The sequence below is a fragment of the Solea solea genome, chromosome 18, assembly GCF_958295425.1.
Source record: "Solea solea chromosome 18, fSolSol10.1, whole genome shotgun sequence".
Lineage (NCBI taxonomy): Eukaryota > Metazoa > Chordata > Actinopteri > Pleuronectiformes > Soleidae > Solea > Solea solea.
This window is the reverse complement of record NC_081151.1, coordinates 666,928-811,106: the sequence shown is the minus strand read 5'-3', so window position 1 is coordinate 811,106 and position 144,179 is coordinate 666,928. Positions and strand designations below refer to the sequence as shown.

Here is a 144,179-nt window from a genome sequence, read left to right as displayed (position 1 = left end):
ACACAATCTTGAAAGAAATGAATTGGGCAATTTGTTGATCATTCTCTAAAAGGAAAAAAAACAACTATTTCTGTGAGCAGCTAAGTGGTTATAATGTTTCCGGCCATTCCTCAGTTTTAATGGATCATTAGAGGAGAGGATGCACTCTGCTTTGCCAAAAGTATGTGCTAAGTGCACTCAGCATTTCCGCGTGACCAGGATTTGGATCGCTGAGCTGGGACACGTTTGGCCTGCACAGCCACTCATTTCTCCTCAATCAATACCTCTGTGGTTTGTCTTATTTACAGTTTCATCAGCAACCCCAAAAAAGTTCAGTTGATATGAAAATGATCGATTAAAAACGGGAAAATCAATGTTCTTATCCATTATGCCCCTTTTCATGGGGCACATGTGATATTGTGCTCGTGAGAATGCACAAGAAAAAATAGGAAAAAATCTCTTTGTCCTGCACAAAAGGTCATCAGTCATTTATAAAGTCCTTTTTATTTGTATTTATATTCACGTGTATCATGAATAAATGCATCGTTATTCGTCGATCGTTGTATATTTGACCTGATCAGAAAACCCTCTGCTGCTCCCTGCACGCTTTCATGTTCACCTCGCTGCATTGAAAGCACCCTCTGCAGGCGAACACGCTCATGAGACACAAACACAGAAAAAACAAAAAACAAACAACATCCGTGTGTGTGTGTGTGTGTGTACCACATTTATTAGTCAAGTTACGTGATGTTGCAGCTGAATATCACCTCACTCTCCTCTGGAGCCTTCAGTTTGTCCATTGTGGGCTTCTGTAGAAACAAAGACAGCTGAGCCTGTTCTGATAATAATACAAAGGCTCATTCTGGTGTAATGAACAACAACAATTCATACAATCAGGTGATTACACACTTATAAATGAAGAAGTTGTGTTATTTGAAATTGAAATGAAAATAATTTCACCTAATCTTTGCACACTGCACCTTTTTATGACGACAATTTCATAGAACATCTTTCAAAGCAACACAAACTTCAGTCTCCTGCTGTTTAACAGTAAGAACCATATTCTTCAAATATCGTAGACTTTGTTTAGTCGCAGGCAAACTTGACGTTTCTCTTCATCCATGCTCATGGATCCAAGAGCATGGATCCAAGAGCTCTCTACAGTAACACCATGTTACTGTATGTTCCAGTAATGGAGCTAAAGCAGAAAGAAACCTGTGTGCTGTGCAGAGTGGTTTGACCCAGGATTAAGAATATTCCCACTGGTGTAAAACCAGTTTAAACCCAAGATTAAAAGATTTTCTGACTAAACGTGTCGAGCACCTCATTCAACCATGAAAAGCACGAACTGTCCCTTTAAGGTAAAACAAAGTCATGGCTTTTAAAGAGAATTCCTCAGCACATCTATTATTAGACCGACTGAGCCGAGTTCCTGTAACAGGCTGAATTCGGTTCAATGCACCACTTACAGTTGTGTTGTTATTAACTTGTTAACAGCAGAAAATGTCATTAATGACATTAATTTGAGCTCCTCATCGTCACATCACACCAGTGTTCAAAGCTGCTTAACATATGTTTAATATCCACGTTTGAAAGAGTCACTGCAGCAGCTGTGACTTTTTATTCTGCTTCACTGATGGAAAATAGATGAGCACTAATGGATGTGTGCCACCAGGCGTTCTCCGTCCCCTGTAAGACACGGGCTTGTCCACTGATTCCTCCTTTGTCCTCGGCCTCTCTTTATTGATTTCCTGGCATATGCTTGGATTTCTTAAACGGTACAATTTGTGAGTTTCATAATGGAGGACGGCTTAGCTCCTGCTTACAGTCAGAGTCTGCAGAAGGAGAAAAAACACATTGCTGCATTGCCAAAGGAGTGGAGCTAAATGATTTTCTGTGCTACCTCCTCAGCTTAACACTCTTTAAACTAGCTTTCCCTGTGGAGATTTGCTTTTTACACTGTCACACACTGAGGTGACTACAGGAGGGAAACATAATAACAGTTCCATCCACATCGTTCCTGCTTCCAGCAGAGACAGTAACTGTGCAGGAGGAAAATGGCTTCTTCCCACTTAGTCACAACGGTTTCACTAAGATATCAGACTGTGCAGAGTTTGATGGAGTATTTATGCATGCATGTGGAACTGTGAGTATGACTTAGCCTGGGATTGCATTGAGTGAACATTTAACTGGTCCAAACTAGATTTCTGTCCCTAAAGGCTCCACGTTTGCCAGTCGCTGGCTGTGTTTACAGGCAGCCAATTATGGAGCAGGTAGAGACGACAGGTAATATCCTGTGAGAGCAGTCAGTGAAGTCTCCTCTCAGTCACTCAGTCGCACACTAATTTGATGCTGTAAGTGTGTGGATCTGCATTCAGGCGAAAACAAATCAAAGGCGAAGGGTTTTTGTCTCAGTCACAATGAGCCTCGGGGCTTCTGTCACAACTTTAGTTAGAAATGCACGACGCGCTGCAGTCGGTGCTGCACGACACTGCGGCTTCACAGCGGCTTCACAGCGTCACCTGAACACTGAGGACTTACTTCACTTACCGGCACAAAACTCATCAACAGCAATCGTCAACATCAATTATTCATGAGACTCATGTAAGAGGCAAAAGACGTGGATGTGTCAAAGTTACACAACTGTTTTATTAACTGTGTTCCATTATTTCATCATTTCATTCCATGTTGGTGATAATGATGTCACTTCAAGAGCTCAATATTTTCTCAGGTGATAAAACTGTCTTTCTACATTTCTTACAGAACATCTTTAAATAGAGCGTTAAGATGAAGGACACAGTGTATGAATCATCAGGCAGAACATCAACATTAACATTAACATTAACATTAACAACAGACAGAAGTGCTGTGCACTCACTGGAACTACACTAATTGACTTTTATATAATCAGCTGAATGAAGTTGAAGCTGCGGTTGTTTGGGCCTCACTGGGACCTGTAGTTAATCCACTTAAGTGTGTCGAGATGCTGTGGAAACACAACGTCGTTACATATCGAGCGTTCTCTCGAAGTTATTGTCGATTTGAATTTGAATTGAATTGTTGTTGATGTGTGACGCTCACCTGAAGTGACCTCCCATCCACCGCTGACAAAATCCCACAGCTCGTCACCGATGTTCATCACGTCGTCCAGAAAACCACTTTCCCCTCTCACTCCATCGTCACCCCTGGCTCTTGCTCTGACTTGAATTCCAGGGAGTGACAGAGGACGTCGCTAATCCGTCAGAATGATTTGGTGACAGGCGAAAGTGCTAATCCTCCCGTGTTATTCAGTGTCAGTGAGGACTGCCAAATCCCTCACTGACGACGTCTGATGTAAAAACTCAGCTAACTTAAAAAAAGGTCTGTGGGAAAGTTCACTGTGATCATAACACAGTCAATATTTACCGTTGCTCTTATAAATATCTTTAGATTCTCAGCCAAAGTCTGTTTTTCTGTGCAGCAGAGAGGACAAATACTTCTGCTCTGCACATGAACAGAATCAGGGTTTAAAAGCTGTCGGGAGACGATTGTCAAACTTAGTGCACACGTGCACGGCTGCACTCAAATCTCTACACATAATATTTAACACTAGTGCAAATGATTACATTGATATCAGTCAGGAGACAAGAGAATGAAAATAATGGCTCATCACAGATTGTACAAAGAATGAAAGTCTTTTATTGAGCTCGGCTTCACATGGTCGTCTCTCAGGAAGCTTCCCAACGTTAAACACCAGTGAGTGTAACTAACTAATAACTAAGACAGCCACAGAGTTATCTCAGTGTAGACTGATTGTCTCGTAAACTACACTTACCTTGAACGAGCAGATGTCACTGCGTTCCTCCGCAGTGATATCATACTTTGAAACTTTTTCTTCCTGTGATCTGGAAAACTTTCATGACGGCAGTCGTTGAATGTAAAACTAAGTCTGGAACCTGTTGCCTCTTCAAAGAGGATTAGCCCATAAATATTTCACTGTGGGGCTAGAGTCAAAATCCCCACCAGGGTTTTTGTATCAGTCGAGCCGTGTTTATTGGACTCTGTGCAGTTTTCAAAATAGCGGAAGTTCCATTGTTCTCATTTGCTGTGAAGTCGGTCTGTTGAATCTTAAAATCACGGATGGACCTTAATCAATACTCGATCGATACGAGCACCACATAATTGCAACAGGCTTCTTCTTGGACAGTACAAATGCCTCTCCTGACTATTGTGGCAAATAATATAATAATAATTCACCCTTTTTATTTTACAGATGAGGAATAAGTGATTATTAATTATTAAGTGGTAATGCATTAGTTTGAGTTGCACACACACAATCAGTGACTTTGACTGTTGCATTAAACCCTTCACACAGCAACACACACACACACACACACACACACACACACAAACCAGGTGCAGGAGCAGCACTCATCAGTGTCTGGGGAGCGATGGGGGTCAGGACACCCCAGCCCTGGGATTAAAGCAGGATTTTTATCCTAATTTAACGGTTTCCAGTTGTTGTGATGGTTAAAGCGCGTGTTGCAGGCAGATTGGGGGCTGTAACCCCTCCCTCAACTGTCTGTTAGTGGTAAACCAGCCTTTCTTCAGGATCAGGAGGTCTCGTCAGAAACACACATAGCTCTGGATAGATCTGGATCCTGCAACCTAGGGCATGCGAGAGCGAGAGAGGGAGGAGAGGAAGGGAAGGCACGCGAGAGCGAGAGAGGGAGGAGAGGAAGGGAAGGCACAAACAAGAGGAGAGAAAGAACACAAAGTCAGATTCATACTCTACTCACTGCTGAGTGTGAGGGAACCACAGGAGTTCTCCAGCAGTCCAGGTCTAAGCAGCATGTTCTAGCATTACTCAGCTCTGCTCTACATGTCATTTTATCATTTTCCAGTGACTATAGTACCACCTCCTCAGTGTGGGCGGGGTCGTCACAGCACGGCTGAAAGTAACTGTACATTTATAAACACAAACCAGTGATGAGCAGTAACTGAATCATTAGAATCACTTAGTTCAGCACTTCCTGTGTGAGCGGAGCACGGACTCTGTCTGACAGTCACTGAACGTGGTCGTGATTTCAGATACACCACACTCCTCATTCTCTGTTGACGTCACATTTTAGAAGCTCGGTCTTTGTGACTTCATATATCACATGTCACTGAAGATGATCCAAACCACAGATAGTACTCACACAATAATGCTAAAACACGGCTGTAAGCATGAAGGCTGTTCTGATAATGGATGCAGAAACAGTCTTGTTAGGATTTGCTAACACAAATCGTGCCGTGGTGAAGCGGGTGCTGGGGGGGGGTCAGTGAATTGGTGGTGGAGGTATACACATACACATACCATGAAAAATGGATGAGTTCCACCTTCCAAGACTAAAATTAGACAGAAACCTAATACGCCGAGTGTCCTTCAACTAACACTGTGGTTTATAAGCAACATGAATAGAGAGAGGGAAAGTCTGATCTTTTCATACGCTGTGATTACTGTGTGGCTGTGAAACAGAGGATAAATGTGCAGTGTAGTATAGTCTCTCTCTGCCTTTAGCTGAAGGTTTGTGGCTGAAGACTGAAGATAATCTGGAACAATGAGCATTTATTAATAACTCGGTTTATGGGTTTAAAAATGAAAGGGAATTATTGCAGATACTGAACTCAAACCGCCACAGAGATTGTTTGTGTTGTGTGAAATATTCATCTTTATGATAAATACTTTACGATTCTTCTGATTAAACTATAAATATTTGCAGAAAGCATCAACATGTTGACACATGCTGCACAAACACTGTCCCAGAGAAGCGTGTGTGGATTTATCACAGGCTGCATCACTTATAGATTTTATACATCTTTGTGTTAGTTCTTGACGTGCGGTCATATAAGGTATGGAATCTTTTACCAGCACTACACTGTGTGAGCGCCCCCTGCTGGCTCACTCTGTTTCACTGACAGCTCGATGCTGTAGTGATGAACAGGAGCTGGGCAGTGACGACATAAACATTATGACTTTACCTGCTCATTTACAGAAGAATTATAGAATTATTCAGAAAATAGTTATACTTCCGTGTTTGCAGTTCTACACTTTAGCGACACTATTTCAGTTTCAATAAAGTGGATTCAGTTAGTGAAGAATAGTCATATAACACATAATGTAATGTATTATTAAAGTAATATGATTACTAGTCAAACTAATGACTAACTTTCCAACACAAACTTCATTCATCAACTCTTTTCTGTTTCCAAACCTTGGGTTTTTAGTTCTGTCTGGTTTTCCGTTCCTTGTTTCCTGTTTTATTTTGAAGTTCTTCTCTTCTCCCTTTGTGTGTACCTTGTCGAGCTTTGCTTCCTGTTGATCGTCTGCCCCGCCCTAACGTGTTTCACCTGTGTGTGATTATTCTGCCTCCTCACTGTTTGTTACCTGTGTTTCGAGGTCTTTCTTTTTTGCCTGTTAGTCGTTTTATGAAAGACTCGGTTTTGAAGCCTGAATTAGTTTGAAGTGAGCTTGAATTGACAAAGCATTAAAGTGCATTAACTAACTCTAACTTTGTCTTGTGCTGGGCAGGTGCTGGTGTGTTGAAGTGTGTGAATCAAGACAATAAAGTTGTCGGCTATAAAAGCTAAATGTTAGTGCAGCGTGGAGCTGAACGAGACCTGCAGAACTCTTGTTTTTTTAAGAACAACCCTTGTTTACATTATGTATAAGATTCTGACCGACTGGTATCATAAAAGTGCCAAACAAAGCAGCTCTAAGTGAATGTATATAGCTTTGTGTTTGCTGTGTAAGGCATTCTGCTGGATATTTGGTTTGGGGGAAATACGATATGTGTTGGAGCTGAAGATGTTTGCTGCTTTAATTCTCATTACTTTTGTTTTATCGTGATCTTAACGAGGCAAACACAAGGAGAATGGGATTTCTCTCTGTCGACGAGAATTAAAGAGCTGGACCACATTAGTATGAAATGTTCAAATCAATCAACAGAATCAGTGAGATACTCATTTCAAAAATGAAGTGATTTCAGGCAGCCAAAATTGAAGTGATTTCTTCTCTTTTTTCTGTGTGAATGTTTAAGAAAGCAGTTCAATGTGGTTTTAAACAGAAAATGACGTCCACACTTGTGTTTAATGTAGTTTAATGTTGCTTTTGAAGAAAACAATGTATTATTATTATATTATTGCCTCATTGTGCTGCAGCACAGGTGAACAACACTTTATGTGTCATGGACGATTACAACTGTGCGCCTAAATGAACGTTTACTTTTACTTACTAAAAAATGACAACTTGGAAAAATGTTAAAGATAAGATAATAAGATTTGTGCCACAATGTATCCTTATAAGGGAAATTCAGAACCAGAAACTAGTGAGTGAGATTCAGCTCTAAAGGACACGTGACATGAATATTTGTGACGATATTTGACAGAATTCCAAAATAAAAGTGTCTGTGTTCATATGGAACGATATATTCTCCATGATGAAATTGTATTTATGATTAAATTAATCCTTTCATTTAAAAAAACATACATAATATCATTATAACTCAATACTAAGTGATGGACCTCTAAATTTACAGTGTCCAATTAACCTCTGCATGTTTGGACTGTGGGAGGAAACCGTAGAACCCGGAGAGACCCCCCCCCCCCCCCCCCCCCCCACACACACACAGAGGGTGCAAACCTGTGACCTATTCGCTGTGAGGCAATAGTGTGAGCCACTACTCCACCGTGTGGTCCCGCATGGCAACATATCAGCTTTATATCACATCTAGGACCAAATACTGGGACAGATTTGTCACATCAACAAAAGTGAGGTAAACTGACCACAGGTGAAACATGTCAGGGCACGGCAGGGACAGGAAGTCATTCCAGTGTAAAAGTAAAACAGGAAATGAACACAAATACAGAGGTCTGGGCTCGGTACCAAGGTACCCAATCCCCATTGGTCAATGTTAATCGGACACTCACGTTTACTGTTTACTTCCTTGTGCTGGTCCCACGCCCAGATAAATGGGAGGGTTGTGTCAGGGAGGACATCTCTGACAACTCTGCACACAGAGAGCGAGCGACAGAAAGATGGAACATAAAAAACAAGAATCTTAGCTGAGAAATGATCAGGAAAAATACCTTTAGTGTCTGATTCACTGCTCGTTCTATTATGAATCAGGAAAAAGTGAAAGGGCCACGACCGTGAGACAAAAGACATACTGTACCCAGACAGACCAACATGTAAAAGTGTTGTCACATGTCACATGTCACATGTACGTAACAAGCAGCATGCCTGAAAGGGCCTTAAATATGAAGCCCATTATTTTAATGTGACAAGCATGAGGAAGAAAAAAACTGGCACAAGTTACTGTGACATAATTCAGCTGGTGGGAGGAATATAATCTGCACATTATTCATGTCCACAGCGTGGAAGCTCTGTCACTAACAGTGTCAGTGTCTCAGCTCTTTGTTTCACGACTGAAGGCGCTGGTGTAGGATCACCGCGGCGCCGCACCTCCTCGTCTTCCTCTCACCACCAGCACAAACATCCACATCCAGACACTGCCAGGTAAAGCCTGCAGCACGGCAGACACACTGTCGATAGCTCGACGGGGCACTGTTGTTTCAGAGGGAAACATGGCCACTGGTGCAGGAAGGAGCTGTTTCATGACCAGAGTTTGAATGCACTGGCATTAATTAGACCACGGTTCAACTTCGGAATCCAAACGGCCGCATGAAAAGTGACATTTTGCTCACAGCGTGGTGGTCAGTGGGCGTGCTACACGTCCAAAAATAGAATTTACTGTTTGTATTCAGCTTGTTAACATTTGTAATGACAGCACACAGTTTTATGTCTTGGGGCTTTTGTCTTAAAAGTATTTAGTGACAGGGAGGTGATTTTAACACCATCTTATTTGGTAATAATGTGGTAAAAGGGAGATGATCTTAATATAACAAAGTTAAATAATAGAAATGCTTATACTATGATTCATGATTGTGAATCAGATTTGGTAATTACCATATATACACACACACATACTGTGTATATATATATATATATATATATATATATATATATATATGTATATATATATATGTATATATATATAAGTAGATGAGTTGAATGAGTTGATGAGTCCCACACACATTTTCCTTTTTTATTACCAAGCTATTACTCTGTTTTATAATATAGAAATAAGATATTATCATAATCCACTATACTCCTTTATTACAAAACTATTACCATACAATGATTTACTGCACTGTAATGTAAACCTTTAAATATTAAAAAATGTCATTCAGATTCAAACAATTTGGGAAAAATAATTGCATTTGAATTCATGATGATGATGATGAAGTCGAGCTTCATTTAGATAGTCACTGTGTTTTAAATTTAAAATGTGATGGAGTATTACTACATTCATAATATGAACCCCTACATAATCTAATCCAATAAGAACCTAAAGATTTGAGGTTATATTTAACAGTTAAGTGTAAACCTTTGGTTGGATTTGCTGAATTGCAAATTGCTACTTACAAATTACACAGTGTTGTGCTGTGATTCATTTAATGTCAAGACGGACGGAGGCAACAGTAACATTGTGGTTGGAGACTGTCCTCCAATGAAACGTACATATAGGTCGTATGCAGGAATAACGACCTATGTCTACGTTTTCAAAACCAGCGCCCCTAGTGGTTGTATACATGACAGCAACCTGGTAGTACCTTCGCCAAGATCGCCGTATACACACAAACGCACCCCGCACCACTCAGGTCTGATAGTATTGCTTGACAGAGCACATAAATAATGTTACATTGCTTCACTACTGTGTCGCTCCTCTGCTTCTCATATGGTTTGTAAATAACAATCTAGTCACGAGGGATTTTTTTTCCCCCAGAAAACTCATGTTTTCTTAATGAAGCGTGTCACGTCAGCCTTCCTCTGTGCAGTAGCATCAGACTCCATGTTAAACACTGTCAGCAGCACTCACACGTGTTTGTGCCTGCAAAGACGCTTCAGTGATGTATGTCCTTTCAGGTCAATTGTAATGCGGAGAATGTCAAACGCTTCCACTGCGGCAGTAATCGTCTACATTTGAACTCATTCATGTGAAATGACTCCATTAATCATGCCATTATATTAACAAACAGTCGGCTTCTATGTTTAATAGATAAAAGGGAAAAACACCGGAAACTTCTGATGATTCTTAGGATAATAAATGTGTGCTCTCACAGAAAACACCTCTTCTTAAAAGCCATGCAAACAAGAGTAAAATGTGCATTAAGCACCTTTTGCAGAGGTTGAAGTGGGAGTGAACCAAGTTAAGATTTATGCTGAGGAAAAATAATGACTTCTCTCAGAGGAGCTGGGTGGGAAATAATTGCAGCTATGTAAATGAATTCAAAGCTTCATGTTTGCAAGACTGTGGGAAGAGGGAGAGGATTTATGGACGAGATTATGATGCAGCCGAAGCACAGAAACAAATCATCCCGCTAATGTTACGTATATATCCCTCAGCGCCGTTATTGGCATTGTTATAATGATATTAAAATTGCAGTGGGATTCTCACATAAGCTCTGACGGACACCTGAGGTCAAAACGGTATCAAGTACAGTCCTGTCAATATAATTCATTAGTAATGTTGTTGCGATCAATAGTTTAATTTAGAGCAGTTTTAAAAAGTGCAGCGATGTCTGAATTACGTTTACTCAGATCCTGTCAAAGGCTGCAGATTTGGACCGAAGTAGCAGACAGATTAGAAGCAGCGTGTGCTCACAGTTTTTCTGCTTAATATTAGGTAGATCTCATCAGTTTCCACAGCTTTACTCAGGTTAAAATCTCATTAGAAATCACAGTCAAACCCAGCAAACAAGGGTTTTATCTAATCTCCTAAATGCAGCTTTTTTCATTTCTTCATGTTTCTCGTCTCTTCTCGCTCTCGCTCGCTCTCACAGTGACTCATGCGTCGCCCCGCAGCTTCTTTTCGGCTGTCGGATTTTCTACAGTTTCACTGTGACTCTAATCCAATTCACGACCAAATCCCAAAATGCCCAACCCTGTAAATCCCCCCCCCACACACACACACACACACACACTATTAGCATTAACCATGAATTCTGTGGGATCTTGGTCGCCTCCCTCTCGGCCGTGACATGGACTCTCTAAAAATATAGCTTGAAGGGAGCGGAGCCATGAGCACACAGGTTAGAGCCACAGCTGTGCACCAATTCAAATGCATGACCAGTAATATACTGATATGATAATATATAATAAGTATAATATTGCATTATATACTGCATGTGGGCATAATTTAACTGTTACATAAGGGATTGACTGTTGAGTGATTTTCTGCCATCATCCAAATATCTCTCCTTGGATATTTGTTCCCCAGTAATTAGCAGCATTTTAGACCACAGGCCAACACTGTCCTTGATTATCACATTATATATCAGCTGTCCACTCAGTCACAGAGGCAGAAAAAGAGCTTAAAGACCCAGAGAAAGGGAGCAGTTGAAGGACAGTGCGATGTGTATGTGCCAGATATGGATTGGGACATCAAACAGACTGGCTGGTCTGCCGGAGAATCAAAGCTCACCCACATTATTCCTCAAGGTTATGTACTTGTATTAGTGTAGAAATAGTATTTTTAAACCAAGGACATGATTTGCAATCACAATCTTTACTTTGTTCACACATGAATCTTCTAAAACAGTGGTTCTCAAACCCACTGCTCTGCATGTTTTAGTCATTTCTCTGCTCCAACACACCTGAATCAAACTGAAGCCTAATAACCACCAATTTATTTGGATCAGGTGTGTTGGAGCGAGGAAACATGCAGGGCAGTGAGTCCCCAGCACCAGGACTGAGAAACCAGTCTGTTCCCTCACTCTATCACAATATAACAGCCATGCCCATTTTATCATGGACTTCCTCCTGTCATAACTTTAAATACAGTAGGAGGCTGTAGGTGCATCATGCTCGTCTGTGCACTGAAGAACAGAGAATCAGCTGCAACAGAACAGACAGATCAGCCTCGGGACGCCAATCTGATTCTGTTGGTCCACAATAATGACAATTTTCTGAGAACTCCCTTAAAAGGACTGTCTGAGGCAAAGAGCTGTCAAGAGCTTTTTCAAGGCAATCCACAAAAATGATTGTTTAGAAATTCTGTCTGGGATGATTGCAGGTCGTCATCATAGAAACAAAATTAAACTACGACTAATTTGACCCCATAGTGTGAGATTTATCAATTTCCATTTGTCCAAATTTACTTTAATTTTTTGGATTAGCAGGTTGATATTAATTAACCATGTTAAAGGGTAGAAATAAATACTTAACTTACTCACAGTATATTTTAAAGGGTTAACTCTGGACGTAGACTTGTAACTAAACTGACTTCCATGTAAACTGAAATGTATTTAACAGATACGACTGATATTTCTGAATTTATGATTCAGATTAAATATCATATCTTTAACAATGCGACAATCTGGACAAACTCCACAGTAACATAGACCTAGAAATATGTGACTTTTTTTCCCAGGGCAATATTCACATGTTTAGCAGAATTATATAAATCCTGGTTTTGGGTCACCACCACAATCTAATCATTTGTACCTTGGGCCACATTTCCCCAGAAAAATCTGTCCTTTACCTTTTTGAGTTTTCCTGCCTGCCTCCACTTTAGCCTGGGGCCCCTAAAGTGTCTTGAAACGCCCCTGGCAGGTAGACAGACAACTGGACTGCAATAATTAAGCAGGGAGAGGCAGAGAGGGACAGAGGATACAGAGAGAGAGAGAAGCAGCAGGCGTGTGGACTGATAATAAGGTAGACAGACAGAGATAGTTACCAGAGCATGAGATGGATGAGCAAAAAGACAGGTCGACAAATAGCAAGGCAGTCAGAGTGACAGCATGGAAACGCCTGAAACTATAGGCTCCAGCAATGAAACTGGATTTTCTTGGAGTGTTTCTGTGCATTCCTTTACAGGAAAGACGAAAAGGAATGTGTTTGTAAAAAAGAAAAACAAAGAAACAAGAAGCTTCAAACAAAAAAGAAGCTTCCTTACTCTATTTCTTGCCTTTTTTTCATTAATATGATTGGCAGACTACACAGAGCGGAAGAGAGTAAGGGTTTGTAGTTGCCGTGGCAACGGCCTGGTCTTTGTTAAAGGCTACATTCCCGGCATCTGATGTGTCTGCTCGGCGATCGATAGAAAAAACCACAGCCTGCAGGGACTGATGAACGGACCGGGGCTTTGGCCAGGCCAGGGAGGACTTGGGGGGGGGGGGGGGGGGGGGGGTCGATGTGTGAACATGAGGACGGAGATAAGACGAAGATAGAGAGAGGAGAGATGCAGAGATGCTGAGATGCAGAGATGCGAGCAATGCTGATGCTGCTGAGCCGGAGCAGAGGAAGGAATAAGTGTGCGTGTGTGTGTGTGTGTGTGTGTGGCTCCTTCATCTCAGCCATGTTCTGAGAGTATGACTCCCTTGTCTATCAAAGTAACATATGCGTGCTCACATGTGCAGGATCACACTGTTGTGTGAGTGACAGATCAGTCCACACGCCTTTTAAAGGCTCCTTTCATATCCGGAGCATTTTCACTTTGCCTTTATTGGGATTTATGATGGAGTGCAGTGAAATTTCCACCACTCATGGATGCGTTTTAATGTTTTGCACACCTAATTGGCAAAGATAGCCACGAGCAGAATACAGATAGTTCTGGTAATGAGGCAATTATGGTCAGCCGCTCTGTCTGCGCAGCCATCTGTCAATTCAGCAACCTGTGGCTGCGGGTTTTCTGTCAAGGTCTGTGCCGACCTGAGCTTTCACACAACATCATGTTCAACAGTTGAACTGGTTTTCCTCATTACTCTGTCATTACCTCTTCTTCCTGTAACACTTACACACACATGCGGTATAGCTGGGAGTTACTATGGGATGTTTCCACGAGGAAAACCATTCCCAAAAATCCTCCCTCAAACCTTGAAATCACGACTCTGATCAACACACGAGACTTGGATCAATAATTCTTCTTGTTTTCATGTGCAGGTTTATTTAAACCCTGGTTCTGGAGACTCACTGCCTCGCTCCAACACTCCTGATTCAAGTAAACGCCTCATTAACAGGCTTCTGCAGTGTTTGCTGATGAGCTGACCATTTGAAGCACATCTGAGACATGCAGGGCAGGACTGAGAAACCCTGTTCACAAACATTCACTGCAGATTATTAATCAGTCCACTTGCTCCATGTAATATTTGAGTGTGTAGTTATCCATCAACAGTCACAATATTGCTATATACTGTATATTACTGCTGTACGAGGTCAGATAAAAGAAAGATAACTTCATTTAAATGCCTTGATTTAAAATCTATTGCAAAAAAATACCTATTTTTTTCTTAAAACATATTTATTTATTTATATATGACCTGTCACGACCCACCTGCAGTCCCCTCGCGGTGTTGCACTTTGGGAATCACTGCTCTCGTATATGAAATGTAAAAGAAAACCAGAGAAAACAAAACAGTCCTGGAAAATTCCAACAATCAGTGTAAATGTTATTTATTCCTTCATATGCTAAACATACAATTAAAACACGACCCTGGCATCAAATTCAGCGTAAAGATGAGCGTACACAGAGAATCCATATACTGCATATACATGTACAATTATGTGATCAAATACAAATGTTATTCATGTTTTAGCCTTAAGTTGAATCAGAATACACACGTGCACATACGAGGATGTTGACTTTGTGCATTTACACTGAGAAAAGACACAAAGTGAGTCAAACAGTTGTGCAGATAAGTGCACTTATCCAAGCACGTCGAGCATTAAGCTTGTGTTATTAACCATCACACATGACTGTTTCTCACCAGTGTCAGTGTTGTTTGAGTCACTGAGACAGAGCAGTGGCTGTGGCGTGTGTGGTGTGTGTGTGGTGTGTGTGTGGTGTGTGTGGCGTCGCTCCACAGTGAAAGTGACTTTAAGTCGAGTGGATTTAACTGATCGCTGTGGAAAAAGGTCAGAAAAATAAGGAACTAACGCAAGAGCAAAAGCAGTGAATGTCAGCTGAGAGCGCGATGAGGAAAATGATGATTATGTAAATGTGTGCGTGTGTTATTTTTCACAGTCTATGTGCTCTTTTCTTATTGACGACTGCATACTGAACATATTGATGCGCAGTGATGCACAGACGTAGATAAACACGACCTCTGTGTGATAATTAACGACATTGTGTGGACCAAACATGAACCGATGATCATTATTTATAAAAGAGTCATGTATGTGTTGTATGTTAGAGCTGCTTTCATTAATAAAATTAAAATAAAATTGTTAATATTGATCCTCTGTGAAAGTCAACTGACAAAAGGAGATGGTGAATAAAAAAAGAATAATCAAAAGATGAATCAGTTGAAAAGAGTATTGTTAGCTGCATTTGTTTCCACTCATCCTATTTGGGTTATCTGTGCCTGGCAGGTGCAGCTGTGCTCGCTGTTGACTGGCACACAGAAATGTTCCATTTACCACCTCATGTCATTATGTGTGACGCACGCACACACACACACACACACACACACACACACACACACGCACACACACACACACACACTCTAACGAGGGTCATTTCTCGCCGGAGAGCTGAAACATCTTCACGTCCTTATAAAACATCCTCAGTTAGCCTGCAACCTTTAGTGCTAACACTCTGATGAACGCTCACATTTTTCTTGCTTTGCTGTGAATTTATTTCATTTACAACCTCATCGGCAGCAAAAAGGAGCCGATCATTAAGAGAGAGAAAGAGACTCGGCAGTGTCGGCAGACAGGACGAGTAAAAGGTTGAGAATGTAAAAAGGTTTGTGTTCAGACGCTGAGAGTTGAGATGAATCTCACACTTGTGTCTTTCTTGTCTTGCAGGGCTCGTTCGTGATGGTGCTCTGTGTGGATAAGAAGCCGGGCCATGACAGAGGGCAGCGTGGGTAAAGGAGAGATGCAACACCCAGCCCAGCATCACTACCACCTCTTCCTGGGCGGGGCCTTGCTGCTTCTCCTGGCCAGCTCAGCTCTGAGCTGCCCCGCCCGATGTGAGTGCTCTGCCCAAAGCAAGTCGGTCAGCTGTCACCGCAAGCGCCTGTCCACCATCCCTGAAGGCATCCCCATCGAGACCCGCGTCTTGGACCTCAGTAAGAACAAACTTCGCATTGTCACGCCGGACAACTTCTCCTCGTTCCAGCAGCTGGAGGACCTGGATCTCAGCGACAACCTCATCAGTGTGGTGGAGCCCGGCTCCTTCCGCTCGCAGCTTTCTCTCCGCTCACTCAGTTTCCGTAGTAATCTGGTGCAGCTGGTTCCTGCTGGTGTGCTGTCAGGACTGACCAACCTCTCCCATCTCGACCTCAGTCACAACCGTCTGGTGGTTCTCTTGGATCATGCCTTCCAAGACCTGCGCAGGCTCACGTCGCTGGAGGTCGGTGATAATGAGTTAGTCTTCATCTCTCAGCGAGCCTTTATGGGATTACTCGGACTCCAGATTCTGATCCTGGAACGCTCCAATCTGACAGTGGTCCCGACTGATGCTCTGGCACATCTGCACAATCTGGTGGAGCTACGCATGCGCTACCTGAGCATCACTTTTCTAAAGCCTTTCTCTTTTAAGAGGTTGTCTCATCTCCGGCGTCTGGAGATTGATTACTGGCCCTGGCTGGACGCGCTGCCTCCTCTCTCTCTGCATGGACTCAACCTCACGATGTTGTCTATAACCAACACTAACCTGTCGGCCTTCCCCGGCGCTGCACTGCGCAACCTGCCCTACCTCACACATCTCAACTTGTCCTACTGCCGCATCCAGCACATCCATCAGGGAGAACTGGGTCTGCTCCCACATCTGCTGGAGCTCCGCCTCCAAGGGTCTCATCTTATTTCTATTGAGCCTCTTGCATTTGTGGGCCTGAAATCTCTGCAACTGCTGGATGTGTCGCAGAACCGCCTGGACTCTCTGGAGAGGGGCGTGTTCTCCTCACCAGACGGCCTCCGGAGGCTTTGTCTGGGAGGAAATCCGTTAGTGTGTGACTGCAGGATGCTTTGGCTGCTCAACAGCCACAAGCCCCCCTCCCTGCAGATCCTGGATGTTCAGCCTGTGTGCAGTGCCCCCGAGCACCTTGTGGGGAAAACTCTGCGTGACCTCAAGGAGCCCCTGGTGTCCAGGTACATGACCTGCTCGAAACCACGGATCGGACCGAACACGACACAACTGCTGATGGCCGACGAGGGTGAGCCCGCTCGCCTGAGCTGCACGGCCGAGGGAGCGCCGCGGCCCGCTGTCGTCTGGATTACACCTCACAGACGTTACATCACAGCCAAGAGCAGCGGAAGAGTGGAAGTCCGAGCAGATGGTACCCTGGAGATCAAGGCTGCGGAGCTGCATGACAGCGGGGTGTACTTGTGCATTGCCAGTAACCCCGCTGGCAACGCTAGTCTGTCAGCCTCTTTAGCTGTGAAGAGCACGAGCACTGGGGACAGATCTCACTATAGCAACAGGAGCTCAAACTATCAGACAGACTCTAACAGCACATCGGGGAACGGCACAGTGCTGTACAACATGACAGTCCCCATAGACATTAAGACTATCATCATATCTACAGCCATGGGCTGCCTGTCCTTCCTCGGTGTGGTGGTGTTCTGCTTCCTGCTTCTGTTCATCTGGAGCCGAGGGAAAGGACGCCATAAGAACAACTTTGATATCGAATACGTTCCTCGCAAATCCAACGGCGCGGCGGCCGAGGTGACAGAAACGAGCGGCCCGAGACGCGTCAACATGAAAATGATTTGAAAATAACACGGGACACCTGCGTCATCAACGCGGTGCACACATATCAGTTTAAAAAAAAACACGTGGGTTCTTTTTTCTATTGCACAGTGGATTTGTGACAAACGAAAGTGTTGTATTATTATAGTGGGTGTCAATTTGACGGTGATTTTAGTGTGAATATAAAAGTGATGAAATGAAACTGTGGACGTGTTTATATGAAATAATGTTCTTATACAAGTACAATGAATATAAAACTATAACCAACATATCAATATGGGAGTGATTCTAGTGCTGGGCATGTGTTTCAGTGGTGACGTGATGAGTGTTGTCGACTCACCGTGACATCCAGGTGAACGGGGGGAAGCGTAGAGCGATCATCGCCGCGACGCGTCGGGACGAGAATTGTCTGTTACCCATCTTAGCTGCAGTGTGAAAGGGGGCGTGTGCTGTGTTCATGTGTGTGCGCGCATGCGTGAGTGCATCAGTGTGCGCATGTTGCATTTGTGTGTTTCTTTGTGCATGTGCACGCATTGCCTTTCTTGTTGGACGGAACAATTAAAAACAAACGATGGGGGTCCAGAGCGTTCTTTTCCAGGCCTTTGTTCTTGTTCAGTCATCGTAACGACAGTTCTGTCAATGTTGAGTAAAAAAAAAACAAACAAAAAAACAATGGGTTACCTACTTTATGTTTGTATGCAAAAATCACATTTATTGTACTGAGGAAAATGCTGCATACATTTTGAAATAGGTCCATGAATCATGAATTTTTCTAAACTCAAGGAAACGTGAACAGCATGGAGCTCACTTTACAACCCTGCAAGACACTTTTCCAGAGGAATAATAGTTGTCAGCGGTGTTATTGCTCTGGAAAGGCTTCCAGCTATAGAAATGGCATGTTAACCCCATTCTATAACGTAGTAAATCATGGGCAGATTTTCCTGCCACACAAATCCCTTGATATGATATAAAACAGTCAGTGACCAGATGCAGTGGCAAAGATTTACTGGCCAGTTCCGTTTTTTAGACAAGACAAAGTTGAGCTCCATGGATTTATACGTTGAATTTCTCCCCTCGTGCATTTTCCTTTGATCGCATCACTTCAAGCTACTGTGGGGCACCAGGGCTTTCACGAATTTATTAGATGGTAATTTGAAAGTTGTAGTGGAAACTTGTGTTTGTTTGTTTGTTTGTTTGTTTGTTTGTTTGTTTATTTTTCTCGACAATGTTTTCAATGTTCAAGGGGGAAACGCTACATTTATGGTGATTATTTGTAATGCGGGGATGTGGGTGTCAGACTTTTGTGATCTTGTTGTGATAAAGGTTGTATAATTGTTTTCATATGACAAATTTATGGGTATATTTTCAAATAAATCTTAATCATACCCCAAAGATTTGAGTTTTACTACTTTAAATTTTGTTCAGTTTTTTGTTCTCTGTAACTTATGTTTAAAATGATGTATGTATTATACTATTATGACTAATCATTACTTCTAATATGATATTTCAAAATGTCCCTAAAGTATTGACTTCTATATCTCTGTCCCTAAGTATTGTATGAATACAGTACAGTCCTGACTTTACCAACCTTGTCCTGACTTTTGCCTTTTATATTATGTCACATAGTAAAGATTTTGTTGTATCCACTCAGTGGGTTTATGGCATTTTTCCTCATGTGGTCAGTATAATATGGGCAGCACTGAAGTGTGTTTCCGTGTCCTTGGATTGTTGCAGGCTGTTTGTATGTGTCCTGTATGAAAGGGTTTCAGGGCTAATAAAAGAGGAGCTGATTTATCTTTCCCATACAAGTTACACACATTTATCATAGGCTGTACATAAATAATGGACTTAGTCTCCAGGTCTGGAAAGTGATGCCTGAAACCTGATTCTCCAGGTGGTGTATGTAAGTCTTTGATTAATGTCATCAGTAAACATTTTTCTCAGGACTTCATGGTCTTATTGCTACTTTCAGGACCTATCAGATCCCACATCATGATTTCTAATTCACATTGTAGAGCAGGATGCGCTTGAGGCTGTGGCTCAGTAGGATCAGTCGGTACGATCCAGGCCTTGCTTCTTCCTGAGCTCCACCCTCTCGTTCAAATGTGGTCTATTCCGTGTTGCTTCTCCAATTTAAGAAAGGATCCTTAAAAGGTTGAATTTCAAGGACGTGATGTCATCAGTCAAAGGACTATGAATTTACAAGGACGCATGGTGTGTCTCCTCACCGCAGTCCTTTGTGCGTCCAGTATGATTCTCTGTAAAAGGATCCTTGACTTAGAAACTGAGAAACTAACCCGGGTCATCATGGCGGATTCATAAAGTCCAAACACTATTACTGGCAGTGCTCCAGTGCTAATAAGCTATGTGAGCAAATCATCCTGACCCATAAACCTAAGATCATTAGCATCATAAACATTGAACCTGCATAATTTCAGTGTATTTGCAGTACTTTATGATAAGTTGTGGTTAAAGATGAGAGTTTTTGAAACTTTATAAATGCTGTGAAAATGCTGTAAAGTAAGAATGCTTTATTTTTTTATCAATTTACCAAACAGTAACAGAAGAAAAATCTAAATGAAATCGATATTTGGTGTGATCACTCTTTGCCTTCAAACAGGCATCGATCTTTATCAGTAAACTTGCACAAAGTCTGGGTTTCTGTTGGACAAACCAAATACCAAACAGGTGCTAATGATGATGTAGGTTGCAGCAGGGTCATTAACAGAAACAGAAACAGCTGTGTAGGAGGCTTCAAATTGAGTGAGGAACAGCCAGACTCTGCTACCAAGACACAAGGCAGTTGTGCTACAGCAGAAAGGTCTCGCCCAGACTGGGGTTTCAAGTTCTTTTGAAGAAGCACAAAGAAAAGCTGAGGACCGTAGACGCAGTGGTCGGCCAAGGAAAGAGGAAAGAGAGTGTGGCAGATAAAAGACACATCATGTTTATTTCCCTTCAAAAATCTGACATCGGCTCAGAAGTGACTGAAAGCTGCAGGACCAGGTCCAGAAGTCTGCTCAGACGTGGTCTTCACGGAAGAACTGCAGCAAATAAAACAAGCACAAACACATAAGAAACAGGCTCTGGACGGATGAGTCAAAAGATTGCATCAGAAGGCAGTTTGTTTATCTAAGAGCTGGAGAGCAGCACAATAATGACTTCCTGCAGAAGCACAGACAGTGAAGCACGGCCGAGGTAACTTCAAAGTCCAGGGCTGCATTTCTACAAATGGAGTTGGGGATTGGGTCAGGATTAATGGTGTCCTTAATGCTGAGGAATACAAGCAGATACTTACCCATAATGCAGTACCATCGGGGAGGTGTCTGACCTTAGGTTTCAGGGATGTTTGGAACAAAATACCTGCCTGAGTGCAAGTGTATTTGCTCCTGTTGTGGAAGCAAAGGTGGATTTAGCTCCCTCTTCATTTCCCACACCTTCCTAAAAGTACAGTATTTAGAGTTCACAGTTTTGCCATTCATGAATTCACACAGTGCATCTATAATTGCATCTACATGCATAGATGCTGCCTGCAGAAGCAGATCAAAGTCTGGACCTTCTGGTTGAATGATGACTCCGCCCCATGACTGTTTTTTACATAATATTCCACTATTAATACAAACATAACATCTAGTTAAACTTACACTATATGGACTAAATGTCTGACCATTACACCACAGGGACTGTGCCAAAGCAAAATTCAGCTGTGTCCAAATACTTTTGTCCATGTAGTGTATTTAAAAATGCATTTTATAGGATTTTCTCTCAAAGTGTTTAATGTGTTGGTCATCCTCTGTTCAGTCTGGAAAACATCTAATATCTCACAGCAAACATCTGATCACAGAGACGACGTATAGAGCAACAATAACATGAGAAGACAGCAAACGTAATCAGTTCCAACTTAAACAATCAGTTTAATAAAAGAAAAAGAACAGGTGCAGCCTCGGAGCTGCGAGTGTTCCTCACATAATGTTCCTTCACACTTAACGTCTCCACTTCCTTTCCCACATAGTGCAAGTCTTCTCGTTTGGACTTAATTGCTCGATCTCTTCTCTCAGCAGCAGAGTCCTGGAGTTGCTCATAAAGTTTGGTTTGTGATTTCTTATATTTACTGTGTGCTGTGCACATCCTCATAGTCTAGCTTTTCACTCCACATGATGGATCAGTATATATATATATATATATATATATATATGCTGCTATAGGCTACATGCATCACAGAAAACAGCTCTCAGCAGCTGCTTTCCTCAGCTGACAAACAGATAAAAGGAAATGCTAATTGGACTTCCTGCTCAAACAGAGAGTTTCCTCTCTGTCAGACAGCACTTGATGTTAGTTGTAAAAACGATACTGTCGTATGTGTGAAAGCTCACTTGGAATATTCCGGCTGCTAATGTCATGTTAAGAAGAACGGATCAAAGTCCCTAAAAAAAAGCCTTTTATTATATTTGTTACAGTTTCCCCTTGTGTTGAGGTTGTGCTGTAATCAGTGGTGAGGAAATGTAATGAATCTATTTCTGTCTAGTTTGGACACACAGTGGGACTTGTGCATCATGATAGTGGTTATCAGAGGGACGTCTGTTTTAAAACTGAAAACTATTCCCCTGCTCAGTGATACGGCAAAGAAGCACACATAATAAACTTTGTTTTGCATCTCTGATTTCATTCTGAAAGCATTTACAGCCGTATATACACGGCTCTGGCACTAAAAGTGAATTAAACTGCTGAGCTGTGTGTTTGATGGCACTCGAGGAGCAGTTTTCACGCTCAGGCACAAGTAAATGAATAATTTCATCCATCATATAAGGGAGCTTCAAAGAATCCAAAGAATCTGTCTCAACCTTGCAGCTGCATCAAAGAGAGCGAGTCAGAGTGGAGGAGGCGCTGCTGCAGCATCACTGTTGAACCTCACTCAGGTTCTCTTTCATTTTATGTTAAGCTAAAGCTAAAGCTTCACCATGCCTGAGGTCCAGCTTTACAGATATTCACACAATGAGATGTTTGACTTGCTGGACAGTCATTCGTCCCGGCCTGTCTTCTGTTTTTATTTCTTTATTTTGCAGTCAGGGTTAGAGAAAGTTCATCAAGATGAACTTGTATTTTCTACCTCTAAAACATTCATCAGGCTGGAACTAAGTAATTATGCTGTGAGTCCAATATAGATAAAGGGATAAATGATGCTGCCTTTATCTCCCTGATAGATTTACCATCCATCACTACAACTGAGGCTGCTGGGATCTGTGTTTAGAGGGGTTTTAGAGTCCTGGGGAAGGAATTAACATAATGCATTTAGAAAAAAACATTGGTGAGATGTGAGTTGAATGTCTGTTACAATCAGACCTTTGCCAATGGATTTCACACAATGCTAATTAATCCAATCAGCTCCTCTTCACTCTCTGATTCTCTCAGTAAAGCACTTTTTTGTTCCTGAGTCTGTGGCGACCAACAGGACAGACATAGCAGGCTAATTCTTGGGGCTCCAAAGAAAAGGGGGCCCCACGGGTACATTTACAATGATAACCAAGCCACCTCATATGCAGCTCACCACTGTTACAGCCACCATGGGGCCCCATTATAAGTAGTTTCACTGCATAACACTTCTGCGGCCCCAAAGTTCCACTTCACCCAAGTAGGAGAAGTGGAAGAAGCACACAGCGCAAGTAAAGCGAGACAGCTTCAAAAAACATTATTCCAGGCACCTTAATTTAGACCAAGAGTTTCATTAACTTTAAGTAAAGTCTACGTTTTCCTATGTTTCTTCCCTAACCTGATCTGAGACACAGAGAGTTATAACTGAGCCCAACAGGAATTCTGTTCTATTTCAAAAAACCTGACCTGAACATGACAGGACTTCATTCTTGGCACTTCCCTCAAAAAAAAACTGAGAATTTCTTTAGTTCATAATAAAGTGAAAGAGGAAAACTCTCTGTTAAGTGAGTAATAATAATGTAACTTATACCCCACAGAGTTGTTGTGAGTCCAGGGACAGTACACTAAGGAGACTCATTTAAATATCATATCAAATCATATTTTAAACCAGCACCAAGACAACTTACTGAAATCCTGCTATTCCGTGCACTCTTTGGTGTCTGTTGTGTGTCACCAGACACTATCACTGCTACATTTCACTTTCTGGATCCTGCAGACATTGTTTCTGGTTTGATGTAGGATTCACCAGAACCCCAAATCGATAAAAAGTATTGGAATTTGGTGCAGTGGCTCTTTCTGGTGCCCTGGGACTGGCTGATGATGTACAGACGATAATGAAAGGTCAGTCACTAATGGAGCTGGTCTGCAGCTGAGGCAGGTTCATGCCACGCTGGACCGCAGAAGGCCCGCAGAGAGGAGCTGTAAAAGTGTAGTGTTATTGCCTGCGTTTGATGGTGCTGGTGTTGCACTGTTGTAATAGAAGCTGCTGCTCGAGAGCCACAGAGTTGATCTAATTCTCCTCAGACCATCCATCAACACAGGTGCCATCATAAACTTCTCCTCACATAAAAACGACAAAACCAAACATGCAAAGACATTAAATATACAGCGTGTGCACAGAACTGAGAAACAAAAGAAAACATGAGAAAAGCAAGAGAAAACACAAGACATAAAAACATACGTTCCTGATGGAGAGAAAAAAAGAAACCCATTCAGACCAGAAGTAATCATCTACCTAATGGTGCAAAACATGGACAAGTGAAGCAGATGGTTCTGCGGGTTTATAATTGTGTTTACAGCCTATAAAAGTGCAGCTTGGCATCTTTTACTGTGTTGGAAGTTTCTCGGTCTGAAGCGTGCAGTGATTGATCTCTGCAGCTGTGAATTTCAGAAGCAAGCATCATTTTTGAGAACAAGATGAAAACATTCCCTTTGCTTTGATGCGACTTTTCAAAGGCAAAAATAACACATTCATGTTAAAGTTAAAAATACATTTAGAGACAATGCACAATGAAATTTGCTATTTCAGCTGTTAGTCCAAGTGTGGAGTTGTAGCTGACGTTACACTGGTGAATAAGCACAGGTGCAAATCAATGAAAGATGTCGGTGAATCCACTTTTTTAACCACAGAAGCATTTGGTCCTCACGGAAACAGCATTTTGCAAGACCTTAAAAGAGAGTGGAAAAATCTGAAGATGCAGGTCCTGTGAATACATGAGGATTAACAGTGAAACTGAATCATAAAGTAAAAACGTGAATGAACAACACAGTGATTGTTGTGCACACGGTGGGCTGCACTGCACATCCACAGCTCGTTCCATTCACAGCTGTTTCTCTCTGTGTCTACGGTCACAACGACTCTCTGTACTCCACTCGCTGTAAATACAGTCAGATGAAGCTCACGCCTTTCTTCCATTTCCTACTCAGGTTTATAACAGGAAGTCATGTGATTTGTTGCTAGTTTCATGGCAGATGGTGATGGTTGAGTTTGGAGTTGTCGATGTGCAGCCAAGAGAGTTTCAGCCAGAAAAACAACCTTACAACCGAGAGCTGTAATTACCTTTTAGCATTACCGTTTTTTTTAAGCTGAAATCCAATTGTTTCAAACCGGTACTGAGCGAAACCACACTCGCCACCATTTAACCCTGCACTGGTCAAAGTGGAGCGGCTCATCGAGCCTCTGTGGAACATTAAAACACAGCTCGTGGCAAGTGTCAGCGCTGGGGTACAGTGAGAAAGATGAGCACAATAACAGCAGAGAAGCATCACACCGGTCGTCGACCCGTGGGCTGTGGATGGACTGTTGTTCACAAGCTCAGGGGGAAAAAAAGCAGCAGAAGAAAGTGTGAATGTGACGTCGCTTTAGAGAGCTGTGTTAGCCTGGACTCTGCTTTTATGAAGGCCTGCACAACGTGGCATTACTGCTGGCTGCCCCGAGCCATGTGCTGTGATTTGTGCTGAAGCCACAGAGAATTACAGTAACATTATGGGATGTCCTCTGGGCTTCACTGGCACGCTGCATGAACACCGGCCCTGCAGCACTTTTGTGTGATTGGTCAGGAAGACACTGACATGTCCCTAACACGTCAGTGTCTCTCATCAGTGCCCGTTAATTCACCTTTTCCTCTTGTGTTTCCTCGATCGATGATTATGAATGATTAATTTGTGAGTTATGACTCAGTGCCCTGTTTCCTCCTGTGGACACTAAATCACAGAGGAAGGAAGGCAAAGCTAGGTGCTGATTAATTCAAACATTAATTCTCCTTACAACAAGCCTCCCAGTCAGCTTTAAATAGGCCCATTGTTCAACTGAAATTTGCTCTCACAAGACACTGTCATGTTGTCACGGCTCTGTTCTCATCAGCGAGTAAATCTGGTGCGTTCTGGAGGACTGGCCAAAGGCAGCTCCATTTACACCGGGATCACAAATCTATTTAAACATGATGATGCGTGCTGCCTGCCTGCTGCTGACATCTGCTTCTGATTAAGTAAAAAACATTTGAAAATGCAACACATCCCCACGCATGTGACGGACGATCCCTCCTTTCCTTAAGCCGCGTGTCAGCCAGCTGTCAAAGGATGAAGCAGAAGTCAGCACCTTTACCAAATGAAGAGGTCACGGCCCGGCTCAGAGGGTCAGGAGAGCTAATTACACAGAATGAATGAAGGGGGACCTGAGGGGCTGAACGCAATTACCAACACAGTGAAGCCATAAGTGGAGGAGATAAACCCGTGAGATATTGGCTGATGAAAGTTGAAACATTTTTATAACTTCAAGCCCTGAAAATCAAATATATGCAGCGCACTCTTACTATATGTGGAGTAAAGCTTAGAGACGGAGCAGCAGTCACACGGAGCTTCTGGCTCATGACCACACAGCACAGCACAGATAATCATTAATGCATCAGGTGATGAGTGGCTCTGCCGTCTGCCAGGGAATTTGTGGACAATATGACAACTCAACAATGACGCTGAATTCATTTTGTCCAACTGCCAAATGAAATGATGCGTTCAAGTGAATCAGGGTAACAAGAATCACTCGCTCCTAAATACATACATGCATCTCCGCCGCAGCAGGTGCTTGAGAGCGACTTGCACCGAGCACCCAGATGAAAGAACGCCACTTCCAGCACGTCTGCAGAGACGCCGCCTGAATAATTGCAGCTTGTTCAGCTCTTTCCTCCAAAAAAAGGCAGCGATGAGTGGAATAAGTAGCAGTGCTCCATGTTTCATGTTGTCTGTTTGATTGTTTGATCTGGAATAAAAGATGCACGGGGAAACCCACGCGGCTGCCTCGGCTTGGCCCGCTTCCAAAGACTGTCACTGTTTGGAAACAACTGGGAGTCCCTTAATGTCTTGGCAGTGTATAAGAAGGAAGTCTGGAGGGATTTAACTCTGCACAAATGAGACTGGGGTTGACACAGAGCAGACTGAAGGCACCATGGTAATAAGAGCAACAGGGCACAAATGAGTCCCGGAGGAAAAACGTCAACATGCACAGTAAAAGTGTTCATACAACTACATCAGGTTCTCCTGTCTCCGTGTGTGTGAGATCATTCACACACACACAATAAAGCAAACAAATATCTTGTCACAGGACACAGGAGAATCCAGACTCTGGACAATTCTATCAATAAGGTTTTCTGTTCTTGTTGCTTCTGATACCTTAGATAGACTAAAGCTGTTGCTGTTGCTGTCGTTGATGTTAATGTTGTTATTCTGCCCCGGTTTTGTCTCCGTGAACAGAAACACTTTAACACGATTGGTATTCTGCGAACTTCATCTGAAAACAGGCTCTGTCAGACGTTACTACCAAACCTGAGTGATGGAGCGTTGGTATTTATACACCAGCATCGCAGGGAACAGACGGGGGCAGAAAGTCTCATCTCATCAAACTGCTGCAGGACCAGCACAATTCACTTCTGAAACTTTTCATGGACGCTTGTGTGTGTGTGTGTGTGTGTTTGTGTTGCTGTTGGCTCCATTTCAGCCTGTGTGCAACGCAGTGTTGCTGAGATCTAACCTCCACTTTACTGGGTGATCGGAGCGACTGCCAATCTACAAGCTGTTAAAGTGGAACTATGCAGAATTTTGGAGTCCATTTAACAACATCAATGGTTAAATGAGAGTGGAGATGTCTCTACTTCCCCTACCATCTGATCTCTGGTCAGATTTCAGTCTTGATCTGGCCCTTCAGATATTACAACTGAGCAGTGATTGGGGGCGTGAGCAGAACCCCGCAATAACCACTGAGAGCGAGTTGACCGGGAAAAGGATGTTGCATACTTTTGTCGACTGCATCCACAGATGGTTAGGTCGAGATGAGTTTCTGTGAGATCCCTGGAATCTCCTCCCTGAAATCGTTTGATGAAAAACCAAGTGTGTGGTCCTGCTTCTTGATTGGTCGTCTCAGGATTAAAACACTGAAAATCGGTTACAAATGTTGTTGTGTCTGTGGTCTCACATTTTCAAGTCAGATTTGGAAATCCTCTAGTGTGGGGCAGGCTTAAGCAGAAAATCCGTCGTGCAAGATCAGGGCTGCCAACCTCAGCAGGAGAATCTGTGAATGTGTGAGTGTCCTGCTGTTGAGGAGTTTGTCAGATCTGATCTAGCAAATGACTGAAAGGAGAATCTTTTGTATAGTTTATGTCTAAAAAATGACTTGAGTGTTTTGTAGCTTTGTGCTGATCCAGCAACTGAAACTTTCACACCTCAGTTTTATGCATTGGCACTGAACATTGATTGGAATGAAAACTGCGACGCGTCACATCATCCAGAAATGGCTTTTATTCACACAAATACCAGGCTGATGAAAACAAACCCATCAAAAACACCACTTGTTGTTTGGATGGCAATAGGATTAGCATTAGAAAGAAAAACTATAGATAAATAAATACAAAAGCGGTGCACAGATTTGCAGTGGATTCTACGCCTGACTGCACAAGCCTGAGCTCTGAGTAAAGCAGCCCCAGCAATTGCCACTGGCACTTAGGCACTGGGAATTGGAAAACAAGTTCAAAGAGATTGAGGAGGCTTTGGTGTTGGACCAAGAAAAACCTGCGAGACAAAGACACAACCTCACAAAACAGCAGATCTCTGCGAGAAGAGAACAGATGCAGACGGAAGAGGACACACAGGGAGAGAGAGGGAGAGAGAGAGAGACAGTAGATAGATAGATAGATAGATAGATAGATAGATAGATAGATAGATAGATAGATAGATAGATAGATGCTGTACAATCATAAATCAAATACTCCAGCAAGGAAAAAAAGAACACATTCCGCGCACAGTTGCCATAAACCAGTTAAAATCAAGCCTGAATAAAAGCCTGTGTAGTTTTCAGTTACTTCTTAAAGAATCAACAGAGTCCAAACAGAACAGGAGGAGGCTTACTACACAGAAACATGGTTCCACCCACATGGACCTGATACATAATCCAACAAAGACAAAAACAGAGGGAAAGTGATAGAGAGTGTTTACGTCGTGTTTCTAACTCATTTGTACAAACTGGACGTTTAAGCCTCGTCTGCTAGAGAATCTCACACCTTCTAAAAAGTTAACCACTGCCTTATCTGACACGTACAAGGTCAAACAACTCACCACCATATCACCCTATAATGTGAGTAATGCATAATTGGACAAGCTGCAACTGCTCTGGCAGGTATTCGGCAAGCGAGGAGTTGGTGTGCATGCATGTCTCCCCTCAGTGTTAGCAGCAGTGGACAGAGAAATCAAACAATGTGATTCTCACAGTGGAACCGGTTCCATCCAGATGTGAGACGACATCATCCTCCACCTGCTGGGAGATGAAGAGAACAATGACAGTCAATGACACAAGACGGGGCTTTCATTGACATCTGAAAGGGTTTGAGTCCTGAGCTCTGACAGCAGCATGTTTTTTTGTATTTGATGTGTAATTACAGCCTCACTGTTTCCACTGCACGAGTGAGTTCAGGATTAATGGCAGCTTTGAAATTAGCCCGTCCATGTCCTTGTCATCATGCATCAGCCCACTCACTCAGAGAACATGAGCAAATGTTAGCTGCAGATGCTCAGCTTTGCATACCAATGCATGTTAGCGTGAGAGGTTTTGAGCAGTGCTATCAACAAATGATATCATCGTGGAAAAGAGGCGGAGTCAGGTGTTTGAAGCGCTCACAGCTCATGACATGGCAAATAAAGCATGATGGGCATCTGTGAGGCATGAAATCCCACACACAAACACAGACTGCACACTGACAGGTGCCTTTGAGCCAGAGATCACCCTCAGTAAATGCTCACATTAACAGACAACAGTAACAGACACTGGAGTTTAACATGCAAATGAAAAGTCTCCTCTGTCGGAGGTGTGCATGAGAATCCTGCTGAAATCAGAAGTGATGCATTAAAAATCAAAGCCGGTCTGAGCCACACTGTTGTCACAGCTCATCGCTCTGATCCAGGCTCGCTCAAGGTGAAAGATGTTTTAACTCTTCACATCGTCCATGCAGGAAAAAAAGGCTTTTATTTCTGTGCAGGGGAAAATCCCGGCTTCTTCAGCGCTAACTGACTGAAAACCTCAGATACTTTTGAGGCTCTGGCAGATTTCAGGAAATATAGACCAAAAAAGCAAAGTGACAGTTCAAGTTTCTTGTATGAGGTAAACTTAGACATCATTAGGTCTCACATACTGCTGACCCGAGCTCAGAGGCAGTGAAAATATGACTGTCAGTGGGTAATAATGCTTTTAGATTGAGTTATTTTTGCACACACACACACCAATTAGTGAGACTGAATTTGACCTCTGCATGTAACCCGTCCTTTTTACACAGCAGGAGTGAACCCTTGGTGCTCACACGGCACGGATCTGTGCCGCAGGTGCACCCATGGTAAACAATAATAATACACAACTCCTTATATGGACATCCTGGGTGTGTGTGTTTGTAGGTCACATATTCAGGCTTTAAAAATGAAGGAAGTACTGAACAATAGGTTTTAATGAACTGATTCTAATGATTCAGTTACACTGGAAACAACTGCGTTACAAGTCACTGGTCACTCAGACCTCTGGCTTAGAAAGTTCTAGGACATGCAAAGAAAATATTTTTCGAGGTTTCTACGGCTGAGTTGCAAGTTTTTTTTCATAGTTATGTGTTTGTTTATTTTAAACAGCCACAGGGTCAGTTCTGCTGATTATTGACGAAGCAGACACACAAATAAAAAGAGTGACTGGAGTTTATTGAGCACAAATTAAAGGCAGGCAGAGGTGGCAGGGGGCGGGACCAGCTCACTAAACACAGGACAGGAAGAATACAAAGAGTCAAATGTGTGACAATAAACAAAGGTGGGGCGAATAAACAAAAGGCAATGGTTACAAAAAGTCCAAAAATCTATCAGTTATGTCACATGTTAATGCTCAAGATCATGTGCACATTTGTTCGTGCTCCAACTGATCCAAATCTCTATCAAACACATGGCTGCTCAGACTGTATAGCATGTGACATTAAAACGCTTCTTTATCATCGTGACATCTGACAATCTTCCAGAGACTGTGAATTACTTTATACAGTAGCTTGTGAGTTTGTCTCTTCCAACGTAGTTTTTTTTTTTAAATTCATTCTAATGATTGGCCTGTGGCAGCGAGCCACAGTGCAGCTGGGCAGGAGAAAATCTGCTACTTTGAAGTTCCCTTGTATGAATGGCAACACAGACTGTTGTTGTTGTGCCAAACCTGGAGCTTAATTGCCCTGAAACAACACAAAGGCGTTGGGCTTATTACGGCCCAGTTGCCTGACAATACTTTGCCCTTTAAAAAAAACGCATTGAGGAGTAATTGGAAGTGGCAGAATCAGCCTTTACTGATCCTGGTCATGAATGTGAAAGCTCCTGGATCTGTGTCATCATATTTGTATCATACATCTGCATCATTTCTGCTCTTCTTCTCCATTTACAATAGGTTTTGTGTGTGTGTGTGTGTGTGTGTGTGTGTGCGTGCACGCGTATATGTGTGCATGCGTGCGTATGTGTGATATTTTCAGATGTGACCCATGAAACAGGAGGTTATTTGACAATGACAGTGGAGCATGGGTGGCAGAATGAGGGAGGCTAAGATTCATGGAGGCCCTGGAGGCTGCTCTGAGGGAGGCTTTGCCCCATTTCTTGTGGTCATGTTGGTTTACTGGAGTTAAAATGATCCAAATGGATGTTGTCTGTGGGCATCAGGTACCAAGCCAGGGCGGAAACAGGAGCACCGTCTGTCTGTCTGTCTAATGGCAGATGAAAAAAGACGGCGTGCTGTCTCTGCTCTCAATCACGTCTCACTGAGCAGAAACAGTGACACTAATGCAGTGAAGAACAGATGAAGTGACTCCTCAGAGCTCATGGATCAGCGCTCACTCTCTTTCTACTGAAATCTCAGATTAATTGTATTATCAGTTCATAAAACTCGTCTTTTGTTTTTCCATCAGTGATAGAACCTGGTACCTGGTGCTTTTTTAGTTCCTGCTCTGTCGAGGTTCCAGCTGAGCTGTAACGATGCTAAAATGTGACGTCAACAGACCAGAGAGTGTCGTCACTGGAAGAGTCATGAGCGCGACGTCCGACACAGAACACCGTGAATCAAACACCGTTTTTCCCACTTTTTCCTTTTCTGATGACAAAGGCGCTGATTCCCCGGCTTCCTGCAACAGCACAAGTGTGATTACCATAATAACAATTTTTCTGATGGCACAAACCCTTGCATAATTATGGTAATGCACTTGTGTAATAAATGTGTCATCTGTGATACGCTCAGTGTTAAAGGGTTAATTAGCAGGCTTTTATAAGTTATACATTGTTAGATAACTTGCTATTTATTCACACAAATAAGTGAATGTGGATATCAAGGATATTTAGTGATGTTCTTCATATTAGGGAACTTAATTGACCTATTTCAAAATCACCTTGACATTCCTGAAATGACGTTACATTATCAAACCTTTTGCTGCCTCTGCTTTCTTCCTCGTTCTCTTTTCAGCTCCAGAGGCATGAACACATTTGTGAGACATTGTTGCATGCTCCTCTCTCTCATCATTTACAAGCAGTGACGTGCAGCGCTGTGTGAACATGCCCATGATCTTCATGGTTGTCACTACCTGAGCTCAAAGGGAGTAGGAAGCAGTACAATGTATATTATCTTTAACAATGCCATGCCTTGGCTTGGGTAATGTTATCATCATGCACAAACAATAACAAATTAAATACAATGAATAAGATAATGAAATGCTCTAAATAGTAGAGATATGGGAAATTGAACAATACATTTCCTAAATTAGATTTATATATACAAGATTGTATATATGTTTAGATGAGAAGAAAAGTATGTAGAAAAAAGTCAGGGTTTGTGTGATGAAGATTTAGATCGGGCTAATTGGGTTAAATTGACTTGCCAGCCCCTGTCTTAGAGCTCGGCTGACCATAATGAGATGTAATTGATTTGAATTTACAATAAAATGTTTAATTCAAAATAAATAAAATGTTGAAATTCCACTCTTGTAATAAAGTCAGACATGTTGACAGACGAGTCAGATATGAAGAATATGTCTTGATATTTTTACTCGAGACAAACTAAGCTCCTAAAATTGTCACTTCATACAAATGCTTGTACAGTGTAACAAATAAAATGATTTGTGGGCTGAAATAAGCTTTTCATAGTCATCAGCCTGCGGGTCAGAGCATTCATCTGAGTGAACAGTGAAAGAGCTGTTTTCATGCAGTGACTCAGGAGAATGTGTCATAACGTGGAGCTGAGACTCATGAAGGTTAAATAAGTGACCAGTCATTTTTCACGCTCACAGAAGGACACGGTGGTGACAAGAAGAAAAAGGCAGCGCAGACACATTTGCCTCTCACTCATTAGAGAATGTGTGTGGCTAAAATGACAACTGAGAACAATAGTGTGACTGCACAAAAAAGGCTGTTTACCACATGGAAGGAAAGAAACACTGCCTTCCTGCTGTCAAACAGAGGAGAGAAAGTGTAACTATGCAACTATAAAGCTATATGTGAATATTTTAATGAAATAAACTGCTTTAATACTTTAAAACACGTCTATTAATTGTGGAAACAAGATTTGCTCTCCTGTTCTAAGTATACGCTCATATCAACAGACTCTACCTTGTTGTGGAAATTGTCTGTTGCTTGTTGTTGGTGAATAAAGACACGTTTTTATCTCCTTGCCAGCTTCATATACTGTAGTATGTGGTATTGTATCAGCTCATCTTCAAGGCACAGCACCAAAAAGGCTCATTGCTCAAATGATTTCATTAAAACCTAAATGACAACAAAAACCATGGTTTTACATTTACAGAGAACCTGCCTATAGTGTATCTTTATCTGTACTTTAGCACTACTGTATTTAGTATTCTTATCATGGTGTATTCAGAGTCTAACATAATCATAAAGACCCAGTTTATGACTTTAATAATGCTGTGTGGATCCTCTCAGAGCACTAGGACGCAATAGACGTCTAAAACGTGATTTTTGTGGGCAATGTACACGATTATTCAGGCAGGAGAACCTGCAAGCGGCAAAGTAATATCATTACTGTGTCTTACACTGGCAGTAAACTGGTTACTGGCTGAGCCTTTTCTTACTGTGGGTAGTTAGAGAGTCGGATTGCATCTTTGTGGCAGTCTGCGGCCACAAGATATCTATGGAATGCAAGTTTTTTTTCCTATCACCATATTACATTGTTATACCAACACACACAGTGGGTGTCTGGGAAGAAATATGCAGACATTAGCCCCAAAATGTATTCTCATCTTGTGCTTGAGCCCAAATAATGGAGGTAATTCTTCTCCAAATGTCACAAGGGAGAATCTGCAGGAGACACAAAAAGGCCCATGTGTTTGCTCAATGACTTTCTCGAGACTGAACCAGGAACCTTGTGGTGCCTTTGAAGATGAAAAGAATTAAAACACGGGGGGGGGGGGGGGGGGGATGATCTCAAGGCACTTTCATGTAAATCGAGGTCATGGGTCCATTCATGTCCTTTAAATTTGACATTAAAATGGTTTCAAGTAACGACCTCTTTCTGCGTTGCATGGTCTTCATCAGGTCGGAAAGAGAAAAACATAAATGAGATACTTTTTAGTTTTTATACCTAGTACCACCTGAGAAAATGTTGAGCTCTCAAAGTTAAACCATAATGACCAACGTTAAAACACAGAGGTGTAAACAGGTCGAGCAGATTTATTCCTAATAAGATTATTTGCTCTCTCTTCATCCTCACATACCTCACACACCGGTGTAGTGACATTAGATTAAGATGGAGTGAGAGATAACGTGACTCTAATTATTATTATTATTATTATTATTATTATTATTATTGAATTATCTGACATGGTAATATGGTCATGGTAATGAAAAACAAACAACAGCAAATATAACGTATGGGTTATTTAAATATAAGAACATTTAATCTAGTGATGGTTTGAGACATGAGTAAACTGCTTAAAAAAAGGAAATAGCTGCATGGTGTTTGTACCCTATGAGATTTGCAGTCCTCGATTCCAGAAGCCACAAGTGGCCTCAGACGAAATTGAAAATAGCTGCCAAAGTCTGACTGATGAGAATGGACACCAGCTGGGAGCCAATGTATAACAACTACTCAGGATGGAGACAGGACACCAGCAAACATAACTTATATAGGTACAAACCATTTTCACCAACACAAGGAGGATCTGTATTGAAGAATTCAGGCCTGCAGATGCAATTTAATCTCTTGACTGCTGACAAGCCATTTAGAGCCAACAGCATCAGCCACCTCATTAGTGTCTTGCTGGGCCCAATGGATATAACGCTGCAAATTAGGTGAACTTTCCCCATGAATCTGTATGAAGATATTTGTGGTGGTATGAATGCAACCAAATATCCAACAACTGCGACTGATGCAACCGTCCTCAGCCTGTAGGATCATCCTCAACCAAACAACACCAACGAACACGTGCTGTCACGCCTCATTCCTCAGCTACAGGAAACACTGAATGTCATTTACAGTGGGGAGGAGGAGGAGGAGAGGAAGCACAGCAGCGAGGTGTTGTTGGGATTGCATTGTCTGGATGGATGGATGGATGGATGGATGGATGGATGGATAGATGGATGGATAGATAGTGCAGTGAAAAGGCTCAGTGTGATCACTCTACCGCCCCCAGAACAATGACATTAAAAAGAGCTCATTTTGCCTGCAGATACAGTCATTTAAATGTCCCAGGCTTCATGTGAATGAATTTAAATGACTCCTGTTCTGCAGGTGGCCGCCTTGAATAAAAATGACATCATTGACTCTCCGCACAGTACCATGTCCCCGTCGCTGGGGGGCGTTGTGTCCTCCTGTCAGCTACTGACGTACGACTTCGTCGACTGACGTTTCAGGAAGTGGATTCAAGATAGCACAGAGAAGATGCAGCTGGCTAATCATCATTAATAGATCGATACATCGTGATGTTGGAGCAGCAACATGAAAACAATGCGACGCACGACTGTGTTGTAAACTTATCAAGTTCTTCCTTTAAGAACACCGAGCAAGTAAGTCTGATAGCTTCCTGTTTGGTTAACGCTACGTAGCGAGCTAACCCTGAGTTAGCATTATTACAAACTAATAACTGGTTACACACAACCGGGAATGTTTTAGCTTGTTAACGTCTGTAAAAATGTGTTCGAACACTTTCTTAGGGTTTATTATTAGTCATCGGTAGTAGCCCGGTTGCAAAGACAGCAACATATCCTTTATTATCTGGTCAACTGGGGTTTTAATATGAGTCAAACCAGTTTAAGGTTTTATTTCTGCTCTTATTTCTCAACTAATGTCACTATGGAAGCAGCTTTTTGATTTGACTCAAATATAACTAAGGATACAAAAAGATCCAGTGCACCGAGGGACCGTTAGACTTATTTGAAGCCTTCACCTTACAAAGTCCATGTGTTAATATTAACAATATGAATGATTTTGTTTGCAATAATTCGAGAATAAAAACACAAACATTCACAATGAAACAGTCATCCAAAAGAAAGTATCATCAAACCTGTTGCAGACTGTTCAGTACTGAACATACAGTATATAACACCAACAATGACCCAGCTGTGCATGCACTTTACGTTTTCAAGCATTCTGCTGAGATTTGAAGACTCTGCTGCACAGAAACTTCAAAGCATTATTTCCTAACTCAGTGCTGACATGAGGAAGTTGAAGGACCAGCCGGTCACAAGTTTTAGTTTGAAGGAAAGCAGAGAACATGAGTAGCTATACAATGTGATGTATAGTTTGAAGGTAACTTTGTGAACTGATGCGCCAATCATTATTTCATCTCTCTTAAAAAGATAAGAAGCGTCATTATTATTTTTTCCAGAATATAAAATTGTTATTGCTGATGATTATACAAATTCACAATATAGCTTGTGAGTGTATTTACTACCTGCCCACTCTTGCAATTATTCTGTCTATTGTGTGACGTACAGCTACTATAAATAGAACTGTCTTTTGTCTTTTGATACAGATTGAATTTCATTCAGACTTCTGGTAAGCGTTGACATTTTCAAACCACTCCAATGTCTTCTGGCTGTCCACCCCAGTCACCTGCTGTGGCAAAGTCTGAAGTACCAGTCGAGGGCGAATGTCCCTTGCTGGCTGCCACCTTTGCCTATTGGGACAACATCCTGGGTCCACGGGTGCGCTACATCTGGGCACCAAAGGGAGACCAGCTGATGTTCCTCAGTGATGGAGAGGTCACCTTTTTGGCCAATCATACCCTCAATGGGGAGATTCTGCGTAGTGCAGAGTGTGGCGCTGTGGATGTGAAGTTCTTTGTCCTGGCAGAAAAAGGAGTCATCATTGTGTCTCTCATTTTTGACGGTGAGCTAAAGGGGGACAAGAATACCTGTGCCTTGTCTATTATCCTGCCCCAGACAGAGCTGGCCTTCTACCTGCCTCTGCACACCATCTGTGTCGAGAGGCTAAAACACGTCATCCGCAAGGGCCGCATTTGGATGCAGAAGGTACCCCCCAATGTTTTGACATCTCACTCCTGGTCATATGTTTCTATTTTGTATTTGCACAGTACTACAAATAACCAAGTCATAATAATAATAATAATAATATATGGGTATTTTACAGACATGAGTGATTCATAGAGGGAATTACACCCACAGCCTGTTTATTATTAAATCAGGATTATGAGATTTAGATGAGTTCCAGACATTATTTGTTATTTGTAAGTCTAAAAGCAGATTTGCCAGAACCTGCAAGAGCTGTTTTTTTTTTCTTTCTGAGAATGAATTTTCATTTTTAGCGATACAGGAAATATAAACAAACGTCTGGCACATTTAAACTATTGTCAGATGAGTTCAAACAATGCTGATTAAGCCTCCACACAACTCTCTCTGTGACTAGCTCTTGGAATAGCAGAGTTATTTTCATGTCTGTGGAGAAATGCATTTTCTGTGCACAACTGAGCAGGCGAGGCAGAAGAAGCACACAGTGCAAGTAAAGTGAGAAACAGTAGCTTCATACAGCGGCACCTCAGCTTAAAAAGTATCTGTTATTTGAGTTCAACTTTTGACTTTACTCTAGATTGATTTAAGTTGTTTAAATATTTTTCACTTTAGCAATGTACAGAGAAAGAACACTGGGGTCATATGAGACATTTCCTTTCTTCTCTCTCATGTTTTGTTGCTGATGATTCCAGTTTTTGCCTTTAGCTTCATGTACTGGTCATGGAATAGCTTGAACTGACAGACCACCTATGTTGACTAATTATTATCATGAAAGTTTATTCCTGTTAATTAAAATGTGCAGGTAACATAAGATTGTCTTACTCCTGCCCCTTCAATAATGGAGTGCACAGAAATATTGATAAGAAATGAATCACTAATTACCCATTTTACTTCTTGAAACCTTATCTAACCTTGCCTCCTGATTTTCAAGTGGTATTAAGTCATCTATCTCCATGGTTTCATCCTTTTGGGGTTGCAGCAACATTGGCACAATAATTAAGTTGCTCACTTTGAACACACAGGAGTTCATTTGCTAATTACATCTGAGATCTCCTGCAGAGAAAGTTGGTGAGTAGATGATAATAATAAGGGCAGATAAAATAAGCTGACGCACAGTGCTTTACAATGCATCACTGTTGCAGACGCTGCTGTATATTTATCAGTCTCCAGTGTTTTGCATGTTTGTCACGATTGTTATTTTTACTGCGTCCCTTTTGTCAGACTGCTCCTCCTGACGTAAATATTGTAGCACGGTTCTTTCTTTTTTGCCCGACACACCTGCAGTTTGGCCTCTTCTCTGCTGTGTTAGTTGTGTTGTTACATTTTGAGAAACTAAATATATCGTCATATATTTATGTCAAAGCCCTTACAGCTGACTCGAGGGCTGGAGATCTGTCCTCTATACTCTTTCAGTTCAGAGCTAAATTCACTTCTTGTGCCACTGCTTGTATTAACACTAACATAACTAGATTTATGCCCCTAAATAAACAATAATAGTTGTGAAGAAAAATATTTCTTTATTAACTGCTTAATTTATGAATGGATTGTTCTGTGTTGATACTGGTATTCAGTTAAGGTTCTCAGTATTGGTGTAGGATTTGGTACCAAAATGTTTAGTATCCAAACAGCATCACTGTCCTTTACCAAATATCACATTTGTGGTCTAAGATTGCTAACTTACAGCTCCAGTGTGTAAGTTTGGGTGATTTTCTGTTGTTATTGATATTATTTTGCCTCTATTTGGTCTTCATGAACAGAAAGAATATTCCGTGAACAACAATAATTGTATACTACGTCCTCTATCTGAAAACAGACTCAGTCAAACAATACTATCGGACCTGACTGAGGGATCGTTTACGTGTATGTAGTGGCAGTGCAGGGGCAGGCTGATTGTAAAATTGTAAAAGACATTTTATAATTATAACACACAATAAAACTGACACCGACGAGGTCACATTACATGAAAATCTGCTCTCTGCTGCAGCTGTGGATTAAAGCTTTGTGGAGTTAACGGATTTTTGAATATATTTTGTTTTGACTTAAAACAAATGACCTTTTCTAGGCAATATGAGCCGGGTGACATGACATCTAAACAGAGAGTTGTATAGAGTTGATAGGCTGTGTGAACTAACGGTTTAAATGGAATGGACGTTTTTTGATAGTTAAAAGTTATTTAGTAAAGTTTTAGCTGCAACGGTTGTAATTTTAATTTTAATTTATTTCTCTGTACCTTTTTAGAAAGGCAAATGTAGTGAATGTGGTAGAATCAACGGATTGGAGAACATGCTGCATCAAATCAATACCTCTAAAGTGTCTGCTCCACAGTGTTTTCCATTCGTGTTACGCCATTTATATGCTGTGTTGTGTTTCCTCCTCCCTTCATCCTCAGGGCTACAACATCATCTCAGTGTTAAGCCTGGAGATAATCCCAATCATGGAGCTGTTGGCCTCTATGAAGTCACACAGTGTGCAAGAAGATATAGATGTGAGCAACACACACACACACACATGCTGATTGATTGTTTCACTGAGGTAGCAACAACATCTTTGAGCCTACTTTAAAACAAGAAAGGACATTTGTTGTTTACTGACACAGTAATTAAGTTTTCAGATTTGTTTTCATTCATTATTTAAACCAAAAAATATTAGCACTTAAATAATTTATAGTGAATTCAGAGTAAATGCTATAGCTACAGGAACTGAAAGGAAACAAGTTGCCTTTGGTTGCAAATGTTTGCAAATTTCCATGGTTTGTTCTATCACTTGAACTTTTCAAATGGCCTCATTTTGCAAAAGCTTTTGAATTATTCATGTTTCCTCGATTACCATCCAGAGTAGTTCTATACATTGTTCCCCTAATGTGACAAAAAAGGAGAGAATAACCTCCCCAAGAAATCTTCTTGCGGTTTCTGAATCAGATTTTCATGGCAGGGCCTGCAACAGTGCCCATCTGTAATGTTGTTTCTTTTGTAACCAATTTTCAAAATGACTAATTTCTTTGTTTGGCTCCTGCTGAGTAGATAAAAGACACCGTGCTGAATGATGATGACATCGGGGACAGCTGCCATGAGGATTTCCTCCACAAGTAAGCGCTCCAGTGCAGACAAATGGAGACAGATGATGAACAATGCCTGTTTAACACCCATCAACCTTCCAATGATGAGTAATGGCTCTCTACTTTAGTGAAGGTTCCTCCTGAGAAAAGGATTGTAGCTAAATTGCTGTTTAGTGTTGACAGTCTGGAAAGTCCATTTTGACAATAAAGCTCCCAGTTGCTCTGAGCTGACCTGGATTAGTTCACCATCATCTGTGGACATGACAAAGTGTCAGCTCAGGAATATTTCATTTATACCACCAATCAGGGATGGGCAAACAATGGCAGTCGCTTGTTGTAGTTTAGATTCAAAGCAAAGCTTGCATCAGGTCACATTATGTTTGGAGTGAGGTTGTGTGTGAAATCTTTCTCTAACCTTAAGATGGACTAACCTTAGTGTGAAAACCAGGCTGAAGTAAAGCAATCTGTGTTTCTTGCGAGACCCGAGACTTGGCAGCCTTGATCTTGCAAGGCTGGTTTTCTGCTGAAAGATGACGGGGGGAGTGGAGACAGCCCCCAATCTCCCCGCAGCAAGACATTTAACCATCACAATGACTCTGAAGCTGTTACATTAAAAATATCCTGCATAGTTGTACTTTAATGCAAGCTTTGCTTTGACTTGTCTGATATGTCGCAGAGGTAATTCTCCCCCTGACTCTACAGCACAACACCACAGATTTAAAAGTAAATACAAATGGAAACTTGCAATGATTTCATGCGTCCTGCAGCACTCAGGCCTAGACTCGTAGTAAGGTTACACCACGTGACCAGAAGATAAAGAAATCATGAGCCTCCTTATAATGTATCTTTTTGGTTGCAGAGCTTTTGAAAATTTGAGGTGAATGGAGGTCATTCTGCTGCTCCCTAAGGGGGAATTCTTTTGTTTCTTCTTGTCTTTACTTGAAGGTAATATTTTGCAATAGCAACGCAGACAGATAAACAACACAGAGACAGGACAGTTCACATGAATTCAAAGCTGCTGAAGCCGTCTGACTGTCCATTTGCCACAGTTTTGTCATTATGCATTTTCTACCAAACAGGAATATTGTCTGCTGGCATACATGTGTAAAAAGTACATTTCAGGTTTACTAGGCTAATGTAACTTCTCATTGACCAGAGCTGTTTCTCTTCTTCCTCCAGCCTCTTCAATGTTTACTGGAGTCAGTTCATCTATCTCTGCCATGATTCCTAAAAGCTGCCATTAATAATTAGAGTAATGCCAATGGCGCTAATTGGTTGTAATTTACAACCCTTTGTCTCTTTGGTTCAGGGCCATCAGCTCTCATCTGCAGACTTGTGGCTGTTCAATAGTCGTGGGAAGCAATCCAGAGAAAGTAAATAAGGTAAATTTACTGGATTAGTGGCTGCACACAGACAGGATTTGTAAACCATCTGCATAGTTTAAAAACACACTGTTCTGAACAGGTTTGTCAGTAGTTTGAATCTCAAACAGAGCAAAGTTGCTGCTTCAGCTGTCAACAAAAACAGGGATTATAGAATGGTGACACTGCAGATTGTAACAGAGGACTTCCAAATACCGAGGTAAATAGGAAAATACCTGCCTGAAGTAAAATAACCTGCTTGTCCTTCACCAAGGAGGCTATATTTTCACCTGCAGAAAACCCTTGGTTTTGAAAACCAAGCCATTACAGGCTTAATTATACATACATACTTATGAATAGTTTATTCAGTGTTTGCCAGTAAAAACTCCTAAATGTTACACACTGGACCTTTAACTGTCGTTTAGTTGACTTGAGGCCTGAATTGACAACCATTTAAATCAAGATTTTATTTGTTTCTAACAGCTAGGATGAAGGCTAATACCAGATTAAGGTCTATAATTAAATGTGGCTTTTTAGTAATTATGGTCCTGATTGTGCAGCAGTTCACCTTCGTTTTAATTCAACTAGCAGAAAATCTACAAACAACCAAACAAAACAAAAGGCTGTTCAATTTCTGTCCACTTTTAAAAACTAGAAACCTGATACAGCGTGATTCCAAACCTTTACAGTGTCAAATAGTTTCATTAAATAAAGTTTTTCCATTTATTTTGCAAAATATGCCCTAAACTTTGCCTGAAATCTATTGAATATACTTTTTTATTTGACTGAAAGCTAAGTTTTTAACTCTGTCTCTGACTGTTTTCTTTAGATTGTGCGAACCCTCTGCCTCTTCCTCACTCCTGCAGAGAGGAAGTGCTCCCGCCTCTGTAAGGCTGACTCTTCTTTCAAATACGACACAGGCCTATTTGTCCAGGGTCTGCTAAAGGTAGACACACCAGTTCCTTCTCATTAGTACATTGTGGTTTGAACTCGAGCCTGGTCACTGGTCTGTGTGCTGTCTGCCTGTTTGATCTTGCCCACGCTGTTGTCCTTGTTTTTTCCCCCTCAGACATTTTTTAAGCTTATTTCACAGAGGCAGAAACCGTACACAGATAATTGCACAACAATAATCCAATGCAATACATACTGCATTTAAAACAACTGCTAAGTTCTAATGTCCTTAAAGTTAGCAAACATAAAGCATCAGTAGATTACAATATGCATTTTATTGACTTAATGCACCAGTGTGACTGGGCAAATATTGATATTTTAATTAACAAATTAAGGTACATGACGTTATTTTTCTGCCTCTGTTTTGTCTTTGTGAACAAAAATGCTGTGTCCTTCATGCAATACCATCACATCTGACCTTAACCAAACATTGCAAAATAAACCTTAAATACAGTGGAAAAAATATGTATAAAACTGTGTAAATAAACATTAAAAACAACTGTGCAATGTTAATAATAATTATCTCACTTATAAAACCTTGAATAAGTTATGCAAATGTCTAAGAGTCATTATAAACACATTCCACAAGATTGTGGTGATTTCGGTTTTGGGGAAGAAAATCCATGATGAAACTTTGTAATGATGTTTCAGTCTTCAGCCAAACTTCTCCATTGTTTAGAATGGCATCATTTTTTTTTAGCAATAAAGAAGGAAATGGCCACATTTAGGTCACTGGACTTTTGTGATGAGGGCACATAAGAAGCCTGTTTTATTTAAGGACCAGCAGACGTTAAAATGTTAAAAAGTAAAGTTTACAATTTATAAGCGGTTGACATAACGAGCCAAATCACAGCCTTCATTTAGTTACAGTAGAAGGCAGAACATGTCCTGAGGACGGCTGCTCTCACATCCTTGTTCTGACATTTCTTCTTCACTTCGTAACAAACGCACAACCCGTCACTGGAGGTGCGGCGTGTAACGCATATCTCGTGATTTTTCTACACCGTGGTTTGTGTTTTGTGTCTCACTTTCCCCGTACAATGTTGCTGATGCCTTCGTCTCTCGAAATAGTTTCCTGTGTGCAGCGTGGGAATGTCCTTGGATAACACGAGAATTTCCCCGGCAGTTGAGGGGAGAGGCAGAGTGGGTAAACAGGAACAAGGGCAGCAAATAAGCTGATAGTTAAGAACATGAGTCTGGTACACACCGACTCTGTTATGTATCTTATACACTATTAGATTTCCATGTATACATGCAGTGTGAAACCAGAAGAAGAAAAACAAACCAAACAAAAGGATAGCAGACGTTCTCTACTTGTGAGATATGAAATAAGACATTAAAACCCACACATGACGCCTACACATAGCATGTTTTTTTTTTCAAAAGCTTTTCTGATATTCCTCCTTTGTGAGTTTTATTTCCATATACTGATTATAACACTGCATGTTATCCCACATCTGACACAAAATAACAATGGCACTCTCAACACTCCCCTTTAATTCAAAAGGTCTTGCAATGTTAACAACACTAATAAAACAATTCCTGATCCGCCCACTTCCTCTCATCAAATCAAAATTGAATTTGTTCCTCGCTGGTGCATGCCCCACCCCTCCACTTTGTTTTGTGAAAATTGGCTCAGTAATTGTTTTGTAATTAAACCAACAGATGCGGGTGAAAATATAGCCTCCTTGGTGAAGGTGATAGTCATACCACATAGTGAGATGATGAGCCTCCAGTTCACATATTGTTGATAGCTGTCTTTTCCTTCCCTTTGTTTCCTTCCCAGGATTCCACAGGCAGCTTTGTCCTGCCCTTCCGTCAGGTTCTCTACTCCCCATATCCAACCACTCACATTGACGTCGACATCAACACCGTGAAGCAGATGCCGCCGTGCCACGAGCACACATTCAACCAGAGGCGCTACATGCGCTCAGAGCTGAGTGCGCTCTGGAAGACCGACAGCGAGGAGGACATACCTCCAGACACGGTCATTTACACGGATGAAACCTTCACACCTGACCTGTGAGTCACGCACACAGTCCTTGTTTTTTACATCTTCTAACCTTTCATCTAATATCATTCCTTTTTTTCTCAGTAATATTTTTCAGGACGTCATGCACAAAGACACCTTGGTGAAGTCATTTATAGATGAGGTGAGACGACAGCTACTTTTCATTATTTATTCTTAGTGAAACAAAGCACATCATGTGTGTGTGTATATATATATATATATATATATATACACATATATATGTATATATGTATATGTATGTGTATATATATATATATATATATATATATATATATATATATGTATATGTATATATATATATATATGGTTATATATGATGATGATTCTTCCAAACTCTTTATTTACCATTTACCATTTTTAAACCCAAAGTGTGTATTCATTCAGCCTTTTTATGTAAAATCATCAAGTGAAAATAAATAATTTTTTTTACAGCAGAAAGTCATGTTTTGTTTAAGATGACCTCAATGGCACATACATGAAACATGTGATGCCATGATGTAGTCTCTTCAAGGTTAGCACAAAGGAGGTATATAGGGGGGCAGTATTCATTATTATTGTTCGGTTTTTCCCGCTGATTTGTGGCCTGGACTATTAATTGACATCCTGCTTCATACCCAGGTGTTTATGCTGAAGCCGGGGCTGTCCCTGCGGAGCACCTATCTGGCCCAGTTTCTGCTGCTGCTCCACAGGAAGGCCCTCACGCTGCTCAAGTACATCGAGGACGAAACGTAAGAACCGTCACTAATACTGTGTTTCCATCATGGTACTGAAGATGGTTTGGTTTGGTACAGTATGGCATGGAGTGGTAAAGCCCTAGATCAGGCTTGGCGTTTAGCGTGACATCAATGAACGATGACATCGGACATCAATGGAGGGCAGGATCACAAGGGGTTTTTCTGTCGCCCGATCAGCTGACTGACCGTACCGTCAGATTTTACTCTGGGGTTATTTTGTTACTACTCCTACTGGAAATGCTAAAAAATACATACCATACTGTACCAAGCCGAGCGTTTTAAGACGGGAACTCAGGAAAATGTCTGGAAATTGAGTTCCTTTAACATTTGCCTTTAACATATGAAGAGTGCAGCCTTGGTTAGATGTGTTCAAGAGCAGGACCATTTCCACAACTTTCTGGTGAAGGGGTGGATGTTGCATAAGGTTTACTGGCAGGTATCTAGAGTATTTTTCCCTCCTGAGAATTTCAAGAAAAAGTCTGGACTTTAGTGCACGTTTAAAGCAGAGGAATAAGAAGGTAGTGAAATAACAAAAATGATTAATGTTCAGTATGAGCTGTGATTGCACTTGATCAGACAGCAACATTATCACCACATGCCCGAGGACACACACAATCAAAAAAGCCCAAAGCCCTGTAGTCTGATCGTCGTCGTATCAGTGACTGATAACTGATAATATCCAAAGATTTGCTGTACAGTGGTGAGGCTATGGCAGCTCCAGAGGGACAAATCACCAAACTAAGGATGACGAGGAACTGATGAGATTATTTTCACCTGAGAAACATCTGCTCGTCCTCACTCCGAGTTCAATAGTGCAGAGAGGTGTGTCCTCTGTGCACGACACTGAACTGCCTGAGGAATAAGGATAAGTTACTCTGATTCACTTGACCGGAGGTGCACAGCAGACACTCGATGAACAGATGAAGATGAAGACCAGGATGTCAAACAGTGAGTGAAAGATAAACATATGGTCAGGATAGCATGCAGGGAGAGAGCACAGAATGTAGGCTCCTTTCCACTGAGCTGCAGAAAGGAACAGATGAGTCACACAGATCCCTCGCCCTGCTCTCGATCTGTAGCTGTGATGTGTTGCTCATGAAATCTAGAAGCTACAGATATTTTTGATGTTTGAAGATGGTCAAATCTGAGCACAGACACCGCACTTAAAAACTCATCAGTCATTGTGACTTACACTTGCCAAGAATATCATTATATCTGTTATTTTTGTCCATTATGTAAATCAGCTTCCATGAATGCATTTTAACAGAGCTGAACTTTGCTGAAATATCTTGCTAATATTCTCCAAGCCCCTTGATGTATAAACAATAGAATACTCGGTATTGTAGTTAAAATATCATGAATAAATAAAGCTAAAGTCTGGAAAAGCATGCAGTTGCAGGCTACACCTGCAAGCAATGCAACGATACATCCCTCTGCTCTCTCATCAAAGCTCCGCCTTCAAAACACACAGAACTCTCACTGCGAGAAGACGAGTGGAGGAGAGAGCTGAGAGGACATCGTTATTGATGGAACGTTGTGTGGGAATCATCTGCATAAAACACCACTAATATTCTCATTGTGCAGGTAGAGAAGTTAGTGAGGGACAGTTATGCCAGCATACATGTTTGATGTGTTTATTACAGCACTGTGAGGGCTGCAGTACAGGATCTACACCCAGACAAATGTATTGATTCATGGCCCGAGGCATAAGCAAGCTCAGTGGCTGCGTCGGGTCCCTGATCACCAACATTTTAACGTATTAAAGAAATCTAAATATCTTTAGATACTTTCATATATATCTAAATAGTGTTTGTAAATTTGAAGATTGTACATCTATTCCAAGTTTTGAAAACCAAGGCTACTGGTTTACGACTTTGCAGAAAATACATTGTCTGCTGTTGTATTTAGTTACTTTTCTTACTTTCTTACTCTCACTTTGCATATGAAAGTGATTTTACTGCTCTCTAAACAAAGAGTGACACTGTTTTGACGCTTCTCGAACGTATGTGGGAAACTTGGGAGGAAGTTACCGGGCCGAGGGATAATGGCAGAGAACGCTCCGTTAACAGATGCTCCAGCCACGTTCAATACATACACTTTATGCACTTTGTTCTCTTATGTTGTGAATTATAGAGAAATCCTGCTCTTTTCACACTTCAGTTAGACAGATATCATGATTGTCTTGATCACACAATCATTGTATCACAATATTGTTATCGTCTCATGTCGTAACGTATCGTGAGTTACCCTGTGATTATAGCTTTAAATTCCGATTCTTATTTTAAACCTCACAGACAACAACTGACATCGACTGACTTTGTGCCTCTGTGTAATCACACCATCACAGAATCAAAGCTGTAAATAAAGTGTGTGAATAATTTTAGTATTCCCCTGGTCCCGTTTGTGTCCTTCTGGAGGGACGATGCACATAATGTATATGCATGCGGACAGGAGCACGGAGAAGTGTGTCCTTGAGTTTGAACATGTTGGGCAGATCTCATCAAACAAACAGCGTAACACTCAGCCCTCTCTGTTTATGGCACCTGTCACTGTGGCCGCACATGAGAGCGCGCTGTGCGGTGTGCTGAGTGCTGACTGATGGTGTGGTGACACAGAATGATGAATCCTTAGCATCACTTCCTTCTCCTCTATAATGCATAAGTGTTAAATGAAGTCAATAATATATGGAGTAAGGAAATCGTGTAACGCAATGATTTAAAGCACGTTGCTTTCACAGCCGAGCGAGGCTCAGAGAGTCTGGAATGAAGCCAGCAGCAACATGTTTCCCCATCATCATCAAAACACCAAATGGTGCTTTTATGATCATCATTTTAATCACTGACAGGAAACTTGTCACTCCTCTGCCTCCCTCTGCCACATAAATGGACTTATTCCAGCCTTTTAATGGCCTCACACCACCTTTTGCATCAAAGTGCATTTAGAACATTGGCTCAACAGTTAAACAAGGTTATAAAAGAACAGCACTGGTAGCTTTACACTTGACTACATCCTCTCCATGGACCCACTTCAGTTTGTCAGAATAATAGTATAACTGGTCATTCTCCAGTCCCATCAGCGTTACAGTAACCTCCCCGTGGCTCAGCTCCAAAGGCCCAGACTTTTCATCACACCCTCCCTGTGGCGACTTGGGTCAAAGCTCCATCTGGGCGTGACACATCCTTCTGTGCTCTCATCAGTGAACTGACCTTCCCACTCCTTTAGGACAGCAGTCACTCCATATTTAAATCCTCCAGCTTTTACATAGTCTTCCTACTGTTGTTTGCAAAGGTCATTTAAAGACTTCCTGAAAGTTCTTTTTCTTTGTGCACTAGAACATTTGTAAACCCTTGGTCGAGCTCAGATGACTTTTGATTGTTGCTCATTTTAGTTTCAGACTATTATTCTACCTTTAACTCGATATAGAAGTATAGCATTTTAAAGACTCCGGGAAACCCAGACCAAAGTGTCTCTCTGAAGTTATGATTTTAAAATCATGTATTCATTACTCTGATAATTGGCTACATCTGTTTTTGTATCGTGAACCTTTAAAGCTGAACTAGTAACTCTGTTCACTCTCTTCACAGCTGTTGATTAGTGATAGAACAGCTTATCTTCAAACTAAGAGGTCAGGGTTCAATACCCACTTCTTCTAGTCAGCATGCAGATGTCTCCCTGGGCAAGTGCGTGAGCGTGTGACTGTGAGCGTGTGACTGTGAGCGTGTGACTGTGAGCGTGTGACTGTGAGCGTGTGACTGTGAGCGTGTGAATGGATGTGATGGATGTTTGACAGAAGAAAGTGTAAAAGTGTGAGGCAGGTGTGTGATAAATGCTGCCAGTGAAAGTAAAACGCTTCGATTAGTGTTTGTCAAACTTTTTACACCTGAGATCTAACACCCTAATCACCAACGTTACACCAGTACAGTGGTGTAAAGAGGTCGAGCTAAGGAGGCAGATTTATTCCTCCTCCTCCTCTTCCTCACATATACTTCACACTGGTGTAGTGACATTAGATTAAGATGGAGATCAGGTTTATTTCAATTATTTTCTTATTTATTTCATTTTCATATTTGAAAGCTTCAGCTTCACGACAAAGTGTGTAATTATCCATCAACATAAATATCTATCACACATATTTTACAGCAATTTAAAACCCAATTACAACATTGAAAATGAAAAACCTATTTATTGATTTATATTAATAGTCCCACACTGTTTGGGTGTGAAGTCTATTTCACAATAAAGATTTTTTATCTCAGCATATGAACCAACTCTACCACAGTTGACTGTAAATTAGCTTCATACAATTATTCCCAGTTCTTGTTACAAGAAACTGAACCGTGTCCCTGAGGAGGATTTAGTGAAGAGCAAAGCTACTTAACTCTTCTTTCTTTTTATTTGTTGTTGTGTTAACGTCTAAATCAAAGGCACGTTGATGCAGAAGGTGGTGTGAGGACAAACCGGACTCTGTTTCACTAAATCCAGCAGCTGCACCCTGCGGGTTCCTGTTCCAAACGTCATGTTTGTTGTTTGCTAAGCCTCTGGCTGAAGTCAGAACCCACCAGAGATTTCACTTCTTTTCTCTCCCATCTCTCATGTTTTTTCCCCTCTCACCCCTGTGTTAAAAAACCTTTTACTCAAATTAAAAACTTTACAATCCGTGCAGCCCCAGCTCAAGCCATGACTAATCAATCCCTCCAGGAATTCAAAGTTGGCTCTTTTCCATGACGCAGTTCTAGCACTGCTCGCCTGGACTCGACTGTTTTTTGTTTTCCATCAGTGATAGTTTCTGGTGCCTGGTGCTTTGTTTGTTACCACTGAGCTCATCATCACAGGAAGAGTCATGACTGTAGATCAGTTAAAAATCCTGAAAACATGCGTTAATCTCCAACATTTAGCAAAGGAAATGTCTGAAATCTCAATATTTAACGGAGGATTCTGGTGTCTGGTGTGTTTAGCTGCAGCACGGCTGAACGCCCAATCACAACCACGTTCAGCAGCATTTCACTTCAGCTCCAGTCAGGCAGAAAATCTTTTTAATTCTCTGATTCTAATGACATAGTACACCGTCATTAGTTTGTGCTTGTGTCGCATATAGACCCCGCCCACAACAGAGTTGTGTTATAACTGTATAATGGAAGAGCGCCAAATGTCATGAATGATGTTTGTAAATGATTTGTGGATTATTTTCCTGTTGATTCAAAATGTCTTCTCCACAAACTAAAATGATTCAATTGAAGTCATTTCTTTGTTATTCGTAGCAGAGAAACCCGTTATTATTCTGCACTAATAGAGTGTGTGAGTAAGTCTCTCTAAGTGAGTTGACTTAAAATGGTGGCTGAGCCCAAACAAGGATTTAACTTCAGTGTCACAACGTTTTCCTCTGTTGAAATTCAAGAGAAAAAGAGAAGTAAAATAAATGGAAATCATGTTCAGTTGTAGAGATATTATTGGCTTCATATTCAATCCTTTTACAATATGCTGTCATTTATTAATATAAATGATAGTGTTGGTGTTTTCTGACCTAATATTAGAATAGTTGCTGTGATCCTATTTTGCTGTGTTTAAAATGCTCCACGATGATGACGAGGATGATGATGATGATGACGATGAGGATGAGGACATTTTTCACAGTAAAAGCTGCAGAAACAAAACAAACAAAGCCGTTATTGTTGTGCTCGCAGCAAAAGCACATGAGCGCTGTTGTTTACGGGCTTGCTAACAGCCTGATGTCTAAGGGCAGGTTATTTCACAGGTGTCTTGACAGGGTTGTTTATGCTCACTTGCCATTCTGTGTCCACATACATAATTCATGGTGGCCCTAGCATTCGTGCGCACAGCTGCAGCCCCGGCTCAATGCTAATACAGAGCCTCTGACCCTGAGCACTGTAGCTTGTTAGCAGTTACAGCACAGTGAAACACTTTTGCTCACTTTCATTTGCAGGCAAAAGGGGAAGAAGCCGTTTCGATCTTTGCGCAACTTGAAGACGGACCTGGATCTGACGGTGGAAGGAGACCTGAACCTCGTGATGGCCTTTGCTGAGAAGCTGAGGGCAGGACTGCACTCGTTTGTGTTTGGGAAACCATTCTACACCAGCATGCAGGAGCGAGACATCCTCATGACCTTGTGACTCTTAATGTTTACCTGCACTTTATTTATTGGATGGTCAGTGAAAACACATGTTTCTGTGCCATTGTTTTCTCTCTCTGTGTGTGTGTGTGTTCTCTTGTTACATGAAGGCATGAATATTTAGTTCTGCTGTGCTGGAATGAAAATCTAATTTTGCCTTCCTTTTGTGTCTTGATCAATACAAGGCATGATTTTTATTAACAAAATGGTTGTTACTGCTGTTATGAGCCATTAGAATTAAAGTTTTGATATATTGCCTTGATCATGATGTAAGTTTATTGTTTTAGAAGTTAATTATTCTCCACTGCTGGATGAATTATTCATGTACACTGCCTCCTGCTAACAAAGGCTCTGTGTTAATTTATGGTGTTAAAAGAGGCCCAGGTACCCACCAGTACATTTACAATTTCATTTAATTTGTATTTATAAGAAATAGAAGTTATTAACTTCCATTACTGCCTAGTATTCCGTGGACCTTTGAAACTTCTGAACTTGTGGCTTGGCATTTTTCAAACATCTGATGAGTGACAATGTGTCCAGAATGTGAACAATTCAGATGCAATAAAATTATAAAAATGTTTTTGTCTAATACAGGACAATTTCATAAAAATAAATAAATAAAAAATACGCACAAAGGCACTGCAAATGAAATCTGACCTCAAAAGACCTGAGAGCAACGATCCTCTTGTTACAGTTATTAGAAGATTTTTACAACATTGATGCACAAATGTGTTTGTGTTCTTCCACTGTTCTTTTTTGTCACTTTGTTTTAAACGTGAACGTTTCAACATACAAACGTAAACACTGTGTTCAGTAATCCACAAATAAGTCTGTGTAGAAACTGTTTTAACTGCTGTATTAAACATTTTTGCTTAACGAATGTCGTCTGTCTATAACAGTTCTTAACGATTTAAAACACAAGGGAAAAAAATGAAAGTGAAGGTGTTAATGACAAATAGAGTGATTTATAGTGACGATACTAAAGACCCCCATATGGAGTTAAGTTAAAATAACATTGAAAAGCATTGAAAATGATTGATATACACATGGGTGATGGTACAGCATTTCTGATTTTCCTGAAGCTCACGTACCATTAGTGGTACACGCACCACAGTTTGAGAACTATGGCATTAAACAGTATTATTTCTTCTCTGTGTGTTATCATGTGTGTAAATCTGAGTATTTAGTCTTGCAGCTCTCCTAACTCTTCACTTATAGGCCCCAACTGAAATACCTAAATTGATGCCATAACACTTTGCAGACGTGTCCTCTGAGGAGCACACCCCACTGGTGTCTTTTTATTGTTTGTGTTAAACTGTTGGATGATTGGAACATATTTACGGACCCAGAGGATGAATTCTGTTAACTTTGGCAACATTTAGAGGCCTCGAGAATTTAAGTGAAATGCCTCAAAATAACAAAATTCATATCAACTGGAAGATGAATTTAAATGACTTTGGAGACCTGACTCTGACTTTTCTAGCAGCATAACCATGATGTTTGGGTTGCTTAGCTGTTTGATAGACACATATTTGTTGCTTTATGTAATATTTTTTGTGTTCATGTTTGAAAATGGGACCAAAAATGTCAATTATATACCAGTTTCAACACACCTGTATTTGAAAAAAAAAGAAATTTTATATGCAATTAAAACAATAAAAAATAATGTTGTTTTTTTTTCTTTTGACTGACCGTATAAATCCTAAAACAACAGCATGCGGTATTTGCAGCACAGTTTGCAGAAGAACACTTTTGTTACAAAAGCTGTACATACAGATGCAGTGACCGAGGACATTCAATTCTTAATTCAAGGCCGACTGACTACAATGACCACGCTGAGGACACATTTCACTGCTTCAGAAACTCAATCTGTAGTCATTGTTATCCAACAGTGGTCTTATTTTACTGACATGGACAGACAGTCTGTGGAAAATGTCAATGCTTCTATTTCACATTCAGAAAAAAAGGACAATGACAATGCAATGAATTCCCTTTGGATGATACAGAAAATGTTTGGATGAACAACATATGTGGCAGACAGTAGCAGACAGTAACTCTTTACTTTACAATATTTTCCTAGTTATATTTCTTTCCTTCCTTCTTTCTTTCTTTCTTTCTTTCTTTCTTTCTTTTGCAAATTAATATTTAGACAATGCAATTCATGAACTTGAAAAAAATGTATAAGCCGTAACAACATGAACAAATAAAAGTAGCACATTCAATATAAGAGAATTGGAGCACATAGTCAATGTTTTAAAATAGTTAACAGGGATATAATAGTTAGTAGTTCTATTTCCTCATTGAAAAACAAAACAACATCCAAAATGAGGGTTTGATTTAAACACACTTCATTAATGAAATACATCTATTTTTTATTTTTGAACTTTTTAATCACAGGTTGAAAACCCAACAGCGCTGACGCAGCTCCAAAAGCAACGTTGATTGGTCGGTTTAACTGCCTGTCTGTCTGTGGGCGCGGTCTCTATCATGCTTCGCTCTCATTGGTCAGTTTCTCGCTTTGCCCTTTTCTTATTGGCCGCTTTTATGTCCGCTCTCGACAGAACAGGAAGAGATGTCAACTGGCCGCCTGCCAGGTAAATAGTCACCAGAGGATGATGCTAGCTATGCCCGTGTCACACACACACACACACACACACGACAAAGACACAACAACAACAAGTCCTGAAGAACCGGAGCAAAGATGAAACCACGCGCTTCATCGAGGACACTGAGGTACCTTGCTTTCATTCAGAGACTTGTCTTCGCACTTTGAATTCAGAGAAGTTACAGGGCGCGGCCTGCTGTCATTAGCTCGCTAGCTAACAACAGTGCTAACCTTGTGATAGTAAGCACATAATAACTGTTATTATCCACAGGCGGAAACGTCATAAACATGTCAGCAGCCACTTGTGACGATACTACGATACTAACGCCAACACATTTGGCGACAGTTCACCGCGGTTACGAGTGCTGAGGATAATGCTCAGGAAATGACTCAAGACCTGGGATTAGCTTGGAGTGTGTACATGGACATGTACACTGAGGCTGTGTGTTCCGGATAATCTCTGTAGTGGAATGCATTTTTAATTCAGTCTTGAGTCATGAACAACTGCCCATGATGAGCTCATGTCAACACTGAGAGTCATGTCAGTTTAGCATGTAAACAAAGGTGGACACAGTCTGGTGTCTTGTAGTCTACACTCTCTGTTTTACTTCATCTCAAAGTGTGTTTTAGCTCATGCTCTGTGAATCATGTTATTTCCAGTCAAGATTGTTGTTGACAAGCATGGGAGGCAGACTTTCAGTCCAGGTACCTTTGCTATGACACCCATGATTGTGCAGTGATTGCTGTGTGTTTATTACCACTCAGTATGAAGTAGTGTACTCATAATCCAGGAACACAAATGTTTCAATTTACAATCATCTCACTCTTTGGCTGTAACTAATATAAAGTGTCACTTGTCCAAACTTGGTCTGATGTGTTCAGTGTCTCTCGGGACACTGGCATTAAAAAGTTTGGATCCAGTCGTGGTAAATTCATAGAAATGAGCAGGCGTTTGTTGTTGTGACTGTCATTTTACTGTCTGTACTTTAAGTTACTGTTTTAAACCAAAACTGAAAACTGGTGGTAACTATGATGACTCACGTTACAGGCATGTTTCTACTGAGATCAAATCATGAATCAGTGTTGAATGTGTGTAAACACGACTGGTTGGTATCTGGCAGGTAGTTGGTTTCAGGCCGTCAGGCTAGTCTAGATAAAGCATCCGTCAGAAAGACATGAAAATATATTTTCTCAAAGAGAGAGAGACATGGTTTTGCTTCCATCTCAGTGGTTTTATGAACAACTTCATTTCAAACTGTAGTCAGTAACTTTTAAATGTAAGCATTCAAATCAGTGTCAAATGAGTTCACACAATGCTGATTAAGCCTATCAGCTCCTCATGACTATCTGTGTTTCTCAATATTGTGGTGTTTTGATCTCATGTTGTTTGATGCCTTTCCTGTGCTGCACACAGCAAGTGATTTGTTTAATGTCTAGACAGGCGGAGGCAACTGTGGCTTGTTGCATTCACCTAAAAAAGGGCCTGTTTTCTGAATTAAGGAGAATTGTTTCCCTTAAAATAATTTTGCCTCTGTTTTTATTGGGTGGGTTTAAAAATTGACTTCATATCGATATTTATTTGGTAAATCTGATGTTGATCCATAAAATCCTTGATCCAGCGATATCCACCCCTAGTTTTTATTTTTTCAATGAATTCCCTCCTGGAAAAGTTGGTTTAAAGAAACCCCAGCCTTTGTTTGGGGTTTGAGATACTGGACATGACTCACTAAAGGTATTCACAGGTTTGACATACTGTAACCAGTAACTTGGGAGTTGACCTCCGTGCTGGACAGACGGTGTTACTTTGGACTTTATCCTCGTCTGTTGTCTCCCGACCCAGGGCGCGAGGGTTTTTAAATGTTGTTTTTTTGGTGAATGCAATTCTCAGCTTTTGTGAAATGTGGGTTTTTATGCTGATGATGATTATCAACCTTACTTTGTGTTATGAGATAATTCGCGCTGGGATATGGTGTTATGCAAATAAGCTTTTATTATATAAGTAATAAGTCATAAGTTATTATTTAGTGGATAATGCATAATGCCTAAAGTCCTGCTGCTATGTTAGAGGTAATTAATTGTATTTGATGTTTTTGTTTGTTGGCATGTCTGACATGTGGCTGTTGTAGTTGTAGACATCAGACTGAGAGCCTGTAGCCATGGATAGACATGTGGCCAAAAACAATGAAAGCACCTTCCCCAGCGTCTTGGATCTTGATGACTTTCTCACCAAGCACGACTCAAACTTCATCTGGCTCCTCGCTGGTAAGTGCTCTGCTCTGCGTCGGTGCTTGTGGGAAAATATCCAGAACATGTCAAGTACAAATGTGTCAGGTTGGATGTTTCTGGCTGAGCAGACTGTTGCAGTTATGGTCGCAAGTCACTCTTTCCAATGTATCTTCATTAGATATCTAATTAGTGCAGAGTAAGTTAGTTAATGACCTTGACTTTTCGATTTATTGGATTATTTCACACAAGTTCTCATCGAGGCTGTTGCGTTTACGAAAGCAAGCAGTCGAAACTGTTACAGGTGGAGTGAGTCTGTGAGACAGAGAAGCAGCAGAATTATTTCTCACCATTACTCAAAAGAGCTGCAGCTTCATTCATTCATTCATTCATTTATTTATTTATTTCACCTCCTGACCAAGTGTCCTCTGCAGTTGGGTCGCTGTCTTTTTCCTGAAATAACATTTTGTTTTTGTTGAGTATGCCACATAAAGATTAAAAGCTGTTGTTCCGCTCTCTTTCTCTAATTCTAATTCTCATGCATTATGTTTGGCCCTTTAATTAATCACAATTTTCATTGACAGCCCTAGTATTACTGTGATTAATAGTGAATGTGTTCTAGTCTGGTTGTTTCTTGCTGAGCTGTATTTAACATCTTCTTGAACTGACTGACATCATTTAATGTGTGTTTTTTTTCTCCCCTTTCAGCCACCATTCTGTCCTGTGGATGGATCATCTATTTAACTTATTACAACTCCCGCAACATCGGCCTCATCCTCACCCTCATCATCAACAGACTGTACAAGGATGGCTACATTCACATTGGTATGTTTTGCCAGAAGGACTTAACTCAGCCTCCTGAATATTTCATAACGAGCCAGGTTCCCTCAGTGTTTATCTCCACGGAGCCTGAACAGCAAACTGCACCAACACCATATCACATTTCTCCACATAAGTGACATGGGAATTCATTTATAAAGCACCTTGAAGCCACAAATTCAGTAGAGGAATTAAAGTAAAGTTTACGAGGCCAGCGCTAATTTTTGGAAGTAAACAGGAGCAGAAATCTTTGTAAACTCAAGATGAATTTCTGAGTACATTTTCCAGACAGAATTTGTTTTTCTTTTTGAAACCAGGTTGGGACAAATTCTTTTTACAAGGAGGCCTGAGTTTACATCCAGAGCCCCAACCCAAACAAGGTCGAGCTTCATTTCCTGTCTTCAGTCAGACAGCAGAAAAGTCAATAATACCACAAACAGGCCACCGTAATTACAGTTGAATCAGTCGAGACGTGTAGTTGTTCTTTTGACATGAACATAATTAAAGCAGAGGAAGACCATGTCGACAGCAGAAAGGAAATCATGTTTTTCTTTTCTTTCTCTGTGTCCATCTGTGACCTTATTGTTGTACAGTTGGACGTTAAAGATGTTTTTTCCTCAGTGATGTGAGCGAGCGAGAGAAAAGATGAATACACACACGGTGGTGCTTTTTATTTTCATCACGGCTGCACAGATACATTTTCTCATTTTCACTTGGTTTGTCAACTTAAATTCAAACCACTGTCGTCAAACTCAAACAAAATTTACCAGGGCTGAACGATTTATTGGAAATGTCTAATTGAGATTTTAATTTGCGACATCAAAACATTAACTACAATATATTCTATTACAACGATGATTGAGCCTTTAAAAATGTGAATATAGGTTGCATAGAGTCCAGCCGTAAATATCATCTGCTCCTTCCCCCCAGGCTCCTTCTCTTTCTCTGTGCTGTCAGGAAAAATCATGTTCAGAGATGTCTACTTCATCAACCAGGACATGTCTATCAGGTAACGTGGCTTGTTACACATGCTCCGTATTCTAACTTCACAGCTTAGTTTGTAACATTTTGTTTGTCTGTGTAACAGGATACAGGACGGCTTCCTCATCTTTCGTTGGTGGAAAAAGTATAACCCAAAACAGAAACAGCATGGTGAGCTGACTGCGATTACTCCTTTTAGACAGTAAAATAAAACTGTGATTAATTCACTGATCAACTGAACTGACAGGATTGTAATCAGCCTGCGTTTATGTGTGGATCATTTTTCTTATTTCTTTATTTGGAGCAGTAGCTTGCATAAAATGGTGTTAAATTGAGCTCACTTAAATGAGAGAGCAGTTATGATTATGAGTCAGTTTGTCACATACAAATACTTAAATAAAACAAAATAACTTCATTAATAATGAGATTATGGATGGAAACATGAACAGATGCCCTGGGGATGATGTGTTCCGTGGTGTCTCGCTTGTCGTTTTTTCACCAGACCCCAAGGCAGAGACCAGGCTTTACGTGACAGTCAACGGCTTTGAGTTTCACGTCTACAACCGCACCGACCTCTACGCCCGCCTGCAGGAGACCTTCGGACTTGACCCCACACTCATTACGCCTAAAAAAGATGAGGAGAGGGGACGTGAAGACGGAAGCAAGACCCTGGAAAGGTACAGCCAAGGCTTCACCTAGTTGTTTTTTTGTTTTCTTTTAAAATGTAAGGCTTGGATTCTTTGTAGTAGTACAAACTGGCAGTGTTGTACTAATGACCTGTTTCATGATTGAATATCTTCTGGTCCTGATTTAGTGTGGACATCAAAGCAGAGAGTCCAGAACCCACGTCGTCTTGGCGCTCTCTCATTCCTGTCATCAAAGTTAACATCAGCACCGTAAGTAACTCGCACTAATATAACATGACATAGAATTCAGTGAGTTGGGGTTTGGGAATCAGATTTAGAAATGTCTCAATGTTGATCCACATGGTCAGGCCTCACTCTGTGTGTTTGCTCATTGTTAGGGTCGCTTGGCATTCGGGAACCATTACCTCCCACAGACTCTGTGTGTGAACTTTGAGGATGCCTTCCTGACGTACGCCACCAAGCCTCCGTCCAGCCACCTGGACCAGTACATGCACATCGTCAAAGGCTCACTGGAAAACGTCCGCGTCATGCTTGTTCCAAGTCCACGCTACCTGGGCTTACAGAATGATGAGTGAGTCCAGCTCATATGTGTTTCTCTGTAAAATCCTCTTTTTATAAAGACTCTAAGAGTTTGCTGTTTCACTTTAAAATGATGTTTATTTAAAAGAAATGGCAAAATAGATGAAACTAGAGGGCACCTGAACCTCTTTTGCAATGTACATACATCTATATGATTTTTCTTATTTATATTATGATTGTATTTAAAATTTTGTACAGATCTAAATCAAGATGGAACTCATGAATTACCATCGGAATACCAACTACTAAACTTGAACGAACTTAATGATTTATCTGGCATAGAACATAAAACAGTCATTGGTAATTGCATGTAGGACTGGACAGTACAGTGTTTTTTTTTTTTTTTATTATACCAATATTTAATATTACATGTCATATAGAATGATACATTACCATTTATACTGGGATATATATATATATATATATATATATATATATATGATTTTTTTTTGTCTGTATCACCCAGCCCTAATTACTTTGTTTGAAAATGCAATTTCAACACACAAGGAAACAACACCATCAACATTACCCCTGTGCAGGGGTTATGCATAATGTAACTGACTCTATAATGTGTTTTTTTATGCATTCAAAGCAAATTTTGCAACTTCTAACACCATCGTTTTTCATAGTATGCCTTTTTCAGAACTTCCTCCAAAATGTTTCTCGTGATCAAGTTCTTGGCTGAGGAATAATAACTTCGAAATGTCCCTTGCTAGTCATGTTTTAAGCATGCTGTAATATCTGCAGGAAAGGAGCTTATTATACAGCTTAAAATGGATAATTCAGTCAACTCTCTCTCTCTGTTTTTGCCTATTTACATTGTTATAAATTATGCATGGCATGAATCCTAAACACAGTCAGACACAGTACTAGTTCCGTATTTCTATGTTTATTCGAACCAACTGTTTGTGCTACAGGTATAAAGACTTAAGACGTTTTTCTGCTTTTTAATCCATTTATTGCACGACTGCGGCCACTTTGCTGAGTGTGGAAGCTGCTGCCTTTTTAAAGGTTAAGTCTATTGGATATAGTGTAGACAAAAAGGTCAGGGTCTATGGGTCTGAACTTGGCATTTTTGATACCAACATTTTGGCAGAATGATTTAACCGGCAAATTTACCTGAGAGGCAAAGCCATAAACCATCATCCCCACTCAAGTGAATGAAATTAAGTTAAAGACTCCCTCTATAAAAAATACTTGTAGACATTAGTGTTTCTACCTCTAGCAGTCCATGATGTACTGAATTATTTATTGAATTTGTTGAGAGCCATAACATGTATAAAATTGAAACCGAGTGTCCTTATGGTAGGGTGAATGCTGACTGAATATTTAATAGTTACATGTTTTGGTACTTGTGAGGCACCTGCTGAATCCAAACTGTAGTTTTTCTGTAGAATAGACTGTAAAGGTCATAGTTATAATGAAAATTCGATTTGTCTTAAGTAAATTTGTGTGTGTTTTGTTTTCTAGACCTCCCAGACTAATGGGTGAAGGCTTTGTGGTCATGCAGTCCAATGATGTTGACATCTATTATTACCAAGATGAACCTGGTATATACACATACACACAAATAATTATCATCTTTGAAGTGATTGTTGTGTTTCCAATTCTCTGCTCTTCATGACTTCATTTGTTTTTCAAAAAAAAATATGAATGTGTTTGAATGGCAGTGACTGACTGAAGACAACCGTGTGCAACATGTCAACCACTAAACTCTAATAAAGTAGTTATTTGATTTCTCTCTGGCCTGTGCATGCGCTGGTGTGACATCTGTTATTGTGTGTCTGTGTTTGCAGGCCTGGTCCCTGTGGAGCAGGAGAATGTAGAGGAGGCGGAAACATGCAGTGAGGAAGACAAGCTCCAGGATTTGCCTCCATGCTGGGGATTGGATATTGTCTGCGGTAAAGGAACAGACTTCAACTACGGACCTTGGGCCGATCGCCAGAGGTGTGTGTGTGTGTGTGTGTGTGTGTGTGTGTGTGTGTGTGTGTGTCAAACACAAAGAAATTCTTATGTTATTGCTGTGAAAATCTGGACAAAAAACAAATGAAACTTTGGTTTTACAATTTTAATCATCAGCCAGTTCTTGGAAACAAATTTAACAGCTTCAAAGTCATTGTGATGGTTAAATGACTTGTTTTATGGGGAGATTGGGGGCTGTCTCCACCCCCCCTACTAGAAAACCAGCCTTGCAGGATCATGGCTGGCTATAAGATCTAGTGATAGAGTTATTTTAGACGTTCATCATGGCAGAGGCGGCGAATAAGAAGCAGAGTAAACTGCTGTTGGAGGAAGCGAGGAAGAGGAAACGACTGTCCGTGTAAACATTGCACCTGCTTTTTTTGACTGGCCAAAAGCATCCAAAAACAATGCTGACTGGATTGGACATGGCTCCTTGTGTTCGCCGGCTCAATTGAAAACAAATGCACGACAGTAGCGGAAAGTCTGTTATTAAGTCTGTCTTAAAAAAAAGTTCTGCTTTAAAAAAAAAAAAAAAAAAATGAAAGCTTTTAAAAATACAGCTTTGCATTTACACGGTATTTGTGCTGTACCCTCTCTCCTCAGGGACTGTCTGTGGAAGTTCTTCCTTCCTGCTGACTACCAGGCCATGAAAGTGACAGAGGTCGCCCAGCCAGGAAAACCCAGGCAGATTCAGGCCTTTGAGCTGCGGATGAACATTATTGCTGATGCCACCATCGATCTGCTTTTTACCAAAAATAGGGTAACTCTTGCTTTTCCTCTTTAGTTCCTTTCTTTTTCTCCTGCTCTTTTTTTTCTTTTTTCCATCTTCCTTGCCAAAACATTTGATCTTTCTCCCTCTCCCTGCTGCTCCCTTTGTCTTTGTTCCTCATCGTGTTTTTAGCTGTTGATATTGGTTCATGTTTTATGCTTTTTCAAATGTTCTTCCTGTAGCTGTGCAGGGATTTTCACAAAGCTAAGCATGTGACGTGCATACTGAATAACAACGCAAATGCATATTTAATACAAACATAAAACAGCTTGATTCAGGGAAGGTTTGTCATTTTATTACCCTCTTTGAACCTATTTTTGTTCAGACTAGGTTCCATTCTTTGATTTCTCAGGCAGGAAGGTGGCCTCTATAATAATTTGACAGCTTATATGATTTATCTGTCTCCCCCCCTCCTGCTTTGTGTTCATCCCTGTTGCTAGGAAACCAATGCCATCCATGTGAATGTAGGTGCTGGCTCCTATTTGGAAGTCAACATTCCCATGACTGTAGGAGAGAACGGTACGTGTATGTGTGTGTGTTTCACAATTAATAATTCAAGGAAACATCTTATTCATATTGTGCAGCAGTTTTCTCAGTCTCTTGGTTATAACACATGTATAATAATGACTAAAGGTTGAATCTCAGATGAACTGTTTCATTAAAAGTGCACTATATATTATCATTGAAATGTAGCCGGTGTTTGGATTACCAGCTGTTTACTAGTCTATAGGAGTGACTGTGGATCCGGAGGTAGAATGGGTAGATTTTCTCCAGAAAGTTAGTGGTTTGGTCCCCATTGAACTGCCTTTGTTCTCCATTGTTCTGCATTTGCTGTGTAAACATGTTTATCTGTTAATAATAATAAAAATAATCTGTTGGAATCTCTTAAAGTTGTGACTAAACTGGGTTGCTGCGTGTGGTTCTGTTAGGTATGTACTGTATGTACTGTAGGTGAAGTGAGCTTGAATTCAATATTAAACTTTGAGTATTGAAGAAGAAAGATCACATGAAACCATCATTAAATTTAAAGTGCTATCTAGAAACCCCTGAACTCAGAAAATAGCCACAGTCTCACCACTGATGGAGAGATATATGTAGTAACTTATCACATTGAGTGGATATTATTTAATCAGTCATCAGTCACTGCTCTCCTCTGTTCCTAGAAATGTAGTTAGGATAAGAGGCTTTTGAGGTTTTGCTGGTAAATGACATTATTTGAAAGAAGACAGCCACAGCTTTGGATTCTTAGAAGTGATGGCTCTGCATTTGTGCTGGTGTCTTCTGCCCTCAGGCTACTCTCCCACCATCAAAGGTCAGCTGCTTCATGTGGATGCCACCAGCAGCATGCTGTACAGGACTCTCCTGGAAGCTGAGATGTTAGCTGTAAGTAGCAGGCACTGGTGCTTCAGCAGACTTTATTTTGGAGAGAAGTTTAAAGTTATTATTAACTGATTTCATATACATATGTTTATTGCCCTGCTTTGCCACGAGTCAAACCCTGTCCTGCCTACTTTAATGCAGTTCCATGTGATAGCGAGTTATCCTCGGGTGTGGAACATGCCTCAGTCGTGGCAATGTGAGATCGAGGTTTACAAGGCCACGTACCACTTCATCTACGCTCAGAAAAACTTCTTCACTGGTAAATCTTTCAGCAAATTTGATTGGATTTGAAATTACAGTAGGTTAATAGAACATAATCAACTCTTTAATGATTGTTGTATTTCTTTAGATCTGATCCAGGACTGGGCGAGTGACAGTGCCCCAGACATCTACTCCTTTGTGCCCTATTCCTGGAAATTCAAAGTCCTCTTCCACCAGTTTGAGATGATCTGGGCAGCAAACCAGCAAAACTGGATTGACTGTTCCACCAAACAGCAGGAGAATGGTAAGTGGCTCCTCTACAGGTTTTCACTGTACTTATATACTTACACATAACCTATGAATGTATGTATGTACTGTAAGATGATTTTGCTAAAATTGATCATGGTGAAGAAAATTATTTAAGAAAGACAGAAGTTTAGTGTAATGAATATTTAAGCATGAGATAATCCCATGTTACATTTATAGGGAGAAATTATGTGTACTTTAAAACAGTGGTAAGTTGTGACACATTTATGACACATGATACTTCAGTTAACATTGTCCTGGGGAGTTAAGAGTCTCAATCGCTAGTTTTGGGTCTTCTTCAACAGTCTTGTTTTGTGCCAAATATCCGGCTTCTTTCCATTATGGTTAGATACAGGCTGCCCACACTGTACATAGAGAGGAGGAACAGACAAATCACCTGTGTGTGTGTGTGTGTGTGCGTGTGCGTGTGCGTGTGTGTGTCTGTCTGTGTGTGTGTGTGTGTGTGTGTGTGTGTGTGCGTGCGTGCGTGCGTGCGTGTGTTTAAAAACGGGATCAATTTGTGGTGGTCAGTGTTTATTCTCTGGTGGCTCGCCACACATTGGTCAGTGTGTGTGAAACACAGTGTGAGGTTGCTTCAGTTGGTCAGGTCTAGGTTCAGTTTTTTTGGGCTCGTTCCAAAATGACAATGCTAGGATTTATTGGGCTAAATTGGGGAAAGAATGGTTCACTGAGCATGATTCATCGTTTTCACACATGGATTGGCCACCACTGAGTCCAGACCTTAACCCTGTTAATGAGAATCTTTGGGATGTGCTGGAAAAGACTTGACACAGTGGTCCAACCACATCATAAGTATAAGATGTTCGTACATCTCCTGTTGTGATTTGGCTCTATTCTATTAAAAGTGATTTGATTTTGATTTGATGAGATTAATCGCATGTCTGATTGTTCTTTCACAGTTTACCTGGCAGCGTGCGGGGAGACGCTCAATATAGACTTCACTTTGCCTTTCAATGAGTTTGTTCCAACCACCTGCCATACCCGCTTCAGCTTGAAGGTAAACCATGTGAAAATGATTTATTACAAGAACAGATAGAGCTGGATATTGAACTCATACTTTTGTGGTATATCGACCGAGCTTCGGGCTGGGTATCAATCTAGCACAGATTAAATGTGAGAGCAGAGAAATGCTCTTTGTTTGACTGCAAGAAGACAACTGGGCTGGCTTAAACTGAAGGATTTTACTGTGTCATGAAAAACTGTTAAAACACATTTCATAAAATTGGTAATAAAAGTATTGTTGAGGAAACTGTATTGAAGTCCAGATATTGATTGGATACCAGATACCACATTGAAAGCCATAAAACGGATGTCCAAAGATTGTCTTTATTTAGTTTGAGTGTAGTTGTAAGCAGTCTTTCCTTTTTGCATAGTATTTGTTCAGATACTGAATATTTTAATTTTGGTTTGATGTTTCTTTTTTCTTGGTTGCTTTTCTTATGCACCCACAGATGTGAAAACTGACACGACTATGAGTGTGTGTGTGGGTGTATGAATGTGTACATGCTTTGTCCACCTCAGGCAGAGGATACAGACATGCGACTGTCCCTGCCCGAGTGCCACCCAAGTCGCTACCCTCTTCTCACCCTGGCCAAAGACTACCAGAACATCAAGCTGCCACCAGACATGTTCATGCCTGGGGAGAATCAAAGTGCTCCACCTCCCAAACCCAGCAAGCCACGCTGGAGGAACATCACCCACGCTGAGTGAGTTAAACTGGCAAATGATTTCTTTATAGTGTGGGCAAAAAGTGAGAATATTAGCAAAGAGCATGATGACTCACAAACCCAACACTGGCTCACATCAATGTTGAGGTAGGATGGAAATGTTCCCAGGCAGTAGATGGTAACTTCAAGAAAATGCACTACTGACCTTCACTATTCTTGCTTGGTTTGGCTCAGTCGTTGCTGTGTCTTGACTGTAAGTTACATTCAGTTACCTGCTTTTTTATTTAGTGTCCTCAGTTGTGTAACAAACACTTATATTTTATTTACTAAATGTTTAGGTATCTTTCATTTGGGGATCACTGCTATGCCTTTAAGTAACATGATCATTTATCAAGTTTAGAAGATAGACACAAGGAGATGGGCGATATTGAAGGTTAAATTCAATTTAAAAGAGAAACGTATCAAACTAGACAAAATGAGAACAATAAGGATTGGGATAACTCTTAATCCTTTCAGAATGAGTTGCAGAATTCTGATGGTATCACATGTGTATGTGTTGCACTGTCAGCATTGACTTCACATTGCATCACACATCAAATTGCAATTGAATTTTCACTGAATCTTTCTGCCCTACTGTTAACTTAGTCTCTTCTTGTAGCTTGCACCAGTAAATTAGTAATTTTTCCATTACACCCATAATTATGCAGTACACCAACTGAGAATCTTATTTTGCAACCCTTTTGGGGAATATTGCAAAGCAGAGTCTATTTCCATATTGTAAGCAACATCCTGAAGTTCAGTGAAAGTTCACAGAGAGATGCTAATGTGCAATGTGTACATGATAATTCAACACAGAGATCATTTATAATGTAGAGCCCAGAGACCGAGATAGTGACGCAACGCTGCATGAGACCCACTTACTCCCCTTGGATTCTACGACTGAAACTCTGTCCGGGTCGTTGCACTCTGTTCTGCAGAGAAATCAAGTGCAACCCATTCACTTTCTCTTGCCTTGACTGTTTGTCCTTGAGTCAACTGTTCATAAAACAAATGATGAACTGGAAAATCCACTTGAAATGATGATAAATTCAGTGTTATGACTGTACTGTGTGTTTTTTTTTCTCTCAGAGCTGGCTGGGTGGATTGTTGGATTGTCCCCAACTTCATGCTCATCATTGACTACACCTGGCATCCCATCTATCCCCAGAAGGCTGATGAGCAACTCAAGCAGTCCTGTACGCCTGCTGCTTTTGTACCAATTTTCTGCCGTTCATTTAAAAATAAAGGCTATACATGTAGTATGTGTGCAGAGTTTTGACTGTCTTTACCTTATTTAAGTTTTAAATAAACAGATCCAACCTTCTTGCTTTGTTCCTTAGTGTCTGAGATGGAGGAATCCATGCTGTCAGCCCTGCGCCCTCCTGAACACACGTCGGTACCCCACAATGCCCCGCCTCGCTTCAACGCGTCATCTTCAGCTGCTCACGGCCGGCTGCCCACTGACCCCTCTGAACTACCCCCTGATAGACTTCATGTGGAGATGGAAATGTCACCAGATTCTCAAATCATTCTCTATGGGCCTCTGCTCAGGGCACTGATTTCCATCAAGGTAAATAAATCAGTCAATTATAAACAATAATCAGAAAGTAATATTTATTTTTTGTTGTACGAGATACTGACAAATATTTAGCTTTGTCAGAGTCATACTGAGACTCTCCCTTACTGAAAACATGGCTGCCTGTCTGTCATTTGATATCAGATGTTGGTACTTGTTGAGCATGCATGCAGCATGCTGTTTGACCAGGATCTAACAGTGCTCATGATGGAAGATGGGAGATGGAAGGCAGGGCTTTTAAAAATGTGTGCGAGTGTCTGCGTTGTGTTTTAAGAGGTTGGTGCTTGTTTAATGAATGAAGGTACAGTATGTCCAGTATGGAGGTCATTGTGTTAGGACAGCAAGAGAAGAATATCTGCTGTTGTATTTATATTTTAGTACTCACAGAACACTGGTATTGGTATTAGAAATTGGTATCGAAGTCCAGATATCGATACCTTATGAGATTTTTGAATCAATACCCAGCCCTCCATGTCAGTACCTGATATAACCACACTTCTAAAACTTTGTAATTGCCTTGGTGTTTCTAACTTTACAATCCATCATACAGCCTTCAAACCTCCTCTGCTACTTTTCCCACAGGAGAACTATTTTGGTGAGGATGACATGTACACAGACTTTGAGGAGGTGGTGAGCAGCCCCGTCTTATCCACCTCGACCTCCTCGGGCCTCGGCTGGTCTCCTCTGGGCATGGAGGGTGGCGAGTGTAAAGAAACCTCAGACCTCCATCCTCTGGACCTGCGACCCTGGGACATCACTGTGCTCATCAACCTCTACAAAGTCCATGGCCGCCTGCCAATTGTAAGACTGACTGCCAGTGCTCAGTTTCATGGTTGGGCAGAGATGGAGAGGTCGCTGTTGAAGCACAGCCTCATATTTATCAAACCTCACAAACATCACTGCAGTGTGAAAGACATTCACATTTACATTAATACAGATATAGATGTTGACAGATAGACTTATTAATCATTAGATTTTTTATTTTTATATAAACCTTCAACTAATGCTCTTTAAATTGATGTGAGTGTTGTGATGATGAAAAATGCTACTTGTTTGTTTACATTCTCCTCTGCCTCCAGCACTGCAGCAGCGAGGGTCCCGAAGGTCCGTCTGGCTTCTTGGAGAGACTGTGCTTCGAGATGAAAAAGGGTTACAAGGAGACGATGCTTCAGCTGCTCCTGTCTCCCATTCACATCTTTGTCAGTGACAACTACCAGGTATGACATGACTCCACCGCTGCTTACAGTGCAGACATTGTTTTACCCTTAAGCTTATTACCTTTTTATGAAAGCAAAAAGTAAAAAAGAATGTGCCTCTTAGCGTTGTGACAGCCGTACATGGTCCATTCGTTGAATGGACCATGTGAGTGTTTACATTTGAATAACTTTCTCTCAAAGAACCTGAGCCCTTTGTCTCTGTCCTCTAGTACAGGAGTTTCCAAACATTTCAGACCCTGGCTCCTTGACTCGGGGACCCCTATTTTCCCTAAGGACATCATAGTGTTGCCTGTATTGCGGTACTTTGAACTAGAAGTGGTTATTTTATCCTCTGGAATAATGATAAATCGACTTGCTTAATGAGCAGAAATAGCTTCAATGAGCAAAAAGTATTTGAGTGTAATCCAGGGCTTTTAAAATAACTGTCTGTTTCTTTTGAAGCATCATAATCTGGAGCTCACATTTGTGCTGTGTCCTGTTCTTTGTGTGTTTACAGCACGAGCTCAGTAAATACTGAGCAAGCAAAACTAAACTTTGCTTCATTTTCTACTGATGGTGTTTATTTTATTATTGGCTAGTGTGTAGGCTTAGTGTAGCAGTATAAAAAACAACAAACATTCTGTTGTACATGTAATAAACCACTTTCACTTCATTTAGATAATTGTCAGACTGACTAATGTGCATTGATAGTTGAACTATGATTCAAGGGTTATTGTCTCAAGAAATGTATCATTTAAATTTAAAAAGCCCGTCTTCATAATCAATTTATTTGGCATGTGCCTAAATGAACAGGCTCATGACATATTTTCTTTTATATAGAATTTATATAATACTTTAGACGAAGCTTTTCAACATTTGGGGCTAAAATATAATATCACTAGTTTTTAATTGTTTGTGATTTGTAGTTTGTGAAGTCCCCAACTTCATCCCCTTTCTATGCCTCGTGCATGGAATCCTGACCCCTAGTTTGGGAACCTCTGCTCCAGTAGAACAACCAGCAAACTTTATTGCACTTTTTGGACAGAAGGGAGAAAAGATTATGTTTCACCTCACCTGAATATTGCTTTTAGCAACGACAGATTAACTCTGCAGTTTCACCTCTCCCTTTCAAGGCACTGATTTAAGCTGAATAAAATAAAACTGTGTGTGCGTATGTGTTATATCTTGCCCACAGCGTCCCACAGCAGACGGGGTCTTGAGGGATGGTCACCTTAGTCTGTCTGGACTGCAGATGAGGGCCCACGCCATGTTCTCTGCTCAGGGTGTTCCTCTGGGCACTGACACTCTGGAGTACGCTTGGCTCATTGACATGCAGGCTGGAGGGCTCACCGGCAGGGTCACTCTTCCACAGGTGTTTGTGTGTGTGTGTGTGTGTGACTGTGCTAGGGTACAGGTTCACATACTGTATGTACGTATGTGTGTATATATATATATATATATATATATATTATGTTACAGATCTTTACATCAGCTGAGTGTGTGGTTATGTATTTTTATTTTAAAGCTTTCTAGTGTGAATCACCTGTATGATGCAGTAAAGTCCTGCAATAAATTCTACTCTGTGGCTTCTTGTGTTTTTAAGAGTCTCTGTGAGAGGAAATATACATTTTATCATAATACCCTGTAGTGATTTTTTAGTGAATAATTAGGTTTTTCAAGGAGCTTCTTTGTATTTTTAGTCAGTCCAACCTGTTTGCAGTCGTCTCACTTAACTAGCACAATGTTGCTGTTGCCTTTGTCTGTCTAAAACAAGTCACTTCCTGTGTGACACTAGATCAAAACACTGCTATTATAATATGTTATAATATATTCTACATTTTCCTTTACTTTTATTTTAATAATGTTTGTGTACTCTTTTCTTTCATTATTACCTTTTATTGATGTTTTCTTTGTGTCTGTGTGACTCTCAGGTGGCGAGTTTGATCGAGTGTGGCGAAACCTTTGTTTTTCACGTTGTTTCGCGGGAGTTTCAACTAGAACCACCCAAGCCCTCCGTCCTCTGCCAGCACGGTGCTGACCGTCGTATCTGTGATGCCAAGGTACAAACGGACTGTACAGCACGACATGTTGCACAAACTCTAAGCCCCATGTTTTGATTGGTTTTGCTTTCTCTGCTGTAACTGCTGTAACTGCCTAGCTTTGTTTTGAGTGAGTCAGCAGCATCTGAGTCACACACATTGCAAGCTACTAAATTGGCTTGTTATCACTGAAATAGGCTTTTTTATGATATAAAAATCAGTCAGAACTGTCCGCTGTGAAACATCGATGTGGAAATTGTATCCGACAATAAAGGGAGACTACTGTATAAACCTTTCTGTAATGATGCATTACCAAGAAAAAAAATCACATTTTCACAGTTGGAGAACGCTAACACAAAACTACTGATCTCCCCAGCAGCCTTAGATAGCATACATACAATAAACAACACAACACATTGACGCATGGGATAAAACCTGGGGAAAACAAGTCACATAATGTCTCATTTTTATGGGAATACTAACAAGGATATTTTTAAATTCCGCCTGAGCACTCTCATTACTTTCTGAAAACTGAACAGCTGTGTCTGCTGGCTATGTCGAGGTTTGTTAAGCTCAGTCAGGCTTTACTGGCGATGGCTTCTTTGTAACCACAGGAAAGTTCCTAGTACTGAACAGTTGTTGTTTTTCAGATGAGCTGCCTGCCCGGTCACTGTCGCACATCAGAGGAGCTGAAGTACACCATGACACGACTGGCTGTAGATGCCGTTGACCTCTTCATTGTTGAGCACGGCTGTGCTGCCAGTGTCAAAGTAATTAGTCTGAACTCATTTTGATCTTTTTTTATTCAATACATTTCAGTTTCCGATCTTTCAGTTGCCGTTCCTTCTTCTTTCCTTAGACGGGCGTTATTCATGTCGCCAACTGCAATCTGCACAACCAGGCAGTGGGAGAGGGCATCAGTGCTGTGGTGCAGGACGTAAACATCCGACAGTACATCGAACAGCAGCAGCACAGTGAAGCGACCAGGCTGCAGCCTGCCGGACAGGGTCAAGGTCCGGGGCAGCCACCTTTGCTGCGACGCTCTGTCTGGCTGGAGGCAGGTTCAGTCAACCTGAACCTCATCACAGCAGACGTTGCCTTGGCTGCCGACCACCCAGCCAAATGTGACGTCCAGAGGCATTTTCTGGAACTACACGATGCCCAGAGCAAAAGGTAGACACCACCCACTGTCGTCATGTGTTGTTCATCAGTGGCCACCGTTGTTCATCTATATTCACCTTTGAACTTGTTTTTAGGTTTAACACAATTTAAAACACAATTATGCAGTACAGGAGACACGTCTATATTTAGTTTATATATTTTCTGTTTCACACCTACATAGAGTGAGTCACCATGAGGCATTCAACTAGTAAAGAACACATACTGTACAGGAACAGAAACTAAGTCATAGGCAGTGATTCAGCTCATAGTACAGTATGTGAACATTAGCTTAGATCGTGGCCACCCTCTGTGATATTATATTATATTAAGCCTAATAATTAAGAATCTCATTAAGTGTCTGCTGGAGGCCATTACCAGTAACTTTCAGTTGGACATGAGTTGATTTGCTGTATGTGGATTCTGTTAAAGCTGACCACAGACGACCATTTGGCTTAAACTTGTCATTATGATGTTAGAGCTGTTAGTGCAATAGAAGAATGACCCTATGTGTCTTTATATCTATCCCCTATAACTCTTGCTCTTACTGTTGCTCTCCTGCCCACCAGGACAGTGTTTTCACAGGGAAAAGGGTGATTTTAAGATGCAAAGGAACTGTGTTATTCCCTTCTTTTGTTATTCAAAGCACTACAGAGAATAGCATTCACTCAATATCTCCATACCGGCGTGCTTAATATGATGCAACACTACAGAGGCTTTGAGAAACGATGCCCGTGTCCTTACTTCTGTGATTTACTACTGCTGCGTCTTTGTGACAGTTACCAAACACAAAAGTTGTTGTTCTTGTTTTGTCCCTTTAAAAGAACAATGATCAAATAATGATACAAGCAAGACTTATAGAGTATATTATAACACCAGTCACTTGACAGGTACATAAAATGTTCCTAGTTGTTAAATTTTACTGAGAAACAGCTACTACAACATTATAGCTCCAGTCCCTCACTACCTCTGAATAAAGTCTGTTTTATTTCCTCAGACTCTGGTTCCTCTGGCCCGAAGAAGCTGGCATTCGCAACAAGCGTAACAGGAACCGCTGCGGCTGCCTCGGAGGCTGCAGGTTCTTTGGAGGCACCAACATCGGCCTGGATTTCTTCAGGCTCGAAGAGCTGACACCGTCATCCTCATCTGCATTCTCCTCCTCCAGCTCTGACTCAGACATGTGTTATGGTCAGTCCTTGTTGCAGCCTGGGGAGTGGATCATCACAAAAGAGACACCCAAAGTGGATGGTATGGATTTACTCTGAAGTCTTATAGATTTCTTATGTTGTCTAGAGTAATGGTTCTCTTCCAGCGGTTGCTGTAGGGGTTTGTAAGTCAAACAAAGAAAGAAAGAATACGTGTTTTAGTTTCTTCTCTCACTGAAGTTTATCACATGAAAATATTAATATATTAAGGTTTTTTTCTTTCTACTTGTCTAATCTGCCTAATGATAATATTGTGATATATTTCTAAATTAAATTGCTAAATTTCAGAATGTTATCTGCGTGTTTTCTCAGGGAGGGTTGTTGGTGTGAAAACAGACACGCACTCGCCATGCCTGCCCCCTGAGCTGCCTGAGAGGAGGGCTCAGCAGCACCTTAGTCTCCAGGTGCCCCAGCGCTCCCACAGCTCTGCCTCCTCATCTGAAGAAAACAGTTCATCCAGTGCTGCGCTGCCCCTGCTGGCTGGAGAGAGGGACACTCCCTCACCGAGCACAGAGGAGCGCACGTTTCCCATGAACAGCAAAAGCCCCGCTGAGTGAGTAACGTACAGAAAGACAACTTATAGCTCATAAATCATTAATTGACTAATTAAATCATTGATAATTGACTGTGTGTGTTTGTTAACGTCAGTTGTTGACTACCTATAGATGTTAATGTTTCATGAGACTTGATTAATTGGCGCATTGGAGTATTATGTAGATTCACTGTACTGTATATGTATATTCAACCGTGTAAAACGTATCAACATTTATTGGTAACCTTCAGTTAGCATCAAAAATCAAAGGTTGCTTAGTTTGTCCACTGAGGGCTGTTGTAAAAGCATGGTGGTCCGATTTGACCCAGCTCCTGATATAAATATAAAAAGCTAATTCTGGGGTAATATAAAACAACAATTCATGCACTATGTCATTAATTCTCAAGAACTGTTCCATTTTCTCCCAATGCAGCACCTTAGGAGAAGTCCCAGAAGGCTCCCCAGTCTCACCCAACAGCTCCCAGGACCGCTCCTCGGTGCGCTCACCCCTCTGCTCCCCCCTGAAACGCCAGTCCTCTGTACACTCCGGTCGACTGGGCAGCACCAAGAGCCTCTCGGCGGCCGTCTTCACCGACAAGCCTCCTCCAGTGTTGTCGGGAGGCGTCCAGTTCAGCAGCGAGGTGTCGCGCAGTGATGAAAACGTCCTGGATTCACCTCGTCAGCGCAGAAGCTACGGCTCCTTTCCCTTCACACCCTCAGCAGACTCCAACACTTTCCATCAGTACCGCTCTGCTGACTCCAGCATGTCCGTGGCTGACAGTGAGGCCTACTTCTCCGCCACTGAAGACTTTGAGCCAATCAGCAGCGCTGATGAGGGTCCGGGGACGTACCCGGGCCGCAAGAAGAAGAGGAGGCAACAGATGCAGCAGCCTCAGCAGCCCCCGTATCACATGGAGAACTACAGGTCAGCTCAGGCCATAATGTTGTGTGTATTCTGCTATTAAAGCTGAGCTTCAGTGGTGCTCAGAAAGGTTTGTTTGAGGAGTGGCCAGTAGAGTTACTACATCATCATCATCAATATACATCAGTTTTTCAAAACCTTTCTAGATTTAAAAAAAAAAACTACAATCCAAACAACAGCACAGTTACTCAGAGTTAAGTTTAATTATTGGTGATTTTTGAAGCAAATGTTATTTAATAACCTCATGCCCTCTGGAAAAAAACCACCTCATTTTTTAGAGTGGAAGATTGGAATGAAAAACAGTCAGTAAGCACTTGGGTCCAATAACTTTGATGACTCGAGTTGACATGTTTGCTGTGGTTGTAAAAAAAAGTCTAGAGTGGAACATTATACAGGAATATGTTAATGGTGTTATGAGATTTTAATGTTTAATACACAACAAGCTCTAAATTTTATGGTGTAAAGCAAATTGCCCCGAAGTGAAATACAGAGCAGTTTTCATTTATTACATTGATTTGATCACGTGTGGATGGATGTGATGTAGAGCCGCCGTAGCAAATGAGATGTTTGATCTGTGGGCAGCCACTTACTGCGGCTGTGTTGTGCAAATTAGATTTCATGGTTGTAATGCAGCCACCTTGTCATTTTTTAATATTACCCTAAATGTTCTCCCATTAATTTCAGCTTGCTTATTGATTGATACGTTCTGCAGTCAAACACACAAACTTCTATTCTGCCTAATGAAACGTTAGCACAAGCTTGTACAAACATAAAAGCAAATAGAATCCTGCTTTGATCGTTTACACACATTGGTGTTATTGGTGTTGGACTATATTGGGTATGTTTAGGTGGTAATATATTGTTACATTCTGTTACAGAGCAGCCAAAACTATTTTGAGGGTTTAGGTGTTTGAGTCAAAAGCAACGTCGTGCCATTCTACACAAAAATCTCTGTGATATAAACCAGAGGTCGATGAATGGTGGATCACGCTCTATTCCCAGACTTCTCTTATCTGGACCGGGACCTATGACCATAAATGGTTGATAATTGTACATATTTTACTGGAAATTGTAATAACTTGTTCATCATCACGTATGTGAATAATGATGAGAGTGAGACACAGAGGGTCTGAAAAATCACAGGAAAGTAAGGAAAGTAATTTCATATGACATGAATTTTTAATCAGGGCAGAAAAACAATGGAGAGAAACAGGAACTTCATTTGCTAATTTTTCTCTTACAATTAGTTAAAGATGCCCAATTTTAATGTGCATTTAAAGTGCTTAATTTCAAATGTCTTTTTTTATTGCAGTACATATCTCATTCAGTCACTGCAGTGAATCATAACACTAATAACACATAATGATGTTCTGGACCTTTGCATGCAGAGTTTTTGTCTGTTTGGACCTCTCTGAAATGTAATTGAACACCTGGTAATATTTATGTAATATTTATGCAGTGTGTGGCAGGCAGTGACATCACAAATGTACACACTAATTGTGCCTCTTTGACCTTATGTAGTCGGAGCTCCATCTACCACAGTGTTGAGGGACCTCTCACCTACGTTCTCAATGGGGAGTTGATCACTGAGCCCCGTCCCCTGCCTCTGCCGCCCACACTGCCCCCTCTCCCGCCCCACCCCCTGCCCAGCCACACATCCCAAGCCTCTTTCGTCTCCGCTCTGGCCATGGAGGAGGAGAGCTCAGTGGAGGCGGAGAAGACGGCTGAACCCGGACCGGTCACCCGACAGCCTCACGTCATGGCGTGCTACCAGAGCTACCTAGCTCAGTACCATGTAAACAATATCTTCAAGTTTTGGTCCATATCTGTGAAAATTCTGCATCCATTCTGATGTTAATCCTACTCTTTTTTTACTCTGCCAGGTCTCAAATTGGTCTGTCAAGCAGCCCACTAATAAAAGGACCTCCAAGTCTTCACTGCACCGCCCATTAGATCTGGACACGCCCACCAGTGAGGAGAGCTCCGCCTCCTTTGACCAGCTCTCTGTGCCCACCTTTAAGGTCTGTAACTAATGACACTAAAGGCCGGTCTATATTTGCCACAGCGAGTCTGGCGTAAAGTTGCTTGTGCTCGAAATGTCATTGCTATGCTGCGCACCTCTTCATTTCCTGTTATGCATGTTAGGTTCAAGAGAAAGTTGGTCTAACAGATATGTCTAAACCAGCTGCTCAAGATAACGGAAGGGAAGTCACGTGTAGGCTCTCTTTCTACTGTAATGTAGCTTATTAACCACTGTCTCTTTTAGACTCTGTTCCTTGGGGTATGAGTAAGAGTAAAAGTTAGAAATAGGGTTGGGCTCAAGTCTTTGTTTCATGTAACATTTATTAGAATCTGAAGAATAATGTGTTGGCTGTTAAAAGATGGTAAATGTGCATCTGTTTACATGTCAGGTGGTGAAGCAGGGCCTTTCAGCCAGTTCTCTACTCGACAGAGGAGTTCAGGTCATAGGAGAGACCAACAGGTATTGAAGCCATTTTTCTCCATCTCACCCTTTTAAATTTGAATTTGTATTCTCATATAAAAAGTTGCTTCACATTCAGCTTTTAAGTAGCAGCTGTTAGTAATATCATTATCATCTGTGTCTTTGCTCGGCCACAGTGCTCCGTACACTCCCCTGGATAAGAGAGCCATGGAGAACACCGACGAGGACACGACGACAGAAGACTGGAGTCTGGAGCAGCCTTTAGCTCAGACCAGAACCACTGCCATTGTGGAGGTGAAGGGAGCCATCAATGTGGTGCTCACGCCCCTTGTGGCTGAATCCCTGGACAGGTGACAATAATGCTTTTTGACTGATCTCATAATTTCTTGATGCTGTGTTTCTTTGTTCAAGTTTTTCAATCTCAGTTTGAAACTCCTGGATTGAAAAGAAACCAAGAATATGTCTTTCTCACGCTGCATATAAATGTGTAAATTAGTGGGTGTATTTTTGTCTGATGCTGCAGTTTGACTTTAAGTCCATGTAATCCCGATGCATGCTGCATCTTTGCTCTGAAATTCTGCTGACAGTGTGTCAGAGTCTGATGTTGTTTTTGGTTAATACTTGAGATGTTCAGTGGTCTTACAAGCATGGACCTCCTGGCATGCACTGCATGTAGATGGATGAACTGTAGTCTGGTTGATTAAGACTCCCGAGACTTCATAGTAATAGTGATTTTATTTTGTGTGTGCTGAACCCGTACAGAGTATTGGTCTTTGCTGCATGCTGCAGTTCTCATGTGAGCTCTGTGGACTTCATGCAAGACTAAAGAAAAAAAAAGAAGCAGTATTTTGTTAAAAAGTTCAAATAACTAACATCATTGGTGTCACCTTTCATATGATTTAACAACCTTCAGCATAATGTAAATGTGGGAATGATCTTAACAAAGAGGCTTTGTGTCCATCCATGGGGAAATATGGCCCATGACAGAGAGACTAAATCACAGTAGCTGTGATTTTCCAGCATTGGCAACAACTGCCGACAACAAATGTTACAAGGCAACTTAATAAAAAAAAAAAGTGGAAGACGTAGGAGAGTAAATGCAATAAAATGTGTCAATATCAGCAGAGCCTGTCACAGATGGGGACTTTGCCTCCAGTCATTTGTCATAATATGAAGTGTGTGTGTGTGTGCGTCTCAGGACAAAGAGAATCCATCTCATTAGAATTTTAACAACCTTGAGCTGAGACTCAACACTGAGTCTTGTAGTGGGCCGGCACTACTGGCACTTCTTCATTTTATTATTTAGAGTACCGGCACTTACAGGCCCGCTCTGTTTGACATGACATTCACCCGTTCCAAACGCATTATTGTTTTTAAAAGTTTCTCTGTTTATCATTAAGTATTAATCGTTTATTGACATGAATTGGTAATGAGCCTTGCGTAATGTGTTTGATATGTATTGTAATCTGGTCTGGTAATGCTCTTACAATAAATAATAAAAACAACATATCTTAATGCTATGAAACCTTTTGTATTTGCTCTTTTCTTTAGGTACATCGAGTCCATGGTTCACTTTGCCAGTGTTCGACACCCTGCAACCATTCTGGACGACCTGCACGGGAAAGTCCTCAATGAAGCCTATCAGATCAGCAAGTCCACAGTCACGGAGTCTGTAAGAAAATGATTTGATCATAAAACTAAAGTTCATGTTGTGATGCACTTCTCAGTTATTTATACACCGTTTAAAATAAGTGTTTTCTAATAGGTTTGAGGTTTTGTGGCTGTTAACTGGTGTTTCACTGTTTTTTGGGTTTGAATGCATTCAGAGCCAAACCGGCAAGCAGGAGCACAAGCTGTCCAAGACAGAGGGCACGACCCCTGGCTCCATCAACATCCCCCATGGGCAGACAGACTTGTCCATCAAACCAGATAATGTGAAAATCAAGGGCCTTCAAGCCAACGTTTCCATCCCCAAGGTGAGACCCCTGACCCCGAATAATGAAAGGCCAATTCTGACCGTAAGAGGTTCAAGAGCAAGCACAGAATCATGAGCATTGCCGTTCACCACAGTATTTTGATACAGAAAACACTGCATTGTGGATCAGCTCATAAAGCTACACCAATTTTTCAATACGTAGATTTAAATTATACTTTCAAAACCTTCAAAATACTGTTCATCATTTATGCAATAAAAACATTTGATTTGTTCCACTGAATGGAAGATAAAGATTGCATTTACTAAATGTTTGATTAGATAAATACTTCCATGTGCTCGCACTGATATCAGAACGTTATTTTCCATCCATTTAAATATGCCTCAGTACCTCATTAACTTGGAAGCACAGTGGCATAACAATCACTGCAAATTCAAAGGCTCTTTCTGAGTGTTCTCATATTTGGTTTTATTGTTTTACTTTACTCACAAACATTTCCATCAGCAAACACAATGTTCAATCCTGTGACCTAAACTTGGATGTAACATGTAACTTGCATGTAAGTTTGCAGATCAACACCAGTTAAAAAAGAACACTTTATGTTTAATCAGTACATATAATTCTAATCATGGTGTTTACATTTATGTCATTAACTATTTCTACCACTAGAAGATATGTTCAGAAATGCTGTTTCCAATCAAACACTCTTTGTTCAGTAATATCTGGTCAAAAAATGACGTTAACTAACTGAATCACTGACATACAGATATAGTGGTTGTTACCCTCAGCTTAGTGTTTGCAATTACCAAACTGTGTTATAAATCTGCTAACACACCTAAATTAAACAATTGTATTTATCATGAAAATCATCATAAATCAACAAATGACACTAATAATGAAACTCACTAGTCTGCACATGACCGGTACTAATATAAACTAGGATAAATGTATAAATTGCTCATTTCAGAACTCTGAGCTTGAATGAGCACATTTTCTCGTGTTCTTTGTCGTCAAAATGTATTTAAAAAAACAATGAGACCAGGTTTGTTGTTTCTGAATATCGTCATATTATCAGAACCAAAACACTCTGTACTGAAGAGTTCAACAGAGGACAGATTTTTTAAGTAATTTATACAACGCAGCATAGTGGGCTTTAGTTCAGCTTGGTTAAGTTGTCTCTTTGTTGTGTGTGTGCGCAGGTGAACCTCTGCCTCCTGCAGGCTTCTGTCGAGGAGGGGTCACCGTCCTGCTCCACTAAGTGTGTCACACACGTGTCACTTGTGGCGCTTTGCTTCGAAAGGATTGCTACCCAATTCAGAATGAACAGGTATGAACTTTAACAACTCCTCCTGTTATTGTATGTGTATTTGCACGTGTTCTACCGACTCATAAACTAGCTGTAAATGATCATTTATTTATGCTTAAAAGCTGTAGTCTGTAACTCTATTATATAAACACACATTGACAACCTCACTACAGCGTAATAGCTGCATTAGTAAAGCAACACACTACACTGCAGTGAAGCATACAAAACAGATGTTTTCATTCCTTGTGTCCGATCGCTGTCAAGCTGAGATACACACATTTGCTTTGTACATCTTGCAGGGGAATTGTTGAAGAGACCCCCAACACCACAGAACATGGCCGACCCTCTGTCATGTTGGAGAAATATGCCTCGGCCACCAAGATGCAGCCTCAGTCATCTGGCTCGCTGCGCTCCAACGCCGGCATCGAGAAAGGCAAAGAGATCGCTGCCAGGCTCAACGTCCACCGTATCCACAGTCAGCTTCGAGGCCTGGACACCACAGGTTGGTTCAGTTAACGGCAGCCGCCCTCTTTGATGCTATGCTGTATGAGCTGTTTAAAAATGTGCTTCATTCTCTTTCCCACAGACATTGGCACATGTGCCATCACAGCCATCCCCTTTGAGAAGTCCAAAGTACTGTTTGGCCTGGAGGAACTGGATGATTTCGCAATGGTCGATGAGACGGATACGCAGGCCAGCTCAGGGGATCTGAGCCGGTCTTCGTCTCTTGAGAAATGGGGCTGGATCATGTTCGAATGTGGCATCGAGAACCTCACAGTCAAAGGTGAACAAGCAGTGGTTAATGTGTTTAGTCCCAGGTCTATTAAAGATTTAAAGAAGGATGTTATCAATCAGTCAGTCAGTTAAAGTTGAATTTTTTATAGCTCATATTCATAAATCACAGTTTGCATCTACCAGGTCAGACAGAAGTAGGAGAGATATAACATATAACCATAAGCATAACTAAATAAACATACTTGGGGATACATATATATATATTATATATATTTTATAACAATGTGTAAATATATAATGTACAATATAATATTTAAAGCTTTAATGCAAAATGTACATGTCTATCTACATAGAGATGTCAGCACACAGTCAGCAGTGAAAATATGAAAACAAATAAAAACAAAAAGATACCACAAATATTAATTCATGCTTTCAGATAGCCTAATCTTCTGGGTTGATAGCAGCTGGGATAAATGACATTTTGAACCTGTTGGCTCTGCATCGTGGCAGATTCTATCTGCGGCCTGAAGGAAGCAACATGAACTCCCGCTGTAATGTGTGGCTCAGATCAGCCGCAAGTACATGGGCTGTCTTCAAAGACCTGACCTTATGCAGGTCATCGAGGTTGTTCAGGGATGTTACAGCAATTTTCCTGCACACCTTCACAATGCCCTGCAGGCTTTTATTTGTTCAACAGAAATTGACCCGTGCCAGCAGATAACAGAGAAGGCAAGAGCATTTTTAATAAAACAGCAAAGTGGTTTTCACATTAAAACTGCAGATGTTAAATTAAATGTGCTGATGTGCTGATGTGCTTTCTTACACTCAGCATCAACATGAGATGTTTGTCGTGTTGCACCAGCTGAACAGTCACAACATGTGATAGATGTGTGGCTAATAATATATTTATATATATAAACACTGGTTGAGAGTATAATCCACAATCAGTCCACAGTGTGGCTGCATCCATGATCCCGGATTTGCAGCGATAAAGCACAAGGACTCTGGGGGAGATGTTTTGATGAGACAGAGCTGGTTTGAGACGGACCTAAGCTCGGCCAAACTACATGATTTATCAAAGTGGAAACTTTTCACTCGACTCTCAAATGAAGACTGTGAAATAATTCCTCACAGGAGAGGAGCTTGATAGCTCAAGGTTCTTGCTCCCTCTCTGCTTTTGTAGACTTAAAGCACTGTAAGAAAACCTGCATTTTGTCAGCACAGTGCTAAATTTGTCTCTTTTCCTGGTTGGTGTCTATGCATATGCTTGAGAATGTTTGACCTCTTTGTCTAAGCTTGATAATGAGGAATTACTAATATCATTTAGTAAAGAATCACGAAGGATATGGGAGAATTTGTGCTGAGGGTTTTGAATGGATTCCATTATTATGTTACAGGGGGACGCCAGTCAGGAGCCATTCTTTACAATGCATTTGGTGTGATGGGCCAATCAGACACTGTTGGGAAGACGGGAATATCTAAGTCCAATGGTTCGACAGGCTCGCAGACAGGAAGTGGTTACAGCACCGACGTCTCTGATGACAACCTCACCCATGATCCTCTGAGCCCTGCTTCTGATCTCAATGAACACTCGGACTCAGACGACCAAGTAAGATCATCCCTCCCGCCCTCTCTCCCTCTCTCCCTCATGTTTACAAACCCCCAAAAACTGCTGTATTTCATGAATCCACATTCTGCCATGTTGGGCCACATGGGGCTGTGGTGGTTAGCAATTTTGCCTCAAATTAAGAAGTTTGTGTCTGTGTGGTAATCATAATAGATGAAATGCCATAGAATGCAATAATGAAATGTATTATATTGTAAATGTATTAGAATAAAATATTCAAAAAGTAGAAGAAAGTGTAAAATGCAAGCACACACCACAGGACTAATATATTAGAAGGTCTCAGTTTCTATAATGTTAGAATTGATTATGGTCAATATTCGCACTCATTAGCTCATTGTGTTAAAATGGATTCAGGAGAAGCTAACAAGCTCCTAAATGTCCTATAAAATGCACATGGGTGTTTTGCACATAGAATAAAATTTAGAAACAAAAGGTTGATGTCACGTCAAGTTTTAGCTTGAAACCATGCAAGCAAATGTAAAAGATAGATAGTTAAATTTTATTGTGTACAAATGTCACTATTACTTAGCATTTCTTTATTCAGATTTTAGTTGTTGTTCCCCCACAGAATTGATACACTTGGTCAAATTAGATTGATGTAATTCAAAGATAAGTCATGATAGTTGCTGCCACCTGTTAATATCAGTTCTCTCTGCTCTGCAGGATGAAGGGGTGGAGTCAGATGACCTGAAGAAAGACCTCCCCCTCATGCCCCCACCACCTGACTCCAGCAGCATGAAGTTGACCATCAGAGAGATCTGGTTCAGTTTTGCTGCTCCCACTAACGTGCGTTCACCGTCGCAGGCCATCTCCAGGTAAAGACATTTGTACCAGCTGTGCATAAAGTACAGTAAGCTCACTAACATAAGTGCAGCGTTATCTGCTGGAGAACGTTTAAAGGAAAACCATGTTTGTTGTGCGCTGCTGGCAACAGCTGTCAGACCTGTCAACCTGCACTGGCAGGTACATCCTCGAGAGCTGCACCTTCTCCTAACTTTGACATCAAATCTTTTATAAATGTAAACATTATTTACTGCTCTGCTGGTTCTTCTGCAAGTACTATAATTAATGTGTATTTACCCCTGGGACTATTCCATGGCATCAACGTGAATATTGATTTTTTTTTTCTCCACCCTTTTCAACTCATAATCATTCAAGAAAGAATTGCAATGCATTTAAGAATAGATTTCTTTCCATTACATAAAGCATTTTACAGCTCAGAAAAAACATGTTTCAGAATACATTACCAGTGAACAGTTACATCAAAGGTGGCCATATCATCTTATGTTCAAGACAATTAATGTGTGTGTATGGGTTTCAAATGTGTGTGATAGGAAACATCACACATAAATGTGCCCTATGAATGTGTAAGTGAATGGGTGAATGGTAAAAACTGTAGCGTAAAGCAACTATTTACCTTTAAAGGTGATAAAGGTACAATATGTACAACAGTGACCTTAAGTGTTTAAAACAGTCTACAGTGTATGTGCTACATATGTTACTGTGTGTGTGGAAAACAGAAACCTGGTTTGCGGCCCACAGATGATTGAGCACATGTTCTTCTGCCTCTGTGTTTACGTTTACAGGCAGTTGAACCTGCTCAGCACAGCCACACCTGCCATTGGAGCTTGGTTGGTTCCTATCGATCAGCTGAAATCTTCTCTACGCAAGCTGGACATGGAGGGCACGCTGCGCGTCTGTGCTGTTATGGGCTGCATCATGACAGAGGCTCTGGAGGTCAGTAGTGCACCTGTGTAAAAAAACAAAAAAACAACCCTCTTTCATTGTGAAATATGCAGTTTAACCATTTGTCTTTTATGTCCTCCAACAGAAGAAGAGCATCCACATCCCGATCCGGAGCAAGTACAACCGTGTGACGAAACGAGCTCGCTACCTACATGAGAATCCCTCCTGTATGCTTTGTAATATTCTGCACCGCTATCTGCAACAGGCTGACTATTCTGTCATCGAGGAGGCCACCATGGTTCGTGCCAGGCTTCTTTCTTTATTGCTTCAGTGTTACAAAGCTGTTACACTTGGCCATGTTAACTTAAATGACTCATAAACTTAAGTTATATGGTTTCATTTGGACACAAGTGTAAAAAAACATAACAAATAGCGATTATTCTAAGTGTTATTGCTCTTGGCTGCTCTTCTCTCATTTAATGAATTCTTTCATGGCGATGATCCACTTCTCTTTATCTCTGCGTACCACAGAATGATGGAGTCCCAGCCCTTGTGACTCTAAAGAAAGGCCTGGTGGCTTTGGCCCGACAGTGGATGAAATTCATTGTGGTAACTCAGGGCTTCAAGGCCATCGGTCTGATTAGGCCCAATAATCTGCCCAAACCCAAAGACCCTCATCAGAGCCTGAGGGACCCAGTACTGGGCCTGGACAACGGAGCTGCACTGCAGAGTGACACCAGCGCTGACGGAGCTGAATTTGAATATGACGCAGGTGGGAAGTCACAGATTTCTTCATTAGGTTTTAATAGATGTGATGGGTTTTTATTTATTTTATGATGCATAAACTGTAGGCTTTGCCCAGTCTGCTTTACATGACATCATTTATTAGAGGCGCAAACCAATAAAACCTGATCTTTTCAAACTTTCCACATATACTGTAGGTTTAGGGCTGCAACAATTATTTGATTAAGTGATTACTGAATTAATTAATGTTTTTGATTTATCGATTTCATTTTTAGTTTTTCAGCTTCTAAAATTTGAATATTTTCTGGGTTTTGCTCCATATAACAAATATAAAATGAAAATGGAATAATTTTGGTTTGTGGACAAAACAAGACATCAAGAACATCATCATTTTTGGGTTTGGTTAAAACAGGGTCAACATTTTCTGATATTTTAGGAACTAAATGTTCTCCATTCATTGAGAAAATAATCTATAGATTAATCTCTATGAAAATAATCGTTATTTGCAGCCCTGTGTAGGTAGGTAGGGTGCGTAAAACTTATACAACCTTTATCTTTTGAAGACATTTCATTCTAAACCATACAGAAAAAAGTCGGACTCATCTCCATCTATTTCACATAATCCTCACAAACTCTTTTCTTCCTGAACATTTTTAAATCGGCAGCTTGAAGTGGAGGGGTGTAATGACTTAACACTTAACCTCCACTTCTTCAGCGTTAGCACAGAAATAACACGACAGGAAGGAACACGTTGGGGAGAAAAGACAGAATGAATGAATGTAGAAGTCAAATGTGTGTCCCCGGAGTTTTATTTTATATCATTATTGTGAAGCCACAGTGAGTGAACACACCATGTTGCTGGAGGGAGCATGCAGCAGTCGTCCCCCACCTAAAGAAGCCAACTCTGGTCCTGTCAGCGGCGTGGAGATCATGAGGAAACTGTCCAAGTCCCACACACACAGCGAGTCTGCACTCAGGATTAAGGTACCCTAGTTATTTACAGTGGGATTTACATTTCCACAAGGTTTTATCATTTCAATTTATTAATAAATATGTTTTTTTTAATTAGTATTGTTATTAAGTGTTTTGGTCTTTTGAAACAAACTCCCTCTTTGGTTCATGTCTGTTGAAGAACACGTCATGATACAAAGGAGAGTTTACTTAAGAACTTTCTTAGGAACAAATTTAAGAAGAAAAATGTCCTTGAGGTGTGTTAGGCCCGTTTAATTCTGTAAAAAGCATTTTCACTGACAATGAATCAAGAACATAATCTGGAGATGTATCCATAATGAAAATCCTCTTAAATTGCTGCCTTTAAAACACAAGCCAATGTTTTATATATAATCCATTAAGGAAATGACTGTGGTGTGAAGATGATCTCACTGCTGGAAAGCCAGGAGGGATTAGAGCTGAGTGGGCAGATGACATTTTACTCTTCTCTGCCAAATTAAAATGTGATGCTTTTATACCATCTTAGGATATATTGAGGCTTTTTAGCCCTTTTGTCAAAAAGTATTACCTCAACTATGAACTATTTCCATCATGATGCCAGACACAATGTCATCCTATCAGTCATGAAAATACTTACTCCCTGTAATCCTTAAATCCCATCATACCCAGGGCTCCCATCCATACCAGTCGCTAAGCTACACCAGCGGTGACACAGCGGCTGACTCACCTGCCCACGTGAGCCGTGCAGGTCTGCCAGTGAAGGACAGCCCCAGGAAGGAGAGTCTCCTGAGCAACCTGACGGGCAGCTTTCGCAGTCTGCACAACCTGCTGGAGGGAACGCCTCAGAGGAGCGAACCGTCCGCCGCTGCTGCTGCTGCTGCTGCTGCTGCTGCTGCTGCTGCAGCCAAGAGCAGCTCCCTCACTCACACAGGTAGTGATGTCCACTGCACCACTGCACACTGTGCAGTGTGTGGCAGGGTCTGACAGCCAGGTGTGAACTAGTTTCAGACATACAGAGAGAGAGAGAGATCAATACTTGTATTGTTATATTCTTGCATCTTTTTGCCATAGCTGCTCCATTTGCATTGTCACACAAAGCAGAAGAGAAAACAAAGACATACAATTCATTTACCTTAGACCTTAGTTCCTCCTGTGTCTGATCTGGCGCATCAGGCGTCAAGTTTCCATGTCCTTTTATCAGCAGCTATCATCTCTGCTTCTTCCCAGTGGATGTTTGCCCTTTTCATACAATTATTACGTAACACAATTAAACACATTACATTTGACTGAATACCACTATTATCTACACAGATGAGACAAAGATCAATACAACAATAATAGACAAAAATTAGATCAAATATAAGATAAAAGAAAATAGACGGCATAAACATAATATAATAAAGTATTAAATATAACATAAAAAAACAAATCAACAATGAGTAGTGCATATTATGCAATTATTTATAATTAGATGTGATACTGCTTTTAAGGACTTCTGGATGCTTTAGTTACAACATGCAGCAGCTGATTTGTCATTTTTGTTGCAATGCTGACCTCTGCCGATCGGTGAGTAATCACAAACTGACTCTGCCAGACTCTCAGGCAAATGTCCACTGAACACATGCACTTCATTCTACTAACATTTAATAATTACTGCTGATCCACCCGATTCAATTTAAGCTTGAAAATACTATATTTACACAACACACTGGAGTATGAGCTGAATAGAGGAAAACAAAACTAAAAAGAAAGACCTATTTACTGTTAACTATATTCAAGAATGTGTGAGTGATGTAAAAAAAAAAAAAGCGAGATTAATCCTGTTCTTACTATAACATTTGTCACTAACAGTTGCAATAACCACATGTGTCTCCATGATATATGAAAATAATCATGTGTCATTTCACAGTTTGTGCCATGATGTAATGTCCTCTCCATCTCTCTCTTCATGGCCTCAGGGACAGAGATGTTAACAGAGCACCCGCTGCTGTCGGAGCCCTCCTCCGTCAGTTTCTATAACTGGATGTCCAATGCTGTGGGCAACAGGACAGGAGCTGGAAACCAGGAGTCTCCGGTCAACCGCTCCCAGCACAACAGCCTGCAGACAGGTGAGAGGGGGGTTTGTTTTAACCATGTCAGGTTTGAAACCAGAAGTTCAGACATCACTTAATGCATGATACCAGCTGTCAAACACACTGCTTTATCATCTATTTTCCTCTAAATGGGAATTAAGTTAACATTACTTCATGTTCCATTAAAGAAGACATGAAATATTGTATTTAATTCCCTAGTCACATGTTTACAGACATTATAAATAAAGTGAGAAGTAGGCTGATCTTCTTCCGTCGTACTTCCTAGGCCACACTTGTCAAACCAGAAGGCTACATCCATTTCTTATATACAGTCTTTGTAACATGGAACCGCAAGCTCACAAATATGTTTGTCTATTATTTGTTTTAATAATGCGACTAGAATACAGTGCATATTTATAACTTCTTGTGCAGTAGCTCCAACAGCTTAGGAACTGAGTCAAATGTCAATATAATTTTGTTTTACTAGACCCACTGGAGTCTCCCGACAGTTACTGCCTTTTTCAACCTCTGGCTACAACCAGCACAGAAGGAGGTCAGGGTTGATGTTAATGATGTTAATGTTGTTCAGTGCTGTGCTGGTGATTCTTGTCTGTGTTAGTTACCTTGATCTTTTTGTCAGGATATGAATTTGTCAGTGCAACAAAGACTGAATTGTAACAGTGAACATACTGATATGTAACATTCAATCACTGGCATGTGTTGCCTTTAACGCTGCAGAAGGCAGGATTGCTACAAAAACAGTTGATAGTTGACATGGAGGCGTTAAAATTACATCATGGTTTTGCGGGGAAATGTGCGATAATTGTTATGATGATATTTCAACTGGAATTTTTAAAATAAGAGTGTATTGTCACTCCTTTGAGAAGTGCAAACAACTCAAATATTGCTTGTGTGCAGCTTTATATCCTGATCTATAAGCCATATCACCCAGCCTCACTTAGTTTCCCATTGTTGCACTTTTTGACTGTCTGGACAAATATAAGTGCTAGAACTTGTGGCCTAGAGGATACTCTTTGTCATAATCTACTTAAACAGGTGTCAGTCCTCGACAGCACAGCAGAGCAGGTTCTCCCAAACAAATTATGTGAAAGTGATGATGAGGCGGTTTCACTTTTTTTTTTAAACTGCACAAAAATGGCCATAAAGTTTCTCTTAACACTCCCAGTGATGTCACGGTTCCCACTGGTTTAATTTTCTCTCACACTTTTGTTATGAGGAGCTGGAGCAGTAAAGTGTTCCACCCTACAGCACTCACTGTTACTTACAGTATATTTTAAGGCCTTCTGCTCACACTAGAACTGATCACATACTTTGGTGAGGAACTAGCTGACCTCACAGAAACATGTGTTCCAAACCTCTGCCCTCAGGTGGGACGTGTAACCTGCCCACAATTCCCTCAGCTTCAGACTTTAACACGGTGCTGTCCAGTGACCAGAACACCCTGGACGGGACCCACTCCCAGCACAGCACGAGCCAGGATGACATCGCTGACATTGAGGAGGGCAACCAGTGTCCGGCTGCTGTTCAACTGGCTGATGCTCAGGTAACCGTCAATACATGTGTAGTCATTGTTATTCTTGTTGAATGGCTGAACTTTAGTTATTAGGTAGAGGATTACCTTAATGTCCTCAGTTCACATGTGCAAATGTGTGGTTTTTCTCTGGATGGAAGTGAGAAAATGTGTAAAAAAAGGAACCTATCCACTTCATAGTCAGAGTTGTTGTGTGTATTTTGGTGACTAAAAGAGTGCAACAAGCTGTTTTCATTTCATGCTTTGATGCCCGTCTCCCTCCTGCAGGTTGTTTTCAAACCTTTGCTGAGCTACACAGGCATCCAGGCTCAAGACACCACTCCACTTAGTTACAGGATGTATTTTGGAGAGCACCTGTCTTTTTCTGGTAACCTTGAGTGTCTAAGAGCAGACATCGTAGACTCTGACACCGCCAAGGAGCGCAAAAACAAAAGATCCAAGAGGTAAATCAATCTGAACTTTAACTTTTTTAAACAACATTTCAGTGATTAAATTCTCAGAAGTTCTAATGTTTTTTTGTCTCATCCAAGGTCCAAGAAATTTAATATCACTTCTAAATAAAATTTGTTTTTTGTAGCCATAGAATAAACCTTTTATATGTACTTTTGACATTAGTTAAGTATTTAATAATAAAAATATATATCATTTTAAATAGAATTTTAGTGAAATAATCTGAAAACCTTACACTGACCACCTGACAGTTTACCTCTGGAAGTCCCACAAATAAAATAACGTTATCATTTCTCTCTGTCTCTAGACAAGGCATGGTGAACCTCCCTCCACTGGAGTTCAAGCCAGCGCTGCTGATCGAGACCTTCAGCTTGAACGCGGTGGTGATGGAGAAGTCGACCAGTGCTCCACAGGGCCCCACCGCAGTGCCGCTCTCCTTCCACGACCTCAGCCGCCGCCATTACAACACGTTCCACTGTGATTTCACCACAGCCTGCCAGGCCATCAGCCAGCGTGTGGACATGGCCCTGGTTCGCCTCATCCACCAGTTCAGCACCATGATCGATGACATCAAGGCCACGCAGACTGACATCAAGCTGAGTCGCTACACTGCTGGCTCAGCTTCCCCGACACCCACCTTCAAGGCTCGGCCGTACCGCCACTTCAGGTCGTCAGATTTTAGCCGCAGCTCCAGGGGAAGCCTGAACGGCGGCCGCAGTGCTACTCAGACTCTGAAGAGCAAGAGAGGTGCAGTGGGAGCAGGAGCAGGAGTTTCTGGGGGATTGCCATCAAACGGACCTCCTTCAGGCATGGACACGCTCGGGAGGAGGGAGCCCCGAGGACGCGGCTCCCTCGGACGCTCAGAGCGACGCACCTCCAAGGTAACAATGAAGTTTGTCTCAGACAAACCCAGGCGAGTGAAGCTGGTCATATTCGTACCCTTAGCTACACTGACAGTTCAAGCACAAATAATTGTCGAACCGAACCGAACTGTAATGCTTGGTTTAAATAGAGCTGAAGGTTCCTCGTGTCCTTAGTGAAGGATGGGAATGGGTTGTTGTCGTGTAAGAGAATGACGACTAATGGAGCTCTCGTAAGACGTACTGTTTGAAGACATAATGTCATTAGCACAAGAGATAAAAACCAGACAAGAAAAACAGCCAGTAAATAGACAGACACATTAATAAAAAGAACATTATATGTAGTCATTTGTACTGACTGAATGCTTAAGTTGTCTCGTTTGAAAAGGTCAAGCAATTCACCAGACTCATTAACCACAGCAGGACATTTCCAAATCCAGATGTTGCCTTTACTGCCTCCTCTTATTATTCTACTGCTCGGAACAGCTGCTACCTGCCCAATACAAGGACTTCAGCTTATTTATAGAGTGCATTTAAAATCAAATAAAGCATGGGTATAATTAAATAAAAACTGAGACAGCAGGATGAAAGCAAAATGACAAGAGCAGAGTATAGTTGTAATGAAATCATAACCCGAACAGCATCTCTCAGAGAGCAAATTAGACTGTGGCTTGTCACGTCTTTACCATGACTCTTTCAAGACAAAAAGATTGTGGGTGTTCATTAGTCTGCAGAACTGAACATTAGGACTTCAGACCTTTGGTTTAAGTTAACATCCAGTATTCAATCCCTCACTTTAATTTAGAAGGGAGGAAGACTGCATCGATCTACAGGTTAGCCTTTTATTGCCTGCAACTGCATCTAACCATCTGGTTCTAATAGTGTTTAAAAAGGACTCCAAATATTCCTCAGTGGATTTAGTACTCGTCTTAAACTTTAAATGAGGCTGAAGTGTAAAATCACAACATGATTCCTTCATTTTTCACAAATAAACTCTAGAGGGAGCCTGTAGATTACAAAAGGTTCTGCCTCTCAGAACAGGCAGCGCTCCCTGAAACACAGTGCTGCTCTTTCAGTCTTTTATTCAGGCCACTTAAGGTTAAGGCTTAAGGTTTGTTTTTATGAGGAAAGTTACTTAGTCTGAGCAGTGAGGGACATCAATTTGATTTATTTCAACCATGTATTGTATTCTATATCTATTCCCATACTGTGTGTTTTGCTTGTTTTGTAACAAGGTATGTTTGACGAACCCCCTGTGTGCTGACATAGCCGAGTTCCATTCCTATATACTGAAGCACAGCAGTCATAAACAGTAGAGGGATGAGTAAGAAGTTAGCAAAGCTTGTTTTTTTGTTTCCCAACACATTTTATTGTATCACATGTTCAGGTGTCGAGGAAAGGCTCTCGAGACGTGGCGGACCACATGGCGATCCAGATGGATGACTCTGACTCCATCACAGTGTCGGAGCAGAGTGAGCCGTCAGCAGAATGTTGGCAGAACATGTACAAGCTCCTTAATTTCTACTCTCTCATCTCCGATCCCACTGGCATCCTGGAGAAAAGCTCCCCGGAAAACTGCCTTTCAGGTGAGAGTCAGCTGCACTCAGTCACTCACTTCTTTCTTTTTATTTATTTATTTATTTATTCAAAACTTCCACTTCTATCAGACCTTTTTCACCAATTACTGGTTGCAGATTTAGTGTTGTTTTCTTCCCTCTATGGAAATTTCCTGTGAGTTGCCCTGTAAGCTTTTTCAAAGCTGCTCCCTATATCCTCCATTCTCCTCATTTGTATTTTATTCTTTACTTTCTCCTTCGCTCTTCACCTAAAGTACACATCTTTTTGTAATAACAGTTTGTTTCTTCACGTGACATAATTTATACTTTGATGATCTTTCTTCACGCAGCTCTAAATGCTGCACATTTTGTAAATGCTAAAAATAAACGTTATTCTACACACAGTTAAAACATTATTTATTCTTAGTTTTTAAATTATAATGCAATAGTATTTTCTGATTTGTCAGTTATCTTTGTCCTAATGTTTCATGTTCTTGTACAAAGTTATTGTCCAGCCTTGACTGAAGTGTGTCTAATAAATCAGTAAGACTACTATTAGTGTGTAATGAGTCATGTGCATATCAGTGTCTAATCACATCACTTATAATTCACTACATTTCTAATTGGCACAGAAGGTGGACTTCGGCCCTCGGAGCCTCTGTGCAAAGTGATCTTTGAGAATGAGCAGCAGGAACCCACCACGCCCAACAAACCCCTGAGTTCAGGCGGAAGGCGACGCAGCCTGGTGAACTCCGAGCCACAGCACGTCACGCTCATAGTGTTTGGCATCGGCATGGTGAACCGCACTCATCTGGAGGCTGACATCGGCGGCCTGACCATGGAGGCCGAGCTCAAGAAGATCCATGGAAGTTTCACTCTCAAGGAGAAGATGAAAGGTGAGGAGAAATCAGTGTGGGTGCTAATGGGTTAGTGCTGTTTGTTTTTCTTACTTACTTTCACTCATCCTTGACTGACAGCTGATTTTCTGTTCTTTTTATTGTTCCCACAGATATCCTGCACCAGAAAATGACTGAGACATGTGCGTCAGCTCATATTGGAGGGGTGAACATTGTCCTCCTGGAGGGAATAACGCCCGATATCCAGTACGTATAAATTCTGCTTTGGTTCAGCCAATCAACAATAATAATAAAGAAAATATGCCTTTCATATGTAAAGGAACAGTGTATTTCAGTTTTCCCTTTTTTAAAAGAAAGATTTTGATTCAAACTGGTTACGTATCAAATATGACTAAATAGTTAGGCACTTAGTTTCTAGAGGATTCTCAGTCATACAGAAAAAAAGAGAAAACGAAGGAAAAAACCCACAGAAGCAGAGCTCACTATCTCTCTTTGAAAAGTTGTGAGAAGTGAGAAGTGTGTGCTGTATTTTTAACACGCTCAGGTGTTGAGCGATTTCTTTTTCTAACAGCAATTTGTGTTTTTACTGCAAGCAATTTCCTCAAAACATAAGCACCCTAATCAAGTTACAAGCTTAGTAGTCTTATATTCAGACAGGTTGATGAATCTCCACACTGCTTTTGATTCACTTGTGCTGCTGCTTCAGAAACCTAATCTTATTTCTTTAAAGTAAGCCCCAAACTGTTCCTGTCTGCGTAAATATGAGTATCAAACAACCTGGCACTTAGTAGATGGTGAAATTGACAAACTTTCTGCTATGTGTAAGAATAATACTTCCAGTTAATTCAAATGAGGAGGATGGTGTTTTTAGTTTGGGGCCACAGGCTTCTTCCTGCTCTGCCTACTCTCTAATGCTCCTGTGTTTGACATACTTATCTAGACGCCGTTTACATTATAACTTCAGATACAGTACAACACATCCTTTAAAAGAAGTCCGTTGTCATAAGTGGAGCTTGAGCATCTAAAATAAAATGATAGGTAGCAAAAGCGCTGACCACATGTTGAATTCAGGTTCCTCCTTAGTGTTTGTGCGTTTGTGTGTTTATATTCACACGTGATGTTGTATCAGAACTGTTTCACACCCTTTTCTGCTCTTCTTTCTTTAACTTTTCCAACTACTTGCGTAGGCTGGAGGATTTCCCAACATCTCCCACCAGCACAGCTAAACAAGAGTTTCTGTATGTTATTACATCCCACGTACATGAGTCAATCAAAACCTGAAACTCATTTGTATTGGTCATCTCTCCACCACATGTATTGTCAGTGACATTTTCCATCAGGCTTTTCCTTGTCAAGTGTGTGAATTAAACCACTTTCACTGATTACATAGACTTGAGGGAAAACAGCCCTTCATTTACTTTCCTCATATATTCAATCAATAAAAAAAAGAAAAGTTATTTTACCATGTCTCCATTTTTACATGGAAACTGGTTCATGGTCTTGATTTATACATAACACTGTTCTAGTCTTGATGATCACTCGAATTGCTTTACATTACAGTTGTGCCATTCACCCTGTCACACCATGAAGCCAGGAGCTTAGAGACCAGACATTTCACTGTCACTGTGTCACGTCATTACCTCCATCACTCATTCTACCCAGAAAACTGGATGCTTTTCTGAATTTGCATGAAGCTTCGCTGTTTGATGTCCTCTCAATCTTTCCACCTGAGATGCACGTTCATCCACATGTCTGTGTCAAGAAAATAAAATGTTTATTTTTGTAGTGCTATTGCTCATTGCACTTCATGCTGTGTTTCAGAACTGTGGTCAAATGCAACATCGCCAAGTCCCAGGCGTTGTACAGTGCCCAACGTGGACTGAAGACCAATAATGCCGCTGTCTTCAAAGTGGGAGCCATCATTATCAACATCCCCCAACACCCGGCTACTTTACATGGCATGATGGTCCGCAGCTCCCACCAGCTCTCCAAACAGATCTCTGACCTCATTCGCCAACCCTCCAACATGTATGTCTTCCCCATTTTTCAATCTTTATTCTTAATCTATGCAAAGTCTTCATTCTTAAATACAGCAGCTGATTCATAACATGGAACTCCTCACACTTATTTCCTCGATACGAATGAAGAAATTTCTCAAAGTCAGATGCAGTCGAGCTGCAACCATAGCTCAACTTTTCTGTGCATGGAAACATACTGACTATTGGCTTCATAGTCTGCCTGTGGTGTGTTTCCATGGTGATATCCTGATTTATGTTAATATATTTATGGAGGTTTAGATGTGCTTAGGATATTGAACAACTTCTTATAATTTGATATTCACTGTAATAGAAGCCAATATCTGCCAAGCTCTGCATAACACACACTTAATCACAGCAGCATTATAAAGTTTTTCAGGTAATCGATTGACAACAGTTTGATGAAAATTCTGAGAGATGATACATCCCGCTGAACTATTAGCTAAAAATGTGTTGCTTGTGCTCTACCTTCATACACGGCATCACCGCCTGAGTAGTTAATGAACCGTTGCAGACTTGAGTGATGTTATTTCCTCCCCACACAGTCAGCCTCCCAACAGAGAGGACACCCCCACCCCACAGCCCTCCGACAAAGCGTCCAGCATCAATCAGACCCCCGTAGAGGCCAACGAGTTCCCGCAGCTTCCCGAAGGCCTGGAGAAGAAGCCCATTGTCCTGAAGTTCAGTGCCATGATGGATGGCATCACCATTGGGGCTGCTCTTCTGCCCTCACTGAAGGCTGAATACAAAATGGGTCGAATGAAGAGTCATGGCATGACAGGTGTGTTTGTGAGAATACATGTGGCATTGATTTCCATAAAGAACAGCTTGGAGGTACTCTGTTCTCTGGTTGTCTTTCCCTTTGCCCTTCCGTTCCTGCTAATGTGAAGTCTACAGGCTGGAAGAAAAATCAAAAGTTGATATTTTACGCTGTTTTTTCTTGTACTATTCTTTCCTGTAGGAGCACAAACCAGTTTCACCTTTGAGTTGCCAAACCACAAGCTTTGCTTCCAGTCCAAAGTGTCTCCAGTGGACATGTCTGCCATGCCACCATCAGCCAGCCTCACCCTGCCTCCAGTCACCATGTCAGGAGAGTATATCATGGAGGAGCACGAGAGCCACTCGGACCAGGGCTGGGGACAGGACGACTTCCCTGCCAAGCAAGCAAACTACCTGCAAGGCAACTACCTGCGCTGTGTGGCTGAGGTCAGATGATGCTGATAAGATATACAGTTTATTTTACACATGCATTCCAGATAATCACACACTGACGTGTCCTCTTTGATTTGTAGATTGGTTCATTTGAGCACAACCTGACCACAGACCTGCTCAACCACCTGGTCTTTCTGCAGAAGGTTTTCATGAAGGAGGTCAATGAAGTTATTCAGAAGGTGTCAGGTAGGTCAAGTGATATTACAATAATAATTAATATAAGTTCATTCATTCTCTCTACACCCATCAGGTTTGTGTGTTCTAGCCACATCATTGAATTTCTGAGACAATCAATGTACATTTCGACTCAGTGAGTAAAAGAAAGTGGTTTGCTTGCTTTGCTTTGCCTTCCTGAAAAAGAACATGCCTCCAGCATACACTTTTTACACAGATTTTTCACACGCTTCACAAAACCTACACATATACAGTGTACGCAGTCTCTACAGAACTATATCGTTTTCTTGGTATTGTAAGGTCCCAGGTTTCCTCACGGATCAATAAAGTTAATCTAATCTTAAACGTCTGACTGTTCCCCACAGTATTGTGTAGCCTACAGCTGCTGCTTAAGTCTGAGAGAAATGTCTTTTCCACACAGAACAATACTCAAAGCAGTGGTACAAATCCATTTGTGTTCATGTTTTGTTTAACTCACTTAACCTGGTTGATGTAATTGCCCAACAGAGAGAAAGCTGGGAGAGTTATATGCCATTTTAGGCCAAAGAATAAACAGTTTGGCCTTCAGCTGAGTATGTAGCATTCACATCACATCACATTCACATCAGGGGGAAGTTGTTGAATGTACTGTAATGAGACACCTCATCAGATAACTGCGTAATCCAGCTACATCGTGTCACTGATTACTTTCTTGTGAGGTTTACTTGTTTACTTTCTATTTCCGCAGGAGGAGAACAACCCATTCCACTTTGGAACGAGCATGACACCTCAACTGATGCAGACAAGCCAAAAATCCTGCTCTATTCACTCAGCCTCATGTTCAAGGTATTTCCTTCTTATCCCTTTCAGTAAAGAAACTACAAAACGGCACATCAGTCATAGCAGGGGGTTGCAACCAGGGGGAGGATTTTTGGTCCAGACCTTGTGTTGTTTTGAGCAATAAAACCAGTAGAGAATTTATTATGCAGCCAGGTTTTTACACCCACACCAAGTCTGCCCTCAGTTTCAGACACCAAACTTGGTTTTGGTTCTGAAGTTAAGAACATTATTGATGCTCATGAAGATCACAGATGTGGCCAAAAAATAAAATGTATCAGCAGGAAGTACTGTTGCCCCAAAAAGAGCTAAAAGAAAAAGGGGAGTAGAGATGTGGTGAAAAAACACACTCTAATTTCATCATTATGTCTATAAATAGACTTCACGACTGTACCCTGGAACTAAAAAGAACCAGGAAATTGTCTGTCATTGTTAATACAAATAACAACAATTCACACAACAGAATAACAGACGCCTCATCATCACTCTCTCTTCAGCTGTAATCCCTCACACCATCGTTTTTCACAAATAAAATTATAATGAGACAAGGAATGTGTCACATGTGCCTCCACATGAGACTGCTGTAGTTGACTTGGCACATTTCCACCCTCTAGACTATGCAGTGTGGACACTAATTGTTCAAGACCATAGTCCAGCAACTGCTGCTCTGACACTGTCAGGCTGCTGTAAAGTTATTTTTAATTCCAATTAATCAAATGTACTTAAGGTAGTCAAAGCGTTTCGCTTCATCCAGTCTGTCTTTTTTCCTAGAGTTCAGAAGATTGCAGTTGTTAAAAAGTCTAGTGTCTACAGGACACCTCACTAATAAATCACTGCAGGCCCAAATCAAACTTAAAATTCTTTTACAAACACTATTTTCTTGATGTTTGTCAGTCTGAACTTTGACCACTGCACGTGTATTTCAGAAATGATGTTTCAAACTGGTCAGGGTTGGTAAGACTGAATCCCAGTGCTGCATTTACACAGTTGACCATAAGATGCTGCTCAAGACTCACTGGGACATTCTGACACTGTGCAATCCTGGCTAACATCATATTAAAAATAAATCTTCCTGAATACCTGAGCTCTCCCCAATCTTTAATTACTTATTCTCATTAGTTTTTTTCAATGCGATTTTAAAGAGCAATGTCTTTAACACCACTTTTTACTGTATTTACAGTGGCACGTTGAAGTGCTTTGTGTCTGTAACTTGTTTTCTAAATGTCAGACATTCATTTAGTTTCTGAATTCTTATTCACAGGGAATCCAGATGACGGCAACGACTCCCTCTATGCGAGCTGTGCGCTTTGAGACGGGCCTGATAGAACTGGAGCTCTCCAACAGGATCCAGTGCAAGGCTCAGCCCGGCAGCAGCAGTTACCTCAAACTGTTTGGCAAATGTCAAGTTGACCTCCACCTGGCCCTCGGACAGATCGTCAAACACCAGGTACAGTTTAGCCTCACACTGCTCGAATGAGGGCTAATTCAGGCAGATGCACACACACACACACACACACACACACACACACACACATTCTAAATTTCCTTATCTTTCACTTGGTTGTCACAGATTGCTGACTGTGCTCATTTCACTTCACAGGTGTACGAAGAAGCTGGCTCAGACTTCCACCAGGTGGCATACTTCCGAACTCGGATTGGTCTCCGGAATGCTCTGCAGGAGGAGATCAGTGGCTCCTCAGACAAAGAGGCTGTCCTCATCACGCTCAACAGACCAATTGTTTTTGCCCAACCGGTGGCTTTTGACAGAGGTTCAGTTTATTTCTGTTGACATGATACCCAATATCAAAAGTTAGGATGGAGCTTACGTACATAAGGTATACTGCATGTTTATAGTGAAGACTGTATTCTGAAGACTACAATACCGTTGGTGCTCACTTACTGGATCATATTCTAAAACATTAACTAAATGAATTAGAATATCATTTCATTGAATATAATGCCTTTATTTTCATTGCACAAGAATATGCAATGACATTTGCAGGCTGCATCTGAAACAGTGCCAAGCTTGTGTGGCTGTGGAACAACTGATGTTTTGGCACCGACCGTAATCTGTCAAATATTTGGTTGTTCAAGGATAATGCATGTTAGTAATGTTTGTTTCAACTCTTTCTGTGTGTGTTCCTGCAGCTGTTCTCTTTTGGCTAAATTACAAGGCAGCGTATGATAACTGGAACGAGCAGCGCTTGGCCCTCAACAAGGACATCCACGTGGCCACTAAAGAGGTGGTGGACAAACTACCGGGCATCCAGCAGACCTCAGCTCAGGCCTTCAGCACACTTTTCCTGCAACTGACTGTCGACGACCTGGGCATCTGCCTGCCAATCACCAGCACATCACAGGTACACAGCTACACTGACCTTTGACTGGTGTTTTACCATTGTTCAGTGTTCAGTAGTGAAACCAATATCAAAACCTTACATTTCTATTGATACCGTCATCAGTCCGACACAGTCTTTTACCTTTTTTAAACGAGTAATCCATAAATAAGACATATATGCATTGACCACCTATTTAAAGCCTGCTATTTCTAAAACATGATGCTCCAACTGTGTAACAGTCCTCACATGACAGTGATGGCTAACCTCTATCTTTGCAGCATGTTGCCTGTACCTAGTCAAGCATTTATGTCATATTTGTGGTTTACGGATCATATGGGATATCTGATCCAGTGATTTTGGTCAGTCTTGAACTGATATGATAAAAAGTATCATTTCAGCACATCCCTAATTCTTTAAACATGTAAAGGTCGTGGTTGTCATCCCTTTAAAGCAAGATCTTTTTAAGTCTCATAAATCTTTTTTTTTTGTTCACTTCTTGGTTCTAATCTCATTCCATATGAAGCCAAAAGTCAGAGTCTTAAATAATGCTCTTTTCATCTCCACTGGTACTTTGATGTTCATTTTGCTTTCATCAGTGGCCTTGAGAAGCAAAACTGTCTTCCTGTTCTTTGTCCCAAAAAAAAGAAAAGACAAGTCTTCTGTTATGAGCTGTAATATCAGTGTTTTCCCTACCAAAGGCTGGCCTCCAAACACACTACTCTGCTACACAACACTTTGTTGCTCCCTCTGTTTGCAACAATTTAACCTTTTGATGCAAAGAAAACAAACAGCTTCTTTGTTTCATGATTAATTCCTCCACTCACTCTCCACTGCTGTAGCCTCTGCCATGTTTTGGCACAGATTCCAGAGCAGTAATGTAAAAAAAACACAAAAACCTACACGCTAATAAAAAATGACTTGGGGGAAACACTGAATATTAATGAATTGTTATACTTGCAGTTTGTCCATAGAGACGAAATATACCAGCTGTTATGTCACACTTATTTCCATAGAGAGGACAAGCACCAGCTACGGAGGGCACCAACTCTGAAGCTGGGGCCAGCACATCAGTAGGCCGCCATAAAAATGCAAGAAAAGTAACCTGCAGTTTCTTTCATTTGTTGTGATTGGCTTGTTGTGGTGCAATGACTTACTTGTGATCCATGCAGTGAATACACTGCAATACAAATGCTCTTCTGTCGAAAATAGCAGGTCATGCTTCTTTGTATTAATCAGTTTTCCTCCACAAGCTGGCTTAACAACATAAAGCTTGAGCTGTTATCTGAGGTGTTTGGGATGTGTAGATACTAAAATGGTGTTTTGTTCATTGGTGTACAGAGTGTTGATTATTTTTGCAGGCTAATGTTTCAAGGACTGTCGTACAAATCTGTAAAATGTTGGGGGGGTGTTCACATGCAGCGTCTCTTGCGCTCACAGATATATTATTTTTGATTGATTGAGCCGTGGATCAAACTCACACTTGCAACGTGCCTGCTTTTCTGGGAGCATCTGTGTCACAACAAGATGAAAATATCATGCAATGCATCTTTTGATTCATCCGGCCAAAAAACTAAGACAAACTGGTCTTTGTCCACTCTGGGTGGGGCTGAGAGAAAAGCGGCACTTGTAATCCATTGTCTTTGTTTTGATCATTTTTGTTCTTTGTTTAATGTTGTCATTAATGCCAGGATCAGATTACACAACGTCAGGCCAATTTTCAAGCAATCTGGTCGTGACTGATACATTTCCAGTGTCGGTCCCGGACGTGTAACTTTGGTAGCCATGATTGACAACTCCTTGTCCCGCCTCCTCGATAAACTTGCACAGTGTAGCGAATGATGATTGGTCGGGGTCATAGACACGGCAAGAATCTGTGGCACTGTGATTGATAATCTGACATGGTTACCGTCATAAAAGACAAAAATATCGTGTAATCTGATCCCGGCTTAATTTTGCAGACGTGAGAGAAGGGCAACCTTAACCCAGCGCCTGTGGCTTCATCAATGTGGTTTCCATGCATTTTTGGACACTGCATGCGAGTTGTCCCTTATGTATAGATGAAGAAAACAAAGACAGGGGATTTGAGAATGATCTGGAAATTCCAGTAAAAGTGTGGTCTGACTGTGACTGCTGTGAAGTCACTTCCTGTCCTGACATCATGATCAGACTGCTGTTTTAGGACCAGTCCCTTGTATTTATTAAGACATTCAGGTGATATGAACAAATCACTTTGAGTGCTGCACAAAAACACAATCTAACAAACTTAAAAGGTTGGTAACATTTCACCTGTTCATTCATTTACAGTCCAGTCTGATTAGTAGTCGGTTGCATGTTTTGCAGAAAGCATGTAATGACGACGATGATTAACCCAAAAATGTATTTGTTTGATAAGGTGGTGATACAGTAACGCAGATTGAAATGTTACCAACTCCTCTTGATAACTGCCTTTTCTAAACACATGGAAGTGGGTTCTTTGTTTTTGTATGCGCCTCAGGCCTGTGTAATCCCTCTCACTGCTCCTTCACCAGGCCAATCACAGCATAGACTTTGACACCGGCTCAGCTCTGGTCCTCACCATTGAGAGCACGCTGATCACAGCCTGCTCCTCTGAGTCGCTGGTGAGCAAAGGTCACTTCAAGAACTTCTGCATCCGCTTCGCTGAGGGCTTCGAGACGACCTGGGACGACTGGAAGCCTGAAATCCGAGGGGATTTGGTCATGAATGCATGTGAGTGGTGAATTATATTACATTTGAAATGTGTCACATAGATGGTTAGAGCTGCAGTGCATAACTGGTGGTGATTTACATTTACATACACATTTTTATGTGATTATTTTGCCTCTTAATACTGTAAACAAGCTCTGTTAAGACACATGATCACACCTAACTGAGGGGGTGTTTGTGCAGGGGTGGGTACAAGAAGTCTTCACATGAGACATGAGAACAAAACACTGCTATACTGATGGGCTTGATCTGCATTGTGTGAACTACTTTGACAGTGGTTTGAATGGATCAGACAGGGAAATCTTTCTCCTCTTCTTCTAGACGGGCTTGTTATAGTGTGATTGATAACCTGGCTTCAGTCGGTAGAAACTGCACTCATGTGTTTTCCATTGATGCAGCTTTTCAGAAATCTTGAGTGTCTGGTTTGTGTTTGTGTTTGTGTTTGTGTTTGTGTTTGTGTTTGTGGTGTGTACACAGGTGTAGTCCCTGATGGTACATATGAAGTGTGCTCCAGGACTACAGGGCAAGCCTCCGCAGGCAAGTTTCTTTCAACTAAGCCACACTACATGAAATATGGATCATCCCCTCAAGTGGCACAATAAGCACAATCACCTTCATCCACCTCCTCTGCTGTTCTCTCTTTCCTCTTCCTCAAAACAGAGAGCAGTAGTGCCGGCACCTGGACTCTCAATGTGCTTTGGAAAATGTGTGGCATTGACGTCCACATGGATCCCAACATCGGCAAACGCCTCAACGCTCTTGGCAACACGCTGACGTCACTGACGGGCGAGGAGGACGTAGACGATATCGCCGACCTCAACTCTGTCAACATGGAGGACCTTTCAGACGAAGACGAGGCCGACACCATGTCACCCACCATCCACATGGTCAGTTAATCACAGATGATTTATTTTGCTGCACTGTTGCACTCAGAGCACTGGAATACGATGAGAAAATATCTTGGCACAGGAGATGATGTCTGACTGCGTTGTATTAGTTCTTTTTCTCAGATAAAATGTTGAATAATGAGCTGCAGAGGTCCTTGTAGGCAGATTTGTAACCTCTGGACAGAACCAGATAAAGAGTTTTCACATTTGTATTCTTGAACTACACTAAATATTTACTGAATAGACATTGCAATGGTGTTGTTTTTGTCAACTAATCCCCAGCAAGAAAGCAAACATTTCAACACATCTGAAGAGAACCCAACCTGGCTTACCTTAAAGCTTCGCAGGGTAAAGTCGTTTCCATCCATGTGTCACTGCCATTGTTTACAGAGTCCAGAGTGCCAGTTCAGCCCTCGGCTGACCTTAAAGAAGCGCCTGGTAAACCACATCCTGGGCCTCAGCCCCAGGCCTCAGAGTGTGTCTGTCCCACCCGACTGCTCAAACTGCCCCTCGCCTGGCCTCCGAGCGGGCAGTGCCAGAGCCCAAAGACCGGTCTCCTGGGCCTGTGTATGTAGCCACACGCAGCGTGAAACTTTCCTCTGGGCTCACAAAATCAATGCAGGTCGCATTTAATCACCTGCCATTAACACATCAAGGCTGTGGATTCTGAAATGCTAAGCAACGCTTTATAAAACAGATATATAAATACTGTATTTATATAAAAGTATAAAACATGGTAATATAATAGGTAATGGTGTTGCTTAGCTTTTGTTTTCACTGCTCTCCTTATTAAGCTTCAGTCATGGGTGAAAACAAAACAATTCGTTTTACACGATTCCTGTGGTAATATGTTTTTTAATTTGTTTTTTTTTTCCTCTTTCATTTCGAGTAAAATGGTGGTGGTGGTGGTGATGGTGGCGTTTCATGTTTTTATCTGCTGTGGTGTGTGATTGAACTCCAAATACAAAATCATAACAATAACACTAATCTTAAATCACAGGTTTGGGAATGATGTTTCACTTATAGCAGCTTCCTGGTGAAAATCTTCAAAATGAAATGGTTCAGGGGTTTGATTGGCAGGTTTGTCTCGATTCCCCATTCGATAAATGTGTTTTGGTCTGTATCATTGCTCTGACACAACAGGAGACCATTGACCCCAGAAGGCAAGTCTTGATGGGGAACCAGGTGATTGATGCCAGAGGGAGGAAATTCACCAAGAGGGTGGTGGACATCAGAGAGCTGAACGAGCAGGCCAAGGTCATCGATGACCTCAAGTAAGATTTATTTTGTACACTCACACTCACCATGTTGGCTGTTCCTGTTCAGACCTGGTATTCACATCTGTCCTCTGTGATCAGATTGCATGTGAATTGCCCGTTTAGTTCAGACAGGAGAACCTTGAGAGAATCAAAGCTCTAATTACACTGCTGTAACATAAAAGAAAAGATTTTTGTAAAATTCAGTGTTGATTATGATGCAAATGATTGCCCGAGTGCTAATGAGTAAAAACTGGATTCAGTATTGCGTCCACATGTGTCCTGATATCTAAGCATGAATTAAAAACAGACTGTTATCTGCATGTGTTTGGATCTCTCAGGACAAATGTTAACAGCAGGTCTGAACAGCTGTAAAGTACTGTGTATTGAGCCAATGTTCTTTTCATGACTGCAGGAAGTTGGGGGCCAGTGAAGGCACCATCAACCAGGAGATCCAGCGCTATCAGCAGCTGGAGTCAGTCGCCGTCAACGACATCAGAAGAGATGTGAGAAAGAAACTGCGTCGCTCCAGCATGAGGGTAAATGCTCCGTTTTCCATCTCCAGTTAATGAAGGACAATATTTGCCACAGTAGTTTGAGCACTGTCATATTCACAAATAATGACAAAATGTGGCACCTGTGTGTAGATATTTTTTTAATGGGGCCTGTTGTGTGTGTGTGTGTGTGTGTGTGTGTGTGTGTGTGTGTGTTCATCTCTAGGCGGCCTCTCTAAAGGATAAGTGGGGTCTTGGCTACAAACCAAGCTATAACCGCTCTAAAAGCATCTCGGCACCCACCGGCAGGCCACCTCTTAAAAGGATGGACAGACAAAGGTAACAAATGTAATCAAACACACCATCAAGGGAACTTGATCGAGCATTTACTGTAAACAACCATGAGCGAGTGACCTCTGTGTCAGACCACTGCAACACATTTCCCATTAACCCTCTGTCAAGTAATGAATTAGAATAAGAGAGGAATTATGCATAGAATTATGCAGATATTCATACAATAACTGTAAAATAAAACAAACAATAAACAAGTGGAAATAAATATTACAAATAACAAGATCAAATGTGGTATTGCCGGCACAAAAAGGATATTTTAAGACTGTGGAAGAATGATGATTTGATGTCCATATGCAGCAAGAGCTGAAAACTCTTGCTGCATATGGAGAGGATCCAGCTCAGTGTTTCTCCTAGCGCTGCAGTTTTTATAAAATGTGGCATACTTTATATCTCATCTGTTGAGCGTTGGCAAAAGTGTGTGTATTTAATATATGTGAGTATAAAGAGGTAGAGATAAATCTGTGTATGTACTGTATGAAACCTCTTTTGGCCACAGTGGCCACAGTTTACTGTATATTCTGCGTGACTTCCTTAAAATGAAATATGTGTGCATGTCATTTCCATGTCTCTGTAGTTCCAGATTGGGGGATGTGGATGATTTACCAGATGTCCGTGTGGTTGCTTCTTCTCCTGGACCCCGGGTCACCTTCAACATCCAGGACACGGTAAGCTTACATGTCTAACATGTGCACATGTCATTATTTACAGATTTAATTACAGGCTTTCTGATATTGTGATTCATTTGCTGCAATTATACGTTGATAGTTTGAGTATTATCATCTCATCTCGCATCATCTCAGTTTGTCGCTGTAATTGAAGGCCATGCTGCATCATTGTATTGTGTCTTCCACATGTATGTTATCATTTGATCATCAGTTTTACAGTCGACTTAAGAAGCAGCTCAAAGGGAGAGGCCGACGTTGTGCTTTGAGGATTTTTGTCTATCCTTTTTTTTGGATGAGCTAATTTTTAACAAATCCTTCTATTCAATTGAAGCTAAATAATCAAGCCCTGGACTCTGCACATGCACCTCTCAGTCCAGGAGAGATATTCAAGGTATACGGTTAAAAAAAACCTCTAATTCTACAAATTAAAACACCTAACCAACACCAACAAATAATACGTCTGTTTCCCTTTTCTCCTCTGTGATTACCTTGGCTGCGCTGATAGGATTTTGTTATGCAAATCAAACAGGATGATGAAGGACCAGCCTCCGCTATATAGACTGTGTGCTAATTAGCATAATAACATACTGTTATCCTGAACTCTGTGTCCCTAGTTACATCAGGATTTGTTCCCAGTGCACAAAGCTCACCTACACTTATTTTCAACTGCGGTATTAAATTACAAATAAAGTTTCACACTCTTTATTTCTATGTTTCTGATTAAAAAAGACGTTTGAGCTAGCGGCTTATCCCTGGAATATTTGGATAACATAAACACAAGCATACTTTCAGAAATATGCTTGTTGTTGATATTTGTAAGGCTGCTTAATGAACTGCGGAGCGGAAAATACTCATCCTGTTTTGAAACTGCAAGAAATCCAAATCGGCTTTTCTCTAACTTTAATACATGGAATGATTTCTAACAGCTCAGCATGGACCACCTCTAAACCTGCAGTCTTACTGAAAACATGAGGCTCATACTATGACTATTATTGCTGCGATTGTAAATCCATTGATTCAGCTTTAAATGTATTATGTCACTTTGAAATACAATCATTTTCATAAACCAGTTCCTTTCACCACACCTACATATCTTATCTCCTCTTTGAAGATCTGAAAACTTAAAACACATTTGTTGCACATATTGTAGATAAAGATGTTGCAACATAATTTGGGACGTATTCTCATTGATTAGAACCATTCTCAGACGTGTTCAATTTGAATCTAAAGCCAGCAATCAGTTTGTTTATCTTTCCTTTTGCTTGTAGCAAAGAGACATGTAGGAAAAAGACTAATCAGGAGAAACAGCTAATGTCTGAAGGTAATAAAGTGTACACCCTATTACTTACATATACAAAACTGAACTTGATTACATATTCATATACATGTGTATATATATGTATATAAGTACACTGCACAGAGACCACAAGCCTCACAAGTCACTACAGTCTACTGTGCAGCAGCAGTCCTGTTGTATGTGGACGTTCAATGATCAAATACAACATCACTTCTTTACATACTGATACATTCTTCCCCAAACTAGTACAATTAACACAGGGCCACAGAAATCAGACATAAACAAATATTGTTCCTATGAATAATCATAATAATGTATTTAAGACACGCCTAAAACTCAAACATATGTGGAAAATATGTTCAATTTTAAAAGTGATTAAATGAAACCATACCATTAGCTACTGTATCATAGTAAAATAACCCTTTTCCAATTGCCTGGTATAAACAATCAAAACCTTTTGACTTTTTTCAGTCATTCTTCAACATTTACAATCCCAGACTGAGTCTCTGCCTGGTAATGGCTGCATGACTGAGTTTGCTTCTCTCTGTGATCATTTTCACCTTAAACATCCACTCACTTCCTTTGGTCACTGACTTCGTAACAAACTTGTGATTAGATTGAGAATATATCTGTTGTTTTCTAAATGTAAGAACACACAGAATAACCCAATAAATCCTCATCCTGTGAAGCTGAATCTCAGACTGGTCACGAGTCAGTTCTAGTCTCAGATGCTGTTTGCCTGTGTCACACATTTTCACCCTTCACACGTTTATCAGTTTCCAGCTACTGCAGCTGGACTCTGTCAGTGACTTTCTTGGGTATCTGTTCTTACTTCTGACAACCAAGCCTTATCTCCTACTGTCTCTGAGGAGAGATGAGCTGTCTCCTTGCTGACTCTCTTGGGCATTTCTTCATGGTTATCCTCTTGAAAGTGTTTTCCCTTTACATCTGTGGGTTTTGCCGTGTCTCTGCCATCTTCTTGTTTGTCATACTGGTTCATAATGGTTGTGTTTTGTAACTGTACTACATGGCAACAAATGAAGAAAAGAGTCATTTGTTACCAACATAGTCCAATTAACAGAACACTTCCTTCTTCCGAGTTATGAGCCTTTGATTGCTTTCCTATTCACGAGTCATCAGCCACATCAGCAAAATGAGTTGGCTGATTTCTCTTGAACAGGATAAGCTTCATAAACTGTCTCTTTGTGTGAGTCTGACATTCTGCACTTCTCTGAAGTTTCCTGAGGAGACACAGGCGGACCTGTTGTCAGCCTACACTGACGACCCATCTCATCCTCATCATCAATTTCATCCTCATTCTCCATCCGTTGTTGAGGGCCAACACTCAGATTTCAGTGCTCCTTGCACCCCTGCTGTCTTCTCACCCGCACTTCCCTTCCAGCCCGATGACATGAGGCGCGATGACTTGTCCTCGTCTTCCTCTGAAGACTCAGAGAAGGAGGATGACTTTGAACGCGAGAGACCACTGAGCTACAGAAGGCCTTTGTGAGTCATCTCGTTGTTTGTTTCTGTCCACTCAAGCATTCCTGTGATTCCTGTGTTTGATGGAAGAAAGCACTATGAGACTTTTGCCTTCTGTTATGTTTTTATGACTTGTGCTTTCAACTGTAAATAAAGTCTTTGGGTTTACAGAAAACCACCAAAATATTCTTCTAACTGTTTGTTTGCAGCCAAATGTCTCACAAAAAGCCCTCAGGCTTCTCTGCTGTGAGTCAGCTGTTCAGTGAGCGCTGGCCAAGCACACCTGCCAGCCGCAGCTTCAGTGGCCCCGGCACTGAAAGAAACATCGACTTTGAGTTGGACATCCGTGTGGAGATCGACAGTGGGAAGTGTGTCCTTCACCCCACTACTCAGCAACCTGAGCATGAGGACATTTCTTTAAGGAGGTACAGTGTCATTCATGTGATTCTTGCTCCAAACCACAGCATTTCATCTAAAGGTTTTAAAATCTAATTGCAGACTGTAGATTTTAACTATAAATTTAAACGTCATATCATGAAATTCACTGGAAAAATTTACCAGATAGTTTTATCCCTGAAACAGCAATGATGACTTGTCTTCAGTTGATTTTCTATAGGTAAACAAACAGAATAAGGCATTCAGTAACACACCTGACCTCATATAAAAAAAGACTCTTCTTCTCCCGGTGGGCTTTGCAGGAGCTGTGAGCGCAGCCTCAAGAGTCTCGATCAGGAATCTCCCCCCAAGAAGAAGAAGCTGCAGCCCACCTACACCTCCACCACTCATCTCTTAGCTGGGAAGAAGTGTCCCTTCTCTCTGCAGACCAAATCTAATGACATGGAAACCACAGTCTTCTACATTCCAGGAGTAGATGTTAAGGTCAGCCTCTGCCTCAGCTTCCAAACTGTCTACATTGTTTTGTCTGTTTGTACTGTTTGTTTATTTGTTTGTGTTTGGATTGTTTTCCTCATTCTAGTTGCACTATAACTCCAAGACCCTGAAGACAGAGTCTCCCAATGCCTCGCGTGGATCGTCGCTCCCCCGCACGCTCTCCAAAGAGTCGAAGCTGTATGGTATGAAAGATAGTGGCCCTCCCAATCCTCCCAATGCTGTCCAAAGCAAGACTAACTCGCTCCTACCTCCCCCACCCCCACCTATTCCATCAGGTACTGAGCATTCCCTCATTTTTAATTGCATGCTCTAGCACCTTTCCGCAATCACCCAAACTTACAGAGCCATGAAGCTCTGATGATTTTCATCCACACATGCTCCCACCGAATCAAATGCATGTGATTTCATCCTTAAAGGCATGAATCCAGAGGGCACCTTTGATCAAATAGGTTCATGCATATTGATGTGCACCATAGAGGGGGGAGAACACTGACTAAAACTGACAGAAACTACTATTCATGTATTCATCCATTTAATTTCCTGAAGTGAACTTCCACAAGTGTTGCAGCCATTCAGCCCAGACTATGTGACTTTGACTCTGTGATGTGTCTCTGCAGCCAAAGGTAAGGGCAGCGGAGGGGTAAAGACAGCCAAGCTGTATGCCTGGGTGGCACTACAGACTCTGCCTGAGGAAATGGTCATCAGCCCCTGTCTGCTGGACTTCCTGGAAAAAGCACTGGAGACCATTCCTATCACTCCTGTGGAGAGGAGCTATGCAGGTGGGTTTGTTAAAGAACTAAATATCCACAAATGTGTTGTCAGATCTCATCGGCGTCACTCAGCCAATAAGCAGGCAGCATGCTGTTTGACTCAGATCTAACAGTACTTGTGACTGGCTGTCTGGAGCTTATTTCTGAGATAAGGAGAGGGAGATGGTGCTGAACACGTTTGTGAGTGTGTCTGTCGTGTGCTTTTGCGAAGCTGGTGTTTGTTTAATGAGTGAAGAATACATTTAATCAAGCACAGAAAATTGTTCTGCAAGAAAATAATGGGGAATCAAAGACTTTTACTGTAATGTGTGACGGAATTTGGATTATTAAGTATAATCCAGGAATTGATAATGAAATCAATATAAAGAAATATAAAATAAACAGCCCACATTTTACCTGAAATGTAAGGTTTTTGGATCATATTGCATTTCACATTTGCCTTGTTTCGATATCTAATAATAATAATAATAATACGAATATAACTAATTAATACTAAAACTAACAAACTAATAATAATTATTAAGCTCATACGTAGTCTTTACCCCTGTACTTGTGTTCCCCAATCAGCTGTAGCCTCCCAGGAAGAGGACATGGGTCAGTTTGATGCAGTGGAGCAGCTGGAGGAATCCACCACCTCCCTGGTTTCCTCATCTACATCAGCCTACTCCTCCTTCCCTGTGGACGTGGTTGTCTATGTCAGAGTCCAGGTATCAACAACTTAACTGCTCTATTGGAAGTGTACTTGATACTTTGGTTATGGAGCCTATTATCTAAAGAAGAAGCAGGAGCAGAAGCAGGAGGAAAAAGCAGAGTGAATGTTATAGTGTAAGAGTGGAAAGAGTCATGAGCGTGTGTAGGGCTGCAGCCATTAATCATCAATAAATCAATAATTTTCAGCACTAATTGACATATGTTTACATCCTTTCTGGAAAGCTAAAGCCACTGTAGTGGATCTGTTAATTGTCACAAGAAGAGAAACCAAGTAAACATGTTGCCGTCTATTTTTGTGAGATACTACTAGAGCCTCCGTTCCAGCTGTAACTGTGAAATACAACTTGAATGGAAGCTGCTATTTTTCCCCCAGCATTTCTGATTCTCTTTGATTTATGTTTCCAGCCGTCTCAGATCCGTTTCAGCTGCCTGCCCATGTCCAGGGTGGAATGTATGCTTAAACTGCCTTCTTTAGACCTCGTCTTCTCCTCTAACCGTGGTGAACTGGAGACTCCACCATTAGCCCACCCCAATGAAGGTTCACAGCCGCCTTCCTCCACCCCACCGGGGCAGCATGTCCCCAAAATTCCACCCAGCAAAGGTTTGAAAATGACTTTTTTTGTCAGAATAATGGTGCTGTAATGTTTGCAGGGATCTGTGAAGAATGAAACTTTTTTAAAGTCAAACTCTTTCAGCCTGTCTCACACTGTGAGCATATCTATTAGCAGTCACTTTAAGCCATGTCTGGCCCAAGTTTGATTTAATGTCACTTCTTCTTTCTGCTGCATTCATTACTTTGCTGCTTCTCTGGTCTTTTTTATTTATTTAACTGAGTCAAATGAACAATAAATGTACAGTTTGTTCTAAAGCCAAAAGAGAGCTGTCTACATATAATTATTATTACACAAAGCCATTAATATGAATGAGCAAACAAAGTGCAGCAGAGAGTACATTTACATATGTGCTCTTTCTCCTCTATTATGAAAATGTGATGTCAGAACTATAAACTTTGATGCAGGTCTTACTCTTAATTCTCACCTTTGTGTGAATGCTCATTCTTACCACCTCCTTTCTCTCCTCTCGCTTCCTTCCAGCGTCTCCATTGCTGGGGAGCCCTCTGGGCAGGAGCCGCCACAGCAGCAGCCAGTCCGACCTCACCGGTCCCCCAACTAACTCCTCGGGCCTCAGCTTTACTGCCTGCATGTCTGACTTCTCCCTCTTCGTCTTTCACCCCTATGGTGCCGGAAAGCAGAAGTCTGCAGTCACAGGGTTGCCCCCAGGCCCCGGGCCCTTAGGTATGACATGAGGGAAAACCTCCTCTAATGTTCTCATGTGCTAATGAAACACTTAAAGCTGACTTTAATGTGATGTTATTATTCTGCCTCTGTTTGTAACAGGAATGATTATAACATTATTTGTATGTTGCCCCCACTCAACAAGACCTGTGTGTGTGTGTGTGTGTGTGTGAGTCATAATCCAACCTGCAGTCATGTCACTTCCCCAGTGTAATTATGCTGTTGCCTCCGTCTCTCTTGATATAAAACAAATCACTTAAACACTGCTCTACTGAGAAATATGGAGAGCAGTTTGCAGCTGATTGGCTTGATCAGCATTGTGTGAATTCATTTGAAAATGGTTTGAATGTAACAAACATGTGTTTACGTTTGAAAGTGATGTTCTACAGTTTGAAGCACTTTAATCAGTTCAATAATAGGACTGATAAATGATGACCCAGTTTCCCCTCAGGCTAATGATGTACAATACTACCTCGCTCCATTACAGTGTATGAATATCATTTTAAAGTCATCATAATTATTCCTCCTTTTCCCAAAGGTACAGTTGATGAGGAGCCGTCCTCTGTAACCGGCAGAAAAGACTCTCTGAGTATCAACCTGGAGTTTGTGAAGGTCAGCTTATCCAGGATGAGGCGATCCGGAGGCCCCACGTTCATAGAAAACTTCATTCCTGCCAAAGGCGGCAAAATAGACACCACCCTTATCAACATCTCAGGTATGGAGAGACTTAAATCCTCAGGTTAACATGGCCTCATTCTGACCGTTTTGAATGGGATCTGTTTGTTAAAAAATGTACACTTGATAAACTCACTGTAAAAACTGTGTTTGTGTCTGCTGATTATGAATTCATCTTAATGTACATAAAACATGATATCAGCTGCTCGCTTGTAAGATAGTAACACTTGTGTAATGCAGTGACTGACGGAGCTAATGTTAGTGTCATTGTGTAAGCACAGAGAAGATATTTGATAACAAAAATGAACCATTTCAATCTCAAGGTTTAAAAGTCATTATCTGATGCTCTTCTCTTTGTTTGGAGCCTGTGTCTTCTTACAGGATTGTCTTATATGTGAACAAATGTCATTTTCTCCTCCTAGCTGTGTGTGATATTGGCTCGGCTTCCTTCAAGTACGACATGAGACGACTGAGTGAGATCCTGGCCTTCCCCAGAGCCTGGTACCGGCGAAGTATTGCCAGACGCCTTTTCCTTGGAGACCAGACAATCAACCTGCCAGGTGATGCTTTGACTACTCTGTGTTGGATGAGATCTTTATGTTAATACTAGCTCCTTTAATACGGTCAGTCTATTAAAGGATTACTACATTAATTGCCATTTATTTTTCAAGTATTTGGTTTAAGTGATATTTTTTCTTGATTCTGACATTTTATGGACCAAACAAAGAAATGATTAAATTGGGAGGTTAAAGTAAAATGAAAATGTTTTACATAGTTTATACTCCTCTGTCTTATAGACAATACTCTCTGAAGGTGTGCCAAGAAAAGCAGCAAAAACCTTTTAACAGAAAAAGCCATCTTTTGCTTCATCTTAGCTTTTATGTGACATCCAGCACAATGAACACGTCGCCTTTCTATGCTTTTGACAGCATTCCCTTTTCCTTCATTGTTAGTCTCTGCTTTCTGTCTGTTCATTGTTGACTTTTGTATGAAAGTAGAGCTGAACTGAGAGAAGTCAGATAGCTGAGAATGAGAAAAGAATAAAAGTTGGTGTTAGCAGAAATATGCAAGTCAATTCATGTCGACTATTCTCTGCTGGTTTAGCTCATGTTAAATTTTAATGTCCAATCATGCTGACATTTCCTCCCACTGCTCCCTGTTGACATTTCCACAGCTGTCCTTTACTGACACCTACTCTCAACCTTTACCTTTCTTCAGCCTCTGGCCCCGCCACACCCGACTCCGCCGAGAACGTCACCCAGCATCTGTCCCCGGAGTCCAGCCGCAAAGCTTACTGGAGGACGTGGGACGGCAGCACTGGGACGCAGCATATCCCCCAGTCCCCCAACGTCTTTTCAGATCATTCCAGTGGAATCAACATGTCCCCAGGCGGCCTGGGCCACCTCAAGTCCCCCGCTCCTGGTCGCACACGAAGCGTGTCTGATTCCTCCGCTCCCAGGAGAGGTGATTACCAACACTCGAAACACTTGAAAATGCAGAATATGATGTGCTGTAAAGTCAGAGTGAGTTTTAATGCAGAAGCACAATTCAGACGTGAAGTCAGTGAAAATGGAAATGTTTGAATGCTCTCAGCCTCCAAGTCTCTAATCTGTATTCACGTTCCCTTTAGATTCTGTGACAAAAACATCCACTCCGTCCTTCAGTAAAAACGGTAAAGCAGCAGGCCAACAGGGGGCGCCGTGGGAGACATTGGTGGTATTTGCCATCAACTTGAAACAACTCACTGTCCAAATGAACATGAGCAACGTGATGGGAAACAACACGTGAGTATGAGCCCGTGTGAATTGTGTTTTATCGCTGTGATTCAGAGAAGACGAGTCGTTAAACTGAGCTCAGAGACTAAATACAGCAGTAGAGTGGCTTCTTCATTTATCTTTTGGTAAGTGACTCATGAGTAATATTCCCAACAAACTATTTGTTTATTTGTATTTAATTTAAATTATATTAATATTATTGATATTCAAGAGAAACTATTCAACTATTTCTCTCAGCTTCACACAAATAATAATAAACTGTTTCTCTACAAGTTAGGAAGATTCCATTACTGCAGTCCAGAGACAATTTACAACATATTTGTATTATTTAAATAAGTACTTGCATTTATTACAGTTAATATCAAGAGAAGAGATAAGTATAATTCATCTAGTGCATTTTGTGTGAAAAAGTATTCCGGATCTTCTGTGTACTGTGTTTGTTCAAAGTCAGAAGTTTACATACACTAAGATTATTATGCCTTTCAACAATTTGAAAAGCCCAAATGAAGATGTCATGTCTTTGGAAGCTTCTGATCATTTCCACCCTCGAGGCTTGTATAATTAGCTCCTCTGGTTTCTTCAAATTAGCCTCAACTTAAAGGTGGAAGTAGGAATTCTGGCAAACGAGTCCATTCATGTCATTCTGGAAAGCTGTGAATTATAATAATAACAATAAAAAATGTATTTATTTATTTATTTTATTTTTTACTGCTTTGGTGTGCTTGACACATGGTGTGCATGGGGCAAGTGAAGGTTAATATTTAAGCCTCCAAGGTCACTAATTAACTAAGTACTTATCTACAACAATGTACGTACTGTATCCCGTATGTCTTTAGGATGTCTCTTTGCTGAAAGTGCATCTTAAACTCCTCTTCTGCAGCTAATTCTGTCCAATGCCTGTTTTTAAAAAATGCAAAAGAAGTGGGCTGAGACCTGGAGGAGGAGGAGGAGGAGGAGGAGGGAGAGTGCAGAGCAGTGAGGGGGCGTGGTCTGGTAGTGAAATCTGACACTGAGTTGCAGCTTTCTAACAAAGTCAGCCAGTGATGCAAGCTGGAACTAAAATAGTTCATGGCAGAATTAGAATGTGCAGTTGCGGTAGTAAAGGCAGTCGATGACAACATGTATGATCAGTCAACAACGTTACTGGATCCATATTCACTTGTTTCCACCTGAACAAAGTGGTATAGGTGTTTAGTTACACTTGAAATGTTTGGCTTTCATCTACTGCATCACATTCATTCACCGGTTGATATTTCAGCAGCGCTCGTGTGCCTTAATCCCCCATTCATTTTTTCATACACTGTCATATTTCACTGGTTGCCAAAATATGCAGTTAGAGTTTCCATCGCTTCAGAGGAGGCAGGAGAGTATTAAACCCTGCTGAATCACTGCCACACTCAGCACCATCATAACTGCTGTTTTATGAATCTGCGTCATCATAAAGTTAAAAAAAAAGAAAAAAGGAAATGATGTGTGCTCTCCTCCTGCTTCTTCAGCTCTACTGACATTATTTATCCCTCTAACATGAGGACAGTTATGCATGAGTTGGGTCCTGGTTTAGACATTTAAACTGACAATACAAGGTTAACTGCATAGTTATAAATGAGCATATGGTCTAAAGATGTTTTAAATGACCACAGTATGAACATTTGCCTTAAATTATCCTGAACAAAATAATTGAGATTCAAGATGTATATATGTATATTATTATATTTGTTATCAATATGGCTTAGTAATTGCAATAGAAATGGCATGTTATTACATAATATAACTTCCATATTGCAACATTATAATCATATTGTTACATATATAATGTAAAGTGTTATTAGTGTATTTTAGATGTAATGGGCAGGGCTTTCTCACTCTTGTTACCAAACGTCGTAATGTGACAAAAACATGTTACCAAGATGTTTGCGTTGTTTCAAATTGTGATTTTGACTTCAAAAGGATTTCTTGTTCAGCCGTAGTGTGTGTACGGAATCACTTGTTGACTTGTGAGTCACAGTTAATACCCGTTTGGTGTTTATGTTTCATAGAACGCACAGCGCTTGAGTGTGTGAGTGCTCACAGGTGTGTTTACTCCCGCAGCTGGACGACCAGCGGGCTCAAGAGTCAGGGCCGACTCTCTGTTGGCAGCAACCGAGACCGGGAAATCAGCATGTCCGTCGGCCTCGGCCGCTCCAAGCTCGACTCCAAGGGCGGGGTGGTGGGTGGCAATATAGACGTGAACACCCTGGAGATGGTCTGTGAGTAAACAAAGCATCCACTTTTCAGACATCTGGTGTTTTTCTGCAGCTCATTAGCAGCACTCCTTCTAGCAGAGTGTAAACTGTGGCTGTGGAGCTGAGCCAGAGTTCAGTGCAGAGCTGTTATACAACACCTGGAGCAGCACAGTGATACATTATGGATGCGTATCCACATGTATGTTTATGAACACTATTTTAGTGTTTCAATGAGCTTCTATACCACATAGATATTTATAATATATTTCAAAGTTTTCATTCATTTGCAATCCAACTTTATTTGTAAGGCACTTTAATACAACCACAGTTAACCAAACTGCTGTACAGAATAAATAAAAGCTTGCACAAGGCAATTAACTACATCTAAAAACTAATCAAATAAATTGAAAGACACAAAACACGTGTAAAAGTAACAGCCATGCAGTAAACCACAATAAAGAATAAAATAAATACAAAATAAAATAATGTCAACAACTTAAACAGTGTCAAAGGCTGATGAAAAGAGATGAGTTTTAAGAAGAAATTTTAAGACATGAGACACACTGTCTAATGTGTGGAGCCACTGTTTAGGGGCCACAACAGCTATATCATGGGCCCCTCTGAGCCCCACATAAAGAATAGCCAATCACTTAGAGAAAACCAAACTTTTGCAACATCACAACAAAATGTGGACTAAACTAAATCACAGTACAAGAGTAGGAGACTAAAGAAAAGAATGCATATAGATAGACAGCTTCACTTGTATAGAAAAGCAACATATAGATGGGAATATATAGAAGGAGGTGAATTAGAGAATTATGTCTTTAAACTTGAATACACAACTCATTTGAAGCTTTCCACTCCAGTTACCATACCATTTACATAAATAATATAGCAAAAGAAAAATATTCAGAGTGAAATGATCTACATATCATGTTCCATTTAGTTTTGTTATTATCCCGTCTAGACCGCTCCTGTTTTTCACACTTTAGTTGTTTGTGATGCACAAACTTTAAATATTGAACATTTGCCCGTGGTTAAGACAAAAGACATCGTTTCAAGTAGCTTTATTAAATAGAAAGGAAGCAAAATCACTTAATTATCAAGTAATTGCTTCATTTTAAATTGACTCATGAAAGACACAAGTGTGAAAAAATGACTCATAATGATATAATGCTGCAACCTCTGGTGAGCATTACACGGTATTTTCAAAAACATAGTTGTGGGGTAGGGTGTAATTATAGTGTCGAGCCAGTAAACGTCTTTTTTTGCTGTCCTTGATAAACATTTTAAATAAAACCTTTTTACTTTATCCTCCAAACAGACAACAGAATAACATGCTGTCTGTTTTGTAGCCCACATCTCAGAACACCCAAACCAGCAACCCAGCCATAAGATCCAGATCACCATGGGCTCGACGGAGGCGCGGGTGGACTACATGGGCTCCAGTATCCTGATGGGAGTGTTCAGTAACGCCGACCTGCAGCTGCAGGACGAGTGGAAGGTCAACCTGTGCGCTGTCGACACCAGCCTCTCAGAGAAGAGGTATGTGAGGGTGTTTCTTCATATACAACACGTTTGGTTTTAATTAAGGAGCAAAATGTGCCTTATTAAGGTCGAGCACAGACAAATCTCACTCTCAAGTTAGACACAAATCCGTTTACCCACTTGCCTCGTGATAGAAATGGTGCAGAGTGTTCTTCTGTATTTGTGGATGTTCATAAAAAGCAGCTGACATTTAGTTCTATTTATTTAAACTGTGTGTTTGCTCAGTTATATTACAGTTTATTAAGGATGGAAATGTCAAATATCTACACTGGAGTGCACGTTTTTACGCCAGAGTAGTGGAATTGCTCTTGATGAGATGTAGTTTATGATGATTTCTTCTATTTCTACTGACTTTAATAATGCATCATATGTTTCCCTGCCTCCCCCTACTCATCTTTTCTCCCCCACTCCTTCCAGTGAGATCTTTGTCCATGGAGACTTGCAGTGGGACATTTTCCAGGTGATCATTTCACGCTCCACCACACCAGACCTCATCAAGATCGGCATGAAGCTGCAAGAGTTTTTCACTCAGCAGTTCGACACCAGCAAGCGAGCCCTTTCCACCTGGGGCCCCGGGCCCTACCTGCCCCCTAAAACCCCTGTCATCAACACTGAGAAAGGAGCTGCCGAGCTGTGTAAGCATGACTTGTTCTGAATCCATATTGTTAGGTGACACATTTAATGCAGACTGCGGCATAATAAGATATGCACAGCACTACTTTCCCCATAACCAGCAGGTTGTAGGAAGCAAAATGATTTGTAATTCTAATGAGCTTCATTTTTAAACCACTTTTTCCACACAGTTGACAAGGTAACAACTGAATGTAATCAAACAAGCTCATGAGATGGTTAAAAACAAAGCAGCGTATATTTTAAAAAGAAGGGAGGCGATGTAAGGACAACAGTCGGAATAGATTTGTCGTCTCATTGTGAATCACCTCAGTATTTGTCACTGTCACACAGACATGGATGCGGCCCATCACCGTCACTGGCCCGGAGTGCTGAAGGTAATCGCCGGCTGCCACATCTCCCTCTTCCAGATGCCTCTGCCTGAGGACGCTGTGCAGTTGGGCGGTTCAATGAGCCTCCACGGCAATCACATGACCCTGGCCTGTTTCCACGGCCCCAACTTCCGCTCCAAATCATGGGCTCTGTTCCACCTGGAGGAGCCGAACATTGCCTTCTGGACCGAGGCTCAGAAGATCTGGGAGGATGGTGAGGAGGCGATGTTCATTTCATCGTGATAGTACAGTTGTTTATGTGCCATTTGTTCTTCAGTATTTAATTGTGACTCAAATCAAGATGTAATGTGTTTGAATAACTGCATCTGTTTTTGATTTCAGGCTCTGAGGAAGTTTCTACCTACATTGTTCAGAGACTGGATTTCCATCTTGGTCATAACACTATGGTCACAAAACCATGTGGTGCACTCGAGAGCCCGATGGCCACCATCACCAAAATAACCCGCAGACGACATGAAAACCCTCCGCCGGGTGTGGCTACTGTAAAAGAATGGTTCAACTATGTTACTGCCATGAGGAACGAAGGTACGTGATGTTTATTTTTGACCTAAAATAAACCTAACAGCGTATTTCCCAAACTCACAGGTTAGAATATGAATTCATGCCACAGTAGAGGATTATGGAACAATAGCACTTTTTGTTCAGTGCTGATTCATTTTCCCCCTTTTCAACGACAAAGCTGTTAATGCCACATCAGTGTTGATGTGTCGCCAGCATTTTTAAAAACAGAATGGTTTTAATTGTGTAACAAATGTTTGTGCTCGCATTAAGGGAGAAATAAAAAGCTCAGTTCAACAATGCTACTGCAACTTTCTATTGGTTTTATAGATCTTTCTTTCTTTCTTGTTTACTTTGATTACAGCAGACATGAGCAGCCTCAACGTCACATGTCGGCAGCAGTGCATGTTTCTCCTGTGTTAGTGAAGCCTTACTGACTGCATTATCTTTTTTGTTTGCTCCCTGTTAATACCTAAGGATACCTATATTATATATTATAGTAGTATAATAAGATTGATATTGTTTCTGTACATACATATGTATATATATATTATATACATATGTATATATATATAATATATATGTATGCACTTATATATTATATATATTATATACATATATATATATAAGCGTGGGTTCTCTCCGGGTTCTCCGGCTTCCTCCCACAGTCCAAAAACATGCAATGTGGGATAGGTAAATTGGACACTCTAAATTGACCATAGGAGTGAGTGTGAGAGTGAATGGTTGTTTGTCTCTATCTGTGTGTGGCCCTGCGATGGACTGGCGATCTGTCCAGGGTGTACCCCGCCTATCGCCCGATGTAGCTGAGATTGGCACAGCACCCCCCCCGACCCTCTAGCAGAGGATAAAGCGGTAGATGATGATGACATATATATATAAACTGATTATAATCCAAAAGAAGGTAGGGTTCATCTTCAGTCTGCATTAGATTGCATTAGTGTTAGCTCGACGTACCTATTACACTTGCAGCTGAATATAAATGTTTCAAACTTTTCTCATCTTCAGACCGCTCTGACTAAAAGACACAGCACAGCATTTGTTCCAGAGTGTCTGCCTCGCGGCTGCCGCTTGTTATCTCAAATGTAAAATAGGAGCAGATAGTGTTTAACGAAGCAGAGAAAGTGTGAACATGACCTTAAACCTTCAAGAGTTTTGATTTCTTTTATCTCTCGCTTCAGAGCTGAACTTGCTCAGGAACGTGGAAGCCAACAACCAAGAGAGCGGAGTAGCTGCCAAAAGCTCCAGCCTGCTGAGCAGCTTCCGCAGTTCCTCCAGCTACAACCACGAGACAGAGACTATATTTGCTCTTCCCAGAATGCAACTGGACTTTAAGTCCACCCATGTCCAAGATCCAGATGAACCTTCTCTTACAGGTACATTAAAACTACAAACCATCTGTAGCGTTGACCATTCTTTTCATGTATTACATAGTTTTTATCACGTCAGTCAGCAAATAATGATGCAAATGGTTTCACATCAGCTTTATGTGATATGTTTTTAAGTCTTCAAAAAGTCTTTAGTGTTGAGGGAATATGCTAAATTTTCCTTAGCATAAACTACTGCGTGTATATTAATAAACCTGCTCTCTGGGTCTGGAAAATGAAGCCAATGTGAAAACGCCTCAAACCTGTATTTTTCTGATTGACCATCAGGGGGCGACTCCACTGGATACAAAAGGTCTATGAGAAAATGAGCCGACGTCTCACTTGAGTTATATTGTCACTAAACGTTTCCCGAGCGTAATTCAGCATCTGCCACAAAGCCATTTGTTTTGATTCAATTCCTGCGCTCAATTTGAAAACAATATATACATATATATATATATATATATATATATATATATATATGTATATATATATGTATGATTTTAAAAAAGCTAAATTTTTATCTACTCACACAAAGCAACAAAATATGATTTGACAGTTTAATCTGAGTTCAGTCTGGACTTCAACTCTGTTTAAATGGGAAATACTTTCTGCTTAAAAAAACAATGCAGGCGTATGAATCAGTGTTCAAAAGTGTTTTCACTTTCCTTACTTACTAAACTGATAGGATAAATCATAATCATTTGGCGTGATGCTGTAAATCACGGTGCCACCTTTTTTTTTTAATATCAAACTTGCATATTTGTGTTCACGTATTCATGTCACCCAAAGGTGAAAAGAGCACAAACTAGTGATTAAGAGAAGCAGTGACTCGTCTCTGGTCAGAATCCTTTGTCAGTTTGTCATTTTTATTCCATCCAGATTCCAACAGCAAACCCAAGGTGGAGTGCAGCGTTGTGACAGAATTCACCGACCACATCTGTGTCACTATGGACGCTGAGCTCATCATGTTCCTCCATGACCTGGTGTCAGCCTACCTGAAGGAGAAAGAGAAAGGTTTGATCACTTTTTTATACTCTGACTGAGAAAGTTGAGTCTTTTCCTAAGTTGAGTCTTTTCCTACTGGCCACACGATGTGGGGATGAATACATGAGCTGTGTGCAAGGGGAACTATGTCATTCACGAGGGAAGGAAGCCAAATGTCCCAACAATACATCACACAGCGTGTCAGGATCAGCAGAGAAATAGGTGATTGTGCAGTTTAATCTGCTGGTTATGTTTGGGATTGTAGCAGTGAGTTCTGAGCACATGCTATAAATCCTATATGAGAAATGGACGTAGTCTTCTATGTATTGAATAGCCACAAATGATCCTACTTCTCACTTCATTTATAATGTTTTCCTGAGGAGGTCATTATTTTAGGTCATTCACAAGAAAACAGACAGTAAAGTACAGCATCAGTTTGATTGACAGCTGGTTGTAAAACATCTCGTGGCGCCGGCTAAAAGGCGGAGACTCCAAACAGATTCCAAGTCCAGTTCAGATTCTTATGGGTCACGATGAGCAGTTGCCACTTGGCACAGAAAGACACTTATTCAGCAACTAACCTGAGGCAATGTCTCTAAATCTCTTAATCTCTCTTTTAATTGCATTTAATGTTTGTCTCTCTTTTAAACTCTGATCTTTTTTTAGGTTTCTTTGCAGTGTAAGCAGTTGTTGTCAGTCTTTCTACTGAAGGGACATTTGTGATTGGTCAAAACTTAAATGACTCCACAGATATCTGCTGTCATTTTCTCTCTCAAATTACTTATGCAGTTTATTAAAGGTTATAAGATCCATCCATTTTCTACTGCTTTATCCTCCATATGAGGGTGCGTGCGTGCGTGCGGGTTAGGGTTAGTGTGTCTGTGTCTGTCTGTCGAGGCCGTATGTGAAATGCTGTGTTTCTTGCAAAGCATGGATGGAACAGTTGATGAACTTAAATTGAATTAGAGTATTCTTTTGTTTTTTTGAGGTGGTGGTGGTGGTGATTTTCTTCACTTGATGTTTCTAATATAACAGCGTGTGCCCGTAAGGATTCAACTCTATAAATAACAAACTGGGAAATAACACATTCAGTGTGTGTGTGTGTGTGTGAGCGAACTTAACTGAAAGTGACTTCCTTTTTGTTCCTTTGAAAAAGTGCACTCACAGCTCACAGATGTCTGTCTGTGAATGCAGTGAGTGTTATTTCCACACACAGTGAGGAGGTCAAGGAGCTCAACGCCGGCAGCATTTTAATGCCTTTGATTTTGTCGCTCTTTATGCCAACAACCACGCCTTCTTCATGACAATTAAAATACTGCCACCACTTTGTTCTGTTGACTGTGCGTCTGACTGGAAAGACAAAAGAGACAAATGCTTCATTTTTATTTTTTAATCCAGATTAACTGAATTAGGGCAGACAGGTATTTGAATGTGAATAGCGTTTAGATCCATACTATCAAGGGACACACGTTGTTTTCAGGGATATTAATGAGGTGCTTATTGTGCTCTACTTCTGCATGTTGTTGGTGCAGAAAGATAAGAGACAACACCCCCCGTGTTGAAGTGGAACATTCATTGCTCCTTTTCCTCTTTCTGTGTGTGTGTTCTCAGCCCTCTTTGCCCCACGGATGTTTGCCACTCGACCGGGCCAAAAGAGCCCCACGGCAGTGCACGACGACAGCGCCACAGACAAGGACAAGGACAAGGATGAAGGCATCAACTACACCACAGTGGACTGGAGAGAGTTCCTGTGCAACACCTGGCACTTGGAACCCACTCTCAGGTCAGCTGTGCTCTCACAGGTCCTCACCAAACTGCTGAGCTGAGTGTGATTCACAGACCAAACCTGTCACTGACCTTGTACCTCAGTACAGTGGCCTTGTTTTTCAGGTCACTAATAAGATATGTACGGAGTCTTGCGGTTTGAAAAGTGAAGTAGGACTAAAGTAGTAGTTAACCACCAGGGGCCGAGTGTGCTCTTTGGGAAAATGAGCCTACTTCTCATTTGATTTATAACGTCAGTAAAGATTTTCCTGAGGAGTTAATGGTCTCAATTACTAGTTCCAGCTCTGCTTCAGCAGAAGAGAGCGTTTCTTACTGAGGAACTTTTTCAGTTCAGTTAAATGCATTTAAAACGTAGCGAGCAGAAGCATCATGGCTGTCGCTGCACTGTCCTCTGCCCGAGTCGCCACGACACGTCTCTGCAAAGGTGCAGCTCAGAGGCCGCCACAACGAGCTTCACCTCCAGACCTTTTGACTTCTTCTCATGCTGTTATGCCGTGTTTTCATCATAGTAGGGTTCGGTTTGGTACAGTTAGGTCCAGTTTGGAATGGTAAAGCCCTCAGTCAGGCTTGCGTTTTGACTGCAAACAGTACCTTTACTTGTTAGGCAGGTGTGGGCTGTGCCCGATGATTGTGTAGCTTGACGTTGTACCAGCAGCTCTTTTTTTTCCTGCTAGGTTTGACTGAATTTATTCCGATTATTTGTGTCCATGTAAACAGCTATTGACACGTTTCCTCCTTCTCCAGACTCATCTCCTGGACCGGGCGTAAGATTGACCCAGTGGGTGTGGACTACATCCTGCAGAAGCTTGGCTTCCACCATGCCAGGACTACAATTCCCAAGTGGCTGCAGAGAGGAGTCATGGACCCGCTGGACAAGGTGCTGTCCGTGCTCATCAAGAAGCTGGGCACGGCCCTGCAGGACGAGAAGGAGAGGAGGGGCCGCGACAAAGAGGAGCACTGAGGAAACGCTCCGTATAACCACTGAACTCAAAGCTGTGCACACTGTACATTCACACTGTACATTCACACTGTACATTTACACTGTACATTCACACTGTACATTCACTGGAATACAACACACCAACAAAAACAAGCCCATTTGAACTGCTCCACCCTGTGAATTTCAGTAGACTTGTTTACTGTGGTGCATGCCACCAGTGACTCCAGCTGAAGCACTTTGCACCCGTGATTTTTCTGTATATTTTGAACAAAGTAGCAAATGTTAGTATTGTTTGACGGCTTTAATGGTTACAAAAACACCTGCCTCTTTTACCTGTTGTACATGACCTTACTGAAATCGCTTGAAAGTTTATTTAAAGGCTTACCAATATTTCATGAGAAATGATTTCTTAAACCATTGCCTTTTCTTTGTTTCCCATGGAACACATGGTAGATTATGCTTTATGTACTTTTACAGTGTAGTTTAATGATATGAAAAGATCCAGTGTGTGGGTTTTTTTAGGAGAATCTCTTGGCATGAATGAAATGTAATCATCATAATTATGTTTTCTTCAGTGAGACTAAAAGCTCTTTAAATCTAATCATGTTTCTACAGAAGCCTGGAACAGACAAACTACTGACTGTAGACGGGGATTTTTATGTTTTCACTTTTACTGAACGCCACACACTTTGGTGAGATGAGGGTTAATCATGTGACGAGCTGCCACCAAATCTCACACACACACACACACACTGGCCCTTTAACACCTGGAGAACAGTGCGTTGACAGTGTTCTGGATTTTTTTTAAATTTTATTTATTTACATTTTTTGAGGTGAACAAATAAATACAGGGAGGTTTGAGATCATGACGTTGACATGAACTTGTAATCGCTTGGTGCGTCAAGCTTATTTTTTGTCTTTTTTTAATCCATACAGTAGAACCAATGTATATAATTGAATTTCTTAAATGTGTTGATTTCCTAACTTAATAAAAAAATAATTGTCGTTTATTTTCAATGGACCTCTGGTGTTTTATTGTGTTCTGCCGGGAAGAGCGAGTACTTACTGCAACATTTCTGTTCAAGGTGTCTCCAGGGACGGACGTGCTGGCTTTGGCTTGGACACAAAACGTCTCAGCAGAGGAATCCGGTTAGTAACACACTGGCTGCACTATTTTCATAATAAATCAATCAACTTTCTGATTTTTCAGCTTCTTCAGTGTGAATATTTTCTGCTTTCTTTGCTCCATGTTATCCTTCTGAGACCCAGCAATGAGTTTTTGTCCTATGTGATGGACAGAGGTTGCTGGGGAGAGGACGCCCTGGATGACCCAGTGATCTGTGAGTTGTTTGGGTTTGTTGCCCAGTGAAACAGGACATCTGTCTCCAAAATGGCTGCCAAGTTTTAATCGATAGTTTGAGGTGGTTTCGGTAAAAAAAACCCACATTTTTCCAGTTTCGTCTGTGGTGGACATGAGGGCGGGGGGGGGGACACACACACATACTAAATCTCTTTTTCATATCATGTAAGGTACTTCAGGAAACAGGGAACTGTCAGAGGCAAAGACAATCTTACCAAGAATTATAGAAGGAGAGTTGGATGTAGAGCTCTCGGGAGTGTACGTGTGGAACTGAGAAGAAAAAGTGCTTCTTGCAGAGTCGTTCATAATATGACTGAAACTGAAGTGTTCAGTCATATCAACATCATGTTCGATGTTGATATGACTGAAAAACTGCTTTACATTGTGAATGATTTCTGGTTTTTGTTTTATAAAAACACTTCATTTAGGTTTGTGGACAAAAGACAATCGAGAACGTCACCGATCAACATTTTTTAAAACCAAACAACTTCTCCATTAATCATGAAAACAGTCGTTAGTTGCAGCTCTCTGTCTGAAGCCGTATTGCTTTACTAGCACAGCGCTGCCGTTGCTTCTGTCCGTCTTGGCGTCAAACATCACTTCCTGTGTGCGGTGCCGGAATGTCAGTGGGTGACGCTGGAACAAAAACGACGCTCTGTTGTCGATGGTTTTGATCTGACTCACGTGTTTGTATTTAAACGTTAGCTGCTGCAGTTTTTACTCCGTAACGCAGGAACACACGTTTGTGTAATTTGAGTTGGTGGAAGTGTTTCATCAGAAGGCGGTTTGTGGATTGTGGTCCTTATCTAAAATTCATTTGGCCTTTTACTCATCATTTTCCAATTCCAAAGAAAAGTATTAGTGTGTGTGTGTGTGTGTTTGCTAGGTGTTTATAATTGAAAATGAAATTTGAACAAACTAAGATTGTTTTTTGGAGAATATTCCATATTGTCTGAATCAGAGAGCAACACAATTTCTTTCTTAAGGCAGTCATTTGTTTTTGCTCTTTTGTTAATCAGCGTGTGTGTGTGTGTAACGTTTGCCCCTCGGTCCATAATAAATGTGCTGTGCTCACCACAGGGTTGTGTAACTACAGAATGAATACAGTACTCTGACTGTACGACAGCAGCAGCAGCAGCAGCAGCAGCAGCAGCACTAATCTCTGCCACTGTGATACCCAGCAGCCTCCACCTCACCACGAGCCCTGTCCCACTTCTGCTTCCATGCCACGGGTTTGCATTTTTCATGTGGCGTTGGCGTTGGCGTGTGTGGAGAGGACGAGAGCAGCGGGTTCCTCCTCTGTGATGTCTGCTGTGAGATTACAGCGGTGTCACCTGAGGAAAGGCAGACGGCTCCTCGCTCTCGCTCTCGCTCGCCTGGGCCGGACATTATTTTTGTGATTGTTTTTTGTTCTGCTTCCTTTGAAGCTATTCCTGTTTTACATTTCTCAACTCTGTATTTCTAATTAGTGCCACTCGCCGTGGAGTAAAAACACACACAGGGAAACCGAGTGAGTGACCAGTAGATGGAGTCCAAAGCCAGGTGTCCCACTGACTCAACTCCTCCTTAATGATACACCAGCTCCTGACTCTATACTGTCCTGCTCCTGCATTATAGAACAGGAACAGGAGTGGAAACACAGTGAGTCCATGACGTGAGTCATGTTGAATTTGGTAAATGACCTGTCGTCCTCGCCCGGTGTCAAACTGAGCTTGAAGTGACAGCGTGCACAGACTGTCAACAATAAGAGGAAAGACGAGGATGCTTTTTAAAGTGGCTTCATGTACGTTTTCATCATCTCTGAGCAGCTTCTTCAGGAGATGATGATTTTATGACACCACAAGGTGTAGCTAATACTTGATTATTTTTGACAGTAGAGGGCAGTAAACTCACCAAAGTGGCCTAGTTTTAATTTGTGAAGCACTTAAATTAAACAAATAAACCAGTTCAATGACTTTGAAAGACCTTTCATTGAACTGAAGTCTACGGGAAAATGACAGAATTAGATTTGTGTCAATTTACGAATCAAATAAAAATATCCGACAAAATAAATGTGTCTAAGTAGCTGACGTTTGTGTCAGAATCACAAACAGAAAACCAAGTGAGGGAGCGCTAGAGCGCAAAAGAGGCGGCGCTAACTACATTTCCAATCATTGCAAGCAAAAAGCGTGTTTTTAAACTGAATTGTGTTGCTTGCTTCTTGATTAATTAACGTCTTCATTTTGTATTTAAAGGAGAATAGACCATAAAGCACATGAGTGGCCAGTGTGATTGACAGCTGGTGTTGTCCAATGGGAGCCTAGTTACAGGTGACATTGTTACTAAAGCAGTGAGGGAGGTGTCACATTCTGACAAACCCAACACTGACGTCTATTAAACATTAAAGGACAGTTGAGGGTTTTTTTGTATGTTATTGTCAGTGATTTTGTCAAACCTGGGACTCTCACCCTCACCCCCTCTCTCACCCTCACCCTCACTCTCACCGATAATGGCTGCCAGCAGGGACAGGAGTGAAGTCACATAGTTGGATTACTGACTGAGATGAACTTTCTAAAGTAAACATCTATATGAGGGAAAAAGGCAACAGAACAAAGGCGTTTACTTTTCTCAAGTGATGTTTTTAATGTTCTGTATGCATGAGAGCATCGTATTAAAAAAGAAGAAAAAGAAAAAACACTGCGTCCAGAACTCACCCACGCAGGAATCACTGATTATGTTTCTCCAAAAACTATTGTAACAGAAACCTAATGATTTCAGCTTTTTAATTTCCTTCCAGAAAATGACTTTTTTTTCCACACCAGCCTGTTATGAATGTCCTCATTAGCCTAATGATGGATGGAAGAGTAAAACATATAGTTGTGTGAGTGTTGGACAGATAAAGAGCACTGACTAAACTGCCTTAATAGAAACCAGCAGACTGAGATTTTTCAGCACCTTCTTGATTGAGTTTCTAATTGCTTGTTCCACTTCATCAGCTTTACCTCGATTTGATAATTCAGTGTAACAATTATGGCTGAGAGGAGAAGCCGGTCTTCAGGATTATAGTCTGATTGCGGCTGCTTCTCTCGGGCTCTGGTTAGCGATCCTCTGCTTAAGCCGTGAAACGGTGGCAGGCAGAATAGATCAGAGTGGACTCTCACGCGGAGATGACCCCTCCCTCAACGTGAACATCTGCAGCTCACTGATGCACTGATGCCAAACCAGTGACATCCGTCTCCTTGTTGGACACAATAATAGCCAGCAGATTAAAGGCTGTCACGTCGTTGTAGAAACTGTCTGTCTGGCAAATTGTCAAAGTCATCAATCTCTATAATTGTCACAATAAATATCAGATAATTAAAGATTGATTTTGGCTCCGGGTGAAAGTTGAAGGACGGACGTTTCACATGATGTGAGGCAGTGGTTGTTAATGAAAGTGTCTTTGCTTATCAATTATCATTCATCTGGGCGATGGTGGCTCAGTGGTAGAGCAAGTCGTCTTTCAAGTGGAATGTTGTGGGTTTGATTCCCGGCTCCTGGTCCTTGGGCAAAACACTTAACCCCACATCGGTGTGAATGAGTGAAGGACAAACTTAATGTGTGAGGATTTTAGGAAACAAAAAAAGATCCCACAGTGTGTCCAACCTGGAAGCAGATGTTGGTCAGCAGGAGACGTCATGTGTACCTAATAAAGTGGCTGCTTAGTGCTTTTTGTTATTGAATTATTGACCAAGGGCTGTAGAGGAAGTCTTTTTTTGTTCTCTCGATTATGTGACCCTCTACTAATCTTATGTTTTCAATTTTTCCACTCATCAGCATTTTTTTTTCCATGCTGGGCAACGACTGAGGAGAAAGAGAGAGAATTATCACACAACTCTGCATTTCCTTTCAGATCGTTTTGCTTTCATTTACCGTTTACGTGACAAAATGACTTACAAGATACACTTGATGGACAAAAGTATTGGCTTGTTCCTGCTTTTGCTGCTACAGCAGCTTCCACACTTCTTCTTCTTCTTCTTCTTTTTCTTCTTCTTCTTCTTCTTGGACGACTGCTGAAGATTCTGAAGTGTTTGTGACTTTGTGTTTTGACTTTGCATTTCTGAGGTCAGACACTGATGTTGGACGAGAAGACCTGACTCACCATCTGTTCCAGTTCATCCCAAAGCTGCTCGATGGGGTTGAGGTGAGGACAAAAACTCAAAGTCAACCCATGTCTTAATGGTCCTTGCTTTGTGCACTGGGAGACAATCATGTTGGAATAGAAAAGTACATTGTCCAAAATGTCTTGGTATGCTGAAGCGTTAAGATTTTTCCTTCACTGGAAAATAAGGAGCCGAGCCCAAAGCCTGACTGACACCTGAGTTCAATATTTAACAGGTGTGTCCAAATATTTTTGTCTATGTCTGACTTGTTTCTGGTGACCTGTCAGATGTAAAGCCAATATTCTGCCTCCCTTTAATAACAACTCCCTGCTGCGTCCAACACAGACCTTGAGAGACACAACAGCAAATGAATGCTAATGCTGCTGCGGCGTCTGCCAGACGTGCTCCTTCCACAACATCAGCTGCATGAGGCGATAATGAAGCAGATAATAAATGTGTTGTTGTCTCAAGTGACCAAGCAGAGACGTCACTTAATGTTCATATATATGGACAAGGGCTCTTCCTTTAATTACTGTTTTCATTCAATGTCATTTCTCAGCAGCAGCAGCAGCAGCAGTAGTAGCAGTAGTGATGTCGCTGTAAATGCAGAGGATTCCCTGAGGGCTTAGTGAAGATCAAATCAAAGCAAAATAATAATAATAATAATAATGATAAAGATAATAATATTGGACTTAGATTCATCAAAGTGCCAAAAACATGACTTGACACAAATGCTAATGTCTCTCTGTGTCAGCTGAATCTGTGAATAAGTAATAAATACACAATGTCAAAGGTGGATTTAAGCCTGCATTAGTGTTTGAAAACCTTGATTCACCTCAGTGACAGAAACTGACCAAACCAAAAGTTTGTCCTTGTGAGCTAGAAACGCTGATTTTCTCTATGGACTTTGGTGCAGGAGAGTGAGCACTGTACAGTCCAGCTTCCACTTTAGTCCGACATGCAGCTGTAATCCATCTGTTTGTGATTGTCTGACTTGGACCTTTCAGGCTAATGTTTACATGGATTTTAAAAGTCTGATTTTAGTCAGATTAACACACTTTAATACATGTTTTTGATAATTTAATGTAAATGTACTGAATAACAGTCCACTGATTGATTGATTGATTGATTGATTGAGCGAGCACCTGACAATGATATCCAGCTCATGGGGTTAACTCCCCTGTGTCTGCCCCACAGTAGAGGATTTTCAGATTTGACCTGATTTTAAAAAACGTGGGAGAACACAGACGAGCAAAGATGAGACGATCACATGGACACAGAACACACCCGACTGCTCTCACATGTGGAACCTTCATCTCTCAAGCTGCCGGAGATAAAGTGAGAGTCGCTTCATCTAAACACACAGTGGACATTATGGGACCACACACACACACACACACACACAGGTTAGCACGGCTGCAAATGTCACATAGCGACTACTGCACTATACTCTTTGTAATGAAAAGAATAAGGAAATGTGTTTGTTTTTGTAAATGAATTCCTGCAGAAACATTTCTTCAGGCTCACTGTGAACTTATGTCTGCTGTTTATTCAGTGATCAACACCATCACCATTATTCAGATGTGTGTAAACAAGGATGTGTCATCTGAGGACTATTTGCATTAAAGGCCTCATGCGCTTGTTGCCACTTTTAAAAGGATTATTCAGAAAAACCTCACAGAGACATGAGTGCACCTACTCCATCACTGGGGCCAACATTATACGTTACAGTACACAGAGACAACCAATCATTCCCTCTCAACTATGGGTGATTAACCTCTGCATCTTTCCACAGAGAACGAACCAGCAACCCTAATATACATGGAAGAAGTAATAAATATGAAAGAAATCTGCCAGTGAGGTAAGCAAAGTCTGCTCTTACACTGAAAACTAGTCACTTTCAGGGATTAGGGGTTAAACAGAGACCACAAGTTCCTCTTCATCAGGTCGCTGTCCATGGTGCTGGTTTCCTGTCGTCCATCTGTCAGGACAAGTGTTCTGTGCTTCTCTCACCATCCACTCTCAATGTTTGCACTCACAATAATCTTGGACGGATTATGAGCGAGCGGCACAGACGGGAAAAGGGCCCATGGTCGTCATGCCAATAATCTCACAGATTAAGGCCCATATTAGTCATAATTATCACACAATTAAACCTTTAACAACGTTTGGGCCCCGACAAGACATCGAGGGTGGATAACATGGCCTAAAGGGAAATAAAGACATCTTACAGTATATAACCAGTGTTATGTGGCTTCAGGGCCCCAAATATAGGGATAATAGTGCAGAGGCTTTGGCTTCACGGGCCCCCCAAGCCCTTGGGCCCTTGGGCCCTTGGGCCCCTGGGCCTGGAATCAGTGTCGAGTTCAAAAACACCTGTACATGGTTTCCATTTTTTTTTCTGGACATTGAGACAAAAATGCAAACAAATGTTTTTTTGAATGTGTGTTATATTGTTCAAATTTCAAATTTCACACACAAAATCTGGTGTTTGTGTATAACTAGTGTTTTTTTCTCAGTACAACCTTTTATTTTTCTTCATTTTAAATTGTTAATACACTATTGCCTCTGTTTGACGGGTTAAAAAACAAACAAACCATTCTTAATTATTTCAGGGCTCAATGCAGCGTTTGACATTGTATCATAAAGTGTGAATGGACTCACTTAAAGCAGTGAGATCTGTCTCACGTCTTTCTAACACAGCTGCATGATAAAGTCCCTCAGAACTCAGTTGCAGGTCCTGTCACTTTGTCCCTGTACAGAAGAGGCTGAGGCTCCAGCAGGAAAAGTATAAAAATAAAACTCTACATGTCTCTCCATGCACAGCAAATACCAACTTATGCCAGCTGGAAGCCAAAGAGCGAGGCAGTTTCTTTATATACACGTATATAATTCTGCATCGTCCTTCACATACGTCATCCATTGTGCTTTACGTCAATTAACCCTTTAACACCTAAGCCTTAAAATGTCCGTCTGGACTTTTGTGCATTTTTCCAGAATAACTTTCAGTATCTGGCAGTTATTTACAATTCACTGCATGTTAAAATAGTGTATTAACAATTTAAACTGAAGAATAATAAAAGCTTTGTTCTGTTTTTGCTGTAGTTGTACATGAACACCAGATTGTGCGTTTTAAATTTGAAATATGAGCAGTATAAAGAATATTTAAAAAACAAAAAATGGAAAACATGTCCAGGTGTTTTTCCACCACGCTCGTCTCTGGTGAAATTACTGTAAAAACCACACGATGGCTTTGACGTGCAACTTCTCAGCTCTCAGAAACCGCTGGAATTTTTCCAATAGCACAAACCCTCGAGTAATTACGGTAACAACGTGTCGCCTGTGATACAAAATATGAAATATTCAAAGAATAATTAACAACAAATACTTAAACGCAACACAACAGCATTTTGTAACACTTACTCACCATTAACTAGCAGCGTATTTGCCCTTTATATTATTATTTGTTATCATTATAAAATAATACTAAATATTTCAACTTACATTTAGAAACAGAAGGAAAACAAGCGACTCACTTAGTAACCGTGACGGTGTGAGTGAATGACCTTTGCTTTGACCTTGGATTTGACCGTGGATTTTTTAGTTGACTTTTAATTGGAGATTTAAAGGTCGTCAGTAATATATGTGGTTGTTTTGTGTAAAATCGTGGACGTCTTATTAGCACGGTAATGACTTTGTTTCCTCATCACCTCGTCCTGCTGAGCTCATGCTGACTTAAACATGCCCTTAAACATACCCTTAAGTGCCTGACCTGTCTGCTTTATTGTCTTTTAATGTCTTCACTTCTCCAATTCTCTCAGGTTTGGTCCTTTGTTAGCCTTCAACTGCTGCTCTGTAAGTGCAACCTTGTCATCTGAATGTTTTGGAATAGAGAGCTGGGATTCATTCATTCATTCATACATTCATTCATGTATGTATGGGTTTGTGTCCTATGAACGTTACTGATAATGTATGTCATTCATAAATGAACCATACATAAGATAAAGAGTTTTGGTTCCAGCTTCCACACGTTCAGCTCTCTCTCTCATTTCTTGTGAACCTGTGCCTCAGGTTTGATTGAACTTTTTTTTTCCGCCTCACTCGCTCACTCACACAATCAAGTGACGATATAATGGAGTTCAGCACCGAGTCTGAGTCTCTGCCTCTGAGTCTGGTAAAGGTAATCATCCATCAGTGATAGATCTGCTTCATTTTAAAGTGCTTATCTTTTATTATACTTAAAAAAACAACAACATTCTCCCGTTTGATTGAACAGCAAGACTTTGGATCCATCATTTTTAAGTCATAACTTTGATTTGGACGGCAGCGAGGTTAAAACAATCATCCAGACAAAAACATGAGCGCAACAGAGAAGTCGTTCATTACATTAAATCCACTGAAAGGTCCTTTTGGGACATAATCAAAGTTCCTGCTCAAGGTTGTGACAGCTTCTACGAGCTGGGGAGGTGAGTAACAAGAGATATGTGTGTGTGTGTGTGTGTAAGTGAACAGTTGAAAGGAGGAAAAGTAAAGTCAGGGCGGAGATGGAGGATCAGACGAGACAAGGATCCCAGGGCAGATCCAAATTGAGAGCAACATGAGTTCATGATTGCATTTCAGCTCAGCGGCAAGCCACTCAATCCATCTGTGCCGACAAATGCCATCAATAATGCAACTGAGGGGGAAAAATGGGCAGACGATTTCTTTTGTTAGCGTGGGATAAAAACCTCTGATGTTAGACATGGAGAATCAACGTACTGTTCTTTTTTAAATTCATTCTGTCATCTCTTTGATTATTAAAGTGTCCACATACGCAGTCTGTCACATAACATACACGCACGTATACACTGCAAAAAATGATGATTTTAAAGAAAGTAAAATAAGCCTTTGTTATAAGATATTACAGCTTTATTAATGAACAGTAACAAGCTGAAATAACAACATTATTAACATTATTGTTCAAATATAAGAAGTTCTAAAGTATACTGTCAATTCTTAGGCGGCTTAGTCGAGTAAACATTTGTAGTAAATTTTAACATAAAGTTTAAGGGTAAAGTTGAACACATTTCTAGGAACAGATTACAGTCAGATTACAGCAGATTGTTTTCAAACAATAAAAGTTTAATTCATTTAAGAATATTAGAGCTGTATTTGCAGTGGTTGAGACTGTGTGTGCTCATGTTTCTGTCTCATTAAAGCCAGTCACCTGTTTTACTGGCTGCGTTTGTGAATTAAAGGAGGCATAAATAATTAAATTAGAATGATTTGGTTGCTTCACTTATTTATTTAAAGCAGCAATAATGTTCCCTTTTGTCCCAACACTTACAACTCAGTAAATCATGTTTATTGTTCATGTCTTCATTAGTTCATGGTTCATGTTTGTACTCATCTTTTCTCTCTGTTTTCAGATCCTGACTTCCTCCCTTTGTGTGAGCTGTGTTTCCCAACCTCATGGATGAATAGTCCTCGTCTCCCTTCATCAAGTCTTCAAGTACAGTATATGTTACAGTATGTTGTTATAGTTAAGTTTTACATGTTAGATATTAGAGTTAGAGTTTAGGTTTTTTGTTTGTTTTAAGTTGGAGTTGAACATTTCAGTCGTCCATTTATACTCAGACTATTGTTGTAACACATTGATCTCCTTCATTGATGTTACATGAGCTCATTATAAACATTGTTTCCAGGACAGCCTGCAGTATAAAGTTTATATACAGTAAAACCACGGCACACAGACTCATGTGAGCGAGCCTGAGCGAGTGAAAGTGTGAGACCTCAGGCTGAACTTTTTAGGAACCCTGGCCCTGCTACTGTGTGCAGAGGATTAGGGTCTGATGAGGCTCCAGTGTGAACAAAAGCACTGTTCAGTAAAAGAAAGATAGACAGTGAACCAATTTACAGCTGCGCTCTTTAATAGCACACAAAGGCTGAGCAGAGGAATGGAAGGATTAAAACATTCACTTACATTAACACACACTGGGGCAGACCCTTAAATCTCAGGGAATTGTTTCAAACCAATCTGAAAACTTAAAGAAAAATGCATTACTCATCGAAACCACAAGTTCTCTACTTACCTGCTCCCTCAGGAGGAAAGAGTTCAAAAATGTCAGAATCTGATGTTGGGGAAGACAAAATCCAAGGAGGTGGCGTCAGAATTATTAAGTCAATAAGAAGTGAAGCTTCAACAAAGATTAGTGATTGACAGCAGCATCCACGGAAAACTGGACATCAGCACTTTCAGTTAAGGATTGTTTTCAACACTGGAAACGTAATCGTCCCAGAGACGAGGGAAGATTTCCACAGAATATCAGTGGAAATCAGTCACTTTGATGCTTTGACACAAGGTTTTCAAAAGCCTCACAGAAGTTAAAAGATGCAAGGGAAAGATTTAGAGTGATTCGCTCTCAGCTCAGAGCGGAGCCGACAGCGCTTTTAAAAATGACTGACTGATGGTTGGACATACGGACGAATACTTCACACCGGAATCAAGAGAAGTGACGTCTGCAAGTTGATTTGATATTTAAAAAGTTTCCTCTGCTGAAACACAGACACCAAAGTAACTCACAGAAGTTTGAAACTCACTTACTGCATCATGTAAAATACAATAACAGCAATGTGATTTAAATCTTCTTATTTTAAGACAAAGAATCTGCCAGTGGGCTAAATCATTTTTGCTTAGCTAGAATATTTAAAACTACTTTATAGAAGGAGTCATTTTCAGGGGTTATAGTGGCCAGAATAACGTTGTAAGAAATTCTATGGGAAAAATGTGTCTTCTTTTTTTTTTATTATGCTGACTTTATGAATTTATACCTTCAGAATGTTTTATGTTTGCTGGTTTGGAACCTTTAATATGTTCATAAAATAATAATTGAAAATAATCCTATTTTTATATTCATGATGTGTGTGTGTGTGTGTGTGTGTGTCTTTATGTGAACTTCAGTCTTTGAGTTTAAAGGTGTTGCTGAGTGGATTGTGTTCCCTTTAGATAAGGCTATTTTTAGTCTTAAGCTGCTGGCCAGGTACAGCTTCACAGGGAGTGTTTATTGTTTATGGTCCTATAGTCTTTTTAAAATAAAAATGGTTTTCAGAGTGAAGCTGACGTGGATGAGGGCAAACAGGATTATTGGGTCAGAATGTGTTCTTTGCACTGTTGCCAGACGGTTTTGTAAAGTCAAGGTCTCCGAGGTGCAGTGCGAGTGATTTGTGGAGCTTTTCTTGTTATGACAGACACTTAGCCACCTTTATTGATGAGGCTGTGCAGCAGTGAAGCCAGCACTGTTGTCATCTGCACTGCATTTAATAAAGGAACCACACACACACACACACACACACACGTACACAGGGTTTGAGAAACATAACTGTGCAGTGGAAATTAAAACAAGATAAGATAAGATCATATACCCTTCTTTCTCCAAATATGGCCAAAGAGCTGTAGTTTGGTCTCATCTGACCATGGACATGTTTCCAGTGTGTTTAATCTTTCTCCTCGTTCTGCTTAACGTACTTCAGTCTGTCTCTTGTGCAGAAGTGGAGTTCTTCTTGTTCTGCAAACCCTGCAGTTCATTTCTGTGCAGAGCACGAGTGATTGTCTTCTGTGAGACTTGGCTCAGTCTCAGTCATTCACTGGTGTCTTTAGACTCATCTCTCACCAGAGTCTTTGAAATCTTTCTCTCATGGTTCTGTATCGTGTGACTCTCTCTGAATGTCTTGATGCTGCTTCTCACTCCAGCTGTTGACACTTGGAAATGCTGTAATATAGTAAATCCTTCTGCTCTGTGAACATCAACAATCTAAAGTGACTTATTTTGTTTTTGATGCTTTCTCAGGTGACAGCTCAAACCCTGACTGAAGGTTTTAAACTGTGGGTACAGTTCTGTTCTTAAGGGGGTTAATCATGTTGACCCTGAAAGTTTTCAGTTGTATAATGGAATCATCTGAAATAAAACTGAGATGCTGTTCTTTGCTCTGTTTATAAGTGGGCTAATAATTTAGTCCTCAACTGTATCTGATGGTTTCTTTAAACATTAACTTTCCTTTGTCTTTTCTTTTGTTTGCAGGTCTGCTTTGACGTTAAAAAAAGAACAAGAACAGAAGCATTGGCTGAAATAAATGTAATAAATGTAAATCTGCATACTGAATTCCACAAGGTCTTCTCTTTTTGAAGTGGCCAACGAGAGGTTAGAGAGATTTAGGTGAAATAACCATCAGTGAAACAATCTCTCAGAGACTGTGTGCACTCAGAGCTGCAGTAGGCGGGATCATGAGGAAGTCGTTGAAAAACTGTCCCTTTACGATCGATGAGCTCTGTATCGAGCCTCGCGCTCTGAAATGCTCCACTGATATTGACACGTGTTTATTCCTTTTCTTTCTTTCTTTGTTTGTTTGTTTTGCAGCTCACAGACAGATGTCTTACTTTCTAACACAGGTGAATAAATGCTGAATTAAAGGCATATGAGAGTCAGACGATGACCATGTCGTGTCACTATCGATGAAAGGTGAACTTTGCTCACGTCTTTATATTTCAGTAGTTTTATTTACCTCTGATGTGCAGCACTTTGTTGCAGCTGGTGTTGTTTTTAAAGTGCCTTATAAATAAAGTTGGACTGGAAGTATAATCAAGCACAGAGTAGTCCCCCCCCCCCCAAAAAAAAAAAAAATCAAGCTCAGGGCCCCATAAAGTCTTGGTCCGACCCTGCCTGTGCAACACCCTACAGTAACTACAGTAAATGCACACGCGCTCACATGAAGTAACATTAAGAGCTTCAGCGTCATGAGAACATCAGTGACGATGTAAATAAATATATAAAGATAAATATCTCGATGATTATCATGAGCTCAGCCTTCAATAATGAGTGTATGTGTTAATGTGCTGAGGTCTGACGCAGGAATGCTTCAGCAGCAGCAGCAGCAGCATGTGGAGAGACACAGACTGATGAGCAGCAGCAGAGGAGGAGACAGCAGCAGCAGCAGCAGCATCTGTATGTGTGTGTGCGCGCGCCGCCTCACTGAACTCAGCCGTGATTCACTCACTCATTCACTCATTCATTCATTCATTGTCTGTGCAGCAGAACACACTGCTGTCATCTGAACGTGTGTTTCTGTGGCTGTAGAAGGAGACGACAGAGAGAATGGAGCCGTGCAGCAGAGACGGCGCGTGTGCGTGTGTGTGTGTGGACGTGGGCTCTGCTTCCGCCGCTGTGGTTGAACGGGACGCCGCTGAATGAACACTTGCAGTCCGCTGGTGACTCCATGACTTGAGAAACTCTGGTCGAAGTGAGCGGACAGAGGGAAAAGCGGCTTTTCATGGGAAATGAATGTGACGGGGAAGCAGCAACCTGAGCTGATCGAGCGAGCCGCCAGCCTTTTGGTCTCTTCTCCGGTGAGTCAAGCTTTGCCTTTACATTTCAGTCTGTGTGTGCTTTTTAACATTTAACATTCCTTTAAAACTACCTTTAAAAAACAACTTCTTTTCTTTCTTACACACACACACACACACATACTCGTATACACTAACATTACGATACAAACCATCAGTCATTGTCTGCTTTGACGAAGCCAACAAAGAATTCGGCATATGTTTGATAAACTGTATATTTAACTTTTCATGTCATCTCACCGCCACTGACATTAAAGCGCTGCCGGTGCGGCTGCTCGCGCTCGCGGCTGCTCGCGCGGCTGCTCGCGCTGACAGTGCAGTGCGTGCTACAAGTTGAGAACACATGTCACAGAAACGCTGGTGCACATCGTGCATCAATGTGGGCCGAATCCATGACAACACAATGCTAACTACCTTCGCGTTATTGTACAGGTCATGCTCTCTGACCTTTACTCACACACACATACAAACATGCAGACGTGTGGCTGGAGGCTGGTGTGACGTTTCTTACATGTGAAGGAACCGCACGTTGTTGTTGACAGCGGTTTAATTGAGGTTACAGCAGGTGTGCTACAGACAGCCTAACCTTCATGTATTTATACATATACACACATATACATATGTATGTGTGTGTATATATATACATATGTGTATATATATATATCTGTTTCACCTCTGTTCATATACTGTATATATTCTACACAACCTTGTACAGTAAACTTTCAACATATCTGAGTCCTTTTTCCTTATTAGATACAAGCGCAGCAGTACATTTGAAAAATGTACTGTATTTGCTGTGAAACCAAAGATCATCTCTAAATATTTTACTCATAAAACCACAAATTCTGGTCCCTCATTCATCCATTCATCCATTCATCCATTCACCCATCACTCTATCCAGTCATTCATTAAGTCACATCCAGCCCACTTCAGCTGGCACTGGTTGACAGGCAGGAGTTTAGATCAGCAGCCTCACAATCGTATTGTTCTGTCAGAGACAGAGAGCGTTTGTAATGGCGTCATATTTAACTGGATATTGAATAAGAAAATGATAGATTTTGTGTGTGTGTGTGTGTGTGTGTGTGGAATAAAACATTGTAATGTATTGAAGAATGCTTTAGATATTTAAATAGTGTTGAGCTTAGTGTTTTTTGGTTTGATGTTGGAGTTGAAGTTGCTAATTTTTGCAAATCTGTTCCAGAGTTTAAGAAACAGAGAGGAGAAAAAAATGCATTATACTGGAAGACTATTCGTTTTTATTGAATGAACATTTTTCTTTCCTTGGACACTTTCCATTGTTTGGCTGTTTTTCTGATTCTTAAGATTCTTCTGTTAAAATGAGTTTTTAACTGAAAAATCAAATCAAAAAACCTTTGCTATTTTCTTAAATATGTCACACACATACTGTACATAGTACATACCCTAAAATCATGAGGTACTGCACCCATAGGAGGTGCTGCAGTTTGGTTCATATCTCACATCAGACTCTCATTTCATTCTCTACAACAATGAAATGAATGAACGTTTGTATCTTAGAGGTTAAAAAAGCCCATGAATATAAATACAATGTTCAGTAGAGTTGATAACTTGCATCATTACATTTTCATTTAATCTTAGGTTTTTATGGCATACGACCACTAAATGCTGCTGTAAATAATAGTTGCTAAACAAATGATCAAATCTTCAAATATGATGCATTTAACTAAAGTAATAAATAAACATCTTATTCAAATATTGCCTTTGGTATATGTTCAAACAACATTGAAATGGCTGAGAGATCCTTTAAAATCCTTTCTGACTTTAAACAAAGACCTGGAGGTGTTTGTTTTTGTGTAAGTGTATTTGGTTTGGTGACATCACCACGCCTATCCAAACACTTTAGGAATAAACCTTTTGTCTTTTTGTCTCAGTCCCAAGCGTCCCTGAATTCCTGTCTGTCCAAATAGCAGCCATCTTTGCAGCGCCTGTGGGTCGTTATTTCAGCATAACAAGATAAGGCTCCTATCTCAGTAAATGGGGAGAGAGCCACAGCAGCAGTTTTAATCAATCTAATAAGAATACATTTATTTAGTATAGCACTTTCACAGAAATGAGAGCTTCCCCAAAACAAATAATACCATCGCCGTCCATCCATCCATCCACTATCTCTACACTCACTTTTCTCAGAGTTGTAGCCAAACACGACTGACAGGTGACAGTAAAACAGCGGTGCATAAGAAACACCATGAAATGTGAAGGATGAAATACCTCCGCCAAGGATTCCCCAGAAGAAATCTACCAAACTAACATCGTCGTCAACGCTGTGAGACACAGGCCAATTTAAACAAATGGGTCTTTAGTTCCTTCTCATTCCACGGAGGCTGCACACTGTAATCCTAATAAAAAAGACTTGTGCACCGTTTGTCGCCATAACTTCAAAGACACAATCACCTTTTTCTAATGCGTCGGAGCGACGGTGATCTGGATTTACACTTCAGAGATGATTGACACACAAAAAAGAAAATCCAAGTCCATAATAATAATTATTATAATCCTCTCCAGTTAAACCTCTTTAATTGTCATTTGTCACGTAATTAAGATAAACTTTGTGTAGATAGATGCATAGACTGAATGAACCGTGTGTGTGTGTGTGTGTGTGTGTGTGTGTGTGTGGTCTCACTGAAACAGCTGTTCACTGTGTGAGGGTCAGGAGGTAAGATGGCCCGTTGCCTACAGCTAACTCTTTTACATATTTACATACATCACCTTTTATATAATAAACAAAACTAAACCCAGAAGCTGCAGCTTCTTCTCTGGGGTGTAAGAAAGAACAAATCTGCTCTTCTGCCTTGTTTAGAACTTCAGGCAGTTTGCATACGTTAATGCTGCGGCGGCTCTGGTGCTGCAAAGAAGCAGAGCTTATAGATAAGACGCTAACATATGAATAAATTACAGTGTGTGGCAGGAAGAGGGGGCGTGGCATCAAAACCGTCAGCAATCTGCCCAAAACTACATTTTTCTGAGGATGTGAAGAGCTGATAAATGTCCTGTCCGTCTCCTCCTTTGTTCCAAAATGAGTCCTTAGCTTCCCATCGTTGATATTTTCATCTGCCAGACAATGACATGTGATATCTGCATGTGTCTAAGCTAAGCTAAGACAAACCCCCACAGTCACAGAACAGACCATAGTAAACCATAATTGTCACAAGTTACCTGGTACGGAAAAAAAAAGCAGAAAACATGAAGTAGTTTTTTATTTATTAACAACTTTAAATGACTAAATAATCATAACTGTGGCTTTTTGTCCACCATTTCCTGTACAAAGGACAAAAGAGTTCTCAAACAAATAAAGAGGAAGTATAATAATAAAATACAGATCACTTAAAGTGCAGCATGTGGAAAATACTGTAAACATTTTCAACTTTACAGGACGCTGTAACGGAGGAGATTTATCCAAATTCTTCATTATTGATCCAAATCCTTAATAAATGCATTTACACATCATTTGCACTCACTTTTTTCTTAAGTTTTACCTCAAAACTAAAGGAG

General features: G+C 41.0%; 4 protein-coding genes across 21 annotated transcripts in view; all 4 read left to right on the top strand.

The window, feature by feature from the left end:
- The window catches only part of lingo2b (leucine rich repeat and Ig domain containing 2b), a 32,301-nt gene extending 12,959 nt beyond the window's left edge, over positions 1–19,342 (top strand). For all 4 annotated transcript variants that reach the window (XM_058616233.1, XM_058616230.1, XM_058616232.1 and 1 more), the window contains one exon: positions 15,872–19,342. In XM_058616233.1, coding sequence (XP_058472216.1) covers positions 15,915–17,783 — 1,869 coding nt within the window. In that variant the 5' untranslated portion in view covers positions 15,872–15,914 and the 3' untranslated portion in view covers positions 17,784–19,342. The remainder of the gene's footprint in view (positions 1–15,871) is intronic.
- A 16,713-nt stretch (positions 19,343–36,055) lies between these two features.
- c9orf72 (C9orf72-SMCR8 complex subunit) lies at positions 36,056–52,834 on the top strand. The gene is made up of 10 exons (XM_058615577.1): positions 36,056–36,230; positions 37,199–37,697; positions 40,084–40,179; positions 40,715–40,779; positions 42,059–42,131; positions 42,940–43,056; positions 44,848–45,083; positions 45,157–45,214; positions 45,712–45,821; positions 51,769–52,834. Exons 2-10 carry the CDS (start codon positions 37,251–37,253, stop codon positions 51,953–51,955), a joined length of 1,389 nt encoding a protein of 462 aa, XP_058471560.1. The 5' UTR covers positions 36,056–36,230; positions 37,199–37,250; the 3' UTR covers positions 51,956–52,834.
- A 1,762-nt stretch (positions 52,835–54,596) lies between these two features.
- Positions 54,597–126,811, top strand: kiaa1109 (KIAA1109 ortholog). 14 transcript variants are annotated; one of them, XM_058615887.1, is made up of 92 exons: positions 54,597–54,687; positions 56,686–56,821; positions 57,491–57,607; positions 58,532–58,610; positions 58,689–58,753; positions 59,085–59,259; positions 59,397–59,478; positions 59,607–59,800; positions 61,279–61,358; positions 61,605–61,755; positions 62,374–62,530; positions 62,980–63,058; positions 63,831–63,922; positions 64,061–64,178; positions 64,269–64,424; positions 65,347–65,444; positions 65,969–66,153; positions 67,243–67,349; positions 67,494–67,723; positions 68,312–68,530; positions 68,809–68,946; positions 70,121–70,297; positions 70,857–70,985; positions 71,615–71,734; positions 71,824–72,137; positions 73,120–73,370; positions 73,640–73,880; positions 74,293–74,784; positions 76,303–76,576; positions 76,665–76,802; positions 77,193–77,263; positions 77,401–77,574; positions 78,776–78,896; positions 79,051–79,200; positions 80,358–80,485; positions 80,764–80,966; positions 81,051–81,248; positions 82,597–82,808; positions 83,490–83,641; positions 84,413–84,563; positions 84,658–84,810; positions 85,044–85,284; positions 86,089–86,240; positions 86,877–87,138; positions 88,166–88,315; positions 88,767–88,832; positions 89,668–89,843; positions 90,099–90,274; positions 90,589–91,162; positions 92,529–92,727; positions 93,330–93,593; positions 93,707–93,800; positions 94,742–94,792; positions 95,376–95,582; positions 96,136–96,371; positions 96,552–96,796; positions 96,883–96,988; positions 97,704–97,801; positions 99,054–99,239; positions 99,393–99,561; positions 99,941–100,152; positions 101,145–101,228; positions 102,660–102,858; positions 103,333–103,392; positions 103,516–103,742; positions 104,133–104,309; positions 104,886–105,016; positions 105,414–105,537; positions 105,719–105,831; positions 106,421–106,511; positions 106,843–106,902; positions 109,046–109,314; positions 109,500–109,715; positions 109,989–110,169; positions 110,267–110,456; positions 110,799–110,960; positions 111,519–111,658; positions 112,068–112,263; positions 112,757–112,957; positions 113,496–113,672; positions 114,055–114,192; positions 114,851–115,096; positions 115,263–115,416; positions 117,496–117,653; positions 118,985–119,174; positions 119,595–119,812; positions 120,141–120,392; positions 120,521–120,724; positions 121,897–122,091; positions 122,965–123,099; positions 124,681–124,852; positions 125,599–126,811. In XM_058615887.1, exons 2-92 carry the CDS (start codon positions 56,716–56,718, stop codon positions 125,813–125,815), a joined length of 15,618 nt encoding a protein of 5,205 aa, XP_058471870.1. In that variant the 5' UTR covers positions 54,597–54,687; positions 56,686–56,715; the 3' UTR covers positions 125,816–126,811. The 14 variants fall into 14 exon arrangements, with proteins under 14 accessions (XP_058471870.1, XP_058471883.1, XP_058471871.1 ...); XM_058615888.1 differs by lacking the exon at positions 54,597–54,687 and having other exon boundaries at positions 86,095–86,240; XM_058615889.1 differs by lacking the exon at positions 54,597–54,687 and having other exon boundaries at positions 101,145–101,219.
- A 13,366-nt stretch (positions 126,812–140,177) lies between these two features.
- sntg2 (syntrophin, gamma 2) overlaps positions 140,178–144,179 on the top strand; it is a 66,158-nt gene continuing 62,156 nt past the window's right edge. Inside the window, exons 1-2 of one of the 2 annotated variants that reach the window (XM_058614485.1) lie at positions 140,178–140,253; positions 140,386–140,654. In XM_058614485.1, the coding sequence (XP_058470468.1) occupies positions 140,586–140,654 (69 nt within the window). In that variant the 5' untranslated portion in view covers positions 140,178–140,253; positions 140,386–140,585. The other variant, XM_058614484.1, reaches the window with a different exon arrangement.

Bases quoted from the DNA above. Each gene is read 5' to 3' on its own strand.
- c9orf72 (XM_058615577.1), top strand. From the start codon at position 37,251: ATGTCTTCTGGCTGTCCACCCCAGTCACCTGCTGTGGCAAAGTCTGAA. The intron at 42,132-42,939 runs GTAAATTTACTG...TGTTTTCTTTAG, and splicing joins ATCCAGAGAAAGTAAATAAG to ATTGTGCGAACCCTCTGCCT. The intron at 45,822-51,768 runs GTAAGAACCGTC...TTTCATTTGCAG, and splicing joins AAGTACATCGAGGACGAAAC to GCAAAAGGGGAAGAAGCCGT.
- kiaa1109 (XM_058615887.1), top strand. From the start codon at position 56,716: ATGGATAGACATGTGGCCAAAAACAATGAAAGCACCTTCCCCAGCGTC. The intron at 78,897-79,050 runs GTAAGAAAATGA...GAATGCATTCAG, and splicing joins AGTCCACAGTCACGGAGTCT to AGCCAAACCGGCAAGCAGGA. The intron at 112,958-113,495 runs GTATGACATGAG...CTTTTCCCAAAG, and splicing joins CCCAGGCCCCGGGCCCTTAG to GTACAGTTGATGAGGAGCCG.